This window comes from Mercenaria mercenaria, chromosome 4 (genome assembly GCF_021730395.1).
Source record: "Mercenaria mercenaria strain notata chromosome 4, MADL_Memer_1, whole genome shotgun sequence".
In the NCBI taxonomy this organism is placed as follows: domain Eukaryota; kingdom Metazoa; phylum Mollusca; class Bivalvia; order Venerida; family Veneridae; genus Mercenaria; species Mercenaria mercenaria.
Genome location: NC_069364.1, coordinates 95,324,333 through 95,468,511, shown reverse-complemented (window position 1 = coordinate 95,468,511; position 144,179 = coordinate 95,324,333). Strand labels below are relative to the sequence as shown.

The following is a 144,179-nucleotide window of genomic DNA, read 5'->3' as shown; positions in this document are numbered from 1 at the left end:
ATCCTTATATTCTAATATTCATTATATGACCAAACTTCAATTTGAAAGAAAGATTATTTTTAGCCAAATCTGGAGGCCAGTGCCTTTAATGTAATTGTCAAGACTAAATGACTTTATCTCTGGCCGTTATTGAGACATACAGCTCTACGCTAAAAAAGGAACATATTAAGAAGTGTCATTCAATGTTGAATATATAGAAGCATAATCAATACATGTTGCAATGTTTGAAGTAAAATTAATGTTTTAAACCCGATAAGATATACACTGTTGATACAGAGAAGAAATATATGTTTTGTAAAGAAAACGTAGTATGGTAACGTAAACCGGTGCTAGGGGGCGTGAGCGGTGTTGCACATTCACTTACCTCATATGAACAGACTCAGTCAAACCGAGTCTACTACTATTTAGACTGGTTGCATTCTGTGCTTCCAAAGTATCTTTTTTACAGATTATATCAACTACCAATCTGATTAAAATCATTTCAAATTAATGCTACGCACCTTGGATCTGAGGACACGTTATTGAGACACTCCTTCACCAATCAGAGCCATGCTTTCAACATTTTGAAAGTGAAAGTAGAAGTTTAGATAAATCTATATTTAACCTGGGATTCCAGTTTTCGATGTGTGATAATCACGTACGGGTTTATAATTCTGATAAGTAGGCTTATATGAACGAACGAGAATTTATTGTTTTTCCTATTTTTCCATTCATAATTGAAAAGCGTTTGTAAGGGATACCGCTATAAGCTTTATATTCAACCATCGATAATTACGTGTTCTTCTGTGGTGTATTGGTCAAGTACGCAGGGAAATATTTATTGCCGCAGCGGTCCGGGTTCGATTCCCGACTCGGGCGTGATTTTCTCTTGATTTCACTTTTTAAAGATAATTTTAGAAACAAAATGTCATGTTCTTATGTTCATAATTTTCATTCTAAAGAAAAATTATTTTAGTCAAAATCTGAATCCAGTCCCTTTTAGCCAAACGCTAGTTGAAACGAGTCGTCTGATTGGTTCAAATAAAAATAGATTGGTGGAAATAAAAATAGCAATATTGGAAATCTGATTATACATAAGATGAATTTGAATAGGCTGTCTTCAGAGCTAATTTTTAGGAAGATAGAGAACTTTAGTCAGATTGTATCAACTACCACAACAGCAGTCTTTAAGTTCCGTGTGGCTGCCGTAACAAGTTTCCAGTACTTGCATTCAGTGTTGTTATATTTCCTAAGCCTTTGCGATCATCTAGTCCATTCAATATCTATGTAAAGAATTCCGCTTAAGCCGATGCTAGGGGGTGGGGGCGGGAGCGAGGGCGTGAGGGGTGTTGAATTTTCCACTACCTTTCATGAACAAACTCATTCAAACAGAGCCTGCAATTATTTTGCTTAGTTGCAGTCTATGCTTTTCAGATTTTATTAGCTATCACAACAATCTTTAAGTGCCGGTGGCGGCCGTAAAAGGTCTCTTCGTATTTGGATTCAGTGTTGATATATTTTCAGGTCCTTTGGGATCATGGAGACCGTTCAACATATATGCAATTGAAGTCCGCTTAAGCCGATGCGGGGCCTGAGGGGTGTTGCACTTTCTATTACCTCTCATGAACAAAAACAAAAGATAAAAGGTAAGGGTAAATTTTCCAGAAGCACAGAGCACCCCCAAACACAGCTATAGAGCCAAAGTAGGCCCGCAACAAAAAGAAACTGTAATGGAAAAATATAGTAGACAGGTTTATTCTAATATCCAACAACAAGTACATTTTAATTGTATGCAAAATACAAAAAAAAAAAACGAGGGGTCGGGGGGGGGGGGTGGGATTGGGGGTAAGGCGTAGTGTGGAGGTGTCGGAACCGAATCTGCTATGTTTTGCCTGGTTGCATTCTATGATATGAAAGGATCTTTTAAAATACACCTATTGTTAATTTTGTCAAAACTAGAAAACACATCTAACTTAAACCAATATATGGTTTACTTATAATCAAACTGAATAAGCATAAGGTATATATCATTTTACAAGCTTTTTAGCCTCTTTCAAATATACAAAAACAATGAACTCTTGTTTAGAATATGATACAGACTCGCAGCATTAAAGAAGAGTTTTAGCTGCTCATACAGTGTACATAGATATAAATTTTCAGGTATCCCTATTTCTGTATGGGTGACTGTGCGTTCACTGCAGTTGGCTTTTTGACATACTACTGTCCTTGCTTTCTTAGAGTAGGGAAATTGGGAAAGACACCGAAGCTAATCAAGAACTGTGATCTGTCAAATTGGATGTATCCGATTTAAAATATAACGTTTTAAAAGTTGACAAAAATGTGTCCAACAAAACGCATAATGTGAAATCTGTGTACTTTCATTGCCCTATATAAAACTGAGGCGTATGATACAGAATGAATAAAATACAAATGACAAAATAAGACAAATCTTGATGGAAGATATATAAAACAGTCGTCAAGCTGGAAATCAAAATAAAACGAATTACGAAAGAACAGATTGCCATGAACATTTTAAATGTTTGGTATAAAAATGAATATACTCTTAGTTTATTATTCAAAGTTGCCTGAAAAATATGACAAAATTATCAGGTGTTCACAATTATATAAGCTCACAAACTGCAGGAAGCATTTTCTTAGCAGATAATAACTGGATATGTGACTTTTTGTGAATATGTGGTAGGCAGAAATATGCCACCATGAAATTTAGCTAACTGGATATCAGGAAAACCTTTAACACATCCATTTATTTAATATGTGAATAAATGGTAGCAGTAATGGGCACAACCAGGCAGGTTAGATAATTATTTGAATAACATGAAAGTTTTCCACTTGCTAGAAAATAAATGGATGTGTAACATTTTTAGAGAAAACTGTCTACACAAATATAGTGATCAAAATAAAGAAATTTCCGATTTCTATACATATTTTTGAATGTTATGAAAAGTAATTGACATGTCCGATGGCCTACATATGTTCGGGCGAACGATTATGTGTCAAATAAAATCAGTTATAACTGTATTGTACGTATCACTCAAAAAAAAGAGAAAAAAATCAACTCAATTTCCTCGTGCATGCACGGACCGGTATAACCCCTGTTTATAAAATCAAACCTTTCAGTCTGATTTTACAGACTTTGTTGTCAATAAGAAAAAGACGTTGAAAAGGATTAGAATTTATTCAACTACCTTTCCTTTTGATAACCAAATTTACGTGGACGTGCCATTGGCATGCTTAATGCAGGTATGGCGACGAATGTGGTTGCTGGGTTTATTATCAGTTCTAACCGTGCTATTCGAAACCTTAGTTAACGTTTTCAAGCAACAGGGCATACGGAAGATTTACAACGTCCACGCGTCACGACGCCTGGGCAAGACCACTATGTAATGAACACCCCCCTATTAGTAAGCAATCGTTTCCAAACTGCGAATGCAACTGCTGTGAACACCCCTGGTATACATAACAACCGAATATCTGACAAAACTATACGCGATCCTCTGCGCGAGGGTGGTCTACGTGGACGTCGTCCTTACGTTGGCTGTGTTATGACGCGACGTCACTGCGTAAATCGTGTAAATTGGGCACGTACACACCATCGCCGGTTAAGGCAACCTTCGCCGAAGAGTCGAGATTTTCCATTTATCGAAGTGATGGCAGGGTTCGAGAATACCGTAGAAGAAATGAACGTTATGCCGACTGCTGTGTACTTGAACGTATCGTCTTGATCCATGGGAACTGAATGCCCAACGCTACAGAGATGGTATTCTTCAGAGGCACGTCATCTCACTATTTCAAAAAAATGCCAATATCACCGGCCCGCCAAAAATCCAGATCTGAATCCCATCGAACACTTGTGGGATAATTTGGACCAGTGTGTTAGACGTTGCCCTATTCCTGCATCGAACGTCAATGAACTAACAAAAGCCTTAATTCAGGAGTGGAACAACACTCCACAGGCCAAAATCAACACACTTGTCTGTTCTATGCACCAACGATGCCAGACAGTCCTCGATGCTCAAGGTGGCCATACCCGGTATCAATGTGTGATTTTGGTGTACGACCCCTACCACATTTAAGTAACCACTTCATCAGTTTTCGTAAACGTAGAGCAATAAAAATTTCCGCACAAATTCACATTGAAATATTCTTGCAATCCATATAAAAATTATTTAACCCCTGTTTTCATATAGCCCGCCCGCTTAACTCAGTAGGTAAGAGCGTTGGTCTACGGATCTCGGGGTCGCGAGTTCGATCCTCGGGCGGGGCGTATGTTCTCCGTGACTATTTGATAAACGACATTGTGTCTGAAATCATTAGTCCTCCACCTCTGATTCATGTGGGAAAGTTGGCAGTTACTTGCGGAGAACAGGTTTTTACTGGTACAGAATCCAGGAATACTGGTTAGGTTAACTGCCCGCCGTTACATGACTGAAATACTGTTGAAAAACGGCGTTAAACCCAAAACAAACAAACAAACTGTTTTATTATTTACGTATATCTGCACTTAAACACAGCGGAAGTTACTTATTTTGTTCATTATATGTGAATATATGGATATGTGGTTGGCAGGAATATGCTACCTAAGCATAAGTAACAATCCTCATCAAATACGTTTAACATGACTGAATGTATAAGCTAAAGCTGGCTCCAATCAGAAGTAACAGGCATTTCGTAAACAAAAGTCAAAACTGTATTGTGCTTAACAACATTATCAGAATTCAAGCTAAAATTTTGCGATAAAGTTGTCAAAGTGTGAACTGAGCATTAAATGTTACAAACTCTTGAAATATATGGCCACCTGTTTGTTTACGTGACCGAATAATCTGCTGCAAAATTAATGAGTATCTTTCTACAGGGTTTATCACATTCTTATGATATACATAACCAGACGTATGCTTGACAGGTTATTAACCTTCAGGCTAATAGATGTTCATAAGACATTGACAGCTGTCGTAACTGAGTACGCGGAAGTATGCGCGATGTGGCGTCTGTTGGTTCCATTTTGCTAAAGTACATAGCACCGGGATGATCAGCATTCTAGGAAGAACGTAACTAATAAGTAATAGTTAGAGTACATAAATAGGATTCTTCATGATTAAGAAGCCGAAAGGGAGGGAGCGTAGCGACCGACCGCGGCTTCTTAATCATGAAGAGTCCTTCAACCGGGAAGATCAGCATTCTAAGAAGAACGTAACTAATAAGTAGTTATAGACACAGCTCTTCAAAAATGACATGAAGTTTTAAACTGTTATACCAGTCTTAAATAAAATGTATATATATTTACGCATATATAATGGCATCGATTGGTTTCAGCTCAAAAATGCAAACTATTTAAAATATTTTAACAAATTTCATCAGCCAAATAAAAATTGATGTAATGTTTGTTTACCTCTTTTATGAAAGCACTGTGACGAGTCTCAAATGGTTGACATTTAAGAGAACTGGTGGTAGTATTTTGAAGAATATAACTGTTACTTTACATATGATTTGTTTTATTTAAAAACACTCTAGTGTTTTATTTGAGATATAAAAATGATTACAGTGTGAACATTTCGCACCGTCTAGGAGGGTCATAAGTAAAGTTGCACAACAGCATCCGAAATAAAACATACTTATAACTCTTCTTAATTTGTTTACGTTTATGAGAAAACAAGCCGTTCATTACGTATTACATACTACATGTACTAGATAATATCACGAAAAAGTATTTTTTAAACATGTGGATAATCATTCTTATGAAGATAATGTAACGTGGTGTGTCAGTGTCAAGATTTTATGGAAATTATCTTTAAGTTGATTATTAGATTCCATAACACAAACATTTATAGAAGGTTATGTCTACATAAATTCTTATACATAAATTACCTGAACGTTCAGTGAATGTATAAAGCTTTTGGCAATTATTGTTTGCGATAATATATCAGTAAATTATCTGATGTCATAAATATGCAGAACTCATGCTGTGGTGTATATATTAAAGCTACTCGTCACAGTTTTGGTGAAAGTTTTCAACATGTTCATTTCCACCAAGTTTGGCATTTAGTGTAATATATGACACTGAAAAATGATAAAGTCGGTGAAAATAAAAGTTAGATAATGGGGAAAAATGCAAGAAAAATGTAAATTTTCTGCAATATTTCAAATGCGTTGCAACGGCGTACTACCTTCTGCAGAAATGTTTGGTTATTCATAAAAATATCTTGCAAAATTCTTATGCTAGTACGTTTGTACCACTAGCCACTTTCAGAGTACTCGCTTTTCATGGATTTTTGAGATGAATTATCTTTCGCCTAAACTGTGTTTGTTAGTCCCTTTAAGAACAAAAACGTCCACATTTACATGCATGCAAACATTGATTAAAAGAACTGTGACACTTCTTTGATGACGTAGTAGTAGTAGTTGACGAATTGTATTGTAAACTTTGATTTAGAGGTTTTAAAAGCACTATTCAGCAAATTACTAGCAATAACTCTTTTTCAAATTATCTAATGTATAATTGCTTTTTTTAAAGCCCTTCAATTCTTTGAAAAAGTGGCGTAAAAAAGATTTATTATCTCCAACCGAAGGAGGAGGGATATTGGTTTGGCGTTGTCCGACCGGCTGTTTGACTGTCCGCCCTTGAGTTGGTACGTCTAACCGAAATAATTCGGAAGGCACTTTAGTCATGAATAATTTCAATTAGCACACGAGCTTTGCTCGCATTTTATATTATCCCCTTGACGTTGTTAAAGCATAACACAACATCTGAAATATCTACATTTTGTAGGTAATAACATAATGTGAATATTAGTATAAATATTAATATATTTCATGAATTCGAATGATAATTTCAACAGTTAATTGTATTTAATTTAGTTTTGCTATGAATACCTTATCTTATGATATATGTAATTATAAGGAAAGAACGATGCTCAAACATGACTGCCATTCCATTACATGGATAATATTTAAACGGCCACTTGTTTTTTGTTTGTTTGCAGTTTGATTTATACGTTTTGGTAGGTTCAAATTTTTCACCTAGTTCGAATATTTTAAAATCCCCCTATAAATGAAAAGAAGGGTAATTGAAATTATATAAATCAAACAAAGGTCAAGTCAGCATTAAACTCAATTTATAGGCATATGCACATAATTTGTTCAGTATGTTTTAGAAGGAAAAAGAAAGTTAAGAAGCTTTGCACACTTTTTATCTTATAAATATACTAGTGCCGAATAAGAGTGATTCATCGCCCAGTCAAGTAATGTGTGGGTGCAAGTAACTTCTAATAGGAATCGTTTGTTTTTATTCCTTGGCCGTTTAAAGCGAAGAGTCCATTTGATGCTACTAGGTTGAATAATCTTCGCATGTGCCTATCACCACACACATTTGTACTTGGATTCGGTATTGTTAATGTTTTTGTTATTTTCTTTCAAAGTAACCGTCTGCTATCGTTTTACTTTGTAGTGTTAAATGCTTCAGAAGTATATTATAGATTTGGTCCGAGAGCTCACGGACTTTTATTGCAACAATTGAGGCCAAAAGAAGTTTATACATTTTTGGAAACAATATTCCATATCCTTCATGAAAACCCATTTCTTAAGTGTCAAAGCCGTGCCTATCTATATTTTGTTCACTTATGTTTGTGAAAGGGGAAGTAAAACCCACTTGTAAAAATTTAGGGGGTAGGGTAAAGTTTACGTCTACCAGTTTTTTCAATGTTTAATTACAGTAGCTATATCACGGTGGGGAAACCACGTGACTAAATCGGATAACGTGCACGCAAAAGTGCTAAAAATAGGCCCGCTTCAGGTATGTTTTTTTCACTATAACTTTTTTGATCCGCCATTGTTTTAAACGAGATAACGTGCATAAACCCCGCAATAAAAAGCTCTTTCATCGGATATATGTAACTCGATGAAACTCTCTCCCGTTTTTACGTAATCCTTGCCCAACCGATTCGAAAGATGCAAAATATTTTGGTAACGAACACGTCTGTTCACAAGTTACGCACCTAGCACAGATTCTGCAGAGAATTTTCGCTGGAATGTAGGTTTAAAATAAAGCTTGTCATTTTCCAAAGTCCTGTACCAAATATTTAACATGACTATTCAGGAATATTAAAAGATATCGTAAGACAAAGGGTGCGGTAACGTACACGTTGCGGTTTTCAGGAGGTGACGTACACGTCATTTTTCCCCAGAGGGTAACGTACACGTCAAAAACTATTTATCATGCATGTAGAACATTTTTGTCTTTAAATGACTGAACTGTAAACATTTTGATATTGTTAAAAAAAGATGCAGATGCTTGGAACAGGCTGTTTTTCTTTCGGTAGGTTAGTATATACAGAAATGCTACAGTGAAAATGAATAGCATTTGGAATTTTATGGTCTAGTCGTGTATGTTATTTTGACAAGTAGACATTGTTAGCAGTTGCCATTTTAAATGTCAACTTTTTTTTCTCCAACTATCAAAAGTTAATTAGGTTTCTGGGAATAAACCATGTCCGTCTGTCAGCAGGGTTTAATCAAATCCATATGTTCAAATCTTCTTGATGACCCGTTGAACTGTAAACATGTTTTATATTGTTAAAAAGATGCTGAAATTAGTATAAATTCTGAACGATAACTGGAACGATAGCATGCTTGATAACCAGGATTTTTCTTTATTAAAACGTTACAATACAGAAAATCTTTTTGTTTAATATGACAGCATGCACCTTATATGAATCATTGACAAACTGTTTGAGTTCTATCATGCATAGGACCATAACAATCAGCCAATAATATAAACACGTTGTCGTTTAAATTATCGTGCGGGAGTAATGTTATTCTTTCTGTGGGTTAGTGACAGTTTGTTGGTCAGCTAGTTATTCATTTAGACCTCCTTACTGAAACAACATATCAGTATTGCCCTAAATTTTGCATATCTAAGGACATAGTCATTCCATGGTTGATTAAATTATAAATGCTGACATATTCTGATAATATAGATCTATAAATGCATCAGTTACATCCAAAGCTTTAAAGTAACAGCCTCGGTTATGTTTAGGCTGTTCATTGACAAAATCAAATACCTTATATAAGCATTAACGAGATTACAATTAACTATTTTACTAAACTAAGCTATATTGGATCGCAAAAAAAGTTAGAAAATGTCGCAAAAAGTTGATTTTTTTTAACCAAGTACAGTTGACTTAGACAGATTTTGTGTCGCCTACTACAAAGAAGCTGCGACATATAGGGATCACTTTTCCGTCGTCCGTCTTTCTGTCCGTTGGCGACTGGCTGGCGTCCGTCACGCTTCTTGTCCGGAGCATAACTCAAGAAATAATAAAGGTGCTAATTTGTTACTTCATACAATGATCGAACACAGTGAGAGGATGTGCAGTATCAAAGAACCATAACTCTAGGTGGTCCCATTTTTCAATTATCTCCCCTTATCCTTATAAAAAAGACTTGTCCAGAGCCCAAGTCAAAAACTATTTGAAGAATTTGAAGATACTTTACACATTGACAGAGGAAGCGCAGTGTAATGGTCACATTTTTAAATTACCTCCCCTTATCGTTATATAGAAAGCTTGTCTGAAGCCCAAGTCGAAATTATATAAAGGATTGACTTGAAACTTTGCACATAAATAGAGGTCCAATGAAAGGAAGTACAGTGTCAAAGAACCATAACTCTAACTGATCTTATTTTTGAATAACCTCCCTTTATCTATGGAAAAAACTTGTCTGGGGCCAATGTCAAAACCATATAAAGGATTGTCTTGATACTTGATACATTGATAGAGGTCAGTGAAGCAAAGTGCAGTGTCAAAGAACCATTACTTTAGCTGACCCCATTTTTGAATCACCTCCCTTTATGCATGAAAAGGAAAAGCAAGAAGCTTGACTGAAGCCCAAGCCAAAAACTATGAAGGGTTGATTTGATACTTTGTACATTAATACAGGTCAGTGAAAGAAAGTGCAGTGATAAGGAGTCATAACTCTTACTGACTCCATTTTTAATTACCTCTCTGTATGTATAGGAAACTTGTATGGAACCCAAGTAAAATCAATGATATACAAAATATAAACATGTCAAAAAGAAAAGTAACACGTTTTTTTCTGTTGTTATTTTTAGAAAATGGGTCGTCCAAAAAAAGTTTTTCCCACAACAGTGGTAGGTTCACGCTCCACTATGTCTCTTCTCGTGCGCCTTTAAATAACGTTTTCTCCGAAAAGACATTTCGCTCTCCTGGCAAATATATTCGTTCTCCGTGCTATAAATAGATAATAGTTTTACTGCTGTTACTCTCGGTGCAACAATTATACCTATATGCGTATTTAATACTTCTTTTTGTTTGTCTCTTTCAAAAGTCAGAATCATAATTATGGTGCGGACAACTAAACTAACTATCGTTACTGGAAAGAACAAGTACTAGGCTTCCATCACCCGTAAGCAACTGTCAACTTTTTCACTCAAAGATACATGGTCAGTTGCGCATATGATGGATTTAGAGCAAAATAATTTCAAAATTTTATCATCTTACCTATTAATGTATAGATATACAAGAGCTGTAAACGTGTAATTATTTCCAAGCTAGGATGAGGACCGACACTACACATTTTCACTGTAGCATTTCTGTATATACTAACATACCGAAAGAAAAACAGTCTATTCCCAGCATTTGCATCTTTTTTAACAATGTCAAAATGTTAACAATTCAGTCATTTAAAGACAAAGATGGTCTACATGCATGATAAATAGTCTTTGACGTGTACGTTACCCTCTGGGGAAAAATGACGTGTACGTCACCTCCTGAAAAACCGCAACGTGTACGTTACCGCACCCTTTGTCTTAGGATATCTTTAATATTCCTGAATAGTCATGTTAATTATTTGGTACAGGACTTTGGACAATGACAAGCTTTATGTTAAACTTAAATTCCAGCGGAAATTCTCTGCAGAATCTGTACTAGGTGCGTAACTTGTGAACAGACGTGTTCGTTACCAAAATATTTTGCATCTTTCGAATCGGTTGGGTAAGGATTACGTAAAAACAGGAGAGAGTTTCATCAAGTTACATATATCCGATGAAAGAGCTTTTTATTGCGGGGTTTATGCACGTTATCTCGTTTAAAACAATGGCGGATCAAAAAAGTTATAGTGAAAAAACATACCTGAAGCGGGCCTATTTTTAGCACTTTTGCGTGCACGTTACCCAAGTTAGTCACGTGGTTTCCCCACCGTGTATATGATTGTCAGTAAATGTATATATGTCAACCAATGTCAGCAAAAAGAAATTTATCAAAAAGGAATAAATGGCAAACTTGATATTTAAGGTCAAAGTTCAAATTTATGTACAAATAAAAAAAATGGTACATTTGAAATTTATTTTTGTTCTTAAAAAGTAGTTTGTTATCATAAGTCACTCAGCTATATATATGTAATGTGTATATACCAGTCAAAGTCAGAAATGCAAATCTTATTGCAAAACGTCAAGGTCAACCTTGATAATTGAGTGTCAAAGTTCATTTTCATGCAAAATTTATGAAAATGTTACCTTTACTTTTTTAATCTGTTTAAGATGTATTCACATTGTTAGTCACTGAAGTTAATTCGTTTTAATGTCTGTATGTCAGGCAAAGTCAGCAGTGCAAAGGTAACCCCAAAACTGCCAAGGGTAAAGCTTACATCAAAGGTCAAAGGTCAAATTTGTGTGAAAAATTGCATGAATAGTTTCCTGTTTTAAATATAACAGCTATTTCTGATCATTATTTGTAATTGCTCGTGATTTATTTTAATGTATATATGTCCCACAATGTCAGTAATAAAGATATCGTCTAAAATCAGACAAGTTCAAATGTGATATTAAGGGTCAAAGGTCATTTTCATGTAAAAGAATGAAAAAAATAGCTCTTTAACTTTTCTTCTTGTTAATGATATTTGGTCGATATTAATCAACAATATCAGTTCATTTTAATATATAAAAAGTAGGCGATGTCTGGTATGAACATATTATTTCAAAACATTCAAGGGCAACCATAATTTCAAAGGTCAAAAAAATGAGTAAAATTTTTCAATAATATCACCTGTTTGTAATAATTTTTACTGTTTAGAAGTATTTGATTTGTCATTGTAGTAACTGATCGTTGTTCATTTTACTGTATATATGTCAGACGATGTCATGGAAGAGAAAATAAGTCAAGGTCAAATCTGGTATTGGAGGTCAGGGGTCACTTTTGTATAAAAAATCACAAAATTTACCATACATACTCATTACTTTGATCAAAAATAGCTTGTTGTTATAATTCACTATAATAAATTTGACCTTTGACCTTAAATATCAAGTTTGCCCTTCATTCCTTTTTGATGAATTTCTTTTTGCTGACATTGGTTGACATATATACATTTACTGACAATAAGATAGTTACTGTAATTAAACAGTGAAAAATCTGGTAGTCGTAAACTTTACCCTACTCCCTAAATTTTAACAAGTGAGTTTTACATCCCCTATCACAAACATAAGTGAACAAAATATAAATAGGCACGGCTTTGACACTTAAGAAATGGGTTTTCATGGAGGATATGAAATGTTGTTTCCAAAAATGTATAAACTTCTTTTGGCCTCAATTGTTGCAATAAAAGTCCGTGAGCTCTCGGACTAATTAATTAGTCATAGTGCTCCCTTTTCTTCAATCCACAATTGTTACTGCAAGTGTTGGCAATGTAAGTGTCATTTATTGACCTTTGTTTGATTTTTTTCTGCTTTGCGATGTATAGCTCTATGGCTGTATTTTGGGTGCTCTGTGCTTCCGGGAGATCTACCCTTACCTTTTATCTTTCTGTGTTAATTACTGTATACTGCATATATCATAAAGATTGTCACTGACATTTGTATGTACGTGTGTGCTATCTTTTTTAATTTAAAATATTTTAATAATATAAGGTAAATGTAGATAAATCGTCACATTTTCAAGCTTAAAGCATTCCTAAAACATTATCAACAGTGTTAATTTATCGGGAGATATGGCACCTAGACATCAACTATTACATGTACTTCTAAAATGTATTTTGTAATGTTACAGGGCGAAATACCACGTAACACTGTTCGAACAAGTATTACGGTACAATTTGGGACAACGTCAGATCCACAATTAAATATAACAATAATGTGCATGAAACATCTTCCCACTAAACTATGTAGATATACTATCATTACAAATAGTTGTTTGTCTTTTTCCGTGAGCATTGTTAACCTTTAAATAACATTGAATAAATAAATTCCATAATAAGCTGCCAAGTTATATTTCTTTATAACAATCGCAACATTGAGAATCTAGCACCCTGAAAACAAACTGTCATTAACTAAAAGACACTTTCAAACATAAAAAGCCATGTTATGCAAATCAGACAAGAGAATTCGATATCAAATTACAGTTGAAATTGGATTCAAGCAACAAAAATGTGAACAGTAGGCTTTATTTGATATTTTATGTCTTACTTGGAAATAGCAAACGAATATACATTCCATTCAATGTTGTTATGCAAATGGATTCACTATTGTAGCAGGTTCATTCCGCAAAACCTACTAGTTTGTTTACAGGATCGGCACATCCGTCTAAAGTGGTACATGCCGGACTAAAATTTGACATGATTGAAGTTTCTACATTCATTAGACACCGACAGTTAATTTAAATGCGCCCGGGGTAATTTTGCGTGATGTGACACGTATTGAACTCGTTAAGCAATATAAAACCTAGGGGAACAATGTTCTCTGTATCAAACCAGCCATTATGATAATACAACCAGCTCAATAAAGACAACATAAAAGTTTAAGTTTATATTTCGGTGGTGTATGGCGCTTTATGAAATTCAGTTCGCTACATTCATCAACAGTTTTTTATCATTTTATTATATTTAGAAAATATATAATCCTACACATGTTTGGAAACTTCATTTAAATTTCTAAAAATGATTAAACAAAAACATAGTATAATAGCCTATGACTACAGAAACATATATTCCACCAATGGAAATAGCACTTCTTACTGTGTAAGGCTTATACCTCCATGAACTGACTCAGTCAAACTGGGTCTGCTACTATTTTGCTTGGCTGCATTCTATGCTTCCAAAGGATACGAAAACTGGTATCTGAATAATATCTTGATTAAGAGTTGTTCTGAACGTTCATTTACTGAACAGCATTTCATTCATGGTTTACGAAATTTGATATTAAATAAGACAGAAGCTCTTTATCTAATGCCATAAATATTCGAAAGTTGGTTATGTAGTGGCGTATTTATATAGGACCTTCCTTAATTGATTCTTCTATAAAACTCTCTTTACATGCGAACATTGATTACGCAATCTATAGCACAAATTATTTTATATATCAAAGTAATTCTGTACATAGAAGTCTAGAAAAATATTACAATATAAGCTTTTAAAGCTACTATGTTATATTATCAATATTTCAATTTGTTTTGCTCCTGTATGTCAAGGATAATTCAAGGAAATATTATTTTGTTGCTTTTTCGTAAATTACATTGTCATACAATTGGTTTGTACTTTCATTAAGAATTAACTGTAAATTAAATACAAAAAACAGAAACACTACAACGTTTCGTTATGAGACAGTATTAAGAATTATATTTGTTTTTGAATATATGTTCTAAATATACCATGACCGATTCCGCAAAATTCTAAGTAAAAGGTGGCCAATCTAAATATCATTCAGACCACTTTTAAAGCAAACAAAATATAATAAGAACATTTTTTTTTCAGTATTTCCGTGTTGTTTTGTTTTTAGCTTAAGGTAAGCTGATGTAATGTTACTATTAATGCCTTGCGCCTAAACTATGCTCATTTTTACATCTTAAATTGTTCTATTTGCCGTTTTCAATGTGCAGTTATAGCCCGTAAATCATACTGCATACATGAGCGTCTTAGAATTGTCTTATTTTCCAAGAAGAGCGATCTATTATTATAAGAGAACCTAATTCTGAAAATAGACATCAATACAACAACTATTATGTAACAAAAATGAGCAGGTGATATTTTCATACATTCAACAACAGATTGAAATGTTTCTTGCACAGAAATCACTTAAATAAAATTAATGTTAATTTGTATCAATCGTTGAAACAACATGGTCTCATTCTTTTCTGGTAAAGAACTGTGGTCGTTTAAAGCCTGTCATTAAATTAGATGAATGCAAAAACTTTTAATAATAAGCATGAAAGACTTAGATACTTGACGAATGTATCCATATTTTGATAAAATACGTTTCTGTTCAATTTAAGTCTGAGTATTTCTATCCCCCTCTACAGCTATCTACAACCACAAAAATACAATATCATCTGTCAATATCCGAAATGAAATCATTTATTAACTATAACAGAAAAGTCATACAATAGAAAAAAACAACATACTTCACACAACAACTTCGAGCTATGTTTGCAACTAGATGACTTCATTTAAGCACTGACGTCATTACTTTTTTATTTTTATCATAAGGCCACACCAAATTGATAAGTTATTCATCGGATTTTTTTCTGAAAAATTTGAGGCGGCGAGCGAAAAAATAATTTAAATATTTTTTTTGGTTTTTGAGAAAATCAGGAGCGAGCGAAAAGCGAAGAAATATATTTGTCTTCATTTGTCTCTCGACTGACTAATAAAAACCTTAAAATAGAATGTATAGCCCTTTTAAATTAAAAAGTAAGTCCCCAGGGTTGAGAAAATCTGACATGCAGACGCACAAAAAAGCGAACCCGGGGGAAAAAAGGTAATAACATTGGCATACAGTACAATGCAATCAAATAATGCATGCTTTTGAAAATGCTGTTAGAAAATATGTAATAAACAACAATGCATAACCTTACACCATACTTATCACATACATATGTGACTTGAATATTTACTGCTATGAAAATGTAGCATTCTTAGCTAACTTTACAAAGCTTTTGATACATCAAATATCTATGTGAGTGTTACTAGATCTATTAAAGCTTCTGATTTGAAACTAAGAACAGTTATTTACTGTCAAAGTCTACACCAGGAGAAACAATACTCTTAATTCTGAGCTATGCCCCTTTTTAACATAGAATATTTTTAATTAAGTTTTATATAATGACCAATAGCTCTGTACTTTAATAGCTTCTGACTATTATGTCCCTTTTACTGGCAAAGCTCTGATTCAGAAAGGTCGAGCATGATGTCCTATGCACAGCTCTTTTTCTAACTTTAAACTTTCATAACATATTAAATTTGTTGAAACAAAGTCTCAATTAAAGTCTGAAATGCAGATTAACGTGCATTATCATTAGTCTACTAAATGACTGGAAAATCTGAAAATCAAAACTGTTCTGAAAACAACTCGTAATGTAAATTCCTTACCCCACCAACTTTCGTATGCAAATGCTTATCATTTGGACATGAAAAAAACAGAAAACAGATAAGTGACATGCATCAATAAGTATTTACCCTTACCAAAATAATGTAGATTGATGTTATCAAACAAATTAGTATGTTTTTCTTCATCCAGTTTTCAATGAAATAAATCGATATTTGGAGAATGTAATTTGGTAAACATTTGAAGAAAATGGCGTAACTGCATAAAGGGGAAATAACTTTAATGCAACTAAGTATAAGTGTTGTGATTTATTATAGACGATGTGGCGTAGTATGTATTTATTATTTTGATTAAAATCCATTTTAGAAGAATCTGGGACTGGAATTATAAGCATTTATACACTTTTACGTCCGTAAAAGCAGCGCACCAAAAAATTTTGGATCGATTTTTTTTCAATGGGGCGAGCGCAAGCCAAAAACAAAAAAATAATTATTTTTTTTTTGTGTTTCTGAAAATATACGAGCGGCAAATCCAATGAACAACTTTTTGATTTGGTGAGGCCTAAGCAAATTTAATATTGTTTTGTACAATACAGATATACATTGTACATGACTGTATAATTTTACGAATACCCTGCTGAAAGCAATTTGGGGTCAGTCGAAATTTCAGATTATAAGCTTTGTTTTCTTTATGACAAAATAAACCTTCAGACGCATGCAACCTATCCACGATCGAGGTATAGTCTAATAAAACTAATAATGTAAACGTGCAGAAAGGACATTACGTCAAGTATTTATTGATATTGAGTTTCTTGTGGATACATTTATTGGTCAATGTTTTTTTCTCTCTTTGTTAACATAGGAAATTAAATAATATTTTACGGAAATATATCGACCGTACGGTCATATGGTGCAAATATTCGCGTCGCGGATTCAAAGAAGGAAAAGGTAATATAAATTGATGTTGTTTTATTTATTTATGGTTATGACACAAATATATTATTATATGTTATTGAAAATAGGAACGTTTAGACAGCATTTTATTTGTAAAGCTAAGGAAAATGTAAAGGAATAACTCAAAATCTTATACTTTCAAACAACAGTAAATGACTCTGTAGTTTCACTTTACACAGAATTATCAAATGACTATGACTGAATTAGATTGCTAAAATATGCTTCCTATTACTAAATATGTACATCACTACTTTCACAATATTAAACTTTATTATATGATGATATCAAATGGAAACAGACAATGTCAATGGGGATATACTATCCGGCACACACTGGAAGGCGTAGAAATACAGTTCAGAAAGTTTTTCAGAGGTATGCTTTTAAAATATTCGAATTAATAGTTTCTGTTATTACAAATACGAGTACACATGAAAGTATATGTTTTGGTGTTTGATGGTGGAGGAAGACACCAGATGCCCCTCCTTGTATTATTTCATTACGAGCGGGCATTTCGGTAGAACCTCCGACCTTCCGTAAGCCAGCTGGATAGCTTCCTCACATGAAAAATGCAACGCCCCGAATGAGGCTCGAACCTACATCAATGAGGGGCAAGTGATTTGAAGTCAGCGACCTTAACTACTCGGCCACGGAGTACCTCTATACGTCTAATATCAACTTGCATGAAATGTATTTGTTTAAGGATGATAGTTTGAAACATACTAATATAAATTTCGGTCGATGTTTAATTACAACAAGTCATGTTATTAAACATGATATAGATATCTTGATAATTTTAGATATACATATATAAATATATGTAAACCAGTTCGGTATTTGAGGCTGACTTCATGAAAACAATAATTGTATGTGAAGAGGCAAACTTAAGTCACACCTATTTTTCCTTTCTCACAGGATTAAAAATATATTTCCGTCGAAGAGAACTGCTAGACAGTATCTTAGATTTCTTTGTATTTTGTGTTTTGGTTTATGCATCTACTAATATTGAACTTGCAATGTTAATCGACTGACTGTCGGAATGTATATGTCATGTTCCATGTCTGCAACTTCAGATGATACTTCGCTTTAAAATGCTTATCCTGAATCTTTCTTTGCCAGCTATGTTATACGTCATTCTCGTGTACTGTTTGTCAGTTTCCTGACATCTGTTTCTAATTGTACCACCGTTCACAAGAAACGCTGCGCGGCCGATGTATTACACGAAATGTTACATTTATTTATTTAATGTGTTGGGTTTAATTATAGGTCATATGGCGACTTTCCAGCTATGATGGTGGAGGAAGACCCCAGGTGCCCCTCCGTGCATTATTTCATTAGGAGAGAGCACTTGGGTAGAACCATCGACCTTCCATAAGCCAGATGGATGGCTTCCTCACATGAAGAATTCGACGGCCCGAGTGACACTCGAACTCACATCGACGAGGGGCAAGTGATTTTAAGTCAGCGACCTTAACAACTCGGTTAGGAGGAGGCCCCTGAAATGCTACAAGTTTTAACATCTGCACTACAACGTCAGTTACATTACAGTCCTGACCGCTTCAGGAGTACCTCTTGTTTTCAAGTTCTTGTGAAATAACAATGTTTCATTATCAAACTAGACTGTAACAGTTTAGACATATTTGAAATTGTACATTTTACTAAATATAACTAAATATAAGTAGTTGATTATGTGCCAGTTTAGAAATAATTGAAATCCTAAATGTAGAAATTTGCTTTTAGATTTCTACACACAAAATGAATATATGAGATTGTAGCAACAATGAGCAGCGCTTAACTCAAAACCAAAAGGTAAGGAGAGATGTGATATCGCTGTGTAGTTATGGTACTAAGACCGAAGTATTAATCAAAATAAAACTCCCGCCTAATCCTAATATTCCATTATGAAGTTACAATAATGGTTATTTTTTCTACAATTCTGGACAGTCATAACTGCATTCCTAAGTTAACGAAACATTTGATAAAAGAACCGCATTTTAATCATTAACGCAAACGAAGAAAATAATCTTAACACTGAAGTTACAATCAAGAAGGAACACAGCAAGGCATCGCCTTGTAACGGTAGTGGCGAAATACCACTGGAGAGTTTAAACATTACCTTTAAACTCCATTACAAACATCACAACACATTTGATCAAGGAAACCTCATTAGAACATCATTAACACGAACGAAAGCAATAATGAGGAATTTACAAACAGACACAAACGTATTATATGAAGAAGGAACACAGTAAGACACCGCGGCAAAAACATCACTCGGGTGTTTAAACTAGTTTTCTAGTACAAAAACTCCTTAACCTAAACCATGTTCCTAGATATCAAGACAGTGTAAATAAAATTGTTTTCATGTAAATATATATGAACAAGTGAATGAAGTATTGCCATGCAATACAAAGTCCCCTACTGGAAGGTATCTAATTTTCTTTCCTATATTATAACATAATTAACTGATATCTGTCAATGATGTATAAACAATATTGTACTATATATACAATATGTAATAACAAAGCACTTGGATTACAATTGGCATATATAAAATCTACAGTTGTTTTCATTTGGATTTATTTTTTGCGATTATAAAAAAGATATCATAAAAGTTATTTGTAGTATTTATAGTAACAATAAGGGGAAATCCTAAAAAGAAAAATTCTATATAATGTAAGTCCACAAGAAACTCTTTACCAGGTAGAGATAGGTCAAAATACACCTAGAAAATATTGGATGTAACATGCATGTTTTACCACAGAAAAGTGGTCTCGATTTTTCCCTACGGCCAGTAATAAAAATGTTACAATATAAGGACGTAATTCTAAAAACAAGGGTGCCTCATGATGGTGAATATTTGTGCCAAGTTACATCAAAATCCCCCGCCCTCTTAGCTCAGTAGGTAGAGCGTCGGTCTACGGATCGCGGGGTCGTGAGTTCGATCCTCGGGCTGGGCGTATGTTCTCCGTGACTATTTGATAAATGACATTGTGTCTGAAATCATTAGTCCTCCACCTCTGATTCATGTGGGGAAGTTGGCAGTTACTTGCGGAGAACAGGTTTGTCCTGGTACAGAATCCAGGAACATTGGTTAGGTTAACTGCCCGCCGTTACATGACTGAAATACTGTTAAAAAATGGCGTTAAACATCCAAATCCCTCCATGCATGAAGAAAAAATGCTCCGGACAAAGTCATTCTTGAATTTGACCTCTAAATAATGACCTTGACCTAAGACCTAAGGACCTGGTTCTTGCACACGACAATACGTCTTATGGTGGTGAACGTTTGTGCCAAGTTACAGGGGAATATTTGTGACAACTGATATTTAAATCCGGTTTTGCATGACAATGGTATAGACCAGACAGGAAAAGACCTTTGATCTCAGTGTGACCTTGACCTTTGAGCTAGGGTTCTGGGTGTTGCGCATGACACGTCGTCTCATCATGGGGAACATTTATGCCAAGTAAAATTGTAATCCCTTGATGGTTGACAGAGTTCTGGACCGGACAAAAAATAAAACCCTATTGACCTTTTACCTACAACTGTGACCTTGAACTTTGAGCTAGGGGTCCGAGTTTTGCATATGACACGTTGCCTTATTATGGGAACATTTGTGCCAAGTAATATCAAAATCCCTTCATGGATGGCAGAGTAATGGAACGGACAGGGGAAAAAAGCCATGTCGACATTTGACCCCCAATAGTGACCTTGACCTTTGAGCAAGAGGTCCGAGATTTGCGCATTACACGTTGCCTGATCATGGGGAACATCTGTGCCAAGTGATATTAAAATCCCTGAATGAATGACAGAGTTATGGACCGGACACGAATCAGACCCTGATCATGCCATGTTAACATTTGACTGCTAAGTGTGACCTCGACCTTTGAGCTAGGGGTCTGAAAGTTGTGCATGACACGTCGTCTCATCATGGGGAACATTTGTGCCAAGTAATATTAAAATATCTTCATGGATAGCAGAGTTATGGACCGGACACGAAATTGCGGACGGACGGAATGACGGGAAAGCGCATTCCTATAGTCCCCGAAACTGGTTTTTTCAACCAGTAGGAGACTTATAAAAATCCGTCGAACCGTAAACGTATGTATTCGTTGATTTTCAGAATCCGCAAAACAATAAAGAAAAAAAGGGCAGAAAAAGGGTTTCGAATTTCGCGAAAGTTTTAATCGTACTCCTTTTCCGAGAAACCAGAAAAAGTAACAAAAAATGATTGGTCATAATTCGAACCCTCAATATGGTATATAATGAACAACTGGGACATAACTGTTTTTGCAAAATGCTCTGTCGGTATTTTTCTTTCAATTAACGTGAACGAACATTATCATTCCCGTCGACATTTGTGTTTTGAATGTTTACTAATCTGAAACACCAGCTGCAATTTCCGAACTTGGTAATAGTTGCTTGGATCTATTGTTGTTGGGTTTTGAGTCACACCGACATACTTTATATATTCCACCTTTTGATGGTGGGTTTAGACTTTGATAAGTATCTAAGCGAATTTGACCTACAACTATTCCATTCTAAATTTAATTTCATGTACAAACTCATGATTATCTTTAGCATAAGATGTTTGTCTGTTACAGTTTATACTCATTTTAGGAATAAAGAGTAATTGTACTTTATAGGCAGTTAGTTTATATGATGTTCATATATTTGTTATGGTCCTCTACACTTGAACATGCCGGTTTCGTTTCAAATACATAAATGAAAGAATCAAATTTGCTTCACCAGGATTAAATGACCAAAATGCTGAAAATGGACCGAAGGGGGCAACATCATCTATCCATGCATATCAAGCTCATTTTTTCCCAAGTATACAGAAGTAATTATGATACCAAAGGTTGCATTTAACAAGGGTTAAATTGAAGCAAATTAATATTTTCGTGTCAGTTCTACTGTATTACAAAAACACAATCCACAGCTCTTATTCTATTTTTTTTTAAGTTTTAGGGAAATGCGTATCTAAAACCTTGGTAGCCCATTTTGTTTGGACTCTTTAAATAACACATGTATGAGTTAAAATAGGACATCCTTGGCATTGTTGATGACAAAAACAAGGATTGACGCTAGACGTGGTTTTATATTCTGTTCGTCACAAACATTTTACAGGAAAGGCTGGAAATTGATTAACCATCGAAATCGTACACAGTGGTGTCGAGAAAAAATGTAAAACAGTATTTAACAGCAACGTAGACTAATTTATCTAAAGTTTGTATGGTTATATTCTAAGTGTGCTTGACATTTCATTACCTCGTACCAAAAAGGAAACCCGTGAAAGGCGCTCCAAAATTAAAAGCATAAAACTAAGATAGCGTTAAGAAAATAGAGTCACTTGAATTGAATGGTAAACAAATTAAGTGTTGTGTCAGGCGAATTTATGAACAAAATACTGCTGTAAGTTTTGGTCTCAAGGGCGCATAGCCAGCGACAGTTAAATTGGCTATAAAGAAGTTTTTACAAGAGCCATTTATTCGTTTCCAAATGCAGGTGCACGGTTTTATTCTAGGTTAGCCCAATGAAAACGGTTAAACGTTACAGACGTGCAGACTAACCTTTAGGTAGCAAAGGTCACTTTTTGGATTTTTCGCAATCTGGCCAGAGAAGTACTTCTTTATATTAAGCAGAAGTCACCAAAACAAAGAAACCGAGAAGAAAATGCAGCATAATATGATTATGTATTTTTTATATTTCATTAAATCTAAAAAATATTAACCATTTATTATGTACTTCTCACATAGCTAATAGTGACTCTCGGTCTGTGAAAATATGAGACAGTTTTCGAAAATATTATCAAAGAAAGGTAGTGTTTAAGCTGGAGACAAAATATGCCCAGTACCTTGCACTCATACCTTCCTTCTGCCTATAGACAAAGCTACCTTTATGCTGAATTATTCTGTGGTTTTGACATAAATTGTGCACGTACTGGTAGGGAATTATTTCCGGTAAGGTCAGCAGAATGTTTGTAGAAAGACAGAGCACCTTAGCTCAAATCCACATTGTCATTAAATATTATTTGGAAGAACACGAGAGGCTTAAGTTTTAAGACATACCTTTAGTTTACGATTTTGAACCCGGCTTATTCTCATCTAAGGCTGACTCCTACATGTACCATAAGACAAACATGTATTATATATTAGTGAATATTGCATTAGTATCGCAGAACAATAATTGATATTTTTATGCGAAAGTAAAGTTATCTCAGCAGGATTATTTTGAATGGTACACAATCGTCACGCTGTCGATTTGCTGTGACATTTCAAAGGTTGACATTCCGACGTACTTGTGCTCTTTTCTGAACGAAATTCGATAAAATACCATTTACTGTTAATACCAATGATGTTGCAGTTTGTTAGTTTGCGAACAAACTTAAGGAGACATTTCGGTAATAGGTTTTTTATCTTCAGTTTATTTTAGTTCGTTAGCAAAAGATTTAATATTTCGAGAAAGGCAATCAAGCGGTATTCTCGATATACAATGTTTAGAGTATGATATTACATTCTTTCACTTGTTACAGGTGCCGATGGGAATATCCGGCTTAGACACTAATGCCACTCTGTCGAGTAATCGCGTAAACAAATACCCGAGAGAGAAATATTCCCATACGCACCTATAAGCAGTGTTATTATCTATTTCTTGCATTATCTATTCAACAAATAATATCAAACGTATTACAAATTGGACTTCTATTGTAGCACTTATATATTGCAGAAGCACATTAAAACAAAGTATGGTATATTAACGTTCAGTGAAGTGGCATTTATTTATCGAGAAATACATTTTAGGGATCCAAGAGGAATTATTCAGATGTTTAACTTTTATTCTGTTTTGTTAAACAATAAGACACACATCTACTAAATGTAAGTCGCTTTGCGTAATTTGCAAACTTAGGAGTCATGGAGTGTAAGACGAAATTGTGTAGCAATGGATAAAGAACTGGTATGCAACAACAAGATCCCTTACGTAATGTACAAGTAAACAATCTCGAAATATCGTATAATTTCATTTTATTACGCAATGACTCTATTTAGCTGGCATGATCTAAATGAGATACACGCAAAAGATATTTCAAATGACCTTAAATGACAAGCTTCATTATTCGTTCTTTTTTTCGCGCGCAATTATGATGAATCTTATGTTCTCCCCTCCTTCAGGAATTCGTATCGTCGAAAACAATTAATGTTTAATTATTTGTTCCGCCTCAGATTTTTTTTCTCTCTGGTGTCAAGACAAATATTAGCTTAGATTAAATTTAGAGATGGAAACGTTATTAAAGACCTGAGAATCTTACATCTTCTCGTGTAATAAACAAGATATGGAGCATTATACATCGGTCTTCATTATTCATTCAGTTCGTATTTATAACAAGCTAACATGGGAGTTCTGTGATGCTTTGTGAATATAATTTGTTTGCTAGAAGAAAGCATGGCCGAACTGTCTAATGAAATGACATTTGAACGTACGTCATGGTAGGTGTAAGATTATGTTTTGCAACAGATGTCAGTTTGATAAATTTGTCCGATCTGATTAAAAAGCCGTATTCCTAAAACACAATACCTCCTATGTTTTAGCTTTATATATCTTTCAAGTTCATTCGACTACGAGAAATATCTATAAAATTTGATCATTTTCACTGTTTTAAACAGTGAAATTATCAAAATGTCTATTGTAGGAACTTTACTAGAATGCGAATAAAAATTAAAAGACAACTTTATCAAGATGTACTTCAATATTTTTGTGGCTGTGTTTAATGTCACACCGACACTATTATAGCCCAAATGGCGATTTTCGAACTTTTAATGGCGGAGACCCAAGTTGTCCTCCGAGCATTTTGTCAACTAGGAAGAGCTACTGACCTTCCGTAAGGCAGCTGGATGGCTTCCTCACATACAGAATGTTTCGTCCCAGGCAAAGCTCAAACCAACATCAATGAGGTGCAAGTGAGGGTCAAGTGATTTAAAGTCAGCGATCTAAACCATTCTGCCACGGAGGTCAGTGTACTTAAATAAAACCATAGATGTACAAACATATACCACTTTGAACATGAAGATAAAAGTCAGTTGTATAACAATGTATAAAAGTATGCAAATCTTTTGGAATTATTCAAGTTTTCTAAACTTAAAAAGTGGACGTTAAGTAAATGTTTATTTTCGAAACGATGTACATTTCGTGGGACGTCCCGCAGATAAATAGACAATGGCTTGTTAAAATCATTAGAAGAGCACAAATTGGAAGAAAATGTACCATTTTTACATGTAATAAGGATAGGTATTAATTTTCTTAACTCCGATTTTTTATATTTGTTTCAGGCTTTCACAGCATTCCAGTCGTCATTTCCTTATATTATTTACTCATTAAAAGTTGTTATCGTTCGTTTCTTTCCGTAAAAAGCAACAACATCTGAGGGAAAACGCCGCTAATGCAAAGTGACGACAATCGAGAAAGATATTTTTCTCAGGAAAACAGTACCACGAGATGGGTACTCTGTTTTATTTTTACTGAAAAGGAATTACTTCAATTTGGTCAGTGCACAATTAATCATGACAGACTTCACATTGAGGCAGAAAGTTTATACGTTCAATTACTCCATCATATACGAGTTGATTTAAGTTCTATGCTTAACACAATAATTTTTGGTTTATTCGGCTTGCATTTAGAACCGTTTGTCAACAGTAGTTTGGTTATGTAACGGCGGGCAGTTAACCGAAGCAGTATTCCTAGATTCTGTAACAGTACTAACCTCACTTTACTTCATGAATCAAAGGTGGGGACGAATGATTTCGGACGCAGTGTTTTTCGTCACGGGGAACATACGCCTCACCCGGGAAGCGATCTCACGACCCGACGATCCGTGAATCTGCACTCGCGGGCGGACTACAAAACAATAAATCTTATACATGGAGTTATGTCATGTTGATAACAATTAACAACTTAAATTATATACTATTCGTCATTAGTACTGCGGAAGATCAGATAGAATGCCAATCTATTTTTTTGCGGATTCGAATCTCATACGATCATTTTCTGTAATTTTGTGCACTTCAGCATACGCCATATTGTTTGCTTCACTCAAAAATCTAAATTTTGAATTTCTAACATCATTTTATCAAATCTACAGGAATTTACTTTAAAGTATAGCCTAATACACAACAAAATATGTAATAACTAATTCGTTTTGAAGTAAAACCACTAGTTTATTATTGAATGGCTGTAAATGAAATGTACATCGAACATAAAATATAAAAATGCCCTTCAAGACAAAGAGTCTGTCAATAAGAGTCGATATACCTACACCATTTGCAGTTTCATTGAGTCAAGATACTCCCTCATTTCGTCAGTAGTTTTATCAAAATATCATTGTTTTTCAAATTTGCAATTGTATTTTGTTTTTGTTGGGTTTAACAAACTGGTCTTAATAAAACAGCTACAGCAATAAAAGAAAAAGTTGTTGCGTGTATGTAGCAGGGGTAATTGGAAATGAGTTTACTTGAATTGTCTCTATTACTGGAATGAGGTATAGGAGAACAACAACAAACTCACTCCTTTTTTTAGGCAGGTCATACCCCATTGTAATTTACTTATTGCAGATATTACATGCGAGGGTTGATCAATAAATTCGAGGACACCGTCGATATCTCTATTACAGATAATGGTACAGCTATGAAATTTCACCATTTTGTAGAACAATATAAGACAAACATGTATGCTATTTTCCAACTGAACTTTACTTGGTATATGACAGTTATGAATCACAATAGCAACCCCGTGTAGCTAGACCACCGCAGCTCAAAATTATATATACTTATCGATAATGTAAATCGCAAATGTTGTACAGCCATTTTGAATTACCTACGAATTAAGAACATCCGTAAATATTGAACAAAAGCAGCCACTGAAAGTTTAGTTTTGTCTCTAGTTATTTCACATCTGGATTACTGCAATGTCTGGATTACTGCAATTCATACTGTATGGTTTAGCTAACGGTGAGGTTCGTAAGATGCAACGTATTCAAAACATGTGCGCAAAACTTGTCCTTAACAGAAGGAAATTTGACAGTTCTACATTGGTTGCCAGTGAAAGCAAGGATTGAGTTCAAGATACATTTTTTCATGTATAGCTGTCACATTGGCAGAGCACCAATGTATTTAACAGAATTGCTTACACAGTATACTCCTAGTAGACAAGGTTTGAGATCGTCAGAAAATTCTGAATGTCGTTGTGTTGTTCCATACAACAACACGGGTGGTAAACGGGCAATCCAATTCCCACTGGGAATACGCTAAAAATGGGTTGCGCGACTTCCGGTGCTGGTGTTGCGCATCAATATATACAAAATCGAGGTAGGTGGGTTTTTGTTTTTGTAAAAATATACACATTTACGAGTGCTTTCGAAAAAAAAAATGCTATTCGACACAAAAATGAATAAGGATCATATGTGTGAAATACCAACTTATTAATTTAAGAATCAGCTCTGTTATCACGAAAACTCTGATGGCTCGAGCTGTCAAAAAAGCATGGAATCATGAAAAATGCCACTTTTCTAACTCTTGTGCCTTCTTTCTGGAAATGTGACGCTTCAAATTATCAAACACGTGTAAAACAGTTATGAATATTACATACACTTGAATGAAATATTGCTTTTGGGGGAAAGATTGGCAAAAAAATAATCCGGAATGGGGTGGCGCCCCGGGTATGGAGTTGCGCGTATACATTATACACATTATGATGTATATGAGCAACTCCATTCCCGGTGCGCAACCCCATTTCCGACGATTATTTTGTCAATTATATCCCCGTAAGCAGGATTTGAAACAAATAATTTTGATATTCGTTTCTTTATAACAGTTGAGTTATCATAAAAGGCATCAGATGTCCTCAGATTAGGCATATGAGGTCAGAAACTGCCATTTTTGTTGATTTCATACTTTTTTCACGTTTCGTGTCGCCAGAGTTTTTGTGATAATAGAGCCGAATCATAAATTACAAACCAGATATTTTACACATATGATGTATTATCATATCTGTGTCGAATAGCATTTTGCTTTTTTCGAGAAAGTTTATTCTTGTCTCATACTAAGCAAAACGATAACTTCACATACCTCAATTTTGTCTTTTTTTACGCGCAACACCAGCACCGGACGTTGCGTAACCCATTTTAAGCGTATTCCCGGCGGGAATTGGATTGCGCGTTTACTACCCGTGAACAAGTGCAAAACATTCAATGATAGAAGTTTCTGTACTATTGGTCCAAAACTGTGGAATGAACTGCCGTTCGAACTACGCAAAATTCTAATATCTTTTTCTCTGTTAAAACACTCTTACGCTAGAATGACGTCACGTTATCGTGCGGTGACGTCAATGTAAATGTTGCGACCAAGAAAGAGCGCTACTATATTTTATCTTTTATTCTGGATTAAGGGCATATTAGAATCGAAATAATTTATAGCAAAACCAAGTTTAACACTATTTATACACTCGGGTGGTAATACGTTGTACAAATAATTTCACTCGTGAAATTATTACGCCCGACGTTTAACCGCCCATCGTGCATAAATAGTGTTAAAGCACTCTTTTGCTATAAATTATTTCTTAAGTAAATCACTTGACACATTCAAAAAACATCTTAAGAGACCGTATTTCAAAGACTTTGTGTCAGTGTTCTAAATATTTGGATAACTGTTATATGCGATAGCAGCAGTTGACAGTTTTTAATTTTTTGTAAAAGGATTTACATTTCAACATTAAAATTTCATATTTTCAAGGTTTGTTTAATTAAAAATACTTGTTGGTACAGGCTCTATGGGTAGGGTAGTGTGTAGTATTTCCTTTTTTTCAAATAATCTGTGATAGCACTATTAACCAGGGGGTTTGAACCTCTATATGCAACCCGTCTGGGCATACCATGTAAGGCTTTAAGCACTGGTATTCGCAATACAGGTAAAATAACCTCAGGGGAAGGGATGCGGTCATGACATTTTGTTTAAATAAGGCTGTTATGATTGTTATTATTATTATTGTCGTTATTATTACTGAATATGTCATTGTATAGAAATAGGCGTTTAATCAAATTATTCAGTTTCAGATAATGCAGACGTAGAATTTAGACTAATATGGCGCGTATCCGCATCTAACGGAAACGACTTCGACGTCATCACATAACGTCTTCATAAGATGAAAAAACAAGCGTTTGGAGTTGTTATCTTGCTTTGTTACTGATGCCAATGGAGACAAGAGGAGGTGCGCCAGAACGTTGTGCGACGTCTCTAGAGCAACGAGCAGTTATAAAGTTTTGTATTAACTTAGGAATGACGCCACAACAGACAAAACAGAGTGGAGAAATGGCTTCTGGAAAGGAAAGCGTATGTCGGTCACTGATTTAGAAGTGGCATAAGAGATTCCGTGAGAGCAGAGAGGACATGAGGACATTGAAGACGACCAGAGATGCGGTCGACCAACGGCAAAACGGGGTGACGTCGATGTTATGTGGGTAAAGAAAGCGGTGGATAGGGATAGTCGGACAATGATTAGGCAACTCAGCGAAGAGAAGGCTTGAGTTACGATTCTGTGCAGAAGAAATTGACTGCAGACCTGAATATGTGACGGTTAAGTGCGTGATGGGTGCCTAGGATACTGTCAGAACACGAGATGGAAACACGAATGCGACATAGACGGCGGTTATTATTATTATACCACATTTATATAGCACTCGGTTCCTGGTGCGGTATAAACGGGAAGGACGATGTTTTCTTGATAGGATCATAACAACGGATGAAACCTGGCTATATTATTATGAACCTGAAACGAAACAACAAAGTAGTCAGTGGAAGAACTCGCATTCACCGCGCCGGAGAAAGCTAGGGCCAGTAGCTCGGTTCATTTTGTTCTTTGACAGCCAGGGACTGCTGCTGTGCCACGGTGTGGCATGTGGCGTGACAGTCAATGCCAAGTTCTACTCGAAGGTATCATCAATTACAACAATAAAATATACCACTGATACTAGTACTTATAAAAAAAATAATGATAACAATAGTAATGATGATAATAATAATACAGTAATTTAACACTTCCTTATTCGGATTATGGCGATTTCAGGTCATCCATCGGAACCTACTTGCGGCGATAAGGCAGAAGCGCTCATATGTCTACGCTGACTTGGAAAACGTAATTCTACACCAAGAAAATGCTCCTAGCCGCCGAGCAATTGACACACAGACAACCATTACCATTCAACTGGGGGCCGAGATCTTGGAATATCAGCCATACCCACCCGACCTGATTTCGCCTCCCTTGTTCCCAAGCTAAAAGGACATAGGTTTACGAGGTTAGAGCAGTGCGTTAACAGTGTTGAGATCATTCGACAAGTCATTCATCACTAAGAGGTTACTATTCGGCTTGGTTGGCTTTCTTGCCATAATGGCACACCTAATGTCATAATTGCCCGAGGCACAACTAGCCGTTTGTTTACCTTTTTATTATATACCTCCGCTTCATATTCATCTTTGTATTTTTATTTTAAATATTTTAAATACAAACTTATAGGGCCTAAGCATCATTTGTATTGATTTTTTCATCAACAGTGCCATCAATATTTGACAATCGATCTAAAAATGATTCAGCACCCTTTCACCCGCCATAATGACATTGCTACATGACGTCCACATCAGAACGCGCTGACCATTATGATTATAGCGCGTGAAGCGCACTTCGCCATTATGGATTCGCCGTAAATACCGTTTTAAACGGTTGTTTGTTACTATTTATAAAACGTATATAATAAAACTACTTAAGTCAGTGGGTACATAAACATGAACGCTGTGTGAAAGTTTGTGACCGTTACTTTGATAAAATGTTACGTTGACGTTAGTGTTCGCTTTAGCTGTGGTGATTGTTTTTGTATGGTTGTAGTAAATTGTTTTAACCCGAAAAAATCCATTAGCGGAAAGTGTCCACGAATTTATTGATCAACCCTCGTATTTATCGCGTATTTATTAAAAGCCGTTTGAAATGATGAAGATTTTGCATAGAATTGTCAGTAAGTTGTAAAAATTTTGTTGTAAATGATATAGTATTTAAACAATCCCATCTTATAGATTACTATTTACACTTTTGTTGTTGGTTTGTCAGAAAAGTTTCATGATTAAAATCACTTGATAAACACAGTTAGTGACAGTAGGTTTGAACTGCATTTTGGGATATAATCTTATTGCTACAAAAAAGCTAAGTACTTATCTGGGAATGTATCGATTTCATCAGCTCGGATGTCAAACGTAAAAAGTCAGAAGAATAATTAATTTCAAGTCATTTTTCTAGATCATAAAGAAGTTAAGCTTATTAAGTAACTTACACCTGTGGCCCGAGAAAAATTGAAACCGTGCTTTCTTAATTGATCTTGTTTTTTATCGTTTTGTTTTCTTTGTTTTTCTTTTTTTGCAAAAAACCGAAACAGAGTACAGTGTACAACTTTAGCGGATTCAAATTAATTGTCATATTTATTTATAAATAGATGCGGAGGAAATCGTCTTAAAAGGTTTTGACATCAATCTAAACCTTATCTAGATAAAGGTCGCATTCTTTAAATCGATGGGCATCTTCCTATAAAAACAGACGGTTTTATGTACCAACTTACAAATGCGCTCGTAACAACCACGTGAAATATGATTTATGTATTACCATGCGCGAATATCAGAGTTCTACCATGAATTCCTGATCGAACCTTTGGTACATTTCATGTTGAGTTCGTTAACATTACAATTTGAAGGTTTCTGCACATATAGGGCGTTTCACTTGAAACCAACTAAAATCACCCGTGAAAGCGTCAATCTAAACACTGAATAACTACACAATTTTTATTTCTTAAAGCGAGTTTTCGGATCATCCGCCGCTTTTCAAAAAAATGCATTGTATGTACTATTGAAGGTTCAATGTATACCGCCGTATGTTCACATCTGCGGGTGTCTTCAAATCGTGTAGACAGTAGCATACACGAACAGGCTCAATGAAACTGAGCCTGCAAGATTTTCATTTTTGTTGTTTTGGGCGACCTGTGGAGTTTCCATTTTTTTTTGCTATTTTATTATTGCTAATATATTTTAATTAGAAGAGTAAATCTTTATTTATCACAGCCACTTTTTATTGTCCTTATTCATGTTTTGCAAGTACGTTTGGATTAAAATTTCAGAGTCGAATATACTACTCATTGTACACCAGATAATCGGAATGAATACATCGGAGGTTCAGGATGAGGACTTTAGACATACTCTAACGGAACAGAATGATGAACCACGTAATTATCTTCCTACTAAAAAAACAGTGTATAGAAAAAAATTGTAAAGTATTGCCCACCTTGTGTGTTGTTATAGCACAATGCCACTTTATGTACTTTTTACTGATTCTTGCAGATATGGATGTTTATAACGGGCATTTTACTTGCATACAAAAGACAAAAAGGAGCCAGATCACTACAAATAATAATACAACAATTTTTCACAAATGTATATTTCCGCATTTAAGGTCATAAGATTATCCATTTGTGCGAACAAAACTTTGTAAGCGCTAAATTCCTGTAAAACTCAAAACAAGTAGATAGAACATAACTCATTACAGCACACATAAACTTGCATACTCCCTCTTTAAAGCAAACCGAATGGTTTACGTAATATCGGAATATCTGAGTATTGAAATGTCTTAGTGAGAACAGATAAATAGCATTATTGAGTAAATTATAGCAATATTGGTTTATCCAGCGTATATATCTGCAATAATAAACCTAATACAGGTCTGTAAAACAAGCAATAAATCTATCTAATGCGTTTTAGGATATCGTTAAGGAAATCAGTCCGTTTACATTGTTGTGATATTCAGTGATTTATATAAAATTCTTTTCAACGAGGTTAACAGCATTCTAGCATAAAAACTGCTGTTCTTGTTACTTATCGGGGGTGTTTTAACCGGGGAGAAAACCTGTGTTAACAGAGACATTCTCGCGCTCACGTGCTGTTTTACCTTTTTATATATGCGCGTTAAATGGCAAAGCTTAAACGCATTACGGCCCAAAACGGGTAATTCAAAAGGAAATGACGTCAACGTGAAAGAACAACGCAGACAATCCCGCGCGTTTCATTGAAATTTAATGACGTTGATGGATACTTTATTCGTTTATCATTTTTTTAACTGTTTTATGCTCGAATAACGTTAACGCATGTTCATTTCGTTTAATAACATCTTCAGAATCCCTCGGGAAACTTTGGTACCCTCGTCCTACAGGGCTAGGTTAGGGATTCTGCAGATGTTATAACACGAAAACACATGCGCTATCCCTAAATAATGTCATAAACAGTCGTAATGTGTTAGGTTATTTACTACAAAGTTCCGTTCATAAACTTTCTTAGAATAAAATAATCATTTCTCAAACACGTAATGTTAATTTATTTTGAAACCCCGAAGACAACAGGTGAGATCAAAACGTGTACTTTTTAGAAATGTAATATGAAAATGTCATACTACCTTAAAACTCGTGAAGACTTCGTAGCAAACGTTTAGCTTTTATCAGAATACGGAAGTTGCTTGGTTCGACACTTATCATATTTTGTAATTAACACATCCTTGCATTGGTATGTCACTGAAGCATATGAAGTTAAAATTTCAAAATCGGTGTTTTTCTTTTCCTAATCAAGCGACAACGTTAGATACATCTACATGGCCGCAGTTAAAAGCTATTTCTCTAAACTCGCAGTAATTAGAAAGATATGTTGGTGATCATGAAAGCCATAGCTGACGAATTGGTTGAAGCTCCCATAATCAAGTTGAAATAACTGCACCCGTTAACCAGTTTGGAATGGTGCGTCAAAAGAAGTAATATATCGTCACTTTGGAGCTAAAAGTCATGTAAATGACATTTTTAGGAAAATTACTTTTTGGCATTTTTAGTTTATAAATATCAATATTCATTATTCATTAAAGTTTGGAAGCTGTATTTTGATGAAAACTATTTTTTTGCAAAACAAAATGAAACACTTATCTGAACTTCAAAATTTGTTGGCGCAAAAACTTTGGTAAGTGCACTTAGTTTTTTTTACTAAAGACATTTAAAAAACTTGTTTTCAGATCCTTTACATCATTTTGATTGTAAATGTTAGTGTATATATTTATGTCCATGATATATCTAATAAATACTGTTTAAACTAAAGATCTTTAAATTTGTTGTAAATAATATGGTTCAAAAAGTTTTGTGTAATTGCACTTACCATACTTCTTGCATCATTTGTTTTAAAAATAGTATTATTAGATAACATAAACATTTTAAAAAAGATACTGTCAAAAGCTTATACTGTCAGAAATGATTATTTAAACGTAAGCTTTCTTCTTCACTGCAACTTGATACTCACTGATGATGTCACGACAAGATAATTATAGATTATGGTTAAGCATCTTCGTAAGATGTTATGTTATGGACCCTGAATTGATGTAAAAAAGAACAGAAGAAAAGCAACAAATGTAAGTAGTCTTTAGTGTCTAAGTTACTTTTATATTAAACTTTTGGAAGAGAAGTTGATATAAATTTAATACATTTTATAGAGAAAAATTATAATTTTGATATTATTAGCAAGTTAAAATTCGCTGCTTTGACATTAAACCTTTACTTTTTGACTGGGCAGCTATCAGTGTAGACCAGAAGAGCAAGCAGGGTCGTGTGTGTGCTGATACAGTTCTACACTGGTCATCATTGCCTGATATATTTTTTCCATGGCTTTAAGGCCTATACAGGCAACAAAAAGAAAATATACCTTTTTTTTTCAGATGCTTCATGCATCCTGTCATCAACGAGATGCTATTTTCAAAGGAAACAGTCGCAAATGCATGGCTAATTCAATCAGTTGCATTTACCAAAGTAAACTTTCAAAGCTTTCAACATGGACGTCCTCAGAGCTTTACAAAATTTTGGAAAATGATGCTGATATCTATCAGTGTATAACAGAGGGCTTACTTGATGGTAGCAGACCTATCAGATTTTTTTTCATGCTCCTCACTATTACTAAAACACTAACTAAAAAGCCTCAACAGAAATGTGACTGAGCAACCATTTGTTTGCTTTAAAACAGCAGATCATGATGTTTATGTGGCGGGTCTCATTCTGACTATTGGATGTATTGTCCATCATATTCATTTTTTGTGTCTGATGATGGACAATACTACTTCTTCGATCCGCACAGTAGAAATGTTTGTGGCATGTTCTGTGCTGATGGGAAGAAGAATCCTGAAATGTGATTGCATTGTGCCCTTTTTTGGATCATCTTAGTCAATATTTAGATCTGTTCATGTGCCATTTGAACTTTGTGAAGTGAAATGTTATGACGAAATATCTGTTCAAGATTGTGTAAACTGGGATTCAGAGTTCGACTGTTCATCAGAATCAGTGTTTTGGTCCTAGTAATGATAATGAATTGTTATTTCTCAATGAAAATCAAAGCGTCTTGACAATGTTTCACTTTCTGATAGCACTGAAACTACTGTCAGTGATAGCGTATCAGATTTGTATAAACAGTCAAAGAAAGAATACCTTGAAGCAGATCTCAATCTTTCAAATATCATTATAAACAGTACTGTAATGAGAACAACTTTGTTCCACAGTCAATTCATACCTACAGGTATATTTTTAATACTCAGTACAATATTGCTTTTCAAAAACCACTTTTAAATGAGTGTGATGTATGTTATTTTCGAATAAGAACATGCAGAAAAGAAGAAAACGAGAGGCTGATAAAGCCCTTTCTGAAGTGGACACGATTCATGTCACCGCCAGTTTTGACTTTCAACAAGAAAATTGAATAATAACAATTTAACTGTTTATATCCTTGGTGACTGTGAGGCTTGGTTCTACATATGGAATGAAACAATTGCAAAAAGGGGGTCCAATGAAATTTCATCTTGTGTTTTTCACTTCTATAAAACATGGCAGACAAAGTTATGGAATCAGTAGCAGCACTCTGATAATTGCTCAGGTCAGAACCTTACCATATGCATTACTTTGTTGTCATGATGTGTTACACTATGAAACTTTAACATTTGATATCTGTCACACACGGAGTTTTAGAAATGGGTCATATCCAGATTGAATACGTATCGAACGTGCATATAAAGAATCTCAATTTACACAACCTCGCAGTTTGCAACAACTGTACAAATGACACGGAGAACAAAACCGTTTCATGTCACAGAAATGACTTTAGATCATTGCTTGTTTTTAATGTTAAGCTAATGGAATCAAAAATCAAAAACCTTGATGTTGGTACAAATGGGCTTAAGGTTAGGTGGAGGGATTTCAGAAAAAAAATGAATTCAATATTGAGGACCCTGACTGCATGATGACTAAATACGACTTTGATGGAGCAGTACACCTGGTTAGGTTACAACCAAACTTGGGGGGTTCGTTTTGAGGAGGCTGCGCTTTTGGTGCGTGGCATTCCCTGTTTGATATTTTTCTTTGTTGTTTTTTTTTTGAGAAAAAGTTCACAACTTTCCAAATTTTACCCCCTTTTTGGAGATGCGAACCAACATAAACTGTCAAGAGACAAATATATGTGAAATACTGTAACTTGGATACTTCACTTTAAACAATAGTGCTAAAATAAGATTAGCGCAAAGAGACATGTATTACTAAGTGGAAAAGAATATCTAATTACTTTTTAAAGTCAAACGAATGATTATAATGCTTAATAGCTGTTAAATGTGTCTGATAAATACTATATGTTATGGTATTAAAAGGGTTAACTGGAAATAAACAATTATTTTTTTTTGTCTCCTCTAATTTTGTAAAAAAAGACAGTTAATGTACTTTTTGCACCAAGGTGACATTATCAGATTCGTTTGACCTAACCTATATAATGTTTTGTAATGTAATTAAAGCGACAACTGACAGTTGTTTTTAAATACATCAGATATAGATCACATTAACGGCACATGTTGTAGTTCATTGCCCTGTAAGAATAACTCTGATCATCGATTAATGTACTTTCTACACACGTATAGCAACTAACTTTATATCGTTCATAATACAAGAAATTCATTTATTTCATATAGATTCAATATTAATTTCAAATATCAGCTTACCTGTACTTACCTAGATGAAGAGCTCGAATATATTAACAATATTATACTTAACGAATTAAAAATGCACGTTTTAGTAAAATAGAGACGTAGAATCAAAAGCTACAAGTCTTTGACTTTCGGGATCATTGATTTCATCTCATTTATATTCGAAGATTGAATACTGCTTAAGCCGGTTCTAGGGTGCATTTGTCTTAAAAGATACAAGTTCTAATACATTGATTTCAAAGACTGTATTAATAGGAACGTATTTAGGTTTGAGGCAAGTACTTACTTTGTTTCCGTCACTCTAGTGACAAGCTACATCACATATCACAAGAAGAAACAAACAGGTTCTGTGTGACTTTAGTCAACTTGCAGCAATTGTTGCCTTTTTGCCGACTTATGAGCTGGATGAAAGCAGTAAAATATGAATCCGATTTTACAAAGAAAACAGTATAGATATATCATTTCTGAACAAGGAGGAAAGACGAAAAAAAAAAAAAAAAAAAAAAAAGATCAAGACTATTCTTAACTAAAGAATATGAGCTCTGGTGTGAGCAGCTGACATTTGATCTTAAGAATCGCAGATGTTTTATTTGCATAGGAAAAACATTTTTTGAATATTTTTATGAATATAGTCTGATTAATTCACAACGACATTTATATATGTACATATAGATATTGACGGCTAAAAGTACATACAAATGTTATGACCTTGAATGTCGTGTTGTTAAATATGGATGAATTTGACAATAGCATTTATGTCGTATTTAAATTTATCAATGTTTAAAAGCCTGTTTAGAACAATATTACTAGCACTGAGAATACACTCATTACATTCTTCTGAGTCGCACAACTGATTGTTATTCACTGGAAGCGATTTCTTGCTGTTTAACACTGATGACATTATTTCTTTAATTAATGTTGTTGTTGGGTTTTTACTGTATCCACATTCCAATAACAACATGCACTCAGAATCGTCTTTATCATTATAGCTTTTAGAATTTCCTACTTATAGTTCATTATTGCAGTTGATTTATTAATTTACCCATGAAGTCCCATTTAAGAGTGTTGCTCTGATGCATTTTAACAGTTTGTCTGTGTACTTCAGTTCAAGCTTCTTAAATTTTCATGAACGGCTCTGATATGTTTTCATCAAACTTGGTTTATTGCATTGTTTTAGGTTCTATCCCAGATTATTTTCAAATTGGGATGCTTAGTCCTTTTCGGGAGCCGCTAGAGCTAAATGTCTTCTATTTATGAACCGCTTGATCGAAATTCGTCAAATGTGGTATGCAGCATCATTATATGGTCTTCTCTTTACCTTGATCCCTGTAAGAGACCGATGGAGCTGAAAATAAAATTACATATAAATGACTTCTGCTCAAGAGCCGCTGGATAGATATTCATCAAGCTTGGTCTGAATTATTATTGAAAGGTCCTCTCTCAATTATGTTCAAATGGGGATGCTTGGCCACTATTAGGGGTCGCTCGAGCTAAACATGGAAATACCTTTAAATTTCTTTCACTCACTGCTTAGTGGTTCTTCATTAAACTTGGTCTATAACATCATTGTAAAGGACCGTCCAATGGGGGCATCCAATCCCATCTTTTGGCCGCTAGATCTGAAAAAATACCATTAAATGACTTTTTTCATTACGTGCTTTCATTCTAAGTATGTCTTAGTTCCAGCAGACAAGGCGGCCAACAATATTATCATCATTTGACGCCTACATTATATTAAAGTTTTACAAAACGAACTAAATAGCACTAACACTTATACATTGAGTCCTTCTTTTGAAAATAAGTTGATTAATGATCACATCACTGAAGTTTCTTATTTAAAAGTTCGTATAGACGATCAACAAATTAAACTACCGACCATGTATTGGATTCCTAAATTGCATAAACAACCATATAAAGCTCGCTTCATCGCTAATTCAAGCTCTTGTACAACTACAAATATTTCAAAACTATTAACATCATGTCTAACTGCTGTGAAAGCCCACGTGGAAAGATACTGCGATAAAGTATACGAAAACTCTGGTAAACACTTATTTTGGTCGAATAAAAATTCTGGTGAAATCCTGGATAAGTTGAAAATTAATAATTACAAGGTATCTACAGTCAGTACATACGATTTTTCTACTTTGTATACCACTTTACCACATAACTTAATAAATGACAAATTAACTGCCCTAATTCAAAAGACTTTTGCCAGAGAGAATGCTACATTTATTGCTTGCAATTTTGATAAAGCTTTTTTTACTAACAATATTATTAAACATTATACAATGTGGACCTGTGACGAAGTTTGTAAAGCCCTTTCCTTTTTATTGAACAACATTTACATCAGGTTTGGGAATGCAGTTTTTAGACAAGTTGTTGGTATTCCCATGGGAACAAATTGTACACCCCTTGTCGCAGATATTTTTTTATATTGTTATGAAAGAGACTTTATGTTGAGCCTCTCTCCAGATACGTAGGCAGATATTATAACGGCATTTAATAATACATCACGCTATCTAGATGATATTCTTAATATGGAGAATCCGTTTTTTGGTCAATTGGTGGGTACTATTTATCCTAGGGAGCTTCAGTTAATTAAAACTAACAATTCGGATACTGATGCTTCATTTTTAGATTTACATCTCTCTATTTATGACAATTTTATACATACCAAAATTTATGACAAGAGGGATATTTTAATTTAGTATTGTAAATTTCCCATTTGGATGGGGATGTACTCAGCTAATCTTATCGGTATATATTTCTCAATTATTCGTTTGCCAGAGTGTGTAGTCATTCAAGCATTCAATGAACGTAATTAAATGAATTCGAGAGGTTAAACTTTTCGCAAGGCATTCGTTATTACAAATTGCGTAAATATTTTCCTAAATTTTTATTATCGTAATTCTGATTTAGTTTTAAAATTCAATAGTAATTTAAAGACACTTCTGCGAGAAGGTATTTCTAAACCCGTTTTCTATGGGGATGTGGTTTACAAACTTCGTAAGATCTTGGGTCATGGTAATTTTCCAAATGTATTTGGAAAGATTATCAAACGTTTTATTAAAAGAGGCTACGACCCAATTGTTTTGAGACATACCGCATGTTTAGTGTTCAACCCGTTTACAATTGGACACTACGCTTCCCTCTTTGATTGCGTCTGACGGAAGAGGGGGAGGACTCTATGATAAGCAGTTTTTAAATCCTACCAGGACTGAACTGTTTTGATATTTGTCTTCTGGCCTGTTTCGTCGGGCCCTTAAGGGTGTTTCTCTTGTTGCTCTGTCTTCTGAAAAGGCATTGAGTATATACGTCTTTGGTTCTTAAGGTTTGTTTGTTATATATTTATACACGAGCATTTTTGTGTTTTAAATGCGATGCCTTTTTGTTTCCATTACGTGTGTAAGAGATTCACCTGGAGGGGATTACTTTTATTTACACTGTCCCATGTCTTTGGAACATGGTGGGGGTAAGAGAGAGGTTAGGTGCACCATAAACCGGTTTAAGCTCCCCAGTGGTGTTTTTGCCACTGACCGTTCCAAGGCGGTGCCCCACTGTGTTCCTTTGTTTGTTCGTTTCGTCTTATGTGTTGGCTTTGTGTACGTGTGTGTTGTCCGTTTTGTCCTTATGTGTTGGCTTTGGGTGTGTGTGTATGTGTGTGTGGTGCACGCGTCTGCGTGCTGGGGGTTTCGTTTTGAGGAGGCTACGTTTTTGGTGCGTGGCATTCCCTGTTTGATATTTTTCTTTGTTTTTAACGTTGTTTGTATCATCATTATAAGTTTCTCTCTCCATTTTGTTCAAATGGGAGCGCTTAGCCAAAGAGAAGCAAAAAATAGAACTACCTTTAAACATCTTCCTGTGAACAATTGATGGTTCTCCGCCAAATTTGTTCTGTAGCTTCATTTTAAGGTCCTCTTCTAAAGTTGTTCATATGAAGGCACGGGGCTTCCTTATAGAGACCACTACATCTAAATTGTAGAAATATCTTTAAACAACTTCTTCTCACTGGATTCAGATAACCTTTATAAAGAGACCTTCCAAAACACTCAGCCTGCTTCATTGGTATCTTGTATTTTTGAATTAATATTAAAGATATAAGAAACATATAGAATTTGAAATGTTTGTCATATGTTGCACTAATATATGCAATCAACTTCTACTGCCTTTGGACCTTTCGACACCTGGAATATATTATCATCCTCTTTTTTTTCACACCCTCTAGCATGTTTCAGTTTTGAAACTCAGTTGTGCGATCTAGGCCCATCATGGCATTTTTGTTTGTTTTAAATTGAACAAGAGTATGGCTTACGACTCCGTATTTATCAGAAAATTGCCCACTCCTAAAGTTTGATATGTATGTGGAATGAAACATTGCATGCAATGCAAGATTTACTTGACAACTGCACCAGTATATTTAAAGTAAATGTCACAAACACGCTATCCTCTCAGAAACGTATGTATGTTATTGTACAGCTTGATTTACAGTGCAATATATAAACTACAAAAAGTGTATTCGGTCAAGATTTATTTACCAATACTTGTCAGTAGCAGGAATATATACTTAGTCTAGAATTATTTATTTCAGAAACGCACCTACCATATTAACTGATCTGTATGCGTTTAAAGGCATGACAGTAGCGTTTTAATATTTAAACAGTCGACTCGATGGATACTGGTAAACAACCGCCAATACTATAGATAAAGATATTTGTCTCGAAACAAATTATATTAAAAATCTTTAAGAAATAAATAACAGTTTAGCAGTTTACATTTTGATTGCAACATATGGGCGTGATTAAATAATGTAGAGACTGAAGGCCTTCACTCGTAATAAACACAATCATTATTTTCATACCTGAACAGCAATTTTAGTTTCAGGTGGGTTTTTTTGTTTTTATTAGCTAATGTTGTCCTCTTTTTAAGTAAAAGATCTGAAACACCAAAACTCCTGACCTCACGGAGGCTGATGGGATAACAAACCTTAGATGGATCTACAATGATTATGGTGTTACAAACCGTATTTAATTTGTTGTTGAAACATTCTTTATCATCCTTACAACAGCAATAGATACAGCAGGATAATGTGTGAAGATTGGCTCTTCGGCTTTATTGCTTTGCTTTGTGCTGCATTTAAAAGATGAAGAGAGGACAATATTGTTCTCAGCGGACAGGAACATTTCATATGTTGTAATCTCCAAAAGCAATGAAAGCTTAATGATACTTTTGACCACTCAGTTAAATATTCACTTTTATGTCATCATTGATGTTATTAATATGCTTAAAATGCAAATTACAAAACGCATCTATTATCATACAAATTCAAAATTAATTACCTTATTACAATCAAATCAATACAAAAGTAGGAAGAGTGTAAAAGATCTGTCGTATAAAAAGGTACAAAAAGAGAAAGTTGAACATAGGGACAAGGTGGGTGTTAAGTGTCAAGGTTTCGCCTTTCTCATCTCAATTTGGAAAAGAATAACAGAATAATGAAGGAAATCATCGTGAACGAGATCTGTAATAAAACTGGCTTGAGTATCTAGTTTTAATAAAACTGTCGCATACATTGTATACATAAATAAAAACGTATATCCAAAGCTTATATTTCAGTCGTAGCTTTAATTCGTTAAACGTTTACACAAATACTCCTTCAGAATCTGATTTCAGTCCACTTTTGTCTGAAATAATGTTTTTGCAAGAACAACTGCCATTTATGTTTTGTGTCTGAGTTTTCACAACATAGTCCTTACTAGAAGTATCATTACACTGATCAGCTCGCACTGATTCATTTGTAGCATTCTTCAAATCCTCACAATAATCGTTTGCACTACAATGGTCGTATATATTATCAACTAAACAAAGAGGAGGTATATCTACTAAATTGGTGCATCGCAATTGGACGTAATCGACCACGTGTCCATTTTGGGCGCACTTCGCGGCGTGCTTCCTTTCTGCCTGTTTAATTTCTTGCTGGTTAAAGCCACCTTTATATGAACGAACACGAGCTATACCATCTAATTTAATACAATCTTTTGTTTCATCACACAATGCCTTTGTTCCGTCTGCTTGTGCTAAATTTTCGTCATTTCCGTAATGACGACATCTTTCGACAAATCTCTTATATCTACTATTCTCCATATCAGTTTTATGTTTGTGACAGTCTTCGTGTTTGTTATATCCTTTATCATTCCATTTCAGAGATCCTTTCAGGCTGCTTTGTTTCCGTTTTAATGATGTGCCGCCGTTTGTATGTCTGTATGAGCTGTAAGTATGTCGATTTGTACTGTGACAGATAGTTTCCAGGAATGCAAGCCGATAACGTCGTGACATCACGTTATATAAAATTGGATTTACTGTTGAGCCAACAAAATATAGGACCCCTGTAAAATGTAAATAAAATTATGTTAAATTAAAATCTCTCCTCATACTCAAACGATAATAACAACTGATCTTTCTACGTTAAAACCGGCAATGTATGTTGAAAATATTAAGGAAAGTATTTTTGTACTAGACGTAAGGCATAGACTAGTGGCTCCTATTGATAATATGAACGAATATTTGCCAAAATTTACTTCATCGAAATACTGTTACAAGGTTATTTTATTGTTACGTTTTGCATTTGTAGTTAATGGACTTTAACTTAACATTAAGCCCTGTGATTTTGTGTGATGTCAAGCTTATATTAGGCTCACCTGAAACGTAGAAAAGTGAGCTCTGTACGTCAAACAACAATGGTGTCCAGTGTCGGTTATAAACAGTCAGCAGTCTTTGAGCATGAAAAGGAGCCCAGCAGACGAAAAATGCCACCACCACGGCAACTGAAATGTATTCCATATACTAATAAAATCAAAATTGTGACATTTAAAAACACAATACAGTAAAAAGTGTGGTAGCAATGCGGAAAGACCTGTTACTTTATCTTAATGTTTAATGAGTTTTACAGCTAAATATTCACAATCTTTTGTAGAATTTGCTTCACATGATATAAATATAATGAATATTTAAAAACAACAACAACAACAAAAACAACGTAAAGCTATATCACCTACATGGTAGGCGCAGTTCTTTAATTTTACAAACTTACATTAGAAATATGAAAACGACTTCTAAGTTCATCAAATTTCAAACAATATTCTCACAAACCTGTATTTCATAAAAATAAATAAATAAAATCATGAAAAATCTATATCGGAGAGGTTTTAATTATCACAACAACGATAAAAAGGAAATGACTTTCCTGTGCAACAATGACGCAGTTTGTTTCCTTGAGAAATTACTTCAAAACACGGTAATGAATTTATAAACAGGTGCTATAGTACATTACAAGATCAATTTGTAAAGGTGTAATTATTTTGAACAGTTACTATAGCGCCATCCTAATATATTGCTTTTGATGCACAGCACCGCAGAAAAGCAGTGTATCCTGGCAATCTTCAAGAGAAAGCCCTAAAGTAGTAAATGTTTGATGTAATCTGTCTTTTGTTCACCAAGTCATACTTGTCTGATTGTGGGTAAGCAAATATATGCATCATAAACTAAATGTGGCTTCATAGGCGTACGGCCAGACCTGAAAACCCAAGAGTCCCAGGACCCTTGGGCCCAAATTTTGAAGGGTCATTTTCCAAAATACAGGAGTCCTGTCCCAACACGTCCATCTAATTGACTATATTTTTTATTTAGTAATACGTATATAGAGCTTCACCTAAGAAAACAATAAACCCCAGATCATGTTACAGCATAATAAAAATGTCAGTTTCAGGTCATATAGTCTCATATTGTAAACTAATATTTATCAAAATGAATGTTATTTTGATTAGGTTTTTCTTCAATATTTCATTTAATTTTTAATAACGGAACAGTGCTATAACCCCCTATAAAAATGTATCCAAAATGTACTATCCGGATACTGGTACACTTTCGGAATGTCATCAGAAAGTAGTTTTCGCTCAGTTTACTTGGCCAACTAAGCTAAATCAAAGATAGTTCCTCAAATAATGATGCTGCTTATCATGAAAAACTGCATTGAAAGTCAGTTTTTTTAAGGAATTTTGGAAATATGCATATGACATCGGGTATAATTAGACTCGTGAACGGACATTCTAAACTTATTTTTGCTTTCGAAATTCATCTAAATTTGTGAAGTTTCTTGTTGAAATTACGATATGATCACTAAACAATGGTCTAATTTAAAGTTGGCATGAAAAAATCTTGCAGGGCACTTATCACAAGCTCGGTAACCAGCTGTTTACGATAATTTAATAATTGGCGCCTTTCTTGACAGTACACAGGATCGGTATCATACGGCCCTAACTTACTGTACGATCATATGTTGCTTCCTGACAATGAAAAACTAAGTTAACTTTCATATTCATTTTACAAAACTGTAGAAGCGATGTCTAGAATATGCTATTACTAGTGAAAACATATAGGGGTATTTTAATTTTCTAGAGTCTGGGCGAGCTGAATCCCAGATATTATCATGGCTGCATAGTTTTACATGCTGACTAACATTCCTATAAACTTTCGAGACTCTAGGTACAACGTTTTTGAGATACATGGAACATATTCATTGATGTCCTTTATAAGTCTTCTTGACGAAATCCAGGTTCACAACTTTCTCATGATGGAATACATTGTTTGATGACTCTAGGTCAGATACAGGTTTCTGCGAAAGAAAAGTCATACGAACGGGACAGATGGACACAAGCGAATGTAAGTGCAAAATGAGCACAAACAGTTTTAATACAATTTCAAGCATTCCTCTGAACCTATTAAAGATTCATTGCTGAAAAAGATTTCTGACAAAGCTATATACTTCCACCTTTAACAACAAATGTAAGGGATCTTTAAAACCTTTTAAATAACATTACAAACAAGGTTTAAATGTCTAACAGTTTAATCAATTTCATTTTAGACGCATGTTATGGTCACATCTGATCGAAACTTCTAAAACCCTCCCCGGTTAATCAATGGTATATCTAAGAAAGCAAATGATTATGATGGATTCGGAAAGACAAACGTTTTATGTAGAAATAACTATTTGTATTGAGGTATTTAACAGCTCACAAATAATCTATTGTAGTAGTCTAACACCGTTCAAGTCAGGATACGTCTGGGCCTTTCATAGATATGATAAGTATTAAGTGTTGTATATTTACCTAGAACCTTAAGTACGCTTCGCCTTGCTATGAAAGTAGGACTGCGTTCATGTTGACCCTGACTATTATGTCGGCCGCTACCATGGCAACGCTTATGTGATGGTTCCCTGCTGAGTTCAGCTTTACGTAAAGTGCATCCAATCAAACTATACAATACAACGATAACTGTTAATGGAAATACAAAGAATACAAATGTGGACAGTTGGAACACATGCATCATCCTCTCATCATATTGTGGTGGTATATTGCACTGTAGGGAATCCTGAATCGGGTTTCCAGCGTCGTCGTGAACGTAATAAAACAAATCTGTATGTATAGGATATGGTAATGCACAGCACAGGGAAATTACCCATATTGCGATAATTATTTTTATGCATCGAGAAAAAGCCACAATTTTGTGAGATTTCAGAGGTTTACAAATTGCAATATACCGCTCTATTGTAAATGCCGTTATAGTTAAGACAGATGCGTATGACGTCATCTCCGCAAATAAAGCTTTGATAATGCAGAATGCTTTTCCAAACCTCCAAGGATATGACTCCCAGATTGAATAGGCTTCTGGTGGTAATCCTGAAATTAGAAATAAATATATATTAGTATCATGATAAACATTCGAAGAAGAAATTGTAACAGAGTAACCAACGTCCCCCGTCTAGGGTCATTTTTCACAAAATATAATGAATGCTTTCAAATGCTAATATCTGTATTTTACAGATATACTGTAATGTGGTTTTATTTTTACATCGGTAAGGAAAAATAAATAAAAATATAATGAAAAATTTTATTATATTAGAGGGAGGTAATTAATAAACAAATGAAATGCATGACATATGGTACTAAAAACCTTGTTTTTAAATTACACACAAGAAAAAGTTAATTCTACTGTCGGTCAATGCAGCACTACATATCCACCTAATGTGTTGCAATTACAGTAATGCTACATTAAGCAATATAAACAAGTAAATTATAACTTGTGCCTTAGGTTGCATTCTACAAGTCTACAATTGTTGATGTTTTTTTCATATATGTCAATACCAATCATCATACTTTAAACATAATGGCATTTTTAAATTAGTAGGAAAACTGATATAAAACACATGTAGTGTACTTTATCATATAAAAGGGAGGTAATTTCATGTACAAAAAAGAATCTTAACTTTGGTGCCTGTGATCTTGAAATTTGTACATGGCACAATGTCTTGAAATATTGAATATATATGCCAAGTTATTTGAATATAAACAAATGCACAACAATGTTACATACCAGACCTTGACCTTAGAGCTGGGGGTCTTGGTCTTGCACAAGATACATCAACTCATTATGAGGAACATTTTTGCCAAGTAATTTGAAAATCCTTTGATGAATGGCAGAGTTATAGACCGGACAGGAAACGGACCATGTTAACCTTTGGTTTCTAAGCGTGACCTTGACCTTGGAGCTAGATGTCTGAGTCTTACGCATGACACGTCGTCTTATTATAGGGAACATTTGTGTCAAGAAATTTGAAAATCCCATGATGAATGACAGAGTTACGGAAGGGGCACGAAACAGACCCTGTTAATCTTTGACCTCTAAGAGTGACCTTGACCTTTGAGGTAGGGACCTGGGTCTTGTGTATGACACGTCGTCTTATTATGGGGAACATTTAAGCCAATTTATTTCAAAATCCCTTCAAGGATGGGAGAGTTATATACCGGACACTAAGTGTGACGGACGGAAGGACGCAGCCTACTTCTATGTCCCACTTCTTTTCTTCGACAATTACCCTTTATTAGTCGTGTAATCATTCATTAGGTTCCTGGGATCTAGTAGCTTGTCTTGTGCAATTTGAATTTGGTAAATGGATTATATTGTGGTTATCTTTTCGATATTTGTATCAAACAAAACAAATAATTCCCGAGTTACGCAACAACAACGTCAACTTAAGAAAAATTATATGAATGTGATCATAGGTTTACAGCACCGACCGTATAGATGTAAGCCATGCGTATTCTTATAAACCTTCAGAAAATGTTCACATCAGTTTGAGTTCACTCAGATATATTGCCGAATTCGGAAGTTAACGCGTGTTGATTTGATCGATCAGGTATTACATATGCAGCCGCGGCTATATTTTAACACTTGGATACTCGCTTAAGCACGATATGATAGATGTTCATCTTTAATATCTAAAGAGGTGTAAAGACGTTTGCAATAACAGCTCGACATTTCGTCCACCATGTAATACAACAATTTACCCTTATCATCACAACAATGACTAAGGCAGGGAATAAATGAGATGTCTTCTATTTTGTCTAGTGACCAATGAATGAAACTGTATATATAACACATTCAAATAAACCATTTCGTACGTTGCAGAGAATGTGCACGACGTTTGCGTGAACAATACTTCAAAGACATTTAATATCGTATTCATATTTAAACTATGTGCATTTGGTATTTGGTTTAAAGGTTGTTTCTAAAATTCTAACTGATTTTTGAAACCAGTTCCATGTATTAAATATGTTTGCTGTTACTTAGAACTTATATGTATGTAACGAGTATGTAAATTGTAAACTATTCTTGTTTATAATATAAGAAGTGTCAAATCTCCGACAGCGGAAGAAAATATCAAACATCGTTTTAGATGTAGTTTAAATGTAAATTACATCATTTTCTGTTTAAAGTTTTAATTTAAAAGGCTGATTTATACCAAAACCTTGTCTTTAACAAGATGACACAAACCATCCATTAACTTAAAAAACACAGCATATCCGCTTTTAAAGAAAACAAGTAAAAATGAGGCAGGTCGCTTTTCTAATGTGCAAAATAACAAAGCTGGCGCCAGTGTAGCTTAGAATAAGACAGTGACTTTTGACTTTGTAGCTTTAATTGATACCATTTCGTATGCATTAACTGACAATTCCCATAGTTTCACCTGGATGTAGAAATGCCAATTGTATGTAACGACAGTTATAAAGAGGTCACAACCATTTTAAGTATCCTCTAATATATATGTACAGATTATTGTATAGGTTGAATTAAAGTACATAATATAAACGACGACAGAGACAGAGATGTAATTTTTCACAAATTCTCCAGGTTCTACAAGCATAATATATAATATTCTATTAAAACTTATATAATTCTGCAAGGTACATGTATCATTCACATCAGATACAGCTTACAAATATTCTTACATATGTGTTTCTTGTACAACAAAAATAAAGCAAAGACTGTAATCAAAAGAATATAAGGGCAGTCTAAATTCTAATCAACTGTTTGTCAAACGTGACCTATGTTTAATTAAATAACTAAACATAAAGTAACCATGTTTTTAAATATTTCGTAAGTAGATGTTATACTATCTGAAAATGTTGTCTGTAAATGTAATCGTTTGTATTGAATAAAGAAGGAAATGAGTTAGTATCTTACAACCTACAACCGGCCTCGTTCTAAAACCCCTACGATCCCTACTGTTTTAAAACGGACACATACTCTGAGAGAGCTTTATGTTTTTTGTACGTTTAGTTAATTACTACGTAGATATGTAAAAACATAGTACAGCGCTAGAACATCGATGCTGAATTTATGCAGCAGCTGTACACAAATGCATAATAAACTGATTTACTGTGATTTGAAATGGTTACTACGCAAATACAGCATCGATCTACTAGCAGAACAGAGGGCACAGCTAGTGTATGAACTTCGTGTATTAGTATGTTGAATTTTACGTTAACCTGGATAGAAATGGTTACACTTTTCATGAAAAGTTATGTTATCATAGCATGAAAAACCTACATTAAGCTACAAATTTAAAAACTAAGTCTATGTTATTTATCGGCCTTAAAACGTCATTAAACCAATTCTGTATACAGAAGTAAACTTCCCGTACTTCCTTTCAATTCAATTTAAAGTTGTCAGTTTCATTCATTTATTTATTTCCCGCACGGTCTGTAAGAGATTTATTCAAGGAACAAAAACAATACCAATTACACAGAGTCATATTTCGTTTATAAATGCAAGTTTTCTTGTTTTTATGATATTTTGATAGTGCACACTTTGATATAAAAGTAATTAAAAAGCTGACAATTTCTTTTAATTTGATGCTGACCAAGCCGACCATGTTGACCTTATATGGTCACCAGAGTTTCACAGCAGCTCAAATGTATATTACAAGAAATATTTCTGCCAAATTAGACCGAAAACTTGCCTGCAAATTTACAGGAGAATATTATTAGAGTCATATAGTGAAAAGCTTGATCCGACCCGTCAGCCATGTGTTGCAACAAATATAAATAGGTTTCGAAATGTTTCTTGGGGATCATCTAAGAAACATTTATGTGATATCATTTCCAAATCAAACAAGTCGAGAAGAAGAGGTTTAAACTCGGTTTTATATACATACAGTGAAAAGTCTACACGTCACCTGGAGCCATGTTGTTTGACGAATCGGAATAATTCGTACACTCTCATAAAGTGCCACTCAAAGATCATGTTTGCAAAATTATTTAAAAATCACGTCAGCAGTTTCTGATAAAACAGAAAGTTCCTGACAAAAAGATTTTGACAATTTCTACTATATATATATATCAGGAAAAGTGATCAGACCATCTGATGGTCATGTTTTGTTTTTACAAATTTGACTAATTTGAACAACCCATGTAAATGGTCATCAAAAGAACACTGTTAATTTAAAAATAAGACTGACAGTTCCTGGTTTTATAAACAGAATTCTTCACACCATTCTTACTAATAGTGCACAAGTTCTAGTATGTTGAGAGGAATAACCTTATAACATATCAAAAATCCAACTGGAGGATAATCTCATCATTTTTTCTGTTCTAGTGAAGACATTTTTGACAACACAATATATTGAATTAATTAAATGGATGGCCAGTTGTCAACTCTACTGAATTATCCAAAGAGGCATATTTGAAGTCATACAAAATAAGCAACACGACTACAATGTGAGAAAGAAAACACACCAAGTTAGGTAGCTTATTACACACGAGAAAAAGAGATACGCACTACATGTTCTAAGCATTTACTTATTATTGTCGTTTTTCAGTTTAGGAATTATATAAAACATTCATCCGAAAAGCAAGCTCTGGACAATATTTTGTTAGGTTACAAAGCATTATTAACCCTTACTCTGCTAAATTTCTATAATAAACTTGTCCAGCTTTCAATTTCGACAGTACCATTAACTGTTAAAAGAGGTGCTTACCAAAAAGACACTGACTGAATGGCGAACAGTGCAGATCATGGTAACCCCATTTATTTTCTCCGTCCATCTTGCTTCCTAGGGGTCGGAGAACCATCCCCCATTGGCCTTACAAAAAGCAACATTCATATGCATAATAACATCTTACATTTTTTAGTTTATCTTAATGATTGTCATGTATATACCTTTTGGGCTCAAATATACAGTTTTTTTCGTATCAAAGTAAAAGAGTTTATTTTACTAATTTAATAATTTATGTACATTTTGATATATCACAAAATTTGAAAGTAAGCAACAACGTTATTTAGAGACATGAAGCTATGTATTTTTATAGTTATAAATATGAAAAAATTAACATAAAATAATTTACAGAGAAAAAATAAGTATTTTCATGCATTCTTTGAACCCAGTACATGTACGGGACTAAATATAGTTTTGTGTAATATATCTTACAATTGCCCACCTATCTCTGTCAACCTCATTGGAATTAAGTGAGCTATAAATTTTCGAAGTTAAGCTTAGACTATTTTACACCCTCTATAGTGGGTAGAGACTTTTTGTTTTACATAAAAATACATATCGCTTTAATTCTAAAATACAATGCCCACTTTACTAACATACTATTTGATTTAAAATTTGGGTCAAATTCTTTGACGTCCTCGGAAACATACTGAATCAAAGGTTTTACTTTACTGCAGTCATCAAATATTAGGTGAATTAGAGTATCTTCATTTTCCTGACAAAATGCACATAAATTGTTCTCTTTAATGTTCATTTTGAACAAAAATGAATTGTTTGGTAGAATTCTGTGTAATATTCTCGTTTTCAGTCACTATATGTATGTATCTTTAGAACGTTTAGAAGCATAACTATAAATTACTTTCCAGTCAATATTTCAATGACCATTTATCTTTACTACTAGGCAGCACTTTATTGTCTATCAGTGTTTTGTAAATAAACTTATTCACGTCTCTTCTAGTTAACAAACGATATGCGTATAGCAATTAATGAAAGATTATGAAAAACAGAGAATTGGTCATTATTTATTTCAATATTTTTTCTAGTAATAAAAGATTTTACTAGAATGTGTTGTTTTTATAAATTACAAAAATAGTTTGTTACTTTTACCCCATTTCTATCCAATTTGCCATTGACCTGATAAAAGACCCCCTGAGTTTCTTTTCATCCCTCAATTCTGAACGTTCATTCTGTAACTGTGTCTTTCATTTTATTGTTCAGTCAAATTTGACTCCAGACTTGAAATATCTGCTGAAAGTTTTTCTTCGTAATTCTTTCTCACGTTTATATAACAGTAATCAATTATCACATAATCGTAAAGAAAGATATAACTTGCATGTGATAATGTTGACCGTTTATTTTCTTACATCAGCTAGAAACATATATTTCTGGTCAGTTATACTCACTTGTAACGTACTTTATAACACAAGAACTTGTATTTATAGTACATACGATGTATTTGTGTTAATTTGTTGACCCTGTTATTGTAGAACACATGTCTAAAAGAGATAATTTAATCATATAATCACAAGTTATATGTTATGATGCTTTTCGGTTATATCATATTTACTGTATCGCCATATTTGTATATATGCTTTGTTATTCCTCATGGGTCTCTGACCTTCTGGAAGAAATGAAATAAACTTGTCAAACTTGTCACGTTTACCTTATAACTTGACTATGAAATGGTTTTTCTACGTATTTGCATTAACAATATTTCTAGAAACAACTGATCATTGATAACAAACTGTATATTTGATCTATCCATTAACAATAAATTGTCTAAGTCATATAGTGGATCACAATACTGTAAAATATTTTCATCTATTTTTGTATTAATTACTTCTACGTATTCAATATAATTTCGTAATGAGTTACTGAATATCCATAGTCCTTTTCCATGAGTAGATGTTGAAAAATTCAGGTTTAAAATTGTAACAGAGTGGTCTGATTTATAACTGATATCAGTATCACAATTTCTTAAATATCTATGCAATTTTTTTTTTATAGTGGCTTGCTGTAATGGGATAATTCTTCTCCAAGTACACTTTCTCACATCCCCATGTTTTCCCCTAAATGCATCTATTAGATTCCTTAGGAGACATATGACCTTTTTGTTTCGGTTCGCCGTAAAATCCAACTCATTCATTCATTAGAGTCATATCAGAAATACACGATATCAATACATTTCTTGCTTTATTATTATTGATTTATAGTTTTCGTAGTGTAAGGTAGGGTTTAAAACTAAATTGTAATCACCACACATAATATAACTATCCTTTGTGTCAAAAGTATCAGTAGTGTTAAAAACCTTTTGAAAAAGCATAGGGTCGTCCATATTAAAAGCATAAATATTACTCAGAAAAAAATATCATTGTATAATAACTCTATAAACAAAATGCTCCGATTACTGTCTGATTTTACATTCACTTTTGATATCTAGATTATTTCTAAACAGTATGGCTACATCCTTTGAATTAGATTTACCATAGATAAAGTAACATCCCCCTCCCAGTCAGAATATATACTTTTTTCATGCACTTGAGTAAAATGTGTTTAAACATAATATGTCATTTTTTTTTTATCATTGAACAGAGAAAAACATCATTACGTTTCCTACTGTTATTCAAACCACGACAATCGTAAGAGTAAATCTTCAGGTTATCCATAAGCTATCCAGTACAAAATTGTTACACCTCTATAATTAGAATAAAAAAACTACATTCAGACAAACAGTGATATATACTAACATAGCAAAGCAATGCTTGTAATAAGTAGACTGAAAACTTTTCAAACTCAAACAAAACAGAAAATGCACCCGTTTTTTTTTTTGCATTATCAACACCGTTTTATGTAGACTATTACGTAAGTAAATTAAAATATTTAAAACACAGTTTACCTTAATATGTAGAATATTGTCTTAGAAAGAATTTGGATTCATATAGTACCTAGTATACACATCAATGCTTAAAATATATGACTTATGTCAATGTTCCAATACATATAATGTATTAGGTTAATGACAACCAAACAAAGAGATAGCCAACAAAAACGCACATGTATATGATCTCTGTCAACACTTCTTATATAAAAAGCGAGATCCAATATTTGTCCGACAATATATGATTGTATACAGATTCTTTTACCTTTATAATATCTGCATTAATACAATAATTTTAGCATTTGATAACTTAACATATTATTACACTGTAGCTCTTTAAGAATATCATTACTACAAAGTAACACTATACATTTTGTACTTGTTAACTATAACCATCAGCCTAAAAGTTTTATCATTTATTAGATGTCTGACACATACTTTCACACTACATTCTTAATAGGAACTGCTCAATTTTGATCACCTGAAAGGATGTAATGGTACTAAAATTGTGTTTATGTCTTTAGTATTGTATAGATACAAACCAAAGAGATCATGTATCTAAACTATATATCCACGTATATTTGCAGAATAGGCAGCACATTATTGATTTTACATGGCCTTTTAGCAGAAAAAAGGTCACGTAAGGAGAGGAAAAAAGCTGGAATGAAACAAAACCTGCAAACATGAATGAATATCAAATATTGACATGTATTAATGTATGACCTCGGCTAAGGATGAAGAAAGTCTTTATACTTTTGGTGTACCTTTCTTGAATTTGCAAATCATGGTCACTCGGTTTATATCGTCCAAAATGTCAAATTTGATTCTATCACCATCCTTTACTGCTTATATCTACTTTGCACATGTAGTTCAGTTTCATTTGTTTGTTCTTTACATTAAACTGTTCTTGGTTTCATATCGGATTTTTCTAAAGATGTCAAACGAAATAAACTCCATCAGCCTTATCACGGATTTATATCAAATGAACTGTGAATAGAGAAACCTCTACTTGGACAGAGAATTATATAGCTGACGGCTAATAACGTATCATGATTATGTACAAACATTTCTGCATCTGATGAACCTATCATTATCACACATCTGATAAACAGTGACGTAAAAGAAAGTCATTCATGATTTCTTGCTAAAAGGATGCAATTTTGCGATGCATATAGTGAAATCTTATCAAAAAAGATTCCAAGTGTTTCATACTGAATGATTACTTACTAAACACTTTCTCACTATAAAAACAGTGGAACGTTTAAAACTTCCCTTATTTATGCAGTGACAGAAGTTTACTAGTATATCCCTTTAACCAAACGAAAAATGATGACAGAATTGAAACAAATTGTTTTCGCAAACATCTGTGATAAACCGCTTCGGTAGCCTAGTGGTAGAGCGCCCGCTTCAAGTTCGGGCGGTCGTGGGTTCGATCCCCGGCCACATCATACCAAAGACGTAAAAATGGTACTAGTAGCTTTCTCGCTTTCCGCTCAGAATAAAGAGGATAGTGCTGGGACTGGTCAGCCTGGTGTCAGTATAAGGTGACTGTGGGGGGTATCATGTGACCATGTCATGAAATAAAAAGGTTATGTGGTAATATATAAGCCTCATTCAACTGTTGATGATTTCTAATACATTTTATTCCCCTTTGTGTTGTACCGTTATTTTTAAAAGCTCTCTGATAATTTCCTTTCATTCATAGGGGGCGTGATGGTATTGCACGTTTGATTGCATCTTATCAAAGAGCTTTTTGTTATAGATTTTATTATAATATTATAAATGTTTTCAACTTTTACAAGACTTAAGATCAACCATGTGCTCTGTAGAAAGATTAGAAATCAGTGATTATACAGAACTTTATATAGAATTATCAATTTATTAATCTGTTTAATACTCTTTCTATGTTTTTATATAATGACTAGCGCTGTGCCTATCAATCTTTGACAACTATTCATTTATAAATTATTGTTCCACAGAGTGTCCGTCACCATTTTGCTCCAAAGTGATCGATCAGCATCAGTGCCTATCTATTAACATCGATTTTCTTTAACAAAATGTCTATGGACCGGCTTGTTAAATTGATACTAGAGCTAAATGGCACCCTTTTACCGTATTTAAGACACGTAAATATCCTGTGTGGAAAGAAGTAAAAATGTTTTTCTGATAAGTTCACGGTGTCCTGCGTTCAGGAAAGCGATCGATTTAATCATTTTTCGTATTTTTGATGAGCTATTATGGTTTGTCAAGAAAGACACCTTGATTATTCTATGCCTCTTTTTAAGTTTTTGAGTCGCTTATATTTGTATGATTTTGATAAGCAGTGACGTCAGTTACTTTCGTTCTGTGCCAGTAGTAGCGCCAGATAGTAGAGTCAGACAGCATTTTCTCCTCTTTATGTAAGCCGCCATCTTTGACTGAACGCAATCAGTTTCGAGATTGGATATTGATGCTCATAGCAACGAAACGACGTCACATTTTTATGATTATTCGTCATTTTAGATTTATATATTATGGAAGATAATTATAAGATAACAAACGATGCTATACTATTCCTTATCTTATTTTTACAAATGACAATTTATTTCAACAAACACTTCAATATTAATACATAAGGTAACATATACAACCATCTCTCACTCTCTTATTAAAAAAAACAATCCCGTATTTTTCGTTTGCTGCATTGTTCAAAGTCTAGCTCAGTTTCTGCATATTTTGTTTAAGAGTCAATCACCTTTTCTACGACATGGTTTGACGAAGCAATAACCATGTCCTTAGTTGTTTAAAAAATCTATTAACATTTTGTATTTGTATCAAACTCTGAGTGATGCCTTTTACGTGTATTTTGTATTGAGCTTGTTTACAAGTCTCATAAAGGTTATAGTTGAATAATTTGTAGAATTGAATCAACACAATGAACCAGAGCTCAACGTGTTAGGCAGTGAGTCTCCAACTCAAAACAAGAGGGTCATGATGACCCTGAATCGTTCACCGGGGTAATATGAGCCACATGTTTCAAATGGCTCAAATGGCTAACTGATGCTAAAATATTAAGAAGGTAGGTCAGTAGGTCACATACATGTTAACTGAAAGTCAGTTTTAATATCGGTGTGAAAAACTGTACATGTCATCCAAATTTCAAGGCTGTATCTTAAACAAGAGGGCCATGATCCTATATCGCTCACCTGAGTACCATTGCTTTAACCAAAAACAAAAAGAAACAATTCTTACAAGGTACAGATATGTCAAAATACACCTAAAAATTGGAGGTACCGTCCATGTTGTACCACAGAAAAGTGGTCTCAGTTTTTCCCTACGGCCAATAATAAAAAAGTTACTTAATAAGCTATTTATAGTTACATAAAAGGAAAGTAATAAAAAAACTATTGTAAGCGAACAAAAGAAGGATCTGCCAAATAAAAACAAGAGCACTGCAATGCAACGCAAATGCAGTGCAATATTCACATAAAACAAAGTCATATGACCTTTGACCCCTAAGTGTGACCTTGACATTGAATTTAGCCATCCAAAACATGCGCTCTGCACATCCTTTCAATGAGTGAACATTTGTGTCAGGTTTCTCTGAAATCCATCAAGTGGTTCAAGAGTTACAGAGCGGAAGGGAAATTGCTAACCAACAGACAGACAGACGGACACCGAGGCGATAACATAATACGTCCCTGCGGGCGTATAAAAAAGAATCGAAATCTTATGGTGATACAAGTTGTGTGCAAGTTTGGTTAAAATCAAACCATAAATGAAGCTGCTATTGTGCAGAAAATATCAAAATAGCCAATTTTGGCCCTTTCAGGGGCCATAACTCTGGAACCCATTATGGGATCTGACCGATTCAAGAATGGAACCAAGATCTTTTGGTGACACAAGTTTTGTGCAAGTTTGATTAAATTCAAATCATAAATGAAGCTGCCATTGTGCAGACAAGGTCAAAATAGCTAATTCCGGCCCTATCAGGGGCCATAACTCTGGAACCCATTAAGGGATCTGGCCGGTTCAAGAATGGAACCAAGATCTTACGATGACACAAGTTTTGTGCAAGTTTGGTTACAATCAAATCATAAATGAAGCTGCTATTGTGCAGATAAGGTCAAAATAGCTAATTTTGACCCCTTCAGGGGCCATAACTCTGGAACCCATAGGGAATCTTGCCAGTTCCAGAAAGGAACCAAGATCTTATGGTGGTACAAGTTGTGTGCAAGTTTGGTAAAAATCAAGTCATAAATGAAGCTGCTATTGTGCAGACAAGGTCAAAATAGCTAATTTTGGGCCTTTCAGGGACCATAAGTCTGGAACCCATTTAGGAATCTGGCCAGTTCTAGAAAGGAACCAAGACCTTATGGTGATACAAGTTGTGTGCAAGTTTGGTAAAAATCAAATCATAAATAAAGCTGCTATTGTGCAGACAAGCTCAAAATAGCTAATTTGGCCCTTTCAGGGGCCATAATTCTGGAACCCATCGTGGGATCTGGCCAGTTCAAGAAAGGAACCGAGATCTTATGGTGATACAAGTTGTATGCAAGTTTGGTTAAAATGAAATCATTAATGAAACCACTATCGTGCAGACAAGAAATTGTTGACGGACGGACGGAAGCACGCACGGACGCACGGACTGACGACGGACGAATGGTGATCACAAAAGCTCACCTTGTCACTATGTGACAGGGGAGCTAAAAAAGAAGAAGAAAAAACACGTACATCACGGACTCAGTACTACGGCGTGGGAGGTGTTATGGCCCTGCTAGCGATGCTTTGATTTTCTATTGTCAAGGAAGAGCTGATTTACCCAATACAATCTAGCCATAACACTTAGATGCTTGTACTACGTCGGTCTAGCGGCACCTAGTTACAGCTCCAACAACTTTTATTCAATATGATATTTAAAACAACTGTAAAACTTAAGTCAATTTTGCCTTGAATAATCTTCATAATAGCCTAATTTCGGCTTTGCAATTAAATAATTTTGATTTCTAAGGTTCGAGCTCGTGGTGATAAAGCCGAAACCTCACGGTTTCAATGCTGACAACTTCCCAACTTCCTTCAATGGAGACCCTGTGTGCATGGATGCAGCATCGGTTCCGTCTCATCCAAGAAAAGAAGACTAGTTTAAGCGTACATGGGTTACTTACGAGGAATATAAATAAGTTTTATCTGAGTACGTAATGAGAAGCTGATTGATCAATTAATCACAAATAGGCATATTTGTCTTTTTCTTTGTGAATCTGAATTTTATTTTATGCTTACTGGTGAAATACTGAAAAATATCAGTGAGATATTTCTCTATATCACTCACAGTGCCGAACTTCTTTTTTTTTTTTTTCAGATAAAATTATCTCCCTTGAAATATATTCTTTAATTAACTCCCCTTGTTGCCTTTATAATTGCTGGTATCCTATTATAATCCTAACATTCAAGCCATACAGGAGACATGTACAGCTAGACCATCCTATATAGGACAAGCTAGCTATAATAAAATTTGCAAAAGAAATAATAATGCTCTAGAAATGTTACCTTCAAAGTTGGTTGCTTGCCTTGCCATAGCTATATGATAGATACGTTTTTCCTCCACTTTTCATCGATTCCTCACTATCGTATAGTAGATTTTACTGGCGACAGCACATATAGTTGGTTGTTGTCTTAGTTTATTTTCACAAGACATCAACTCAACCTTACGTAATATGCCAGCATTTTCGTCGAAATCTTCCCCTCCCAGCCAGTTGTGTTCCAAATTCCATCCTATTGTGAGGCTATTCGTTATGCTATACAGCTCCTAGACCAATATTTCCATTAAATCCATGATGATATTTAATTCTGCAGCTTGATTTTCCAAGGACTTTCGGATATTCCCCAGTTGTTTACGTTTTTCGGGTTGTTTTTTAATCTGACCTTCAGCGTTTGTAAACAAAGCAAGCTTCCGGTTATTTAACGAACTGACGGCATTGACCGAAAAGTTTTAAATATGCATACGTAATTACTGTCTGTTGGCCGCGGATTGTGCAGTTTTTAACAAAATATTTTAAATGCAGTTTTTGTTTTCCAAAACAAAATAGCGTCATGTTGATTTCACGGACCTAATAACCAATATTCGATATCAATGTGCCCGAGTGTCCATGGTAATTTAGTGGATGCATCATATGTAACTGTAAACACGGTAGCCTAAACAAATCCTAATATCATAATGAAGTATTGGTCTTATTTGAACATGTAAGCATGTCATAAACAGAAAATTCGTTGTTCTTCACCAATTAGCATAAAATAAAAAGAAAATTTGTTTGTTTGCAGTGTGATATCGAAATATATCTTCACCGATAAGGTAGACAATTCTGATATTTTCACTCAGGCTCCGCCTTCGTGAAAATATTCAATTGTCTCCCTTATCGGTGAAGATATATTTCGATATCACACTGCAAACAAACAAATATCCTCTATATATCGTATATAACTCTGTCTGTTAGAAACAATATATCCATACTGTATTACAGGATTTTAACAGGAAAAAAGATAAAAGTTACGAGAATTCTGCAGGACAGAATTTACACAATCGCATCAACGTTTTCCTCACGTAATTACAGCTCTAACATCTATTCGCAGAATTTATCTTGAAAGCTTGAGAAAATTCGCCCAGAAATCGGTTTTCATCCGACAATGACGATCGGATTTATCAGGAAGAGAAGCGAACAAACGAATTTCAGCAAAATATAGCGTAATAACTTTTATATTTACCTTTGGATCTTTTAACTATAAGTAGGAAAATCACATACTGGAATGAAAATGACGTAGGTTGTCATTACATCGACAGAATTGCTGCTCGTTCTATTATGTTTTACCACGTGTTCCTATAATTTATTTTACCAGTGCTTAAATGTTCTCCAAAACTAACCGACAACTTCAAACTATGACTAACTATCACAGGTGGAGGAAAAAATGTTCTCAGTCAATGTAACATGGTCACGGTAGAAATGATTTCACTTGGGGATCGGACCTGCGACGAATGGCCAAATTTCAGAATATTGATCGAAACGCAAAGTAGTTTTCTACAACTTCTTACTTAGAACTTCAAACGATCGGAGCTTTATACTTTTAATCATGCAACTACTATGCAAAATGCCTGATATCACTTGCCTGATATTTTATTTTGATATCAGGTCATTGACCTCATATCAAAATTTAGCTCCTCCCATATTGACGCAATAGTTTTTACATCAATTTCCTTCCACATCGAATTTTAGATTTCGAATCAGATTCTCATGATTAGAGAAATTATATATTTCCCATAGGCATCAATGTTAACTTCAATACCAATTATCTCCCCAAAAAATGAAAAAAAAAATGAAAAACCTCTCGGTGAAACGTTTTTAATTTTGAATGTCTTTAAAGTGACCAAATTTCATTTAAATGTTACCATCCAGTTACAAGACATGAAATATGGCGATTACACCATGTTATGTTGCACGACTTTTTTCTAACCAGATTTTGCAATCTCAACTAATTTTTTTAAATATGCTTGTCCTAACATTTATCACACAGACAATAGCACTTAATTAATGACGTCATTGTGTAACGTTCATCATGACATCACAATGTTTACATGGAGGTTTACTGTACAATTCACTTGATAATGTACTTATTCTTGATTTATGCCTAATTTAAGGCATTCAGTTTTTATTAAGTTGTAGCCAAAATTTAGTGATTAAACTTTAATGTATCTCTGACTGAGTCTGGAACTGGATGTGAAATTTTCAGCGCTTTGGACATGTAGTTGTAGGAGCTAAATGTTTTATAGCCTAATGTGGAAATAAAGCATAGAATCTATTCTAATTTTTTCAAGATAATGATTTTTTTTTTATTTTAACGCAGGTAAGTCTTTATTTCATTGCTATTTTTATATAAGAATATCAGAATGTCAATAAACATTGTCGAAGATTAATGAAATATGGCTGCCGTTTTGTTTCGTTCAGATGTTTCAGGGGCGGATGAATTTTCAAATCCGTAAAATATGAATTTACTAATCTTGCTTCAGAAGTCAATTTTTACGAAATAATTAAGCGATGAGGCAGGTTGTATGAATTTCATGATAAATAGAATAACAGACAACTGTCTTTTGATATCAATGTTATCAGGCTCGGCAGATATGGGCGGAAGGGGTTCGGTTCCCTCATCCCTTCCAGCCCATATCAACCCGGACCTGATAACATTGATAACAAAAAACAATAGCCGGTTATTCTCTATGTATGGAGCCAATCCTCGAAGAATGTTTTATTTTCTCAGCCCGATGTTTATTGATTTTATCATTAGTACAAAAATAGCGTTCGCATACGGCATTATTTTGAAATGTACGTTGTAATTAATTAGTTTTTAATGATGCTTTAGCGTATGTCACGGAAAATGGTAAAAACAAAAAGATAAACCATTGTTTCTTTTTTGTTGTTATAAATGCAACTGAGATGAAGGACTTCAAGCATTTTTGTTGAAAAAAAAAACTGAACAAGATTTAACAGAATGTCGTCTGAATTGAATTTCGCATAAAAATCTGTATTAAATTCATCCTGAATGAGAACACAAAACATTTCGAGAAGGTAGCGATGTTGCAATTACGTACGTGTACGTGCATGTGAGGTTATTTTAATTATTTGGGTTTTACGGCGCACCAACACTGTATAGGTAATATGGCGCCAAACACGACTACAAATTTTGGTTTCACATCTCACTTACATCGAAATACAAAACATGAGGTATGGAATCAAAATTTGCAAACCTGCTGGAATCGCAGAGTTACAACAAAACCAAGTGTTAAGACCCTATTAGTCGCCTCTTACGATCATGCAAGGGCAAGGCAGTGGTTCCAATTCTTTTCATATACAGATCGTCCCAGAACCACATGGGGCGCATGTGAGGTTAAGAGCCTTATACTTAACGTTAAGCGATTATGTCAGGTAAATCTAATTGATCGATTTATCCCGCTACGCGTAAATCTATCCGTTTAACATTTCCCATGTACATTTTGTGTATTGAACTTGTACTGCTGAATTGTGTGAAAATTTCAATTTTCTTATGTTATATGCTAAAAATAAATAATAAAGTCCTATATGTACAAGCATGACCAAATGTATATGGATACTTACATTAAACAGAACCCACATTATCACACTTCCGCTATGTAAAATGATACTGTACAGCGGTATGGCACGACCTTGAATAACCCACCAACACAACAAATAACTTTAGTTCGCCGAACTTTCATCAAGTAATAACGGAGCTCTTATTTAGCTGTTTTTAGTATGTTTTCCTTGCTTACAGCATGATTTTTGTTTTACGTTATTTCTTAAATATTACGTGACATAGAATAAAAAATCCGTGCAGTTTCATTAATGAGTTCATTGAATTCTTAGAGTAAGCGAGTATTGTGCTCGTTTGTGTAATATATTCTTGCACACCGGACTGGCGTTTCCGGTGATTTTACCCATACCGGCAAAACCCATCTTGCATTCCCCATGCCAGATGACTCTCGTGCTGTTAATGACAACTAGTTGTTCATGCACTGATAATATATTGTTTATGTAAAAATACGAGAAAATCATGTACCTTGATAGTTCTCTCCGTTCCTTGTAGTATATTTCTCGATTCAAAATACGTTAGTTCACCATAAGAACATAACGGTACGCTACAAACGATAAAACTAAAGTGGAACTTTGTTATTGTGCGTAACGCACAACATCATGACGTCACTTCTGCTTACGGACGTTAATTTCCCGCGCTTTGTGTTCATTCTCTACTATAAGAAAGAGTGCTATAAAGAAAGTATTTCTACCTTTTGTAAAATACGGTATGCAAGAAAAATAATCTGCCAGAATAAAATGCTTACATGTATACGATATGCAAGAACAAATATCAGTTATGTGTTTACGAATCGGATAGAAATATCCGTCCCTCGGCCACCTGCGCATGGGCGGTAATTCGGCAAGCCTCATTACCGCCCAATGCGCAGGTGCCCTCGGGACGGATATTTCTATCCGATTCGTAATAACATGACAGATATTATTAATCATATTTAAATCGTTTAGTACTGAAACTACACTCATATCATATATCCCCTACCTTTTAAAACGTTTGAAAGAAAAGTAACTAGGCAAAATGGCGCGTTAAAATTGTTTTTCTTAAAAATCGGCGTGTGAAAGGGGCACTGTTAGAGATTTCGTAACGATTTCTTTACTTGAAAAGGCTGATACTACGTGTATATTTTAACGATCTGCATCAAAGGAATTTAACAATGGCTCAAACGAAAAACATAGGATTGTATCTGATAAGGGAGTGAGAGATTACCTGTACGAATATTGATAAGTGCATTCATTTTTTAATAAATTTATGTTGAAATGAAATATGATTTGTAAATCAATAACACAGCATTAGTTATTAGTGGTATCTTTTAATTAACTTCCGCAACAAATAAAGTCAAAAATGGCAGATTGTCATAAAATTGTGACGTCATTTCATTCAAAAGAGCACATGGCCGATCCGGAAAATGGACTTCAGGTTATAACACACTAAATAGCTGTTCTTCTTTATTCTATATAAAATTCACCTAATTCCAATGACCGCAGCACACATCAGGACCCATTTTAAATGTCTGTTACTTACATTTTCTTAAAGAATACTGTGAGTGCTAAATGAAAATCAAAAGAAAAGTGGGGGTCATGTTTGATGCAAGAAAAATATTTTCAGTCAAACATACAAACTGCAAAATCAGCTAAAAAATGATACCCAAAATTATAATGGTGGTGTATGATCTAAATTTTCATGAATAATTCTGTCATGTTGTTATTTCATGATGAAAATGCTACCTACATGTCAAGCTTAGATCTGTCATGTGATTTTAGCAAAAAACTTGCAAAGAAGTTAAGGAAGGTAGCTCTACAGAGCAAAAAAACTGAGGACAATTTGTATCCGCCATTATGCGACTACCATTTTTGTCGCGCCATTTTACTATTTAGTGTATGTATGCCTTCATCCAATCCAAGATGGCTGCTTTCTATAGACAACGAAATAGATAGTGAATATGCTTTTTAGCATCCTTTGAATCATTGTCTAACATGACATAGGCATCTGTTTTAAAAAAAAGTTCTTCAAAATCAGCAATAATTTATTTATAATATTTGGATAACACCTTAGCCTGACAGTCAGATTTATTTGTTTTACAAAGGGAACATGATTAAAAGATAAATACAATGCTACTTATTATTCTTTACAATCAAATAAGAAATTCAATGTTATACAAAATTACGCTTTTTGAATTAATATTATAATTACAATATCTGCTTAAAGTACTGCTATCTTTCCACAGTTTTAGGAAGTTAAAAGGAAGAAATTTTACACATATTGCAATTTAAATCATAAAAAGGCTTTTAATAGAATTTAGATTTAAAGATGTTAAACACGTGCAGTAATGTGAGCATGATGTCTAGTCAACCGTTGAGCAAGGATATCCGAATGTGCAATGCAGTAAGATCTGAAAACGGTGCAGCTTTGCTTTCCAATTTCTTTTGCCGTTTACACTGAATGTTACTAGCGATGTTTATTATGAAAGTAGATTTGAAGGTATACAGCTGTTTCAAGAACAATTAAACATTCTTTCACTTGAGTTGCGACATGCCTTTTATACATTGTAATAATAATTGATTCGAAAACACCAATATAATTGTGTATATAAAAGCAACTGTATCATAGGAACGTTTTACGATAAAGCAAGAAAACATCACATGTAGGTTTGGTAATTTTATGCTGCCGAACGAAAATTAAATCTTCCGTCAAGTGACTGTCTGCAAATCTTACACTACGTTTGTTTGAATTTGGAATATGATTTAAGATAACGCATACATTCTTCTTCCATAACGTTATCAAACATTTCTCTTATTCCATTCCCTAACTAGTTTAGCTGTTTTATGAATACTTGAATTAATATTATTCTGCAACTTACAGAATCAAGCATCATTATCTTTACGTTATGGCATCAACTGTGTAAAAATTCCGAGTACAAAGCAACGCAATTATTAAACTCTTCTATGATAATTAAACAAAAGTTTGTACTGGAAGTTATGTATCAGTTAAATATACACTGCTCAAATGCAGTGTGAAATGATAAATATGTAAATAAAATGTAAGAATAGTTTTAAATGAGTGATATCGTTTTCTTTTTCCCCCCAAAAAATGCATTTCAACGACAGGAAAACGTCATTTATATTCTTTGCAGGTTAGTGTATCATAGATAAATTATCATGCATTTATTTTATCATTCAAATCCTGGTTAATGTTGAAAATAAAATATTTTACGTACCAACAATCAGAAGAATAACATCCGATATAGCCAGGCTAAACAAATAATAATTGGTTGATGTCCTCATGTAGCTAGTCCTTATTATAACAATACATGTAAATACATTTCCTATTACTCCTGATATAAATATTAAAGAATATATGAAAAACAGAATCACAATAACTGGCAATGATCTTCTTTTCGGTCCAATTTTTGCAATTAAAATATCATCTGTACTAGAGAAATTTAGACAATATGTCTCAGGTTGATAAACAGATGTAAAATTTTTCGAGCAAAAAATAATTTCCATTTTAACAGAAAGTCTACACACAATCTGAGCGTTTTACAAATATGTACTATATAACTTGTTTTCACTACTGAAAACGCTGATTTCCAATAATCTACATCATGTGCTATTAGCCGTTCAGGACATGAACAAAGTAATATGAGGCTGCTTCTTAAAGACTGAGACAAAGTGGTAAAATTAGCAGAATTAATGAGGAGAAAAAAAATTCTACAATATTGGAAAGACAACAAGGTATATTTGAACTTGAACTGGAACGCAAACCCGCCCGCTTAGCTCAATGGTCGCGAGTTCGATCCCCGGGCGGGGCGTATTTTCTCCGGGACGATTTGATAAAAGACATTGTGTCTGAAATCGTTCGTCCTCCACCTCTGATTCATGTGGGGATGTTGGCAGTTACTTGCCGAGAACTGATCTGTACTGATACAGAATCCATGATGAACCCCCCCCCCCCCGCGAACACCTGGCTGGATGAATTGTACGCCGTTACATAATTAAAATACTATTGAAAAACGGCGTTAAATAATAATAATAACAAAAACAAATACAGATATTTTATCCCTCTTATTGTAACTACGAAATAATCAATTTCATTTTTTGTTACTTAACATGTATTATATCGGCGAATCCACAGCTGAAATTTCTAGCATGTTTTATAGACGTTATTATAGACACCAATTAATCAACCAACAGCTTCTCATGACATTTGAACAGAGATAAATCTGTGACAGAGAATATGTAACAGACTGCTAATAACCTCTCCAATATAAATACGTAACAAAGCATTCTGATCTGATTAACTTATCATTATTACATATCTTTTCTGTCATTCAAATACCATAAATGAGAACAAGCCGTTTTGACATATTACAATGTCATTCACAAATGTTCGATAATAGGAAACAGTTTAGATGTACAGATTTCTGATATATACATTGTGTTGGAATTTCATTTCAAAGATAACAACATCTAAGTTCTTGTATAGATTTCTGCAGACCAGATGTATCCATTCATGTATATGCTTTTCACCCAGTTCATTTATCTGTATAGGTATGCTATTATGACAGAAGATATGTGACTTTAAGTTAAGTTTAATTCTAATATGCTTGTTTCTGTTAAAACACGCTTACGCTCAAATGACGTCACGTTAACGTGCAATGACGTAAACGTGCAATGACGTCAATATTTTTGTTGCGACCAAGATGGAGCGCTACTATAGATTTTATCTACTGTTTTATATTAAGCGCATATTAGAATCGAAATAGTGTAGACCAAAATCGTTTTTTACTTAAAATAATACACTCAAATCGTGCTTCTATACATTATTTCCTAAATAAATATCCTGCTTTATGTGTCTCGTCGAGACGCATAAGTTGTAAAGTTTCTATTCGAAGTAAAGCGCATACACATATATTTAGGTAATTCTAAGTAAACACGTTATTTAAAGTGCATGCATTTTTGTCTTGGAAAGTAGACGTTTTGTTCGAAGAATGCATTTACATATAGGTAAGTACTCATGTTTCTGTTCGAGAAACGCATTTATGTGTAGGTAGCTCTAAGTAGGCATTTATATGTAAGAAATATTAATGATAATAATAAATCAATCTTTATCTTATTTCCATTGGGCTGAGCACGGTCACATGATAAATAATGAACTGTCATTTTGACTTGTAGGCGTCCAAGACACGCATTGACCTCCAGAAGTTACGTCATAATAATAAATACTTTGACGTAATAACAGGGTGACGTCGTACACTTTTCAACAAGAAAAGCCCTGTCGAAATTAACAACCGCTTCAAGTTCTTGGATTTGTCTCAGGCAATATCTGAGTTGTTTGATTTAATAATAAAACAATTGTTTCCATTTGGACTCGAACAGTATCATCATGAAAATTTATCGAACTGGGTAAAGGGATATCAAGAATATTTAACGTAAATCATTGCAGTTGTTCCTGATATTCTGTTCTGATAAGATATTGATTATTGTTGTTGATCTTACCTTTAAATCTGTCTGCAACGAAATTTACTTAGGGGCCTATATCAGATATATATGAACAAAGAAGTTTGTTTCATGCGAGTGTTTTTCACTGACACGTAAGGACGCATACAATACATGTTTTTGTTGAACATGCTAAGAAGAATTACTGTCAGAGCTATCTTATTCAGTTCACTAAATTTCATAACATCATGACATAATGATATGTAATAAATAATATTCAATGAACGCTACTTTACTATTACAACGATGCATTATCATTGACAATGTAACAGACAGTTAGTATCACCTAAATGTAAATGCATTACGATCTAAAGCATGTTTTAATTCACATTAATTTTAATTATATTTATGAGCGGCAGTTACACATTTTCAAAAGTACACAATACAAATATTACCTTTTCTAGAAGACTGAAATATAAGACAGCCAATTGCAAACAACTTTGTAACAATAAACAATACAAAGATGACTTTTCAAAGAGACATATAAGTCAGCAAATTTCAAATATTTCAATATTATGTTAACATCAACACATTCTGAACTTCATATTTATGACAGATTCATAGCGGAAAATATTGAAAATCAATAAAGTCATCATTTCATATACTTTGATCTTTCACTGTGTTGAACAATAAAAGAGATAGATTCATCACCTATACTTTTATACACGATGTACATTTCCTACCATTAAGTGGTACTCTTCTCCAGGTGCCAGTTTTAACAAGTAACTAATGATTTCATGTTATGAATTTAATCGTATATTATTTTAAAGGATGTTAAGTTTTAATTAAGTATTGTTCAAAACCACAAATACGCTTAAAACGTCTATAATTTCTATTAAGTGTTAAAGTTAGAAAACGAAGAATTTAATTTCTTTATAAAGCTACCTTATTCATTTAATGAAACTTCGCTCAATCAATGCATGAAACATTGTTTACAAAGGCTGTTTACGATTTGTTACCATCTAAACAGCGGCAAAAATTGACAGACACTATAAGGCGCCAAAAGGCAAAAGAAAAAGGAAGGGTAAATTAAAACATATTCTCCAGACGCGCTCGGGCAGAATAGACAATACAATCACCTAATAACTCCTCTGCAGTGTATGTTAATGAAAATAGAACCTATAAAGAAGAGAGCACATTATTCAGACAATTAACATACCTGCCGTTGTAGATTTGTAATCAAGTTTGAATCCAGTTTAACGCTTTATATTTCAGTAAACTGAATATATAGGTGTGTAAATGATTTTTAATAACTTCAACGATGCAGTTAACAAATAAAACACTGTAAAATGTGTCAACCTTATTTATGACTATCCATCTTCGAAGATAAATTAAGGATGTACGAGCGTTTTTTTTTCAGGATATCCGCCAAATATTGCTTTCTAACAAACGTTTTGCCAAAAATTAATGCTAAATAATCAAAATATGGCTAATAATGTAACCAAATATATTATGCTTTCTGCGCAAAATTTTTTTTTACCCTTATTTTTGGCTGGCATTTGCCTAAAATTGACGTAAGATTTACAATGGGGTAGGGGTAGGTAATTTCAAATATCTATTAAAGTAGATCAGGTTTGGTTTTGATATTTTTCTGACTGATACATATAATGTTAAGCTATAAATAAAATAAAGGTTTTCAAGATAGCACTTTATATTATCTAGAAAATATAAATTAAAACAAAAAGTACAAAAAATATCAAAATTCACCACTTTTTAACAGTTTTTACTTAATAAATCTCTTAGATGCACGGTGATCCCAACTCTTTTTCTTTACATTTTAAAGCATTTTTGTGTGTCATTAATGCTACAAAATACAACGTCAGAATTTCTTTTGTAGATCTAACTACGCTTTTTCCATTGAAAATAATGTGGGTGGGGGTAATTATGTCAACATGTAAAAATTAAAGAGATTTGTTAGTGCCATTTTTGCTTATATAATACTGACATCACCATATATTCATATTTACCTGTAAGACCTGAAATCCCTATAAGATTAGGTAGGATATTATATGCTTTATAAAGTACCAATATTTTTTCAATTTTACAAAATTTCAGAAATGCGTAAACAGTGGGTGAAGAAAATACCATATAAAATTAAAACGAGTTCGGTGACCTATGTTTTTTCTGCTCTTGTTTTGTCTTAGAAACTAATGTTCTTCAAGCTCACAAGGTATGAAAAAAATCTTAACGTTAGAAAAAATTCGCTCGCACATCCTTAAGCTACATTAAAGAGTTTCTGTTCCGTTTTGCGTTACAAATATCTTCAAAATTGTTATTCAGAAATAGGTACATGCGAAGGTCTGTCAGACTTTAATGTATTCATCGTATTTCTGAGAATAAGCACGAAACTGTGTAAGATACTTTTATGTATGTACGAAGCTAAAAAATTACAGATAGGTAAGTATTAAGGTAAATGCATATAGAGATCAAACTTTTTCCACAGTGAAGAATTTGACTAAACCCTGATTATTTTAAAATTCACGATAAAAAGTGTCGATATCCTAATGTTTACAAGACTGATTCGTTAACCCTCAGCCTGCTGGCGGCAAGTATTTTGCCTTTGCGACAAGTGCAGACCAAGATCCGCCTATACGAACACAAGATCAGCCTGCACGAACACAAGATCAGCCAACACCTCCTTGCAGGCTGATCATGGTATTTTTAGTGAACACCCCTTTGAATGATAAAAGGTACTGCCCAAATTAAATGAAGGACCAGTACATTTTTGATATATAGCAGGGTAAAGGTTAATGTAGAACCTCAAGACAGTTTTCATAATCGATTTAAATGAAACTCCTCACATGTATCAATTTCAATGTATGGGCGTCATACTTTGCCAAATATGCATAAATATTTATTATCACATTTTTACGCAAAAGTGATCTATGATTACCAGCACGGAAATGAACACATCACACAGCTTAAGAAATTTCATATGATAGTGCTTTTTAAAATTATAGTACCGTATAATCGCTTCCATTAACCACGTTTTTGGACATCTGTTATAAGAAATCGAGATTATTCTCGTAAGATTATTAGCTTCCGAATTCCGGAAACATATTGACTTGAAAATGAGTGGCCAACTACAAGCACAACGTTTATGTGCCATTTTCTGTCTGACTAAAAGCTATATTAAACGTAGTCGAACTCGACGTAATTATCACTTTCATTTCATTTCTCTCTGAACTCAGCCACCTCTGAAAACCGGCGTTATCATAAGTGATTCCCAGCTGAACATAAATTGTAAGCTTAAAGCTACCAAAAATGGGTAAAACCTTTTAATTTGCTGTAGGGTATATATCTATCTTGTGAATAGATAAATGCTTTTAGTCTATTCCGAAAAAAATCTGTAGAAAAAAGCTATTATTAAAAATATATACGTATGAACATACGGCATACGGCATTTATCAGTGTGAAGGTATGTTTGATTTGACAACCAAAGTTTATCCGTGACGTTCATAAAATAACAGGCAAATGAAAATCATAAAATATAGAAATAGATTTTAACAACATATGGTTTTTAACTTCAAATAGTTACATAACATCAGTTCAGCCTGACAAAAATATGGCACTGGCTATTGATAATAACAATGATTAATCATTACAAAATACTGGCGGTGATTGGGCGTTTATTACTATTGTGTAATTCTAAAATGCCTGTCACATCGAATGGAACAACAGTTTTTAAAGATAATTCAATATAAGTAAGATATATCTACGTTTTCCCATGTAGCAATGTACATTAAATGCCACAACAACGATAGAAAAAAAGTGAAAATGAGGGTGGTTTTTATTCAAAGTTGTATAAAATTGGTTTCCATAATGATAAGAAATTAGAATTGTCCACTTTTATCTATTTCATACAAAAACAACGTATATGATTATGCAATGACTAATAAAAGTAAAATATCGGAAAGTAAGATAGATTTAATACAGTTGGAACATTTTCAATTACTGACGCCGGTTCACAATGTGGTTTGAAAAGTACTTAGATCTAGCTGTTTCTAGAACAACTTAACGCATTTTTTGCTTGATATGTGGCTTGTCGTTAACAGGGTATTGACGTATTCATGTAGGCCTATTCGACAATTTAAATGTCTTCCTGAGTAGGCCTATAACAGGTTTATCCCCGACAAAAAAGACGGAGCGGAATGAGAAACGGATTGTTAGCAAGACTTCTTATGTTCGCTACCCTGAGGGTTGCGACAACACCTGGCTTACACAAGCAGACATATAAGAACATTTTTTCTTTTTCTTTTTTCTACGTTAATTCAGTAAAACCGTTTTAGTAAAAAATCGCGCATGAGATTTTTGTATATATTTATGACGTCATAATCTGACAGCCCGAAAAAACTTGATTTACCCCGATCTATAGGCAAGAAAATATATTTCATGAATTAACATACAAGTCTACGGTTCTTAACATGTAAACAAATGTAACCATAAAACAACGCTATATAAAACTAGAGCTATCACTCGATGAATGTACCCCCCGCATGCACTGACACAGTACATTGCAATTTGACGCACACAAGAATGCATAATTATGTGGACTGTATGTATATAGACTGTATGTATACAGTATAGTAACAAAAAACAAAGTCCCATAACTATGCAGAATATTTATCTAAAAGAACGTAACATGCACCATGCACAACTAGGGTTGGTACTTATCACTTGTGTGAAGTTTCATTAAACTGTGTGCAAGGGTTCGGAAGATTAGGCGCGCACAAGACTGCATATGCAGACTGTATGTACATAGTATGTTAACAAGAAACAAAGTCCCATAACTCTTCAATTTTTGTCGTTGAAAGAACCTAACATGCCCCATGCACAACTACTGTTGTTACTGATCACTTGTGTGAAGTTTCATTCAATTGTGTGAAGGGGATGAGGCGAGATGGTGCGCACAAGATTGTGTCTATGTATATAGTTTAGTAACAAAAAACAAAGTCCCGTAACTCTGCAATTTTTTTTTCTGAAAGAACCTAACAAGCCCCATGCACAACTACTGTTGTTACTGATCACTTGTGTGAAGTTTCATTCAATTGTGTCAAGTGGATGAGGCGAGATGGTGCGCACAAGATTGTGTGTATGTATATAGTACAGTAACAAAAAACAAAGTCCCATAACTCTGCAAGTTTTTTTTTTCTGAAAGAACCTAACAAGCCCCATGCACAACTACTGTTGTTACTGATCACTTGTGTGAAGTTTCATTAAATTGTGTCAAGTGGATGAGGCGAGATGGTGCGCACAAGATTGTGTGTATGTATATAGTACAGTAACAAAAAACAAAGTCCCATAACTCTGCAAGTTTTTTTTTCTGAAAGAACCTAACAAGCCCCAAGCACAACTACTGTTGTTACTGATCACTTGTGTGAAGTTTCATTAAATTGTGTCAAGTGGATGAGGAGAGATGGTGCGCACAAGATTGTGTCTATGTATATAGTACAGTAACAAAAAAACAAAGTCCCATAACTCTGCAAGTTTTTTTTTCTGAAAGAGCCTAACAAGCCCCAAGCACAACTACTGTTGTTACTGATCACTTGTGTGAAGTTTCATTAAATTGTGTCAAGTGGATGAGGAGAGATGGTGCGCATAAAATTGTGTCTACGGACAGACAGATGGACGGACAGACAGACAGACAGACAACCTGAAACCAGTATACCCCCCCCCCCCCTTACAACTTTGTTGTCGGGGAGTACAATAAAGTAATGAAAATATAATATCTACATATCTAGATCTACATAAGTCTACAGATAAACTATCTTTACATTTCATGAAATGTATTAATTTAACATTTTCAATTAATAACTAGCACTTCTAACAGAATATAAAATGAAAAAAAATAAGTGCCAACTGTTTCTCATGCTGTCAAATAATCTGCATAAAAACCGCTTTCGTTTGGAGTTAAAAAAAACAATCACAAATAAATTATTCATTTATTCTGGTTCCATTACTTTATCAAACATTTTCCTTCTCTAAACAATCAGTTTTATGCTATTTGCTATAAATAATTATTATTTCTTCAGAAAATGCAAAAATGTTTAAAAACAGAAATATGATGATAAGTAACAGAATAAACGGCATGTAAACAAGAGAAATGGTCATTTCACTTTGTATAAAAGCATGGCTGAATAATGGAGTCAAGATTTGCATTTGATTTCTTTAATACCCTTCCGTTACTTTGTATGAATGTGTAGGAATATTTGGAGCCGTAAATATTTACATTTTAAGTTAAACAGTACTTTTAAAAACATCAGTCACTAGCTTTTTGGAGAGAAAAATGTAATTGCCCCCACGATTTTTCAAAACATAACTTAAAGGTTTTCTGCATTTTTGATGTTAGTGACAAAAACATTTCTATCCATGTTAGAAAGTTAGCTGCTCGCTCCATTATATAGAAAAGCTAAATTAATAATTATGGTGTCTATAACAACCTAGGGTTGCGTATCATTTTGAGTTTTATCACACTGAAACTATTAAGTCATACGACAAGACCCTAGGTGCTCCTCTGGACGATACTCAACGAACAATGATATATGATCAATGAACGGGCCGACACGAGGATAAAACCACGGTCATTCAATTCCTGCTCTGGTATTTATCAGACAACATGTAAAACTCTATTTGCTTCAATCTTTTTTTGCGTCATGACGATGTATAAACACCCTTACTTCTTCACTCCTATGTCCATTTAGACACAAAATTCAATTTGAGAGTAATCAAAGCAGAGGCGTTGTGCCCTCAGTATTTCCTAGCTAATGAGCAATGTTGTAAAGCGTCGTTCAAATAGCATCTCTGATTATACGGGATCCTAGTCAACTGTTTTAGTAATAAGTTCATGAAATCGAGTGATTTAACGTCATTGTTTAAGTTTTGATAGCTGAATGGACTGTTTGTGAAATTCAAACTGTTTAAACCGAAGACCACTGAATCAATTCCAGATTAATAGAAGTAATAAGAAGTTAGGAATCATAATCAACGTCTTTTCTTATCTGATACAGCATTAGCTAGCAACATGTATAAACACGAATACACGTCTTAGTAAATAAATAAGAAAAGCTATACTCAATGTATACAGACTTAATAATGCACACATGGATGTCATGACTGAAACCTACTCAATCTCATGGGGAATCGGGCGGTAACATTTTCCCTGTCACAATTTACAAAGGACATTTCTTTTGTTTTCCATAAATACGACACATATATGACAACCTAACATATATACAAACAAGAGCTGTCTCCATAGGATGACACATGCCCCCGATGGCACTTTGAATGAATAGTTATGGCCGATGTTAGAGTTCAGGACCGTTGACCTACGGAGCTGGGTCTTGCGCACGACACGTCGTCTTACTGTGTCACACATTCATGCGTAGTTATTTTAAAATCCATGCATGAATGACAAAGATATGGACCGGACACGCCCATCAATGCACTATCATGAAAATGACCTTTAACGTCTAAGTGTGACCTTGACCTTTGGGCTACGGACCTGGGTCTTGCGCGCGACACGTCGTCTTACTGTGGTACACATTCATGCCAAGTTATTTGAAAATCCATCCATGGATGACAAAGATATGGACCGGACACGCCCATCAATGCACTATCTTTTAACGTCTAAGTGTGACCTTGACCTTTGAGCTACGGACCAGGGTCTTGCACGCGACACGTCGTCGTACTGTGGTACACATTCATGCCAAGTTATTTGAAAATCCATCCATCGATGACAAAGATATGGACCGGACACGCCCATCAATGCACTATCCTTTAATGTCTGTGACCTTGACTTTTGAGCTACGGACCTGGGTCTTGCACGCGACACGTCGTCTTACTGTGGTACACATTCATGCCAAGTTATTTGAAAATCCATCCATCGATGACAAAGATATGGACCGGACACGAAAATTGCGGACAGACTGACAGACCGACAGACGGACAGACGGTTCAAAAACTATATTCCTCCCTTCGGGGGCATAATTAGGGAAGGCATACCAAGTCCGTTTATCTGTGGTGAAAATCAATACAATCAATAAAGACGTTGATAGAAATACTCAAACACGTGTTTCACACGCGACATCACTTTTGAAACTTGACGGTTCATTCTACATGGAAACTATATATTTCAAGTGTCTATCCAAATCGGTAAATATTTTTAATACTTGTTAATTATACAATATAGCTTGTTAACATTCTCTCTCTTATATACAAAATGTTAATATCTTACCATTTTAGTTATGTTTCGTTTAACTTAGTCATGTCAACGTCTAATGTAAATTTTCGTTTTGTGCAATCGTGCCTTTGTTTATATTTCTAATAATGAAGTTCACAATTGCCACACAGCAAGTTTCGACCACATTTAACTTAACAACCAGATTCCAATAGCTGTGATTTCTCTTGGATGTCAACGCAGAAATGTCTTTACGCTGCCGGCGAATTATCTGTCAAATGCAATCATGTAGCAAACAGTTTGCGAATCTTTTCCGCCATTCATATTTTATATCGAAACGTTGTAAAGCCAGTAAAAGAAATATCTTCGTTTACATTCAGTGTCTGTGCCGTCAGTCTGAACTACAGCATATATCCATAACAATTCGTTGTGACATGTTTAAAATGCCAAGTGTTTCTTAGTGAATAATTGATAAATACTGTCTCAACATAAATGCTTTTACAGAAGTATCGGGCTACTTACTGAAACAATCCACCTTTGTAATCATAATTTCTCTTTATACTACCAAGGCTACAGAGATATATAAATATATTTTACACGGTAAGTAGTTAGAAAAGAATGGTGTTACATTTAATAAAACTAGAGTTGTCACAGGAGTGACGAATTATACCCCCACAATATGGCCTTGTCACAGAACTAAGCCAATGTCAACTGCTTTTGCTTGACCTTTTACCTACTGACCTCAAAATCAATAGAGGTCATCTGCTGGTCATGATCAACCTCCCTAGGAAGTTTCATGATCCTCGGCCCCAGCGTTCTCAAGTTATTGTCCGGAAAAGGTTTAACTGACCTTTGACCTTTGGAACCAAAAATAATTACGGGTCATCTGCTGGTCATGACCAACGTCCCTATTAAATTTCGTGATCCTAGTCCCAAGCGTTGTGAAGTTATTGTCCGAAAACCGTTTAAGTGTTCCGGGTCACTGTGACCTTGACCTGTGACCTGCTGACCTCAAAATCATTAGGGGTCATCTGCTGGTCATAACCAACCTCGCTATCAATTTTCATGATCCTAGGCCCAAACGTTCTCAAGTTATCATCCGGAAACCGTTTAACTGTTTCGTGTTATTGTGAACTTGACCTTTGACCTACTAACCTCAAAGTCGAATATGACCTGTATTTAATCATGTTACACCAGTGTACAAAAATTTAAGATCCTTGACCCAAGCGTCCTCAAATTATCATCTGGAAACCGATTAACTGTTCCGAGTCACTGTGACCTTGACCTTTGACCTACAGACCTCAAAGTCAAACTTAACCTGTATTTTATGATGTTACACCTGTGTACCAAAATATATTATCATATGCCTAAGCGTTCTCAAGTTATCATCCAGAAACTGTTTAACTGTTTAACTTATCAGGGTCATTGTGACCTTGACCTTGACCTATTGACCCCAAATTCGAACTTTACCTGTATTTTCTGATGTTACACCTGTGTATTAAAAATTATTCAATTCGGTCAAGCCTTTCATGAGTTATCATCCGGAAACCACAAAAGCCAACTGACCGACCGACCGACCGACCGACCGCCAAGCTCACTCCTATATACCCCCCCCCCCCCCCCCCCCGCCCCAACCACTTCGTTTGGTGGGGGTATAAATATTGTACGGTTTCTTCCATTTCATTAAAAGATAGCAGCAATAAATTTGTTTGTTTAACCTTTCTGTTAAAGTACTTGATTTTCATTCTGTTCTAGAATGAGAGACGTCTGAATGAATCTTCCTCTCTATTTTTTTTTCTGCAATATAAAGTACGTGCATTTTTGTTATGGTAAGGGAATGCTTCTTATAAAAATTTTAATACTATAGTTCTACTACACTTCAGCTTTGTTAAGAAGGATTTGTTGATGGGGAAGTAGGTTCAGCCACAAAAGAAATTATAATTCTTACAACAAAACAACATGTATATAATACTGTTAGCGTTTCTGAACAAAACATTATTTCGCATTACTTGAAAAGGTTTGATGAATGAAAAGTATAAAACAAGTGAATTTATATCAGAAGGAATGAAACAGTTTCATCAGCTGTTGACTCAATTAGCACATTCATTCTTCAAAACTGTAGTTTTGTCAAAAGTGTTTAGTAATAATTATTGTACGTTCTGCTAGGAACAATGCTAGCGTATCTCTAATTATTATGCAAAATAAACGCATAACTTTGGACCATAGCAACAACAAAAGCGACTTTGTTTTTATTTGAGTACAGATATGTCATGACAATAGAATCTCGTAACAAATTAGAAGAGTAACAAGTCTAGAAAAACTACTTTATCATTTAAGCAGAATAGTTCAATTTCAGAACCATACACTTAAAGTGTTACCAAAGAGATAAACTTATAACTGAACTGAATGTCAATTAAAGCTCTTTTCTTCGCAGTCATTTACATGCAGATAACGTCAGAAATAAATGGTAACACGCAATGGCTAATTTCCCTGGCTTTTTCTGGAATGAAAGTGCTAATAATAGCATAAAATATTTATGATACTTCTATCGTTTTCCAACAAGTTCAGTTTAGAACTAATTACCATTATCAAATAAATGGAGTGCAACTTCATCGCCCGAGATACAGCTATGGTGTTGTAAAATTTATCTGCAATACGTTTTGAATAATTTTTCAAATTATAGACTGAAACTATGTATTATATAATTATACAATTATACAATTATACAAGAAAATATTGGTAAAACCGATGGCTGTTTATTGCAAGTTTCGCTCAATTCTGAGAAATATTACGGACAAGAATTGCTGTATGGATGGGCATACTGACGGACGCACGCATGAATTTGAGAGTATGAAGTTTAACGTCTTATCTGTCTAAAGCTTTGAAAACACAATTCCTGTAGACAAACGTGTGAGCTTTATCTCGGTTATTGAAACATTGATATGAAAAATATATTATGTACACACGTGATGTGTTTAACATTTAGACTGAACACCTTGAACATTGCTGAAGCACTTGATGTATTTTTGTTGATAAAAATGTTATTATTTTGTTTTAAATCTGTTTGGCAAATCTTAAAGTACTTCAAGAGCAACATTTAGAAGTACAGTGTTGTCCCTAGTTATATTAGTTAACATAAGATTTGCCACTTCTTCGTGAAGTGTGAATTCCGTTGCCCGAATCCAGGTTTTGTTGTATGTTTTCCAGGATGACGATACACCGTGATTTTTCGGGTAACAAATATGCTTAACTACCATAACAGTAATATGAATTGTGTATCTATCTTAAAAGCGGTTAAAATCCAAGCAGCGCATTTTAGAAGACAAATTATATATCAATTGTTATTCTGAATGTGGATTTCGTTTTATTATACCAGTATATATCTTTATAATTGTCTTGTGTTCGTATTTCTATATGTTTGCCTATATAGCGATGTTTTCTATTGAAGCATCAAGTTCCTTTTAACAAAACAGTTAAAGGTTTTTCATGTTTTTATTATATAAAGACCCTATTCGTTTCGTCCACTGACAACAATTCATAACTAGAGAATTGTTACAAAGAGTACCCATCCTCGTCTTTTCTCCAGTGATCTATCTTCTTCAGTATTAAAATAATAACATCCATTTATTTTTCTCAGCAAAATTGCTTTGAAATTATTTCTTTAATTCATAGTTCCGTTTACCGCATCTTGAGATAGTTTTGCAAATCGTCTAAAGACAATGAAGAATGTCAAGACAGGGCCAATAACTGCTAGCTCAATGCGAAAAATTGAAAATGTAATAGATAAGCTCATACTAAATGTGAATAATTAAATTACAGATATCAGGACATGGCATTATTTATTTATCGTTTCTAATGCAATGTCACTACCAATAAAGCAGGCTATCACAGCAAATACAATTAGTTAAATCAACGTATTATCATGTGAAGAGTTGTATGGGCGGCGTGGCTTTTCCTGCTGCACTTTTGTCCTTGTGTTTGTTATTAACAGTGGTTTAATGTTTCTTGCTATAAATGATTTTTCTGCACCTTCCTACAAGTGAATGAAACTGTTCATATTATACTTGTGTGGTATTGAAAAAACTGGAGGGACACTGGACTGTGATTCACCGATCCGTACAATGGAGCTAACCCTGACTGTGCGTCTGATTCGCGAGCCTCCTGGCCGTTTTTAAACCTGCCATACCTATAATGAAATGTTGTTTTCTTCAAGGCATTGCCCCTTAAATCTAATGCAGTATAGCACTTGTCTAGATTTTTTTTATTGTTTTTACTGAAACAAGAAAATGTTACCATATACAGATATTCAGGCGATTACCAATCTTTTAATGATTTTACATTTATAATCTGATTCTATTGCATAATGTTGACATTCACATAAATATACACCGATTTAAGACAACTAAGCGAGTGGCAAGTAATGTTTTAGGAAAAGCAAATTAGGAAAAGAGACTTTACTTTGGTCGAATGACGTCAATGACATTGTCATTGGGACTAGCATTTACTTATTATTTGTACAAAGAAGATAAGGTTTTGACAAATCTACTAAAATCCCGTAACTACATAATATAAAAGTTACACTGATTTCTAATGACATGTAAGGAAATGAGAGCAATTTTCCGGGTATTTACTGAACTCCTCCTCTATATTTGTATTATTCATGCAATTTAACTATGACTTCAGCTGCTTTTTTATTGCTGAAATCTGTGCTTAACAAGTATACTAACTCTTCCATTTACAATGTAATACAGCGATAATGTTTCGGTTCATTCTGTTTTTTTAGCCTTAACAACACAATTCTAAATATGACGTTGGCCAATTTATAAAGTGGGTGATGATTCATTTCACCGTACATTTTAAAGACAGTTATAAGAGAATCTTCAACATAGAAAAATACCTTATGACATCGGTCATTAACTTAGAAACACTGCGGCTTGGATTACTTTCTATAGATGGACACTGGATAGGATAGAAACCATGAAGATTTATTGATGTTTATACAATATAACAGAATAAAGATTTAATCGAATTTGTTATTGCGTACTGTCTGAAAATTACCAGAATGGAAAATTTTCGAGGTTGTGGACAAGACGGACAATGTAGGGTAATTTTCCTACTGCAAAGCTGTTTCATTTATCAACTACCACCTATTCAAAACATAATGCCAAATAATTACAGTTATGTCATATAACCATGATGTTATAAGTCAAGTCTCGGCAAAAATAAATAATATTACATTTTCATCATACAGACTCTCATGTCTACTGAATCTGAATAAAACTTTTTTTAAAGTAATTTGATGGACTGTATAAAATAAACTTTGTGCAGTAGTAGTATAGTGTTATTTAAAGGAAGACTAAGTAAGCTCTGTAAAAATTGTCCCCAGAAATATCATTTGGACTGGTACAGTTCCAGCGGAGAGTTAAAATTTGTCAAGCTGAAAATAAAACTTAAAAAGTTACAAAGCATTTTAAATACAACACATGTTTATCACCATTACATCACATTAACAGGTGTACCTAATTGAGAGGTAAGCTGTTGGAATGGGAAAATATTTTCTCAAAAAAATACTTCTGAACTCTCTGTAAAGAAACCCCTCTAATTATGGTAAAAAAATGGTATATTATGAATAGCAATGTCAAAGGAAGTACATAATTTCTAAAAGAAAAGAAAAAAAATGAGGAAAAGCATGCAGTTCTGTAGTTTTGATTAAAAGGCTTTTTGTAAAGATACGAAATAGTCGGTTTCAAATTATGAAGTTAAAATGAATGAGAATTTTAGTAGTTCTTTATGGTTTGACAGTCATGAATGTTCACACTTTTGTTTATTTCTTTTTCAGTTCTAATATATCGCTATGTACAAAATTATGTCAAATATCGTAGCGTTATTTCTGGTTTCGCTGCGACAAAAAAATGACGACGCGACGTCACCGTTTGAGTATATTAATTTGTCATATTAACGTAGCTTTACACGACTTGTGGGCTTTCCTAAAAGAAGGATAAATATCAAACAGGGAATGTCACGTTCCAAAAACGCAGCCTCCCCAAAACGAAACCCACCGCACGCAGATGTGCACACTTCTAACACACACACTCACATACAAAACAAACAAATACTGGAACACAGAAACCTTGTGTTCTGTGAACATTTTTTTTTGACGAGATACAATCTTTGCCGTAACAGCAGACACCATTTGTTTGAGTCTGTTCAAAAGAGAGATGAAATATTCAACGACAAATAAGTCCTCTGGCATCAGTTTAAGTAGAACGCTATCATATATCAAGAATTTTCTTCTCAGTCCTATAGTAGCTAACAATCACTCTCAGCCACCATATATTATTAAATTTATAACTGGTTTCATTAGACTGCCTGCCCTTAATTAACGTCACATTTATCTTGGAGCGAGCCGTCAGGTTGTTAACCTGAACCAAACTGACAGCCAGAATTGAAAGAAGTGTCATAACAGTTTAAAAATTACGTCTGGCCATTAACACACGAAAACTAAATGTAAATCTAATGGTACTTTACTGCTATGGAAAGAATTAAAATAATGTGATTGGTGCACGATGGAAAATAAATTATCACTTGTTCGATGGCATAGTACCCATTAACTGAACTGCGTGTTTCAGATGATGAGAAATGCACGATTGAAATGGGTTTCATTTTCCCGTTCATAACTATGGTTCTTACAGAGTAGCCAGGGTAGAATATAACATGTACAATAGCATTGTCTGTCTGGTCTGATGTCAGTGATTCCCCTCACAGAACATTTTTTCAATACCTTACCGTCATGCAGAAAAGACAATTTAAAGTTACGATAATACATGGTACTATACACCTTCAGAAAAGCAATGAGGTCATTATAAGTTACAGAAACGTAAAACATTCTTAAAGGGGCACATTGGAAGATCATTTTTTACTGGAATTATCAATATTTTACACAAGAATACAAGCTAACTAACCTTAACATTCCTGAAAATAATTACTTAATCAAAAGATCCATTTTACTGACAGTATTTGTTTTGCATTATCATATTGATTTCAATGTTTCCTTATATAGTCGTATCGTAGTTCATATACAAGTTTCATGTACACTTTTATACATAATTCTAGCACAAACCGATCCGTTTGCCAACTGAAGCTGTTACATTATTACGAAACAAAACAATTCTTTATATTATGTTAGAATCCGTATATATCTCAAACAGTGATTTTGTCTTGATTTGATCATGGTTTGTCGTTAAAACACTTGTGTATCATTATGTCATCGTGATATATTCCTTTTCATTTGAACTTCAAACAATTTCCTTCAACGATAAATCGCTGTCTGAGATATATTATTTCTGATTAATATTTTTTCTTTTCCTTCGCTTTGCATTCACATAAGGCATTTTCAGATTGCACGTGCCACATAACTCATTTCCCAGAGGGAAAAGATCGTTATCAGAAAGATTTATAAATGGAAACATGGGAAGACTAGTACTACGTATATTTCTCTTTTTGTTGATATGATTTTACAAACATAATTAATTATTTTATCAAAGCTGATCATGACTACAATCTCTACGACTGTTGCTTGAGGAAATGTCAAAACATTATGAATTTATATAACCTTTAAAAGTAATGCCTGAAATATTTTACTGAAAATGGAATATGCCTTATTTTTAAAACACTAAACAGTTAAGGTAAATTCTCAGAGTAAAGGTATATTAAAAATATTACCTTTTTCCGGTAACATGCTAATTATTAGATTTCAGATACCATAATTGCAACGTTGACGTAACGCTGGCAAAAGACTATCACTACGTCTAGCAAAAAACAGAAATTCATAATGTAATCTAACTATAGCAGAACTAGTCTTTCTTTCAAATCTATATAAGCATTTTCAAAAGTGTTAAGCACTCACTCAGGGCTTACGTGACCGAGTGGTTAAGATCGCTGACTTCGAATCATTTGCCCTTCACCAGTACAGGTTCGAAACCCCGCTGGGAATGTAAAATCCTTCATGAGAGGATGCCATCCAACTGGTATACAAAAGGTGGGTAGTTCTTCCCTGGTGCATGGATGTGTTTCTCCTTCGGTGTGTTTCAAAACAGTACTCACACTTTTAAATGAATGAGCTCTGATTAAAGCCCTTGCTTTAACATTTTAACTACAGTCATTGTCACACCGATAATACCATATAAATGATGGCTCGCAATTGCTAATTTCTTTTCCTGGAAAAGAGTGTGCTAAAATGCATTAGATGACCATGATCATTAAATCCTTTTCCACAATGTCCAATTTAAAAACAATTATCATTAGCAATAGAATAATTGCGATTTAACAAATAATCGAAAAAAATACAAGGTCGATGCAGAATTAAAAATAAATATCAGCACATTTTCATTTAAAAAATAAATCGCACTTACATAGTTAGTTTTAAGTCAAATTTAACTTAATAAATTTTGGACTTATAAGCAATTGTCTTTGGATATTGTTGACTTGCAAACCTTGTTTTCAAATGGCACCAGAACACTCGTTATATTACATGACATAGCTACCATTAGGCACTCCTGTCTCGCAGTGTTAAACGGGTGTTATGTCAGGTAGGTAATCATTTTTAAACATATTTTATTTCAAAAGAAGACATAATAACCACAGCACAGATACACTAATATGACACAAATATAAAAGACAACATTACCATAAAACCAAAAGTACTCCATCACATGCTTAGAACAATTCAGAATTTAAAAGAAAATCTTATTCCAGGTTCCTGTCTATTTTCACACTTTACTCAAACTACAACCTTAAATCGTTGAATCAATTAAAGAACAACACATGTAAATTTTACAAAGATTTTGTTCTTCTATTTAGTATAAATTTAGTCTATATTTATTATAAAGATCTATGGGCCAACTATGTTTCATTCCGACATGTAACCTGCGAAATTCAAACCTGAAGTAATCTTGTTTTCGTATAGAAATGAATAACAAACGGATAATTTAATCTGGTTACCATTACGCAATAAAACATGTTCTTTATTCAATGTTGTTACATTTTCTGGTCCTTTGGGATCATGGGGTTCATTCAACATAGAGTTCCGCTTAAGCCGGTGCTAGGGGTCGCGAGAGGTGTTGCACATTTCATTACCTCTCATGAACAGACTCAGTCAAACCGAGTCTGCTATTATTATTCTTGGTTGCATTCTATGGTTCCAAAGGATCTTTTTACAGATTTTATTCTCTAACCAATCTGTTTAATCACGATGTCTTGCTATAGACTAAATACTTACAGACAGACTCAGGATAATAACAATGTCATGATACTGGTTGAATAAAATTGTAGGAATTACATATAAAGAAATATTTGTTAAAATGTGTATCATTTCTTCTCCAGATTGGTTCAAAACGTTCGAAAAAAGGCTTATTTTCCTGACAGATGTTTTATAGTAAAAAAATCAACAACTATTGTTGCAATCAGTAAGACTGTATAGTGTATAATTTCCCTTTTCTATACCTTAGAACGAAAATTAACTTTCATACCGACTTGAGAAATTTCTACACGGTTCTCGGAATGAAAAAGAAAAGATAACTATTTATCAAGGAAAAAAACAATTGCCATTTAAATGGTATTTGAACATTCACTTGAATTTTCCTAAATCCTAAAGGCGCATATTTCCAGTAGTCTAATTAAACCATTTACGTTCTGTTCAGGCATTGTGTCAGACTTACCAATTAAATTAGCCAAAAAATGAGGAGAAAATTTGCATAAATCATCTAAAAATATTAGACAGTGTCTGCACATAATCAGAAATATATTTGTTCTCCAATAACGTTAACTGGCAAATGGTGTTACAAACACGTTCGACACGCTATGAAATCACTACAGTAGCAACAAAATGTATATTTATCTCTTCTTATGCTTTTGACAGATATGTTCAGCTCGTATATTTACAGATATATTGTCTAAATGTAGACGAGACTGACAAGTTTTCCGGATGGTAATATCTAATCAACCGTTCAAACTTACCATATTGATTATTTTTAATGAAGAAGTCCGTGAAAACTTAGCGTAGAAGGTTTGTAAAGATGATGAAGTATTATAATTTTGAAATTATTAGTTTGCACCAAATGCGAAGGTGGTAGATATTTGTTGAATGCAATTATACATACAAATGTTTATGTGAAAGCCCATGTATTGTGCTAGGACCATACGAATCATCTGAGAGCTGTTTATATGAGCTATCTGACACTAGAAACATCTAAAACAACGACTTTTTCATTACATAAACAACTGACCAAACGACATGGTAATCAGAGAATCTTCAATGTAGAGCGTTATCTTAGAGCATTTGACATTAGCTAGGAAACACCGCGGGCGCACTGCGTCTGCTTGAATTACTCAAGAATCAGATTATGATTCTAAATGGACATAGGAAAGGAGAGAACTGAAGCCAAGAAGAATAAATGGTGTTTTGTAGTATTACGGAATAAAGGAATAAAGAATTAACCGAATTTATTTTAGCGTCTTGTGTGATAAATACTGCAAAAAGAATTACCTTAGATGTACAGAAAATAAAGAAAAAACTTAAGTTGTAATGTAAAGCTTTCAATACGTGCCATTGTAAAACCATAGTTCGCATTTTGCTTTATATAACTTAAGTAGTCAAACTTTATGCGTGTGTTTATATGTATCTATGCGTGTTTGTCATGGGCACATGATATTTTTTCTTGCGTGTCTGTTTGTTTATCTGTGTATGTTAGTTGCATGTGTGTGTTTGTCTTTTGTACGTGCGTGTCTGCGACGTTGTATGAATACTACGTTAAAGGAACGTGGCTTTCCCTGTTTAATATTCATTCCCAAACATCCGACCCTTTTATCTAACCCTTACCACCCAAGCGCCATTTTCTGTACTTTGCATATATTTATAATGTGCTTGTTTTTGGGATTTTTGAAGCAACCCGTCTACAATATTTTTTGGTAACATCTTCTTTTGTTGTGAGCCTACTTTACGATGTATGGCTCTAAGGCTGTGTTTTGGGTGCGCTGTGCTTCCGGGAATTCTACTTTTTTAATAAACATTATGCTCTGTAAAAGTGGCCTTCGACATTTTTCGTTTCATATATGCTATAACTACTAGCATTCAACTAACATGAAGGAATCTCAATGACGCCTTGGCTTTACTTCGACAGTAACGCAATAGAATCTGTCGACAGCTGCAGTAATAATAAAATCTATATTGTTTGAAACAAAAGTACCGCTTATGACAGAGGAGCAAATAAAATCTGTAAATAGATCCCTCAAGAACAATATCGTATTCAAATGCCTGAGCTGATTTTTCTTCAATTTCCAGACAGATTGACCTTCCTCCGTCGGCTAATGAAAATATAACTAGAAATGTGTCCATGGGACACAGATGCCCCCACTACATGACAAAGGACACATATCAACTTTGGGAAAACAATATGTTGCTATTTAAAGAAATGCAATAACCATATATAATGTACATATAAACATATATGCTTTCTTGAGATTTTTAGATACCTGTCCATCACCGCATTTTAATGTTGCTTGAACTCATCGATGACTATGCTCCAAGTGCACAACTGCACATGCTGACCAACATTCCTGTAAACTTTGGTGACTCTAGGTCAAATACTTTTGAAGCTAGGCGCGACACAACACTAAAATGACCAATTTTTACAAAGCCAGGGGCCATAACTCCTACATGACTGAATGAATCCGGACGCGAAACATCAAGTGCATACTACACATGCTGACCAACATTTCTGTAAAGTTTTGTGACTCTACGTCAAATACTTTTCGAGCTAGGCGCGACATAACATTAAAATGACCAATTTTTACAAAATCAGGGGCCCATAACTCCTACATGACTGAATGAATCCGGACGCGAAACCCCAGGTGCACAACTACATATGCTGACCAACATTCCTGTAAAGTTTTGTGACTCTACGTCAAATACGTTTGGAGCTAAGCGCGACACAACACTAAAATGACCAATTTTTACAAAGTTAGGGGCAATAACTCCTACAAGACTGAATGAATCCGGACGCGAAACCCTAGGTGCACAACTACACATGCTGACCAACATTTCTGTAAAGTTTTGTGACCCTACGTCAAATACTTTTGGAGCAAGGCGCGACACAACATTGTCGGAAGGACGGACTGACGGACAAGGGCAAATCTATATGCCCCCCCCCACCCCCTCCCCCCTAATAAAAATGCATCGCCCGCTTGCTGTCCTCCAATTAATACTTAAGCATTTCTGTGCATTAGAGGAAGTGTTTTCTGATTGTTGCAATTTATAGATGGCGTTTCTGATTGTCAAAATTTATAAGTAGTATTTTCTCTTACAATTCGTTGGTTCCCTTTATAATTATATAAATAGTGTAATAAACTACTCTTTCACTGATATTGGTATGTCTTAAACAGAGTATTGAATTATTGATTGGAAAAAGGTTAAACATACTTACTGACGAAATATATGATTTAAACACCTTTATCTAAAATAAAGTAGCAACTGATCAAGCAACCAAGACTGTCGATGCTCAGTGGACAGCATGGAGCCCGTTCTTTGTGGACTCACTGTCCCAGTGACTCAAACATTTACAATTAAACAGAGCAGCTCCATGTAAAGTCAAAGTTTCGGCACCAACAAGGTCTGAATGTTTGGCAGTTATGTTCACCAGCATATTTATAGACTAAGTATTCTGTGTGTAATGGATGCGAATGAGACTTCTTATTTATCGTTTTATAAAGTTTTCTGGGCGGTGTTATTTAGTCTACTACATAACTTTTTTATTACGATTAATAATACTCATCTACGTATACCTGATGTAGAATATTTGAAACGCCTATGAAATACTGAAACAGATGACCGAAATATTTTATAACAAGAAAACCTTGTAGACAGAACGAAATCTTAGATGATTGGTCAATAAGTAGGAAACACTGCGGGCGCACAGCACATGCTTGGACTTCTCAGAAATTGGATTTTATTTCTAAAAGGGCACAGGAAAGGTCAAAAACACGAAAAACTAATGGTTTCTATACATTATTACGGAAAAAAAGCTTTCACCAAATTTGTTGTTACATGCTGACAAAAAACAGAATGCGATGTACAGAAAATAAAACTTGCGTTACAACACGGCGCTGTTACTATACGTCATTATACTACTTTCTTGTAAAAAAAAAACTCCTTTTTTTCATAATACGTGGTTTCTATTTTTGAAATGCTTTGCCAGGAACGTATATATCATGACAGATGGACATCTGGTATCTGCGTCTTGTATCTTCCATGATAACCTCTTTTTATAGCATAAAAGATGCAATCTAATCCATGGTATGTTTTGCTGTATCAGTTACCTCTCCCCTACAGAGTCAGCAATGTGCATACTAGCTTCTCCCTCTGTTTACTTCGGTTCAATTTTTGTGGATAACCGTGAATGTATTTAATCGCTTGTAACTTGTGCGATTGTGTTTTAAGTAAGCATAGCAATGATTTTGGGAAGTATCAGCCGGTATGTTTTTACTTAATTTCTCACCATGTAAATCTTGAACGCTTGTCGTACTAATCCGTACACTAAATAAGTTTTTTTACTTACAACAACTCGAATGTACAACTATTATTCTTGAAATTGTTTACTGAATTTTTAAGGTAGTCCTGTACGTTTGATAAAACGGAAGTGTAGGGCGTAATGTCATTAATCCGGAAAACGTAGAACAAAGTCTGGTTTCGGCATACGAAAATAAAAATAATTTTATGAATTAATGGCAACCTGTGAGTAAATTTATTACAGTGGCACTGATACTATCTTTCTAAAGTTAACATATGATAGTAAAACATCTGTCACGTTAAATATCTTAAAATTAGCGTGAAATGTGTGGTTCCCTTTAATCATGGTCAAACATCTCAAACATAAGCACACGGACATACTATTATACTTTTTATTTCACCACATTATAGGTCTAAATGTTTATTTACGACTGTGAAATCAGTTTAGCAAAAAATCAAGCACACGATCGTATCTTTTTTATTTGCTGAATTCTCTAAGTATATACTGAAGTTTTGGAAAATCAGAGTTTAATGAAATTTAGCATTGTAGGAAAAATTCCGATCCAAACGTGCAGAACTACCTTAAGTAATATGCAAAATTATAGGTAATGTCAAAGTGTGATAACGAGAAATGAAAATAAATCGTTTAAAAACCCTCAATACATGCTTTTGGTAGTGTTGTTGACTTGATTTTACTGTTTCAAAGAACAAAACAATGGGAATTAAAATTGTACTGGAATCGTAAAGTCATCACATATAAAAACAATACATTTTGTCTTCGTGTCATGTTTTTATGCAAGAACAGCGACAATACACGTTTGTTTTGTGTCACAACGTTGCAAAAGCCCTTGGGATATGTTGGTGGTCGAATGTTGAGAGACAAACCAATGACCCCAGATGAGTATAAAAATCTTAAATGAAGAAGTAAACAAAAAATCAAAATGGACTCATTGTATTATTTCACAGGTTTGTTAACTGACAAAATTGCATTTACGAAGTTGTCATATTTTCTCAATACCTTCGTACGTGCAAAAATGCCTGTATGCATATTTCTTCAGGAACTTATCACTGAAATGTGTTATTCAGCAACATATGAGCCGTGCCATGGGAAAACCAACATAGTGGGTGTGCGACCAGCATGGATCCAGACCAGCCTGCGCATCCGCGCAGTCTGGTCAGGATCCATACTGTTCGCTAATGATCTCTCTAATTCCAATAGACAATGAAAGTGAACAGCATGGATCCTGACCAGACTGCGCGGATGCGCAGGCTGGTCTGGATCCATGCTGGTCAAAAAGCCACTATGTTGGTTTTCCCATGGCACGGCTCATATAGATCTAGTCCTCACGGCAGCCCTGTGGAACTTTTGCTCCTGATTGTAAACCAAGCTGCAAACAAGATATGTAATCTTAAATCTAGATGTGAAGTCCCTTGACCTGGATAAGGCTTAAATTATTGAGGCCCAGGCATCTTGTCAAAATTAATAAAAAAGTCAAATTTCGGGACAAAATGAATGTATTACATCTTATAAGATGACATTTTATCCCAGGCAAATGTAGAGATTATTCATAAAATACTGTTATGTCTGCTTGTTTTAGGAGCTAAACTTTGCAGTAAGAAAATTTAAAGATCAAATATTATGACCAGACTTTCTAAATTTAGTGAAGTTACTTTACTATTACAAACAAGAGGGCCAAGATGGCCCTAGGTCGCTCACCTAAGAAACACACCATAACAGTGTAAAACATGTTTGACCTAGTGATTTCATGGAAACAAATATTCTGACCAATTTTCATTAAGACTGGACCAAAAAATTGGTCTCTTGCGATAAAACAAGCATTTTCTTAGATATGACCTAGTATTTGACTCTAGATGACCCATGTTCAAACTCGACCAAGATTTTATCAAGGCAATCATTCTGACCAAAATTCATGAAGATCAATTGAAAAATACAGCCTCTATCACATACACAAGTTTTTTCTTTGATTTGACCAAGTGACCTACTTTTTGACCTCAGATGACCCATATTCAAATTCGACCTAGATTTCATTAAGGCAATCATCCTGACCAAATTTCATAAAAATCAATTGAAAAAAAAACAGTCTCTATCGCATACACAAGACTTTTCTTTAATTTGACCTAGTGACCTAGTTTTTGACCTCAGATAACCCATATTCATACTCGACCTAGATTTCATTAGGGCAATCATTCTGACCAAATTTCATGAAGATCAATTGAAAAATACATCCACTATTGCATACACAATGTTTTTCTTCGATTTGACCTAGTGACCTAGTTTTTAACTCCAGGTAACCCATTTTCAACCTCGGCCTAGATTTTATCAAAGTAATCATTCTGGCTAAATTTCATGAAGATCAGTTGAAAAATACAGCCTCTATTGCATACACAAGGTTTTTCTTTGATTTGACCTAGTGACCTAGTTTTTGACCCCAGATAACCCATTTTCGAACGTGGTCTAAATTTTATCAAGCTAATAATTCTGACCAAAATTCATGAAGATCAATTGAAAAATACAGCCTCTATCGCATACACAAGGTTTTTCCTTGATTTGACCTAGTGACCTAGTTTTTGACCCCAGATGACCCATTTTCGAACTCGGCCTAGATTTCATCAAGGTAATCATTCTGACCAAAATTCATGAAGATCATTGAAAAATACCGCCTCTATCGCATACACAAGTTTTTTCTTTGATTTGACCTAGTGACCTAGTTTTTGAACCGAGATGATCCATTTTCAAACTCGGCCTAGATATCATCAAGGTTATCATTCTGACCAATATTCATGAAGAGTAATTGAAAAATACAGCCTCTATTGCATACACAATGTTTTTCTTTGATTTGACCTAGTGACCTAGTTTTTGACCCGAGATGACCCATTTTCGAACTCGGCCTAGATTTCATCAAGGTAATCATTCTGACCAAAATTCATGAAGATCAATTGAAAAATACAGCCTCTATCGCATACACAAAGTTTTTTTTTGATTTGACCTAGTGACCTAGTTTTTGACCTGAGATGACCCATTTTCGAACTCGGCCTAGATTTCATCAAGGTTATCATTCTGACCAATATTCATGAAGATTAATTGAAAAATACAGCCTCTATCGCATACACAAGGTTTTTCTTTGATTTGACCTAGTGACCTAGTTTCTGACCCGAGATGACCCATTTTCAAACTCGGACTAGATTTCATCAAGGTTATCATTCTGACCAACATTCATGAAGATAAATTGAAAAATACAGCCTCTATCGCATACACAAGCTAAATGTTGACAGACGACAGACGACGGACGCCGGACATCGAGCGATCAGAAAAACTCACCTGAGCATTGCTCAGGTGAGCTAAAAATAAGCGTACACAAAACTTACCTATTTTGAAGGTTTCATAAGAATAATAAGTAAGATTAGGTTTGATCATTTAGCACCGCGCGTTTTAGGCACAATCCGTAAGTCTATCATAGATGAGATCAGTAATAACTACACAAACTGATATGTAGACATTTGCCGTTTTTAGATAATTCAATGTGTTATTGCTACTGTTTTATCAATTGAAGAAAGCTATATAATAGTCACTTTTACAGAGTAAACGATTGTGTTCTGGTTTTCATAACAGTAATTAAATAAAGTTTGTTCGCATTTACAATTACTGGCGTGTTTCAGGAAGCTTAGCATGGAAACACTTCAAAACCACGAGTGTTTCATTCATGAACATGATTTCTCGTGTATACATATGAACACGGAAGCGCCTTTATACTGACTGATAATGTACTGTCACGCAATTGTCTGTCAACCAATTCAGCGGACCGTTTCCGGGTCTAATGAACTTGATTTCGGCACCTACCAGTTTCCTTTCATTTATAATGCTAAGGTGGTGGAAACCAAGTCTAAGAAAATTTAGACATTGAGTCTCTTCAAACAGTCAAACGCGTGCAATTCTGGCGTCATATCTAAAGCAGAACAAGCAAATTCGATGAATTGGTATCCCCCGCCGAAAGGGTTTGTGGTGAGGAATGGCAAAAAGATATATCCAGCAAAAGTGAAAGGATGTTAATAAGAAGCAAATAATTTCATTAGTCAAAATCAATTTAACAGAAAACAAATGTTTAATTAAAGAGTATATAATAAATGTATGATACTTTGATCCTGACCAAAGAATTTATTTTGAATGGGATATGCTTACTGTAATAAGCTTAGCTTTTAAAATTAAATGCAGTTAATTGAAATATGAGCTTGAAGTTAAACTGGAACGAAATATTGTCTTCGAGTGGTTTGGCACCAGGTGTTGCTGTTTAACATGTACATTTGAACTTGTTAAACAGCAACACCTGGTGCCAAACCACATTTGAACTTAAAAGGACAGTTTCCTTAAGAGAACACAGGTAAGATATCTTGAACATGGCTGAGGGCAAGGTTTGTGCAGTCACAACTTAACATGTTGAAGGTTTGAACAATATATAAAAAAAAGGAATGGAAATATATATATGTATATATACATATATGTATATATTTATTTTTTTAGGGGGTGGGGGTGCAGGGGAACGGGAGAGGAAACAAAATTTCACATGTTGATTATAAATATTGATTGAAAATTAAACATGAAAAAAAAGGGTAAAAGGGTGAAGTTGGTGGGGGTGGGGGTGAGGAGAGGATGCATGATCAGTGGTGGGCATGACTGGGTGGAGAAGTGAGGTGGGGGAATGGTACAACTTGGAAGGTTTGAAAAATATCTAAAATAAGAAATGGAATTTTTTTTTTATTTTTTTTTTGGGGGGGGGGGGGGGGGGGGGGGGGGGGGTTGAGAGGGGGGGGGGGTGTGACCAAGGCAAGTGGGTGACCAGGTGTGTGTGCGCAACTTCGCATGTTTATAATAAATGTTCATATAAAAGAATGAAAGAAATTTAATGAAATTCTGCCAAATGGTAAGTTTGTTATATACAAATAAATTATGTGGATTTTTAGACAATTAAAGGGCAATAACTCTGAAGTTACAAAAGAAATCCGTACAAAACTGTCTGTGCACAACCACATTATAGTGCCCTAAATTCTGTAAAAGTTTCATAGTTCTAGGTAAAATATATCAAAAGTTACGATGCAGAAATTGTAATATCTATAGATCTATAGTAACCTATATATATATAGTTAACACTAGAAATTTCTAAGGGCCATAACTCTGGTGTTACTTGGGCAATCTGTCTGAAACTTGATGGGCCCCATAACCTCATAGTGATAAACATGTATATAAAGTTTGTTTGAAAATAATCTAAAATAAGGAATTTTTTTTTTTTTTTTTTTTTGGTGGGGGGGGGGGGGGGTGTCAGGGGGAGGTGTGTGATCAAGGTAAGGGGGTGACCAGGTGTGGGTACACAACTTCACATGTTTACAATAAATGTTCATGGAAAAGAATGAAAGAAATTTAATGAAATTCTACCAAATGGTAAGTTTGTTATATACAAATATGTGGATTTTTATACAATTAAAGGGCAATAACTCTTAATTTACAAAATAAATCCGAATGAAATTTTAATAACACAACCACATTATGGTGATCTAAATTCTGTTTAAGTTTCATAGTTCTAAGTCAAATGTATCAAAAGTTATGATGCAGAAATTGCCATATTTATAGTACCATATATAGTTAATACTAAAAACTTCTAAGGGCCATAACTCTGGTGTTACTTGGGCAATCTGACTGAAACTTGACGGGCCGCAAGTACTCATAGTGGTGAACATGTATATGAAGTTTTAAATAAATATTCCCAACCATTTCCTATATATGGCTCCGGACGGACGGACGGACGGAAAGACGGAAGGACGGACGGACGGAAAGACGGACGGACGGACAACGCCAAAACTATATCCCTCCGACTTTCGTCGGGGGATAACTAGCTTTAGCGGATATCATATACTCTATAATTTCGAGTAAATTTTCAAACAGATGATATATATAATAAATTATAAAATCTGTAAGAAGATCATAGAATGCAACCAAGCAAAATAATAGCTGACTAGGTTTAATTGAGTCTGTTTATGAAAGGTAGAGGAAAGTGCGACACCCCTCACGCCCCCTAGCACTGGCTTAAGCGGAACTCATTACCAATGTACATTGAGTGGATTCCATGACTCCAAAGGACATACTTATTACATAAAGTGTTAAACACATTTTTTCAGGAGTTTCAAATAAAACGTGAAATTTCAGCAAATAATATTTACACTAGACTTAATCACATTACAATGATGCTGTTCAAGTTTAAAACAAATAACCCACACACTTCAGGCGAAAAAATAGTTTGTCTCAAAAGTCTATAAAAGTGAATACTTTTAAAGTGTCTAGTGGTACAAACTTTTTGACATAAGATTTTTGCAAGATATTCTTAAAAATAACAAAAATATTTTGCAGAAGGTAGTAAACCGTTGCAACGCTTTCGAAATAATGCAGAATATCTATATTCTTCTTTTAGCAATGTCTAACTTTTACTTTCACCCATTTTATAATTTTTAGTGCCATGTATACATTTCATGCCAAACTTGGAAATGAACATGTTGACAAATTTCACCTGATTTTTTAAGAAGCAGCATTAATGTAAAGTGAGGGGTCTCCGTGGCCGAGTGGCTGAGGCCGCTGACTTCAAATCAATAACTTAGCCCTCACCAATGTGGGTTTGAGCCTCACCAGGGGCGTATAATTCCTCATGTGGTCGGTGGTTCTACTCAGGTGCCCGCACGTGATGAAATTATGCCCGGTGACGTATCTGGGGCTTTCTCCACCATATAAAGCTGGAAAGTCGCGATATGACCTATAGTTGTTAAGTCAAACAAAAACAAAACAAATTAATGTAAAGTGCATACATTTATGTTATGGTATAAAAAGTGTTTTATGTAAACACACATGCATTGTGTCTAGGTGAAGATATGTGTTTCAATATATCCTGCAAGTGTTTTTAAAAGTTCTTGAACTGTTTTGTTTAACAACTGTTGTTGAAAATAGGCGAGCCATATTCAACAAAACAAAGATATATGAACATTATAACGTTAGCATTTCTGAAAAGTATCGTTTTGTTATAATAACTTTATCGATAGATAAAAAATCAGTCAATGGTTCTTCATATTTCGAACAGCAAGAGCCGTTGTATTTTAAAAGAAATGACAAGATGTAATCTCGATTTATGTGAATTAATGCAACAGTTTAATTGAACTATTCATATGCAAAGTTTTAAGAGTTTCTATCATTGTTTAGAGACGTTTACTTATAAACTGCTGTGAATAATGTTAAAAACCATTTTTTACTACATTACAAAACTAAACAGTACTTGGGAACGATTGAAAAATATAAGCCCGGCAGTACTCACGTGTCGCTGCGATCATGACACTTTAGAAACCGATCTAAAACTGAAAGGGGATCATCTGTTAGTCACGATCAATCTGCCTACCAAGTTTGAGGTTCCTACACAGAAGCATTTGGAAACCGAGGGAACGAAGTGTCTAGATATAGCTGCTATGCAGTCATTGACACCAATAAATCATCATATAAATTATAAATAGCGATTTCTCCTGTTCTTACTGGAATGTAAATCCTGTACAATGCATCATATATCTATATTTTATTTAATTTAGCAAATGAACAGAACGGAATTTAACAAATTATAGTCTAGAAAAAGATATGATAAATAATTGATGTGCGCTTTAAATTAGAGATGCTTAATTACATTCCCTGAACTTAAGTATTGTGTCGGAATTTAAAACTTCGGAAGCTATTGCTATTCTGAATATCTGTACAAAATTATTTAGGACACAAAGAAACGGCTTTTTAGGTTTTTAAATTCAACAACACATTTTTGACTGCTCTACTCAGTACAGAACAAACACAATGTTTTCTTCCTGTAAACATATGTTTCACAAAGCGTGTTGTAATTGTTAATCTAACTAGGTGCATGTACTTCATGTTCTTTCTTTAATACTTTCAAAGAGACTTTTGCTATATTTTGAATGAAGCAGTTTCACCACTGGAAAAATGGAGAAAATATGCTAGGAGTTTGTTGACTGAAATATAATGCTGATACTGTAAGCATACGTTATAAAGGAAATAAATATACATATCACTACACAAAGTATTTTCTACACATTACACAGACAGAAATGAAAAGAATTATAACATTAACCTAAAACAATGATAACCGTAAAGTACAGAATATCCTAATGAGCCATTTACAAAAACACAGTACAAAATCCCTCTGAATATTATATTCGTTTTTTAGATTTAAAAGTACATTTATAATAAGAGATAATAAATCATAAATACAATCAAAGGAAGATTAAAGACTAAATATCTTCGCAGTGACATCTTGATATTAACAAATATACCAAAGAACATAATCATCAAACGTTATTACAATTAAGCATTTATGTCCCTGCCTCTTTCATTCTTTGTATAAAAGTAAAGTATTATTCTATTATCTTTGTATGAAATTGGATTATATTCCAGGTAGGAAACCATGATAAAGGGATGTTTATAAATTGTCATTACGGAATAAATGCAGAAGGAAATTGGTAGTACAAATACCAGAATGGGACTACTTTATGTGCAGAAAAGACTATAGATAACCAGTACAATGCTATTAATATGCTCCTTTTCTAAACTTTAAAGAAAGTCTTCCACATTCCGTATGGTAAAGCTGTTGCAGTCTAATCAATTGCAAAGTAGAAACATTCAGAAGAAAGGACCCTTTTACTTAAAAGATGCATTCAACAGAAATTTACAAGTATTTGTTACCGCTTTTTTACTTTTTAAATTTCCCCCAATCATATCGATTTATCAACCCAAAATAGACACAATACCTTTGAAATCTTACTTGCCATCGAAGCATCTTTGACTTTCATTATGAATTTGAAAGTAGACAGAAATATCTGTAAATGTACCATTTAATATGATGATAAAGACGATGATGACACTGAATGAATTTGATGATCAAAAAAGATAAACTATAATAACAACCAGTCCAAGTACGGGCAGACGATGCTCAACATGATCAGTATATAAAGTAGCATTCGGTCAATCGCTTATATCTTATGTTTGTTGTATAACCGTTTGCAGTACCACCTTATCTCTTCAAAATCTTGGTAAATAATTTCGTGTTTAGCAAAGTTACTGTACGTGTATAAGCATCTGTAACATTCCACAACAGGACGTAATATTTAGTTTCACCAGAGCACTAGCGGTGTTAAAAACACTTTCCATTGCTGTTTTGTGTGTTTATTCCTGTCAAATAACTCTTATTACGAGAAAATGTTCCATAGCTTCGTATTGGAAAATAAAATCTTCAGTTGCAATATCGAGTTATTTTCATAAAAATGAACATGCTGACGTTTAATTTCCTGTAGCGAATTATTTTCAGACCTAATGAACATCAAGTTCAACTGTGCCATCCCTGCCATTCATAAAACAAAGTAGTGGAAACCAAAGTCTAAGAAATAGCTTTTGTCATGGATAGATGTTTCTATGTGTCTATTCCATAGTTTCTGCGTGTCTATTCCATAGAAGTTTCTATGTGTCTATTCCATAGATGTTTCTGTGTGTCAATTTTATAGGTTCTGTGTCTATTCCATAGATGTTTTTATGTGTCTATTCCATAGATGTTTCTGTGTGTCTATTCCATAGATGTTTCTATGTGTCTATTCCATAGATGTTTCTATGTGTCTATTCCATAGATGTTTCTGTGTGTCTGTTCCATAGTTTCTGTGTGTCTATCCCACAGATATTTCTGTGTGTTTATTTCGTAGATGTGTCTGTGTGTATATTTCATAGTTTCTATCAGTTTCTGTGTGTTTATTCCAGAGATGTTTCTTTGTGTCTATTTCATAGATGTTTCTGTGTGTCTATTCTAAAGATGTGTATTTATGTTTATTCCATAGATGTGCCTTTTTAGTCTATTTCATAGATGTTTCTTTGTGTCTATTCCATATATATTTCTGTGTGTTTATTTCGTAGATGTTTCTGTGTGTTTATTCCATAGATGTGTCTGTGGGTCTATTCCATAGATATTTCTGTATGTTTATTTCGTAGATGTTTCTGTGTGTCTATTCCATAGTTTCTATTAGTTTCTGTGTGTTTATTCCAGAGATGTTTCTGTGTGTCTATTTCATAGATGTTTCTGTGTGTCTATTCCATCGATATTTCTGTGTGTTTATTCCATAGATGTGTCTGTGTGTCTATTCTAAAGATGTGTCTTTGTGTTTATTCCATAGATGTGCCTTTGTGTCTATTACAAAGATGTTTCTGTGTGTTTTTTTCCATAGATATTTCTGTGTCAATTCCACAGATGTTTCTGTGTGTTTATTCCATAGATGTTTCTGTGTCTATTCCACAGATGTTTCTTTATGTCTATTCAATAGTATTATGCGTGGAATGTCATATACAGAAGCTGGTACATGCGGTTTGGTGTTCACATGCCAAGTACCCTCTCTGTCGCATACACTTAAACGATTTTCAAATATGTATTAAAATTGAAATATTGTATATGTTTAGGACATTAGGTAAAAACAACAGCCGTTTTGTGTCTGTGGTTACAACGTCATAGCCAGAAAATAGCACATATACTAAATGTGATCGCCTAATATCAAAACAGAATAAGTGAATATGCATTCAGTTTATTGACTGAACTGGTATCCATCTAAAGCGATGCATTAACAATCACGTAATGTCATATAAATGATGGCAGGTAATTGATAATTTGATAAAATATGCATCAGATATCTAAAATAGTTCTATCCCCTGCCGAGTTCAATTTAATAATAAGTTTCATAAGAGAAAGAATAGAGAAAAACAAAACAATTGATTACCGAGATACAGATGTTATGTTACAGAAAAATCAATGGGCAACTTCATTTTATTTGCTTAATTACCTCCCCTAAAGTTAATTGGCGTATAGGAATTGAAGATTTCGAAGACTATTAAGCAAAAATATTTGATCTTGAGTTGTGACCTTGACCTTGAGCTGACAATGCTGACTCATGGGTTCTGCACATCGTCTTGATGAGATGATCATTTAACACATGTTTCATAAAAATCCTTCAAGAGGTTTAGGAGATATGGAGCGGACACGAAAGCGTTACGGACAGACGGACGGAAGGACGGGCGGAGATCATTCCTATAACCCACCGCCACTTGTGGCGGGGAATTAAAAAAATTAAAACATTTCGAATGTTTTGAAATCTATTTGTTTTGTAACAATTTCATCACTTGAACAGTCCTGAAAAAATATGCTAGATACGCAATAATTACAACCGTATCCAACAATTATAGACTGTGAAAAGGTGTTTTGGTATTCCGTATACAAAATACCCATGTCACTAGAAGTATATAGTAATAAGGACACAATAAGCGTTTTGAAATGTGCAACACAACACGCCTCACGATCCTCAAACAATGACGTTAGCGGATGTTTACACGTCCTATAGCGAAATTGAATGTTCCATAATCCTAAAGGACTAGACAATAAGTCTTACCAGCTTATGCCATAAGCATAACTGAAACAAATCTACAACACTGAAGTAAAACTGATAGAGAAGATAGGATGTAATTACATAAATGGAGGCAAGGGACAGTAAATTTGAAGATTTCACGAATTTGCGCTTATACCAGTGCGAAAAAAATATATGAAAAGTCCAATTTTGAGGAAATCAGGGGAATTATTATATACCTATATAAATTCTGTAAAAAATCGGCTTGTATTTCACAATTAAATATGAACAGACAGACAAAAATTACGTATTGTACCTTGTAAATTCCGTATTGTACCTTCCGTATTGTATGCTACCGGACTATTTTCATTAATATGCATGATTCGACACATTTCTATAAATAGCGCACACAAAAACTTCACTACGTTCCATTTAATATCGATAAACATTGAAGATTTCGTTCAAGAACAAAACAAGAATCAAAATGGTAAAGGTATGTAATAAAAGGGTCATTATAACAGTAGCTAGATCTGGGACTTTGTATTCGGCTCTCGTGGATTTTGCATGGTCGGATCAGACTCGGCGCTTACGCGCCTCGTGAGATCCGATCTGGCAAAATCCACTCGAGCCGAATACTGCATCCCAGATCAAGCTTCTGTTATAATAACCCAATTGTATTGAGCGGATGTATTGCATATACTTTGCATCATGTGACATTTTCAGCCTTCCGATATTTTTTTTCTATGATAAAAACGAGTAAAACTCCGGTTTCAGGACACTAAATTATTAGGCAAAAATGGCCCAAAATGCACACCTTGCGCGATCTGTACCGTATTATCTGCAAATGACTGACCTATGTATATTTAAAAGCAAGTGACCAGACGAAAATAATGGTGGGAAGAAAAGTGTCTCATAACCGTTTACGTTTTCCGCAAATCTGAACTGAATCTGGATGGACTGATGACCGTTTCCATTTCGTCTGACTTCCGTTACCTCAGATGGCCGTCTACACGTAGCTAGGAAAATCGATTCAAGCATATTATATTTATTTTGCACATTAATTTCTAATACGCAGGAATCGGTAGCTCTATAAACATCATAAATAACCAATTGAATATAAATGCCTTTAAAGTACATCTACCTATTTCATTTAAATAACGTACCAGGGACGAAACTGACTCCTGCCACTTTAAGATTTTTCAATTTATGAACAAAGTTCTGAACTTTTATATAACTTTCGCAAATTAAACCAGATAAAATGTTTTCAATAGCATGGAAAGAAGTCTGTATGTGATCGTCTAAACTTGCCCACACCTCACGCACAAAGGAGCCAAAATGTACAAATTGTCGCTTCGAGTCAAAGAATATAAAATATATCCGTTTATTTTTTTCATTTTCTGCCTTAATTTAACGTATTCTGTCATTAGGAATGATACAAGGTCAATTTTGCTTCATTTTGCGAAAATAAAATGGCCCATCCCCTATTTGCCTATTTCATTTCTATTCAACTGTTAAATTGCTCATGGTCTTCATATCTCTTTTATTTTGAAATCTGTCATTTCCATACAATTATCAGTATATGGAACTTTAGTTTATGTTGCTTATCTAAACAACTCTTGGTGCGACAACCATGTACTGCACACATTGTTCAATTCATTTCATTTATGTAATAATCAAATCGAAAATTCAAAGTATTTTAAATACTTGATGATAATTCATTTCATTTGTATAAGTCTTAAATACTTACGATTTATTAATACAGTGCATTTTTACTATCAAATTTGACTTGTTGTCTTCTTGCCCGTTTCATTCCTTTCTTAATTAAAGGTGATTCTCAATATTCTCTACCAGCACGTGCATATGCCGCTTGCCAGCCACTTGTTTTAATAATTATTTATATATATGATACATTTTATCTGGATCATTACATATGCTGCCAGTTTACAGAACATTTGTCTTTAAATACCGTGTGCTAGTTGATTACGGCTCCATTGTTAGTCTGCGCTGCTGCAATGGGCCGGTTTGGCAGTGGCTGCCAACATGTCAATTCTCATGTGTCTGAAGAAGTTAGTGTTGGATCCGGCGGAGTATTTTGAGGCATGGGAGTTGCCATGTTGGCTGCCATATGGCAAACAGCGTCAGACTATATCAATAATGTCACACGGTGTAATTTGTCAAATGGACATTTGGGTTGCTAGTAGTCGCCACACCCGTTGCTAGCAACTGTACTCAAATATGTACTTCTTTATATGTGTAAAGTGACAGTCAGGGTCAAGCCATCTAGCTTATTAATGGAGCCGTGTCAATTTGAAAACCCAAACCTTCAAATAAATGATCGAATATAATTAATAAGACTGATAATGAATGTGCTGTAATCACGAATATATGTTGGGTTATTGGTTTGAAAAATGCAAGTACGTGTGTACTTATGTCGTCATGGTTATGGGTCAAGGTCACTGTCCGTAAGTGTTGTATAGCGTATGTAAGTATAGCAACACTTCCTGGTTGGTCGTACTGTATCTGTTTCCCTGTCTATCTGCCTCTCCAATAATCATTTATATGATACATTTTATTTGGATCATTATATATGATGTCTTTGTAACATTTGTTATGGTTCCGTTTGGTTGAAAGTACTTTTTGTTTACACTGTTTTGTCACTTAAGTTATGGTAGTGATCTTTAGAGAAGGTTAAAACTCTACAATAGTTTTTTATCAGCGTCATACTAGTCATATCATCATAGTCTACAAAGTTGCACAGGGCCAATAAACGTATCTATCAGATATGCAGATGCATTACATGAAAAGACACATTTGTTAATAATTAGAGCAGTTATATTTTTAAAATAAGAATGATTTTGCAGCTGAAATGTTTCTTGCTTTTGATACATTGGAAAAGGCAAATATATTTGCTTAAATAAACAAATGTTCCAGTAAAACATCTCAAAGAGAAGTACCTGTTGCTTAATATTAAGTACATAAACAGCGCAAAAAGGTACATTTTCTTCTTGACCAGTAAAATCTAATATGAGTATTTTACTTTAAAATAAGGCTTAAAGTAGCTTTTATGTTTTTTGCATTACATTAACAACAAAGTCTAATCAAACCAGTTATCTAGAATACTTGAAATGCACACTTCTTCTCCTTCATTTGATCCTAGATGACATGTACAATGTGCGTCACAAATTTTCAATGACTGCAGTGCTTGATTTAGGAGATTCAATAACTTATACTGGAGGAAAAGGAAATGATAGGAAAACTTTTTATATTTAATCATGGTGAAGACCCTGCCATTTGCACTGATATGGGCTAAATCAAATTTTAAAAATAATCCATTTTTACATACAGGCATATCTTACGATTGTTTGACAATGTAATGCAAACTGTTATTCGTTCTTTGAGTTTTACATGTTAATGCTTACTTGTAATCTTATCATTTCAAATAAAGTGTGAATGCGTTTTACCAGAAAAGCTCACATGGTGCTATCAGTAACCCATATCTGAGATTTCTAAAAATATTACATAATTTATCATTAAATGACATCTATATTAATCACCGATCAATAGTTTGTGCTCTTGATTCAATATTAACTTTGCTGGGCTAAAGTTAAAAAGGAACGTTTAATACATTGTCTGTTGACCAATGCTATCTTAGATGAAAGATTTCTGAAAATAAGTAAAAAAGTAACTTCTATGGCATACACTTACATTACAAAAAATTAATGTAGCAGTGTTACACATCGAAAGTTAATGACTATCACTTCCGAGAGAATCATAGATGAAAGGATTGTAAGCAAATATTTACCATTCCGTCAGTAACCTTGAGGTTGAAAGATAAATACACTTTAAGCAAAATATTTACTATTCCATCAATAACATTGAAGTTGAAAAATAAATACACATTACTTCTGCAATAGATTGTATCAGTATGACTATATATCATAGAAAAGACAATGAGTAAATGTAGTAAACAAGAGCTGTCTCCATAGGATGACACATGCCCCCGATGGCACTCTGAATGAATAGTTATGGCCGATGTTAGAGTTTAGGACCTTTGACCTACGGAGCTGGGTCTTGCGCGCGACACGTCGTCTTACTGTGCCACACATTCATGTGTAGTTATTTTAAAATCAATGCATGAATGACAAAGATATGGACCGGACACGCCCATCAATGCACTATCATGAAAAATGACCTTTAACGTCTAAGTGTGACCTTGACCTTTGAGCTACGGACCTGGGTCTTGCGCGCGACACGTCGTCTTACTGTGGTTCACATTCATGCGTAGTTATTTGAAAATCCATCCATGGATGACAAAGATATGGACCGGACACGCCCATCAATGCACTATCATTTAACGTCTAAGTGTGACCTTGACCTTTGAGCTACGGACCAGGGTCTTACGCGCGACACGTCGTCTAACCGTGGTACACATTCATGCCAAGTTATTTGAAAATCCATCCATGGATGACAAAGATATGGACCGGACACGAAAATTGCGGACAGACCGACAGACCGACGGTTCAAAAACTAAATGCCTCCCTTCGGGGGCATTAAAATGGGGCCAGATGTACTGTAATATACTGTAAAATAGAGAAAAGTGGAAACTTCACAGGTCGCTCAACACGACAAAAACGAAAATGTTGCAGGCTCGGTTTGATTGAGTCTGTTCATGGACGGTAGTGGAAATGCATGCTACCGTCCACGCCCTCTAGCCCCGGGTTGAGCAGAACTCAAACCTTTACCCTTGATTCATTTGTCTATACAACAGTTGCAGACTTAAAGTACGTTTTAGTTTGATTTGGTACTGGTCAAATACCCGAACATCTATTTACTAACTTGCTACATCGGGCTTTTGAAGCATACAAATGCAAGAAGCGGATATAACGTAATGCTACATAAATACAAAACTTTGTCCGAAAGACAGCAATACAAGACAGCTGTCAACGTATCACGAATTTTCAACATATTGGCCATTAACTAGGGAACATTTTAGACCTCTGCTTTGAATACTCTGACCAAATTGGATATTGTTTCTAAATGGACATAGGGGAGGAGAGAAAATGTGAAGAATTAATGGTGCTTATACAAGGCTGTTATGAAAAGGTACTGAAGCAAATTGGTTGTTACATGTTGTCTGACAAATACTGGAACAAGAAATACTTGAGAGTGGGAAGAACGAAGAAAAGAAAAGGCACTTCGAAGGAAACATTGACGTTTTACGTGCAACTGAAGTCTTTAAGCGTCTACCAAATGCGAGACCCGAACAACAAAAATTGTTCAGTAATAAGTTTATATAAATTATATTTACTTCGTTAACATATTAGTTAGTTACTTTATACATGTACATTTGATCTGATGATGACGATGATAGTGATAATAATGATCACGATTATTAAACTCATTGAGTCATTATCAAACAAGCTTTTCCACCCGCTTACCGTTTAGGACTTAAGGATGACTACCCGTAATAGGCCTCAATTCCACCAAAAGCGTACATACAACTTGATAATGTAAGCTTTGAAAATGTCAAACGATAGAAATAAGGTGCATATTGACAAGTTATAAAGTGACAGAAGTTCTCAAAAATTTACTTTAGATTACCTCCCCTGATAATTTTGGTTTTTCATGAGTTATCTCCCCTGAAAAATAGAAAAAAATAATTTTCTCTTTTTTCCTACGGGGAATTTTAGATTGCTTTTTGATATTTGTATCAGAATCATATAATGCAGCTTTCTACCGCAAAATTCTCAGAACAATGGTGTTCATGTTGTCTGCAATATGAACAAGAAATATGAGAGTGGAAGATACAAAGGAAAGGCACTCGAATGTAACATTGCGTTTACGTGCAATAAGTCTTAGCCTACAAAAAAGCGAGACCAACATCAAAAATTGTTCGTAATAAGTTTATATAAATTATATGTACTTCGTTAACATATTGTAGTACTTATACATTACATTTGATTATGATGATGATGATATCATAATATGACAAGATTATTAAACTCATGGCTATTATAACACAGCTTTTCCACGTGACCGTTACTAAGACAAAGATGCTTGTGGTGTTTTGATGTACTTTAAATGTATGCAAATCACGTCCGAGCCAACATAAACTGTTGTCGATATAATTATGCGATAAGCAGTGTCGAGAAGCACGTGCTTGGCATGCGAAATTTAGTAATCAAGTTTCATTCTATAAAGAAAATGTCCAAAGCATCCTTTATTATTCCACATGGTTTTAGTCTTAGGAGTATTACAGTAAGCAACACGCAAGTTATATTGTTACCTTAGTATATGGAATCATTACTCTGATTATTATAAAACAAAATTGTAGCATTATTTCCAATAAGCAAATATCAAAAGTGATTATCATTCTCATAATACAAATGGAAATACATGCAGTGCACCAGCAAATTATCTAACAAGACTGTAGAAGCTAGAAGCTTAGAAGCTACTGTAATTAAAGGCGTAGTACCCCTTGCGCACCCCTCCCATCCTTCCCCCCTTACACCTACATAATTAATGGCCTAAAGTATACTTCTTGCAATATGATCAGAACCCTTCTCACACTGGCACAGCAAATAAATTAGTCATAAAAACTCAGTAATTTCACTTTTTTTGGTCAACACCACAATATCGAACTTTTAATGTTCGGTTGTACCTCCTGTATTTCTTAAGTTACAACCGTTTTGCACCAAACCCAGTATCTCTATTGCAACTGTTTGCATTTTTATACTAAACCAAATATGAAAATTTTCTACGTACCAACAATCAGTAGAATAAAATCTGATATGGCCAGACTAAATAGATAAAAATTTGTTGATGTTCTCATGTAGCTCGCCTTTAAAATAACAGTACAAGTAAATACATTTCCTATCACTCCTGATATAAATATTAAAGTATATAAAATCAACAGAATCACAATAACAGGCAATGATCTTCTTTTAGGTCCCATTCTTGCAAACAAAATATCATCCGCGCTGGAGACATTTCGACACATTATCCCGGAAGTAAAATCAATTGAACTATTCCTAGAACAAAACACAATTTCCATATCAATAGTAGGTTTGAACCCTCCGAATTCCGTAAAGTTAAATTGGAATAACTCATTTGCACCATTTAGACCTCGATTTTAAATATTCAACATCCTTTGGCTGCATGATAGTAAAAGAGGTCTGCATATATAATAGTACATATTATATAAATAATGTACTTATAAATAAGAAGAAACAATCTAGAACAGTTTATGATTTGCTTAATATCAAAAGACAATAGCACATCACAAATGTTCTATCGTCACGCTACCGCTTACTACACGAACAAATGATGTTACGAACAATAAACTTATGTTGATTATTTAGTTGTCTTGCAACAGTTTCGTTTATGTCGTGTTCGGCGACTTGTGGTTTTCCACTTTTTTTTATTTTACACGCCATAGCGAATCACAACATTTACAATGATATCTTATTACATTTGCTATGTCCATGCGCTTGGCTTGATTCATTTCTTCAAGCGACGAGCTTGTATACCTTTCGTATTACCAGTTGTTACATGTGTATTCACAATAAAATTACGAACTGAAAAGACGTGCTTCTAATACATCACATTATAGATATTACATGTATGTCTATTAGTCTATTGCTACAATACGAAAAAAATCAGTAAGAAGATCCTTTGAAAGCATATAATGCAACCAAGCAAAATAATAGCAGCCTCGGTTTGACTGAGTCTACTCATTAAGGGTAATGGAAAGTGCAACACTAGGTCCTTGCTATCTTCAACTAAAAGCGTATCTTTGCTATTTTTACGACACATTATTATTATCCAGTGAAGATTATCAACTGCTACAGTTCAGAAACTTGTCCTTCGTCATCGTCTCAACATGCAAAGCATGATCTAACCTTGTAATCAAATTTTATACAGGAGCAGTTTACTTTCAAAGCCAAGCGTTTTTAGTAGTTAAGAACTACGCTCTAACGCAAATAAATGAAACATAAGTTATACGAAAAGAAACGAGCCGGAATGAGGCACTGATATCAAAATGAGTAAGATACTATACTTTTAAGCTATTGATGCTTCAAGTTTATTCAATAAATTCTCAGTTTGTATACATACAAAAACATGAGACAAATACAAGATGCTTATACAAGGTGATTATATTTGACATATTTATTTTAGTCCTCTTCATTTCTTTAAAAGCAACCTCTGACTGTTCGTCTCCATTTCTTTAAAAGCAACCTCTTACTGTTCGTCTCCATTTCGTTGAAAGCAAACTCTTACTGTCCGTCTCCATTTCGTTAAAAGCAACCTCTTACTGTTCGTCTCCATTTTGTTAAAAGAAACCTCTTACTGTTCGTCTCCATTTCGTTAATAGCAACCTCTTACTGTCGTTTCCATTTCGTTAAAAGCAACCTCTTACTGTTCGTCTTCATTTCGTTATAAGCAACCTCTTACTGTTCGTCTCCATTTCGTTAAAAGCAACATCATACTGTTCGTCTCCATTTCTTTAAAATCAACCTCTTACTATTCGTCTCCATTTCTACAAAAGCAACATCTTACTGTCCGTCTCCATTTCTTTAAAAGCAACTTCTTACTGATCGTCTCAGTTTCGTTATAAATTTTCTTACTGTCTAAAAATTAAAAACAACCTCGTACGTTTTTTCCCATTTCGTTAAAAATAACCTCTAACTGCGACTTCTTTTATATAGATTAATGAAAATTGAGTTAAATTAAATGTCTAGTATCTAAATGTATCTTTTATATCCATTTTCTTAGTATATTTTGAACAATTGTCTTTAACTCTCTAGCGTATAGACAATAATAATGTCTTTTGCAGACAATACTTCTGAAAAGAGAACAATTTACTGATGCAATATTGCGTCTATATATTTCATCTAATTAAATTCCAAATAACTGAAAGATGTTTTAAACGTACTAAGAAAATCTCATTTATAATTTCAGCAGTTTGTTTGTGCAAAATCTGAATACGGGTATAAACATTGTTGAATTTGGTCATCATAGTAATTACAGATACTATGCTTTTGTTAATAGATACGTAATCAATTTCGATTCCATTGGCTTCGTCAGAACAAGTTTTTTATCTGTTTGTTGAGACTGCTGCGCATGCGTAAAGAAAGTTAAATAGTCTCATGCTTTAGGAAATTCGGAAAGGTAAACTTATCGCATGTAAGCACCGCATGACATACTATGACGCTGACGTAAAATATTCAAACTATTACCTAACGTACTTCTTACAGGCCATAGAGCTATCCCCGTGAGAAAGATACCGTTCCACAAGCATGTTCCTTGGCCAACTGCAAACGCACGTATGAGATAGGTGTTTCAAATATACATGTATAAAACCGAATCTGGCCTCGGTATTCACTGGCCTATAACTCATGAAGCATCCTAATTCTAAGCTACGCTTCTCTCCTCGACTGTTTCGGGAGGAACATGTGGAAGACACCCTGACACGTAGTTCTTAAAAGTCTTTGCTGATTTTTATTTGTCTTCTGATCAGTATCGGCCGATCCGTAAGCATGCTTCTTTAGTTGTCCATGTGTATAAATGGTTCGTTAGGTATTCTATTTATCATCATTATTATCACCATCATCATGTACATAAGCAGGTTTTATGCTTTACATTACCATGATTATTTACAATACAATTGCTTCTGTAATGATTTCACCTTGCTGGGTTTACTTTTATTTGCACTGTCCTGAAACTTTGAAACATAAGAAGAATAAAAGATGAGAGTCTACCAATCTTGTTAATATTGCTATTGACTGTTCAAAGGCGCTTCCCAACTGCGTTCTTGTATTTGTTGTTGTTTTTTTGTGTTGTTTTTGTTTGTTGTTTTTTGTTTTCCTCATTGTATGTTTTAAATACTCTACTGGAAGTTATGTTTTAGGGTTTTGTTTGTACCTTCTGAAATGCTGATTTCTATGCCTGCAGAATTACCAATTTCTTAAACGATTTAAAGCTACTTACAATGTTTCTGTAATATGAGCATGTCATAATTCTGACAGCTATTAATATATGAACGTTTATTCCATAGAGAGCCCATTACATTTTTGAATCAAAGTGATCTATTACCATCAGTATTGAAATAATTACATCAATTTTCTGAAAATTTTCTGGGAAAGTTTCTGTTAAAATTGTAGTATCGCTAAATTGTGTCCATTAAGCAAATAAATGAGACGCATCTAAGATCTCCCCTACAATATCGAAAATAAAGATATTCAGACAAGTTCACGGAACTTTGGCAAAAGAACATGTTTGATTTTATAACGTGTTTGTTAAAGTACCATGCATTGCACACTTACGGCCATTTCTAACGCGACACTTTTAAAATTCCGTTTTCTCGAATATGGTTCAATATATTAGTTTGGAACTATATAAAAAGTTGTTTGGCTACATTAGCTGAACAGATATTATAAAATCTTTCAACCGTGACGATCCAGCAGTTTTGCGCCTGGTACGTGCACGATTTCAACACTGCAGGAGGAAACGTGTATAAGCGAAAATATCGATTTTTATTTTCATTTAGTTATTCTATAATTTTATTCAACATAATTTAGCCATTTAAATTGTAATGGTTAGGATGAATATCTAAGAGCGGCATGTTGCAAGCCGGACATTCACTCAGACACGTATGTAAATCGGATTTCATTTATATACATTAACCGCAATTATCTACAAAATGCCAGTAAGTGATCTTTCTATATAATTGCAAAACAATAATTACATTTCCATTACGACCTCCAAAGCGCACGTACCATTTTTTCAGACAAAGTTACATTAAGGTAAAAACGGTGTCTCTTTGATTAATTGTATGGCAGTACAAAATACTGTAAGGAGACCCTAGAGTATACTTGTTTTACACGTTGTTATGTAAAATTATTTGCTTTTTTCGTTATATAACATCTCTGCCTTACGGAGCAATAAATAATTCACATGCATAATACATAAACAAACATCTCATCACCTTTTCCTGTCATATTTCATGCAGAATCAAAATATTTAAGACGTGTCAAGGAACCAAGATGTGCTCTCTCAAATAGACACATTTCGTAATTTAAATACAACGTAAGACCCTCATTTAATCAAGAAATATTGTTCACAAAATTTGTTTTCATTTTGCAAAAGACAGTAATTATCAAAAAGACCGCAGATAGTTTATGTCAAATATACGTACATGTATGTTTAAAAATGTATGAAAAAGCTTAACAGTTAAATGCTAGTTATATGTATTATATTTAGCAAAGGTTAACTAAAGGGTTTTATCAGAGGTAAGAGATCATGTATGCAAAAATAAGCAGGCTGAGCGTACGTCTAGTGTGCAGAGTTTCGCTCGTGCAGTCAGGAAGAAGTGGAATCAAGCCCCTAAGTGGTCCCAATTGCACCTGCTCATGTGACACCTTTATTGGAAGCTAACTGTAGATTGATGATTTTTTTTTCTTCAGAATTTCACTACAAACGGGCCTGAAAAATCATATAAACTTTACAACTGATAAAAACATGTATATTACAATTCAACTTCAGCAAAAACCTATTTTTTTAACTTGAAATTGACTCCTGCATACAAAAGCGACTGACAATTAGTGGGTTTAAAATTTTAGATAGTTATCAGAATCAGAATTGCCACTTTTCCTTAAAAAAACATTCATTGCCAGAATGTGCAGAATTTACAAGAATTTGTGTACATTGAATTTCTAGTACCGCTAATTTGTATCCATTAGCCCTATAATCTGAGGCAGTTTCTTGTAAATTCATCTAAAATTCTATACGAAATTAAAGATACATATTCAGACGTTAGATCGCTGAAAAAGTATGTTTTGGAGTTTGTATGTCCAAATGAAAAGTCAAATTTGATTTCGTAATTTATCAAAGACAAATATCAAACAGGGAATGCCACGTACCAAAATCGCAGCCTCCCCAAAACGAAACCTAAAGCACGCAGGCGTGCACATCACAAACACACACACACACACACACACACGCGCACACACACAAAGCCAACACACGAGGACAAAACGAACAAACAAGAGAACACAGTGGGGCACCGCCTTGGAACAGTCAGTGGCAAAAACACCACTGGGGAGCTTAAACCGGTTAATGGTGCGCTCCCACCATGTTCCAAAGACACGGGACAGTGTAAATAAAAGTAATCCCCTCCAGGTGAATCGCTAAAACACGCAATGGAAACAAAAATAGACAAGAATCCGAGTTATTGTTAAGACGCTTCTTTCCGTTTTGTTGCGCGATTCTTGGATAATTAATTATTTTTCCTTGTTATGTCTGTTTACATTCACGTTCTGCTAGCTTCGTCTTTTATTGTTACAATGACTGTTTCAGATACAAACTGGTTCTTTAGAATAGATAAAGTTATTTATTTGCATAGCTTATTATATTTCCTGAAGTTGTTAAATATGGAATCATCATGGCTAGAAACACAGAAATTTAATATATTGGAAACATAGTAAGACAAATGATGTATTTGGGAACTATATATATTTATTATACCTCACATAAATATCCAATGCAAATTTCCCATTAGTTTAACTTGAATAATATATTATATTCCCCAGTAATTTCATATCTCATGCGCAAAATCGTTATTTTCAGTTTCTGCGCATGTGATATGATACATAATTTCATATCATCTGCGCAAAAGCGCTATTTTGTTTTTCTGCGCATGTGATATTATTTTTTCATATCTCCCGTTGAGTGATTGATACTTTTGCACTGAGTAAAAGACTGAGACGTTAACTTTTCAGAAGATGTGCTTTTATAATTTAGGATTAAATTTCTTTCATTTGTGAACCCGGGGTCGATTTTTCTTTTATTAATGATTTGTTCTACGTGCCAAAAATTTCGAAAACAACTTTTTATCAAATATTGAATCGAAACTATTTCCATGAGATTGGAAATGATCTAACTAAGAAAATAAGTGCTCACACATATATGTTTCGTTTAGAAATAATATAGTTATCGCCGTTTTTCGAATGTTACTGCTAGCGATTTCAGCAGTGTATCACAATGTTGAAATAATTATGCGCATAAACATAGGGTTCAGCGGTATGAAAACGTCTCGACTAAATCTATCAAAAATGTCTTATTACACAGAAGACTTGCCGCCCGAGTGCTAACAAGTAAGCACTCCTTAATTCAGTCTCCATTATTTGGTAATTCATTTTAAACGTTAGATAAATCATTTAAATCATTATGTTGATTTTACAGTAAATGTTTTGACCTTTAGTGTCATTTCGGTATAATAAAATAAATATTGCATTCCTGAGAGGGTGATATGAAAAATGTTCACCCCTCGAAATATGAATATAGACCTCGGCTGGCGCCTCGGTCTATATTCATATTTCGAGGGGTGAACATTTTTCATACCACCCTCTCAGGAATGCAATATTTATATAATATCATTTTTATGCATGTATATTATGTTTAATTATAATTTTACCCTGTATCTACTTTAGATTGTTATGAAAAAATGTAACGGGTCTGTTAGAGTGCTGTTAATCTTTTATTCGTGTTATGTTCTTTCATGCCACATTTTATCTAAGTAAAGCTTGAAATCATTTACTAGTAACTTTCAGCGATCAATATATTATCTTCTTTCATGTTTCTACATTTTGTGATAAGAAGTAAACAACAAATAGCTATATTAAGGCAGCTCTTTTTTATATTTTATGGTAAAAGTAATGTTCTTACATAACTGAAAAATAAATAAAAAGTTCTTTACGTACCGACTATAAGAAGAATAACATCCGATATGGCCAGACTGAATAGATAATAATTGGTTGATGTTCTCATGTAACTCGTCCGTATGATAACAATACAAGTAAATACATTTCCTATTACACCTGATATAAATATTAAAGAATATATCAAATACAAAATCACAATAACTGGTAGTGATCTTCTTTTAGGCCCAATTCTTGCAAGTAAAATATCGTCCGTACTGGAGAAGTTTCGACAAATTGTTTCGGAAGGAAAAGAATACGTATTATTTTTCGAACAAAACACAATTTCCATGTTTATGCCACGTTGAAACCACAAGACGAACGTTAAAATCAATTTAAATAGAAATTATTATTCTTTTATATTACTGTAAATGCCGATTTTCAATAGTCCAAACGCTTACACTGCGAGGTCTAAGAAGAGTGCCGCAAAATCGTATGAGATATCACTCCATTAATGAGAAGAAAAGTAAAGCTAACTCAATCTCGAACAGTTTATGTCCCATCTAACAGGAAAAGACAACAGCTCATCACAATTGTTCAATAGGCACGCTACCGCTTACTTCTCTAACACGTGATGTTATGAGCGATAAATTAATACTGATAGTCAAGCCGTCTTACACGCCATAACGAATCACAACATCACAGCTGAACGATATCTTCAACTTGTTTTGCTGATGGCTAGTATTCTGTGTTGCCACCACACATAATAATACCTTTCTTGTAATTGTAGTGTGAGGGCAGAATTTGGAGGCAACTGTTCTCAATGTTGATATATATATACATTTGTATATTGTCTTCTAAATTAGCAGTTAGTTAAGGCAAATAAAAATAATTGATGGTAGGTGAAATTTGTATACGATTTGTAAAATACATAGATATCATAATTATATTCCGCTATACTCTAGGACACGACAATCTCATTTTTTTCACATTTGAAATGTCATCTATATTACCAGGGTTACACATTTTAATTCAACAAGTTCGAAAAAACAATAACATATCCCGTGCGTGCGTGCCTGTGTGCGTGTGCGTGTGCCGACAATTAAGTGTCCATTGTGTGTGTGTGTGTGTGTGTGTGTGTGTGTGTGTGTGTATGCGTATGTGTGTGTGCGTGTGTGTGTGTGTGCTTGTGCATGTGCGTGTGTGTGCTTGTGCGTGAGCGTGACAATTACGTGTCTATTATCTGTGCGTGCGTGTTGTAGAGGAAGGAAGAAGGGATATATCTTCAAGCGAAAATGAATAATTTGGTACAATTTCTTCAGTGAAAACCCAAAGGTTATGACAAGTAAGGAATACAATTTTTGTATTTTATTTATTTTATCATCGGTGATCATTTACAATTAAGGCGTAAATGGTTGAAGTGCATTTTCCACAGGTAATGGACAAGAGCACACCAAGTGAATATCCGGAAGTGCATTTTCCACAGGTAATGGACAAGAGCACACCAAGTGAATATCCGAAAGTGCATTTTCAACAGGTAATGGACAAGCGCACACCAAGTGAATACCCGAAAGTGCCTTTTTCCACAGTTAATGACGAGAGTCGGCAAGTTAGACGTGCTACGCATTCGATATCAGTATGGAAGGCCGATTCGGCATGCTAATCGCCAAATGCTAATGACAATTACTTAATGCTAAATGCCAAATACTTGTTTCTAAATATTGCATACGAAATGCTATATGCCATATTACCAATACCATATTATTATTGCTGAATGCTACATGCTAATCGTCAAATTCGTTAACGTTAGGAGTAACTGTTCTGTATCTCATAAACTAAAGAATATATCTTTCATTCATTTGAAAACACTTTATGTTCTAGCAGTAAGACTTGAATATCATGTTCTATCGGTCACAGAAACATAGGATTGAAACTATGTTTATTTAAATTGTTTAAAAAAAAATTTAATATATACAATATTATTTAACGAAGGCATTTTGCAATCACCAGCAAACCTCTTGACAGTCAATATCAGTCAAATAGGATTCTACAATAACTAATTAAGAATTTAACAGTTGAAAAGTAGCATATCTACCTGGCTTTCCATATCAATGTTCATCGTTATGATTTGTATTACAATTACTGTATACGTATAGTGCAATTGCTTTTATTGGAGGAAATCACATTTTTTAAAACGGCATCAAAGGAATTCATGCCTTTATTTTGTTTTGAAATATCCATGATCGAGGAACGCAAAATAGTTCAAACTTTGGAAACTTTAGTCAGAAAAAAAGCTCCGGAGCCCACGCTACTAAATAGGTCATTAACAAGTAAATACTGCGGGCGTACCACGCTTGCTTGGATAATTATATCTCAGATTGGATTTTGTTTCTAAAAGGACAAAGGAGAGGAAAGAAAACACGAAGAATTAATGGCATTTATAAAAGACCATTATAGAACAACGACTGAGGCAAATTACTTGCTACATTTTGTCTGACAAATAAATCTACCTTTGGGATTTAACGTAAGCTCTTTACTCGATGGAAACAACCTGTAGTATTCGAAAGAAATTTCTGTCATTATATCAGAGTAATCTATGTAAGTGAATAACATAGACTTTATCAATATACTAGCATGTCACTTTTTGAAAATATTTGCGTAACATTTTTGTCAACAATGTCGTCTGTTTATACATTCAAATAGTGTCACTGTTTCTTATCAAATCATTGACCACTGTCCATTTAATTGTGTAATCCAAACTATACATGACTACATGACTTTTCCATGCTTGGAGGTTAAAATGCAAGCATTGCTGGAATGTAAACTGAATAATCTAAATATCAAAGCCCAAGAGGGTTGTCTTACCTTAATACATTTGTCTCCTAATCTATCATGATGACTTCTAATTTCATGATGGTAAATTTTCAGCTTCTTGACTTTCAACTTTTATTCGGATATTATGGCTTCTTACTTGCAACTTCTACTCTTCTTACTTACAACTATAGGTATTCTAAGTTCGTTTCCGGTCTCTGTTAGTCAGAAGTACGCCTGTACGTATATCTAACGTAGGTATGCCGAAAGTCTACCAGGCATGTGTCCTAAGCACCCTTCTATATGTTAGTGAAACCTGGACAACATTCGCAAGACAGGAAACAAGACTCAATACCTACCACATGAGATGTCTACGTCTGATCCTAGGCATTACTTGGAAAGATAAAGTTACCAACTGCGTAGTCCTCAGAAAGCTAAGACAACCTCTATCTTTGCTATGCTGAGCCAGAGACGCCTGAGCTGGCTGGGTCATGTTGTATGGACAAGAAACGCACTCCCTCCAGGAATAAGGGATTCAACATCATTGTGTTAATTTAAAACATCACTGAAAACACACTTTTTCATTCAAGAATATGGGAGATAATTTTTGAAATGACAGGACGATGTCTCACACTTGTAAAAATGGAACTCTGATATTGACGTGGGTGGTATTTCTTTCTAATACAGTATATGATGGCACCATTAACCGTGGGGTTTGAACCTCTTTATGCAGCTCGTCTGGGCGTACCAGATGCTTTAAGCATTGGTATTGGCAATAGGGATAAAATGATCTCAAGGGGAGGTGTGCAGTCATGACTGTTAAGTTACAATAACGCTGTAATTGTTATCATTGTCATTATTTTAATATTATTATAATAACTATTTTTAGGCATTGTACCTAATTTAAAGAATATTTAAAAAATGGAATAAAAAAGTAAATATTGTCATATATGATGTCATTGCATGATACAACAACTTTTATTTTCAATGTTCTGTCATCAGTAATGGAATAATGTTCAAAAGATGATCAACAACAGATAGTCCTACCTGTGTAAAGGAAAGGTAACTGTGTAACTAAATATTGGTTACTTAAGACAGTACTAGTTATCTCCCTTATCAATTTGCATATAAAGTGTCAGAATTGACCCTAAATTGACCTATGGTCTGTTTCATGTAGCAATCAAAGAAAACACTGATGTTCTTAAATATTTATTTAATTCTGTTTATATGAAATATAATGATTTATATAATGTTTTATGAAAATAGTACAGGTATGTTAATGAAAGTGATAAGTATGTAGTATTGCACTTTGTTGACAGTAAAAAATATGAATTATACAAAAATGGAACTTTTCATGAGATAAAGAACATAGCCACAATTGATTAAAAACATAACGACGCCCCAGAATTAGAAGGGCGTAAGTGTTAGTTACGCCCTTTTATGAATCATACATTTTTTGAAACTACACACCAAGGGGCATAATTCTGTAAAAAAAAAATTTCGTCACAAACTGCTGTGTTGACCAAATTCACCAATAATAAAAGGGCGTAAGTGAAAAGTTATTCAGAATCCTAGTAACAGAAGGGCGTATCTGCACTTAATTGTTGTACCAGAAAAGTCCACTTACGCCCTTAGAATTAGAAGGGCGTATCTGTCATAGACAGTTTTTTTCGTTTTGCCGAGAAGTATGATTTTCCACTTACGCCTTTCTAATTCTGGGGCGTCGAATTATTAAGATCATCAAAAATAAGCCGACCAATTTCTAGAAAAAGGCAATTTCATAGTAACAGAGAAAATCAAAAAGTACTGGAAAAGAGGTCACATGTTGCCTTATTTCTTACTGTTTGAATAATGCCAGTTCAAATCAAAATACAACATTTTTGGAAACTTTTATGAAAGTTTTATGGAGGCTGCTGAAGACCAGTAGCCTGTAATGTGATATAAAATCTGAAATACAAAACGTTTGACTAGTACAGTGGTTACATCACTGTAGTGTTTCTAAAGTAACCGTGCCACTATCCAAGTTGACAGGGAACTTCAGGAAATTAACCACCTGCAAAGTTTCGTGAAGACTAAATAATATATTGTCCAGACAAACAAATTAGGACAGGCACAGGCACACCATTTGGACAACTAAGTCTTCATTTCCGTAAACTGGCACAACAAAAAGTAATGACAATTTAAAATACTGAAAACATACTCATGACAAGTACAAAAGGGCCAACATGTCTGAGTCATAGAACTTTCTGATCTTATGATGCTTAATGAGGTAACATGTTACACAAAATATTGCTATGGTAAGAAAAGGGCAATAATAATGAAAAAAGCCAAATGTAGTTATGGTGCTGTAGATAGTGCATTTAATGTCAAATTATTACAGTTTGCAATTGTAAGATGTTTGTTACATTTTTCATTAACAAAGTGGAAGGTGCTTTAGGTATTTTTATGACAAAACATGTCTCCCACCTATGTATACCTTGAGCTGTGGCGGTTATTTTGTGCAGCAAAATGGAAAGTGTTGGTGATATGCAAAAATATACTTGGTACTGATCACTCCTGTGAAGTTTCATCAAAATCTGTTAAGTAGTTTTAACCTGTGAAAGCCGACAAGATTTTTCTATTTTTAGCTATGGCTGCAATTTAGTGCATCAAAACGAAACATGCAAGCGATATGCACAACACTATGCTTGGTACTGATCAGTCCTGTGAAATTTCATCAAAATCTGGCCAGCAGCTTGTCCTCTTAAAGCCAGACAGGCTTAATGCGGATAGACGAGAAGACATAATTAATACCTCTCCCCACCTTTAGATGAGAAATACTGGTAATTCCGAGAGAAAACCTTACATACAACACTTTACAAAATCAGGATGCTAAAAAATGGATGTGCAATACCTCTACCTATTCTTCAGTGAAATGAAAAAGGACAAAACACAAGTAATATGGAGGAGTTATGGGCCATGACACGTACGATAAACAAATGTTTTAAGACTGTAGAAAATGTATTGATTAGTTCAAAAATTTACATTTAGTGTTTTAGTTCAATATAAACTTTGTCATACTAAAATAATATTGCAGTTATAATGACCAATCACTTTTTAGATTTATGAAAGAAAAAAAAAAACAATTTATGCCAACCTTAAACTTACAACTTTAAAAGCGAAAATTATCAAACATTTTACTGTGGTATTGCATGAAATTAAATTTTGTCACCATACAAATAATTAATGATTTTAATAATACTGATCACTATGGTCTTATGTTTGATTTGTGAACATACTGTGCTATAAACTGAGACAAAACAGTACCGATACACTACAAGACACAGTATTTTGAAAATTATAACAGTGTAATGTTTACATATTCTCAAAGTTTCTGAATCACATTTACATGCACGGCTGAACAGGACTTGCTGCTCTCTACATGCGTGTCCTACAATAACAGCAAATATGTAACAAAGTTGATTCAGAAGGCTCCTCTATACTAAACTGTGCAAGCTGCAGACACTGATCTTGAACAATAGCTGAACGGTGACACTGAGATTTCACAGGTATATATCTGAAGAAAGAAATGCATATTGTAGTTCTCTGTATTCGAGGTGTCTGCAGCTCTTTAATATTCAAAATATGTATATTTCTGAATATAAGGTAGAATAACAGTGTTACTAGATTAATAAAACTTCAACATATCTTATGCATAAGACCCATTTTAGTACAATATATGAAGAGGCCAATAGTGACCCTAAGTCACTCACTTGACCTTACTATTTGACCTAAAATATATGTATGACACTTTTTATTTTGGAATATTATGATGGCAGGCTATATTTTATTCTATATCTTAAATACTTTGAAAAAAAACACACCTTTTACTTGACATTTCATAATTTATATCTTACATTCACCTTTTTAAGCTTATAACAATAGAATTGTGTTTACCTTTTTAATTAATTTCAGGAGAAAAATGTAAGATATTTGGAAAGTTACATTCATAAGTCTGTAATTATTTGGTACTGTATAATTTCTTTTTGTTTTGGTACTGTATAATTTCTTTCTGTAAGTGTAAAGTTTATATATCATACTTGACCCTTGGTCTCATGTGAAATAAACTTTACACAAGCCTCTAGAAGTGATATATACCAAATCAATAACTGAATTACATTGTAACTCTTTGAATATTGTAAGTCATACAGATCAACACTGGCATTTTCATCATATGAATCCACAGAACATTTTACACTGAAATAAAGAAACAGCTTCCTACATATTTTGTACTTCAATTACTGAAATTTACAGATTTTACATTAAATTAGGACTCTAATCCATTGAAAATATCAAGTGACAGATATCAAAAAAACATTGCATTAAAAAGATATTTAAACAAAATGGTTAATGCTATAGTGTGTTTAAAGGCTTTGAAACATGGTTAGTGGCTGACAATAGTAGTTCTTTTATCTCTGTATCATATGAAAGGCTAAGAGATAAGAAGTCTGAATAGATATCTTTACCTAAGTCAAAATTTCTCGATTCAAAATGGTTGGCTGTACCATCCTTCATGAAACTTCATAAAATCATTTTAATGACATTTACAATGTGTATCTGTTAAATGTTTAGGGGAATATAATTTTAATAACTGGCATTTTATTACCCTTGACATGTTCAACTTGTTAAAGAGTATCATTTGTACATCATTGTACCATCAGACCATCTTTCACTTCTGTCAGCCTTACTAGACATGTTGGACCCTCTGAAATATATAAATGATAAAATCTGTGAACAGTTAACAATCATCATGTAAAAACCATAACACCATCTTTATAAAATCACCTTAACACCTTGATCTTAAAAAATATTATTATTTCAAATTATTATTGTCCATTAACATATAATGTATCCCATCCATAATCATTACATGACTCCTTATATAATTTACCAGTTCATAGTTTGGAATGGCTTCCAGTCTAAATCCAGAAGTTGAAGAAAAACAAATTATGAAAGTTTATTTATGGTGTCATTTAAAAGAATGACCTGCCTGTTAATTGTCAACTGTTTGCTCTTTTTAATATTGATAGGCAATTGCATTTTATCAAATGTTGTCTAATAAATATCAACTGTCAATAGTTTACATGACGAAGTGTTAATTAGATGTCACTGACTTGTTTACTCTCAACATCATAAAGAGAGATAAAACTACATGTAAATTGTAAAACATTGTATGAGATACCCTTCCATCCTGTATAAATTGCCTTTAAAAAGAAATTACATAGAAGTATTATCCCACTGTTTTGACTGCCCCTGCTCTATTTAACTTTTCAAGCTTCTGCAGCCACTTTAATGTGTCATCTGTTCGCTTGTACTTCTTTCTGAAATGAGGTAATTATAATATAATATTTCAAAAACTTATAATAAATATATTATATTATTCTTTTCCTACAATTTGCAACAGTTTATTTTGAAAATTCATTTCATCTCAATTACATTCTGTTCTGACTACAGCTTAAATACATAGAACAGACTATAAGCTAATATAAGGTCAAAGGTCACTCTAAAAGGAAAAATCGGTAAACTTAGGCCCAGCTAATAACAGATGCTTTAAATAAGCTGTCACTTCACACATTAATTTGCCATAGGATTATGTATCTACAAACAAAAAACAAGAAAAAACAAATTAATAGAAAGAACATTTTTGGGCAATTTAAAAAGCGACAATGAAAGTGAAAGTAGAAAGTCAATATATTCTTATCGACTTTTCTTTCATAATTTCCATTTAAAGCGTAACAGTTTACTTTCATACTGTATTGAATAATCCATAAACATTATACTTACCGTTTAAATGCATGAAAAATCCTCATGGTACCGTAAACTTATAATTTGTTGATAACCTCTCAGTTTTCGGCCGTTTTCACGTGAAAATACGAAACCGGTGTTGACATAAATGTTCTACTTCCGGCGGTATTCGATTACGTAAATCGGCTCTAGTACTATGCCTACTATTTTTGTTATTATGTACAACGCCATTGAATATATCATTTATATAAATGTGTGTTTAATCAAGTTATTCAGTTTCAGTTTTAGTTTTAATATTGCATATCCCATGTTTTTTTGTGATTTTCTTACATATCTGCGATATGTCACATGTTTAATTGTAAAGCGCTCTTGAACGTATATTTCATATGAAAAGGGCACTCAACAAATCTGGTATGATAATAATAATAAAGGTACACGCCCAGTTGGCCGGCTATACCTTAGGTACTCTTATGTATGCAAGAGAGACCTCAGGTTCACTTATATGTACATTGAATCATTGGAGGACATAGCACAGGATCGCCAATCCTAGAGGCACGGCGTAAGTGCAGGTATCAAGAAGGAAGAGGAAGAAGAGACGGAGGAGGCTGGAGAGAAAGGCACCAAGTGCAGTGGCAAGCTCGGACTACATCTGTGACGACTGCAGCAGGGACTGTTATTCCTGGAATGACCTCAGTAATCATCGCATACGCTGTTGCAGCTCAAGTTCGTCTTCTTAGACGAGTATGCTATGTCAAATTGGCAATATGTGGATAACTTCTGATGTCAAAATGTAGTATTTCAATAATTTTAAGGCACGATGAAGGCACAGTGCATGTTCTTCTGTCTGACTTTTAGCTGACTTTTACATGAAGATACCAATGATTTTACCTAACGATACAACTTGTTTTCCATATTTGTCACACATTTATATAATAAATACATATAAATAAAATTAAACTGATGGCAAACTTGACCTACCATTCATACTATGGACAAGGAGATGGAAGTAAGGAACTTAGAAATAATGAAGTTGGAAGTTAGATACAGTGAGGTAAAGAACTGCGAAGTGATGAAAATTGAAGTTAGAAGTAAGGACATTTGAGGCAAGAAGTAAGAATGCGGAACTCAGCCGTCATGACGTTATGAAAAAAATATTGATGTTAGAGGTCAGACATATTAAAGTCAGAAGTCCCTACATGACTTCCATGTCTAATACAACAATACAATTTAAGTAGAGTTGTTTCCATTTGTTCCCAAAATATTTTGCATGGATCATTTCTGTTCTTCTCAAATAAAACCTTTTTAAACAAAATATTTTTTTAATTTTATTTGTGAAATTGTAATGCTACACATACATGTATATCTAAAGTAAGAAGTGTCCGACAGAGTACACTAAGGTATTTATAATTGTATTTTTTACATTTTCTTGTCTAAACGAAATGCCAGTTTCCTCACGTTTACCTTAGTTTATAACATATAAAAAGCCGGCTATGTACATATCACAAATTCCTGCCCCTTTTGGTCTATATTCCAGAATCATCCTAACAATATAGTCACGAAGGATTTCAATTGGTCATTTGCTGTAATTGAAATTTTGTCGTCTGTCTTAGACCAATCCTATGGAATACGACGTTCTTGATTTCTTAAAATAAAGCTTATCTGTGCTATTTTCTTATAAATTATTCTCAAATAGCGTCTGTCAGTTTTGCTTGAAATCTAGCCATTTATCTTATAAATGCGTCTCAATAAATAAATGAATGAGGAAAGCATGCTTTTGTCTGGTAATGAAACAACATGCATGTTAATACTTTTTGAAAAAAAGATAAAGTGACGATTTCAATTTTGAAATTGTCAGGTTCCCCAACCTGAACTGAGATTTTCCTCGGTCATTATCATATGGTGTCTATATATAACAATTAGATATAAAAGCCTTGCTGAAAGTTAAGGACTTTAATCATAGAAATCTTGATATTACTAAAAAACGTTTTCAATACAGGGTTTTCGATATCACTAATTACAGAAGGCGTTCACTAAATTTTACCATATATTAACTGAACCTTTAAAAATTATAAATTGAAAAGCACAGTGCATGTCTGGTGACTGAATCCTTTATAGTTAGTCGCTAGGCTATCCTCTTTGATGGTGCAATGACTACGCAAGTGTGGAATTTTGTGTTGTAACTTGCTTAGTTGTGCCCTAACAAATTATGCTCTTGTTAGAGTTAATAAATACACTGGTGAACTGATACGAACTGTTTATATCTTATCAATATGTTTTTTTTTTTATACAATTTACAATGTCTTTTGTAGGGTAAATGTGAGATTGGCGCGTCCCTATACCCAACTTGTTTATTTCGTGTTATTTCTTGTATGTTAACGGTGTTAATTACCTCTCATGAACAGACTCAGTCAAACCGAGTCTGGTATTATTCTTCTTGGTTGTATTCTTTGCTTCCAAAGGATCTTTTTACAGATTTTATTTACTTCCTTTATATCCACCCCAACTTTTACACACTCTCTCCTTGTCACTATGAATGAGGTAAGGTACTATCCGGATATACCGGAAATTTTTGTAAACAGCACTATATGATTTACAAGCCAGCCATATTTCGCGAATTTTCTACCACGTTTTCAATTTGAAAAATAGCAAAATTTTACAGTAACCAGTTAGAATTGGTAATAACGTATTTCAAAAAGAGGGATCAGGTTTTCTGTAGCAACCTTCGTACCACTTCAGTTGCTTAGCAGCTAGTTTTAAATACGAATACATTTGACAATGTCCTGTTTAAACGAATCCAGTTTGTGGCTATTAGTCTTATACATATATATAATTGAAACTGTGTAAATGGTCGTAGAAAAGGTTTCTTAATAAACTTAGTATCAGGCAAATGTTATGGCGGTTCAACATTTGTTTATATCACAGTTCAATTCAAAATATCTTCACTACACCAAAATGTTTTATGATGCTCGTAATTATTTTCGACCAATGTAATCTGAATTTGGACCGTCATTCACATTCTGCCTTATTGCGTGATGCAAATTGACTGTGACTAGTGATCACTTATAACTGTTAAAAGAGTTCGCTTTCTCATTTCCTTAACATGTCATTTTAAAATCGGGTGGAGGCATTTGTATTAACGAAAACCATAGGAATCAATTTATGAAAATCTTACATGGAAGCATACTTTGAGTATCTAACATCAAAGGACTTTGACGTTACAATTTGCCAAATAACAGTCTCGGTTGTGGTAAGAGATTAAAATAAAATGAGCATTTGGGGTATAATAATAATAATAATAATATAAATAATGATAATAATAATGATGATGATGATAATGATGATAATAAGTTGTCATAAAATCTTTCATTAATGAAAGTAACATACAAAGTGTACGTAACAAAAAAATGAAACGCATAATTATTTTAAGTACGGCGTTCAGTTAACAATAATATACATGTATACAAACATTTACTAATACTAGAATCATTTAAAGGTGTATTAAAAAGCTTCCTATTGGACAGACACTTGCAAAATATGAAAAACCCACACACAAAAAAAAACAAAACAAAAAACACAACAAAATGTAAATGGCATCATTATATACAAAAAGGTAAAAACACCTTTTCTAAGCACTAGACTAAAACATTAGCAAATGCTGTTTAAAATTATTTTTGAATGTTTTAAATGTCCTGGATTCCTTAATATATAGCAGGTATTTTATTCCAAATATTAACGCTGAAGTACAAAATAGAAACTTAAAGATTATTTGTACAAAATTTCTGTGTTATACTGAGCGAAGATAATGTAATTTATTATTTGAGAAACTCAATATTTCCAGTCGTGTAGAAAGGCACCATGTTAAGCATACACTTGTAAACCATCTGTTTTGTGTGGTATTTCACTCGGTTACTAATAATGTCAGCCACATTTGATCATTTTAACGTTCAAATGTGATGTGATTTGTTTGTTAAGTATTAACTTGACCGCACTTTTTTCTATGACTTTTACTTTATTTATATATCCCCAAACCCGTACAACAATAATCGAAAACAAGAAGGATGTATGCATTATAGTGCATTAATTGTAATCTATCGCTTAGATAAAAGATACTGTCTTTCAGAAGTGCAATTTCTGCATTCAAATTTTTACAAACATTGTCTATCTGAGCATGCAAATTCAGTGTATTATCTACAGAAATGCGTACTAGCTTTTTAACTGTAACATTTTTAAGGGTCTATGTCACTTATTTTTAATTTTAGAGTATTAAATTTCTTTACCTTCACCAAAGAACCTATTATCATACATTTCGTTTGCTTTGGATGTAAAGTTTAAGTTTTGTTGTAAAGTGTTTATACTGTGAAGAAACATCGTCATGAGAGTCTGTAAGTAAAAGTAAAAATTTAATATACTGACCTTTCAAACATATTTCGCCGAGACAGATGTAAAAACAAAGATATTGAAAGAAATAATGAGAAATCATTTGATATTTCCTTTCCGTCCTTTATATAAAACCACAACGGGCAGCGCCAATGCAGTTGTTTGTATTAAATACACACATAAAACATAAAAGTATTCATTAGGGTTGTATTTATATATAGTTCGTGCTAATACTTTTCATAAAGTACTTTATCTCAAGGTGAACAGAATTCCCTAATGTCAACCTGTCGTGTTTTCAGTTATATTTGATTTGAGGAAATTTTATTGTTTAGCACTACGAATATATTTAGTTCTGTAATAAGATCAGTATGTTTTATTTTCGGCTTACTGTCAAAGTAGGCAATAAAGCTGTTATATGCTTATCTAATTAGACTGCAGTTTAGTTTAAAAAGTTTAAATTACAATACATACTGTGCAGCGTGGTGGTCATTTATCTTATTTTTCAGTGTTGTTTACACAAGGTCAGGGCAGTTGAACAAATCCGTAACAGTTTGATTTTTCAAGTATTAGATTTCAGTCATTATCTCCCCTGCTTATACACTTGCTAGGAGTGGGAATATATTCATTTTTACAGGTCCTTGCAAACTGACTGACTAATAATTTTACAATAAAGTGGAATTTGACATAGTAATTTATTCAATACTTTTTTAATATTTTATGTATACATTCGTTGGCAATGCTTTATGCTATTTGTTTACAAGAACATTGATTCTTCGTACTCTGATTTACAGTTAATTTGAAATTCAGCGTAGGGAAACTTAATCAGACAATTGTGCGATTAAAAGGAAAGGTTAGAATTCTCGAAAGCACACAGCACAACAAACACGACAACAATACACAGCAACATAGCCTGCAACAAATAAAAACTGTAGTGGAAAGATATTGCAGACAGGTTGCTTAAAAATCCAACAAGTACATTTTAATTATATTCAAGGTGCAAATTTGAGTATGGAATAGACAAATAAGTTGGGGTGTTTGGGCAAGTGGAAAAAACAAGGACGAATATTCAACAGGGAAAGCGACGCTCCAAAAGCGAAGTCTCATATACGGTAAGCTATTGACCAATAGGCCTGCACAAATCAACCCCCCCCCCCCCCCCCCCCCCCCACTCCCCCGAATATATATGTATGTTGTGCAACAACTATAATCAAGCATGTCGCCCGAAAGTTCATCTTTCATGTATTTGTTTCCGTTCTCTAAGAATTTATTACACTACTAATATTTATGCTTCTAGACTAGAAGTCTCTTATTTTTGATTTACTGGGATATTTTACAATTTGCAATGACATTGATTCTCTATTCCATAGGTATGTGTTCAAGAATTATAACTTAATTGATCTACATTACCCTTTTTATTTGACCTTAAACAGCGGTTAAACAAATCGGGCTTATAAGCAAACAGGTTTGACCTACCTCATTTTGTACAGGTAATTTTCTGTATCAGTGGTATCATTAGACTCAAATAATAACTGAATCAACCTAAACTGTTTCAGTCTTAATATATTTCCCATAATTACAAGATAACATTTACGTCAGATTGTACCGAATTTCATTTTTGCAATATATGACGCCAGCAGTAGAGAAATTATGCAGTTTTGTACGTAAGCCAGAAACTGATTATTCCGCATTATTCTAGAACATTTGTAAATGCAATATTAGATTTGTAAACATATATGTGTCTACGCATGTACATAAATTCACATTGATGCCTAACGTTATTAGTAATCAATACTTTTAATTACTGTTAAGATTAGGACATTTTATCAATAAAAGAAAGGAAAATTAAGTCTGTCTCACTGTATGATATCTTGAAGATTATTTGATAGTGAAGTGAATATCCAAGTTTATGGACTTGATCAAAGTTAATATCACATTGGTTTAGTGCATAGACTTGAATATTTACCGATATTTTCATACAAGTGTTTTTATGACTTCTGAGTAGTAGCGTAGTTAATATCATAGCTAGATTGTTCATAGATGTTGTAACCAGTTGTGTTTGATATATCTATATTTAGTATAGCGCGTGAGTTCGTATTAAGAATAGTTGCACGTTCAAAATTATTAACCAGAATATCACTTTTTGCGGTCAATACCACTTTCTATGGACCTCCTTGTGACCAGTTTTCGAACAGTAAGATAATCGGAATTTACGAATCATTAAATAAATATGGCTTCGTTTAAGGACATAAAGCTCATCTCATATGTTCTAAGCCGTCATCAATTGTAAATTAACTAATTTTCCTTTTCCTTTGAGAGATTTCGAAAACAGCGATAGAATTTATGTTGATTGTTTAATGTGGTGTTTTGCGATGTAAATGCGGCCAGTAAAATTGTCCAATGTCGTGGAGTTTTAACCAGTTTATACTTGTTTTCATATCAGGCGACGAATGTCTTCAGGTGCATCGTCTATTATCATATCGTCAGGGAAAACATTGGCCTAATCGGTGCTTTCGTAAACTTCAGGTTGGTAGAACTGTGGCCTCATTGCTGTTTGTGAAAAACTGGTGGTGTTTTAGAGTCTCATTCGACATGTGTAACAACAAAACAATGCAGTAAGAATAATATAATAGATGTATAATGTTAATGTTTAAATGATAATGCGTTGTGTTTTATGACGATATGAACATGTTTCTATGTTATGATCATGTCGTTTTTTTTTGCAAACATCAACAGAAAAGGTAATATAAAGCTTACATGTATGCACGTATATGTAATGAACACTTTATTTGATTTAAGTATGGTAATAAAGAAATATTACTTCCTTTGTTAAAAGTAAATTTAATTGCAGTAAAATTCGCTGACAAAGCGAAGTTGTGCCGGATCACAATCTTTCGTGAAATTCGAGCAAGTAATCAACCAAAATAATTGCTAAACCGTCTTTGTATAAGTATATAAGCTATGGAACGAAGGAAGAATACTGTGCTAGCAGTGGTATATGCCTTGTTTTCTGTAGATGTATACAATATTGTTTACCTAATTGATTAATCTAATTAAAAGTATCTATTCCATCATATTCGATCATTTTTATGACGTCATATATTCACGACGTTGTTTATTTCATATCATATTTGTTTACTTCCCGATGAAGACTAATAAAAATAGTCGAAACGTTGAATGAAAATGGAGTTAGCCTTGTAATTCTCCTGTTCTCTGATCATATTCGAGGTGTACACATAAAAACATCTCACAGCATTAATATATAAAAAAATCAGTATAGATAAATTAATATATAAAAAATAAAAGGTAAGGGTGGATTTCTCGGAAGTAGAGAGCACCCCAAGCACAGCCACAGAGCCATGCATCGTAAAGAACGCCCACAACAAAAAGAAACTGTAACGGAAATAATATAGCAGACGGGTAGCTTCAAAAATACAACAAGGTGTTCATTTTAATTACATGCAAAAAACAAAACCTGGTAAGGGATCGATAAAGGGGTTGGGGTGTTGGGTCAAGTGGTAGAAAGCTTAAGTCCCTAGAGTTGAACACATTTTTTTAGTTGTGCATGCTTAGCCCATCTAAAACGATTACAAAACTGCAGGACACAGCTAAACTTGACTCGCTGTCAAAAAATTGCTAAGATAATTACCTAAATCGGTCAAATTATTGGGGGGTGGGAGCAGGCCCGCCCTGCCCCACTCCCCTGCCCCTACGGCCCTGTATAGGATAAAACACTGCCAACGAATGTATTCATAAAGCATTATAAATCTTACAGAGAAAGTTGCTTATTCACTTTCTACTTTATTATAAAAAGATCAACCAGTAAGTTTGCAAGGACGAGCAAAAATAAATAGGTTCAACTCGAAGCAAGTGTATCAGCAGGGGAGATAATGACTGAAATCTGATTCATAAAAAGACGAAATATACTTAATAACCTGATTTGTTGAACTGAAGGAAGACACTGAACTTTGTGTATACCTTGTAATTAAATTGAAACAACACTATTGCAACGCGACACAGTATGTTTTGTTATTCAAATGTTTTTAAAACTTAACTGCAGTCTAATTAGATTAATACATAACAGTGACAGTAATAATTACGCCGAAAGTAAAACATACTGATCTTATTACAGAACTTAATAACAACTTTTTAAATGTTCAAGAATATCAAGAACATGTTGACATAACCGAATTCTGTTCACTTTCAGATAAACGTACAACTTTATGAAAAGTATAAGCGCGAACTATATATATAAATACAATGTAATGAGTAGTGTTATGATTTATTGGAGGTTATATTACAAAAATTGCACAGAAATGCCTTCCTTGTTTCTTGTTTTAAATGGGCGATCCCCATTCCGGTTTTATACAGAAGACGGAAAGGAAATAAATGATTTATTTTGATAATCACGCTGAACAAAAAGGTATTGATCTTATTGCAGAACTAAATAACAATTATTTAAAGGCTTGTAGTGCTAAATAATAAAATATCCTCTAATGCATATCACTGACGAAAGGACAGGTTGACATTTGGGAATTATTTTGATCTTGAGATAAAATACAACCTTATGAAATGAATAAACACGAACTATATATAATGACAATTCCAATTAGTATTTTTATGTTTTATTGGAGGCTGTATTATAAAAAATGTCACGGAAAAGCCTTGTTTCATGTTTTAGTGGGCGCTCCCCGTTGCGGTTTTATAAAAAGGACAGAAAGGAAATACCAAATGATTTATACCTTTGCTTTTTAAGGCAGATATCCGTTTCAATCCGTGTCGGCAAAATATGTTTAAAAGTCATTTTAAAGAATGTATTGCACTTATAGACTCTCATGCAGATGTTTCGGGTATCAGTTATCTGAAATTTAAAACTCTTTAAAACGAAACATTATTTAAGTCAGTGAATGATGCTTTCTAAATAACAACAACAACAACAAAGAAAGGTATCATAATCCGTTCTCCAATGAAGGTAACGAAATGAAATGACCTAAATTTAAAGATATACATTTACAACAAATATCTAGAAAATATTAAAGTTCAAAACCTAGTACACATTTCTATAGATAATACACTTAACTGGCATGCTCAGATGAAAACTTGTATCTTTGACCTAAGCAAAGAAACAAAATTAATGTACCATAATGCATAGATCCTTTCGATTTTTGACTATTGTTGTACGGTTTTGGGAAAAGATACAAAATGTTATATAAGTAGTGTACAAATCATACTATAAATGGCTAAAATTTCGTAACAGGGTGAAATATCACACAGCGGAGATGGTTTGCAAATCTTTGCATAACATGATGCCTATCTACATGTCTGGAAATATTGAGTTTCTTAAATAATAAATTGTATATTCTACGCTCAATGTCTAACAAAGGTCTTGTTTTGCACAAAATTAAGTTTATAGCTAAAACAATGAGTACCCCTAACGTTGCCCTTTACATTATTTGATAGGTATGTTTTGTTCTTTGCAAAAAGTTTCATTGTCCGGACTTTATTCTTGTGATGTGTAATAAAATCTATATTTACGGCGTAACAAAATATCTATGCCGGGTAAAACGTTGAAAATAGTCGTGATTAAATTATTGTCCTTATTGTCCTTTCTCTATTATCAAGTAAAACACCTTCAGTGTAATGCCCTTGTAGTTTATTGATCTGTCGTTTTGACCTGTGATAGCATACCTCGGGTGTAATAGGATGCATTATGCATAATTTCATACTTTTTGCATAGTTTCAAATATAATACCGAAAGTCTTCCTTAAAAATCAAAACTGTCACTTATTTCTAAAATGTGCTCTCTTGACCAATATGAAACAAAACATTAAAATATAATTGCGTAAGCATTCAAATACTCATCAACTGTCTCTCTGAATTCAAGCAGTGTATATAGTTCAACCAAACACGTGCAAAAACAATATAACAATGAACACAATTTCACTACGTTGCCATATGATCCTTGTACGCATCCGAATGAAATATGTGTGACACCGTTTTCCTGATTCCTTTACACTTTCTATATATCACGTGCTAAGGGATACTTTGATTGACGTTTCATTAACTGGTAACGAAACGTTAATCTAATAAGCGGCGTTCCAAATTTAAAACAAAACAGAATATACATCAACTAAGGTTCTAATATCACAAAGAATCAATTGTCTGAATCATGTTGTGGTATTTCAGAAATTCTATGAATGCTGGTTTTGTATCGGATTTTAGGAGCGACCAATTGCTTAACTGGATATGGTTTCTTGTTCTGTACTTCAAATATCTGAAAATTAAGATAGCATACATTGTACAGCTCTTGTTGAATAATAAAAGTGGAAGTGATTTGTATAAAGACTTGCATTTTATATTTCTAACGTTTAGAAAAATAGGGATACTGGAAACAGTCTAATTGTAGTTTTCTTTCGAGCTCGAAATAAGAGACTTGATTTAAGTCTGCTAGCATACTATAACCACTAAGTATTTCAAATCCTAATCTATATCACTAAAACCGCTATGTATATATTGTTTTGTTATTTTTATCTGTCGTTTACATGATTTAATTATCAAGTGTAAAATCCCAGCTTATAGTTACAGCGTTTTAATTAAACATGTGCCATAATTTATGCTGTCTCAGGATAACGTCAGGTTAATGCATGTTTGACACGACGTAGGCTAGGACCTTGTAACAATTTATTTCCTTTGAAATTAGCTCAACAAAATTATGACTGTGTGATTCGCCCGTATGAAATACTTTTAAATGTAATTGTTTAATATTCTTCACTGTGATACACAAACGTCGAACTAAATGAATATTTCTATCAATATTCTTTCGATGTTTCTCAATTTTCAAAAAAACAGTTTTTTTAAATCAGGAAATGGTCAATCAGGTTTGGCAATGTAAACAACAGTGTATAATGATGACTTTGTCTTTCGGTTCCAATTCCAAATACTTATACATGTATTAAGCGAAACAATAAGTAAATAAACTGTATATTTCTGTCTTAAAATTATGGTCAAGTTTACCAAATATATCATAATGTTAATACACGCACGCTGAATATTAGAAATTAACACCGTTTTGCCATAGCTGTCATGTGATATCTATATATTAGATTGCAATAAAACATTGTGGAATAAAGATTTCTTGAGCAAAGGATTAAATTACATGTCTACTTTAGACTAATTTTAATTTCTACAATACGTTTTTTGCTGACCATACTAATTTAAACACGGAACGCCGGTCTTCTCAAACTTCATTAAATTATGTCGAAGCACAAAAAGAGAAGTTATCAATTACATGTCTACTTAACATGTTTGCGATATCGGCTGCGAGTGGGCATCGAACCCGGATCGTAGGCATGATAGTTCATCCTGCTAAACATTGCGTTACTGCGTCTCAGTAGAGAGCAAAGTACATGATCATAAACAGTTAAATTTCTGCAAATATAAAACTTAAACCGGCGTTAATGTTGTACAAAATCAAGAATTTTCTATGGCCTTTGAATAGTCGGAATCTGTTTACGCATCATTATGGAATTTAAAGAGAAGCAAACTGTCAGAACTCGATGATGAAATAGACTTTGAATAATATGAATTTCAAATAAAACCTTAAACCATAAACAGCTTGCAATGATAGCAAATTCAAAACTTCACTTACAAATACAAAAAGGTGGGTTTTATATAAATATTGTTGATTTGTTTGTTTATTTTTTGTTTCCATGCAAAAGTTCAGTCATAATAAAAATTGCAATGAATTAACTATTCCAAATAACAAAAAATTTCCTTGTATGCTATTCCCGCCAAAAATAAAAACGATGTTGTAATATCTAAATATAACTTGTTTATTACAGAAATGTCGCAAACATATGAAATTATTTTTCGTGTCCTCGTGAAATAACTAAAACGCACAAATAAAAGCAAAATGACGGTAGGTTATACATGTAAACAGAACTAAAAATGCTAAGAATACGACTGTTGTCCCGGAAAATCGTAGACATTTTTTATTATTTCGAAAATAAGCGTCGCATAAAAATGGTTTTAACTGATGTTATTTCATTTTTTGTATACTCTACAGGACTATAGAGTTTAAAATTAAATATCTGTCATATTATTTGGGTATTTTTTAAATATTAGATAGTCATCAGTGCTAATCGGCGCACGCTCAATTTTCCAACTACAAAAAGAAGTGGTTCCCTTTTAAATTCGTGTAAATTACCCGATATATATCTCACAGGATTAAAATTTACATCGTCTTTTACGGAAATGTGTGGCGCGTAATTATCTTGCATTTCAAGTCTTTGACGTTACTAACATTAAAAGAAACGTAACTTTGAAAGTAATGATTGCACATCATTTCAGAAATTGCGACGTCCGATAATTTTGCGGCGCAGAAAATATTAATAAAATTTTGCGTAGATCGCGGTATGACCCCTTCACTAGTAAAACGAGGAATGGAAAATTCGGGAAGTTTGGCAGTTGTTAGGATGACATTTGTCTTTACGTGACAAAATCGTTTTAAGGAAGGTTAGGCGAGTGATTCAAAGAGAGGGCAACATAAAACTTTAATACTTTCTGCGCCGCAAACTTACCTGACGTCCCCATTTCTGAAATGGCATGTGGCCATTACTTTAAAATTTACGTCTCTATTTTAGCACAAGTGATGTCAAAGTCTTGAAATGCAATATAATTACACACCACACGTTGCTCTTAATGATGATATAGATTTTAGTGTTGATAGATGTATATCGGGTAAGTTACATTAATTTAATATGAAGCTGTTTAATGTTGGAGTTGGAAAATTGAGCGTGTGCCGACTAGCACTGACTGCCGTCCATTATTTAAAAAGCACTCAAATAATATGACTGATATTTAATTTTAAACTCTATAGTCTTGTAAAGTATACAATGAAATAACATCAGTTAAAATAATTATTTTATGCGTCGCATTTTTCGAAATAATAAAAAAGTCTACGATTTTCTTGGACAACCCTCGTACCGAGAGTTCAGAACAAATAGAAACGGCAAATAAAACAGACACACCAGCGAGATCTATTACAGAAATAATGCCTTCATTGTCAAACAAGAAATCTCCTCCTATGAATATTAATTAGTTGTGCGGCTGAGATAACTTTTATGTTTTTCTGTAGTCTATGCATTAGATCTTTACAGGCAGACGACATATCGTAGTTACTACCGCGTCTTTATATAATAATAGCCTTTAAAACTTTAATTTTGTTTCTGAATCGATATGAACGAACACCTTCTAATAATATTCATGAACGTATTTGGGTTTTTGTCATTTTTTCGTCTTGATATCAACCCGGTAAATGCTAGAGATAGCATATTCAACAAAAATTATATGCGTCTTCAGAAAACCGGGACGCAAATTTTATAGATTTTATACAGCTTATACATGTAACTCGGATGTATTGATAAAATAAGAATTTGCATTTGGAGGTTACCAACAATTTCTTTGTTAAATGGATAGTGTATTTACATATGAAACATCAAAATAATTTGGAAAATTCTGCATTTTTTTACATTGCTTTTACCAAAATGAACGGCGATGACAACAATTAATTAAAAACAGACTCTAAAGTTGCGTGTCGATTCCTGTTATGTTAAAGATGTCTTTAGGTCTGGTCTGGTGTACCTTATTTTTATCAATATATTAATTATTTTATTAACATTTTTCCCATAAACACAGCTATGCTCGTGCAACTCTATATTCATTAGCATTAAAATTCGATTATCATTGTCATAAGGTCGCGTTACGTGCGATGTGCATACGGATATCGCTAGTTTTTTGTCAAACTATTAAGTTTTATAAGTTTGCGACCTTCTCCCAGGTCTTCCCGACTATCGCATATAGAAACCGTCCAGTGTCTTCCAATGTGAGTTTTAAACGATATACACAGTAGTGAAGTAAAGTTGGAAACAATTTTGACTGGAAACTTTCCATCATTTTGAATGTTGCATTAATTTGTTGCCATCTAATTCATACAAGACTGAACTCTGATTCGGCAAGGTGTACTCATATGGACATTCTCTCTATTTTCTTCTCCACTTAAAAGTTAACATATTATTGAAATTTCATAAATTAGTCAATGTATATTGCATTTTACCTATATATTTATGTAACATACGTTATATCATAAATTGTTGTAATTGATTAATGAGTGCTTTGAAAATTGCGATGAAGTCGACACGTTATGGTTGTACATGTACATAATTTCTTAAACGTGTTTTATTGTATTGTATGTGAAATGTTTTGATAACTCTTCTTAACAGAGCAAAACAACTATCTACGACATAGAATGTCTCAAGTACCCTAACATCAACAATCATTAATGAAACATTTAACAATTCAACATTGCATTTATGCATTCAATGATATTCAGTTTATTATTTTGGAAGCAATATGTAACCATATGACAGACCTTTGTGGTCGAGTGGTTAAGGCTGCTGTTTCGAATCACCGTTTTGAGCTCAAAACCGCTCCTGGGGCGTAAATTTCTTCATGTTGGGCGGCCATCCTACTCACCTAAAAGCTGGTGTTTCTGTCCCCTGAAACAATGCATTGAGGCGCAACTTCGGTCTTCCACCACCACTAAAAGCTCGAAACGTCTCCATATAACCTAAATTGTCTCAGAAAGATTAATTCAAACAAAAATACAAAAAAACAAAACAAGGACAAATATTTAACAGGGAAAGCCACGTTCCAAAAACGCAGCCTCCCCAAACGTTAACCGAGCGCACGGACACGTACACGACCAACACACATGCACTCACACAAAGCAAACACACCAACACACACTCGCTCATAAAGCAAACACACTAGGAAAACACGAACAAATAAAGAACACAGTGGGGCACCGCCATGGAACGGTCAGTGGCAAAACCACCACCAAATAGCAATAACAGATACTTGTTTACAGTACAGCTAACCTTTCTTTAATCTAACTTTCTTTGTGTAGGGCAGTTACTTTGTTATATACGTTGACCTTTTGCCTGAAGAGATTAAAACAGCAACTAATACATGGCGCCTAATAAACTTATCATATCTTAGTATTATAGTAAAGAAAATAATGTCCTCATATTTTTCATAACTGAAACATTATACAACTAAATCTGTAGCAAGACCATATATATTCCAGAAATGAATTACACTTTGCCTGTGTTTCATATTTTTTGCTAATAATTTGATGTTACTGTAAGACGATACAAGCATAATGACATCACAAATATACGACTTTTTTCACAAATGGTATATAATCATTTAACTGATTAAAAAGTAAATTTTGAAAAAAAATATAATGCGAAACCTAATGTTTGATTTTGAAATGTGCAAGATGTTCCAAATTACTGATGAAATAAGACTTTAAGTGTGTATTATTCATCCAAATACCTATTTCGTTCGTGTCTAGAAATCTTCGCTAATGTTCATTATCAATAAAAGATAACACAAAACATGGACATTATGTTTTCCAGCAAGACAAGTTAACCTACGCTGGCTTAGGTTCTACATTCAATTAAAGCTGATTAAAAAATGTTATTAATATATTCGTCTTACAACAATTCTAGATGTCTATATTGCTTATAATACAATCTAAGTGATTCTATTTTCATGATTCTAGATCCGAATTTGATTTGTAGTCTGCACCGCTTTTAATCTGGAGCGCCTTTTACGATTTTCATTTGGTACGAGTTAATTAATGCCTTATGACGTCGTTTTGGAGATGCTTTACTGTTTACGTTTTCAAGACACTTGTTTTCGGCGATATATGGCTTTTTTGTGTCGATTCGCCGTAAAATCTAACTCATTCACTCACTCTTATCTGAACTACAACCTAACACTTTGGCGTAAGCACAGTTTCAAACAGGGCATATCCTTTTTAAATATTAAAAAAACCCAGTAAGTACTTTGAAAAAAAAAACATACTTAAATTACACGCTTTAGAATTTTGCTGTATTTACGTATTCGAACTAAAAATCTGAACTGGAAACTGAAAGGGAAACTCTAATTAAATTGTCATTTTCGCGAATTTTAAATACGGCATATTTGAAGACACATTTGTACAAATATATTGATTTCGAAAGAAAATGTTGCCCTTGAATTTTTACAAGACATCAAAAGGCAATGAAAATGACCTATATTAACAAATTTAACACATGATAATTTGTTTATTTCTTTTTCTGACATTTCTTAAGCATTATTGCTTATTGCCATTTTTATATCATAAGGTCCATTTTCTCAACATGTGAAACTTTATATACTCACTGGTCTGAATTAATCAATGATCCTGGTTTATATTTGCATTTTCTCAAAGCAAGGGTGTTTGGATCAGCCCCTTGTTACCAAACTAAAGGAAGTGTATTCGATGAAAAGACAGTTTCCATTTCATGACAGATTTTATTTAAAAGTAAGCCACTTCTATAGAACTTGTGTGGATGAAAGGATAGGGGTAAAGTTGTGTTTATTTTTAGAGTAACTTTCTAAGCAATTCTACAACAAGAGGGTCATGATGACCCTGGATCGCTCATCTGAGTAATATGAGCTGCATGTTTCAATTGTCAAACTGATGCTAAAATATTAAGAAAGTCAGTAGGTCACATTCATAATCAATGAAATTCAGTTTTAGGATCGGTGGGCAAAACTGTACATAAAAAAACAAGAAAGTAGGTCAGCAGGTCAAGGTCACAGTCAAGTGACATCATATTACTTAGGGACATCAGGTAATTATTATCAAACAGTCTTAGAAATAGGATCAGATAATTTTTAAGTATTTTTTCCTATATAACTCATATAATAATTAAGTGACCCTGGGGCGAGGCCTCTTTTAATCCCAGAGGCATAATTTGAACAATTTTGGTAGAGGACTACTAGGCAATGCATCATACCAAATATCAAAAGCCTAGGTCGTGTAGTTTCGGCCAAGAAGATTTTTAAAGTTTTTTCCTGTAAGTCTATATAAAACATGGGACCCCCAGGGCAGGGCTTCTTTTCACCCCAGGAGTACAATTAGAACAATTTTGGTTGAGGACCATAAGACAATGCTACAAACAAAACATCAAAGGTATAAGTGTTGTGGTTTCAGACAAGAAGATTTTTAAACTTTTTTTCCTATATATGTCTATGTAAAACTTGGGACCCCCGGGGCGGGGCCATATTTTAACTAAGGGGGATAATTTGAACACTCTTGGTAGAGGACCACTAGATGATGCTACATACCAGATATCAAAGACCTAGGCCATGTGGTTTTGTACAAGAAGATTTTCAAAGTTTTCCCTATATAAGTCTATATAAACTATGTGACACCCGGGGCGGGGCCATATTTGACCCTAGGGGATAATTTGAACATTCTTGGTAGAGGACTACTAGATGATGCCACACACCAGATATCAAAGCCCTAGGCCCTGTGATTTTGGACAAGAAGATTTTTAAAGTTTTTCCTTTCGGTTGCCATGGCAACCAGAGTTCTGCATGGAATTCAATTCTTTGAATAATTTTGAAAGGGAGCCACCCAAGGATCATTCCTGTAAACTTTGGTGTAATTCTGCCCAGTGGTTTTCAAGAAGAACATTTTTTTAGAAAATGTTTACGGACAAACGACACACGACACACGACGGACATTGACCGGTCACAAAAGCTCACCATGAGCCTGTGGCTCTGTTGAGCTAAAAAGTAGGCTTGGTCGCTCAACTTTGGTAAAACGCAGTACACGTTTCATTCTGGCAGATGTCAGAAGGTATTAAGCAAGTAGAAAAAGCAAACGAAAAAGTCATTGGTAAAGGATTTTTGTGTTTCTCTCTCTCGTAGCTTTCTAAAGGGAAGGTATTTTATCTTTTCTCTAGAACACTGTGTCAAGACAGGATGTCGATGTAGTTATATAACTCCATGGCAAATTAATTGTATTTTAGGGCCATGGAGTCGATTCGATTTTTAATGTATACTTACAGACTTCCACTCAAACCTTTCTAGGTGATATAAGAGGTGTTGAACATGTCATGACGTCTCCTGAACAGAATTAATCAAATCCAGTCTGCTATTATTTTGTACATTCTGTGTTTCCATTTTATTTAACATTAAAAGCGATTTTGATGGTGCATTTGCAATCTCATTTGTTAAGAAGTTTGATTTTGTACATGCATGCATTTTTGTGAAACTTTCAGATTATTTAAGTTGGCATAAAATCCACAGTTAAATGTACATATGTAAAATTTAAAAACTTTGTTTTCGACATTGTGAGATTACCTGTCTTTTGGCAGGGGGAGATATTTTTTGGCCATTAAATGGGCATTATTAAAGATATCTTATTAATAAAAAGATCCTCTACCGTACGTACGAGACATTTCAAACGATGTAAAGTTCACATCTGGATGTGGATAAATAAAGCTGCAATGCACAAAAAAACGCTGTTACGGACCTCGGGCCTATAGCTTTGACTATGTACCGGTATAACCATTTATTAACTGTTGTTGTGTTTTTTGCATGACATCAGGAACTGTGTATTTAGTACGCTAGAATGCATAGTGTATTTTATTCGTTAATCTAGACATCGTTATTTCCGTCTTATTTGCATAAGTACAATTATTTTACAGGGCACATTCGTTCAAGATATCTAATTTACGACATTATAATCCTTTACGAGTTAAATGAGATCCAATTTTTGATATATAATAAGTGGCTGCGTTAAAGACCAGACGCTTCAAAAATAAAGCGTATGCGGAAGTATAGTAAGAGTGCATTTTCAGGAATTTTCATTGGAGATCGATTTGCTTCTAAGAACCGGCGCAAAATGTAAGTACAGCTTTTTCATAAAAAAATGTCAATAAATTATTGTTTTATGCAGTATTGAACGTTTTCCTTTTAATTTCGAAAATGTATTTTGTCGTACCTTCTACGGTAAGGCGTAACGTGTACACTATTCATATTGTTTAAAGTAAATGCATGATGAAGTTTAGTTGTGGACCATGTAGGGAGTCGTACTCAGAGGAATATATGAGCATTGTTTATGTTGCTAACGAGACTACTTTCCGTACACT

The 144,179-nt window shown here is 34.0% G+C and overlaps 1 protein-coding gene and 1 long non-coding RNA gene across 4 annotated transcripts; both read right to left on the bottom strand.

The window, feature by feature from the left end:
* Positions 1-41,908: 41,908 nt before the first annotated feature.
* LOC123552480 (pyrokinin-1 receptor-like) lies at positions 41,909-116,718 on the bottom strand. Of its 2 annotated transcripts, none has more exons than XM_045342168.2 (4): positions 116,239-116,718; positions 46,540-47,109; positions 44,074-44,199; positions 41,909-43,761 (listed from the first exon to the last, which is right to left on the bottom strand). In XM_045342168.2, the coding sequence occupies exons 1-4, from the start codon at positions 116,525-116,527 to the stop codon at positions 43,016-43,018; spliced, it is 1,731 nt and encodes a 576-aa protein (XP_045198103.1). In that variant the 5' UTR covers positions 116,528-116,718; the 3' UTR covers positions 41,909-43,015. The 2 variants fall into 2 exon arrangements, with proteins under 2 accessions (XP_045198103.1, XP_045198104.1); XM_045342169.2 differs by lacking the exon at positions 116,239-116,718 and adding an exon at positions 60,172-60,671.
* Positions 116,719-123,171: 6,453 nt separating this feature from the next.
* Positions 123,172-124,938, bottom strand: LOC128556782 (uncharacterized). 2 transcript variants are annotated; one of them, XR_008370832.1, is made up of 3 exons: positions 124,247-124,799; positions 123,632-123,730; positions 123,172-123,222 (listed from the first exon to the last, which is right to left on the bottom strand). It is a non-coding gene; the product is annotated as an uncharacterized LOC128556782 (long non-coding RNA). The 2 variants fall into 2 exon arrangements; XR_008370833.1 differs by lacking the exon at positions 123,172-123,222 and adding an exon at positions 124,810-124,938 and having other exon boundaries at positions 123,404-123,730; positions 124,247-124,346.
* Between the last annotated feature and the right edge of the window lie 19,241 nt (positions 124,939-144,179).

Coding starts and splice junctions, on each gene's coding strand:
- LOC123552480 (XM_045342168.2), bottom strand. CDS start 116,527: ATGGAAATTGTGTTTTGTTCGAAAAATAATACGTATTCTTTTCCTTCC. Junction 44,200..46,539: donor AAGCGTACTTAAGGTTCTAG/GTAAATATACAA, acceptor AATACATTTCAG/TTGCCGTGGTGGTGGCATTT. Junction 43,762..44,073: donor CTCACTTTTCTACGTTTCAG/GTGAGCCTAATA, acceptor TACATTTTACAG/GGGTCCTATATTTTGTTGGC.